Source organism: Xenopus tropicalis, chromosome 6 (assembly GCF_000004195.4).
Source record: "Xenopus tropicalis strain Nigerian chromosome 6, UCB_Xtro_10.0, whole genome shotgun sequence".
Taxonomy (NCBI): Eukaryota; Metazoa; Chordata; class Amphibia; order Anura; family Pipidae; genus Xenopus; species Xenopus tropicalis.
Genome location: NC_030682.2, coordinates 102,240,184 through 102,384,362, shown reverse-complemented (window position 1 = coordinate 102,384,362; position 144,179 = coordinate 102,240,184). Strand labels below are relative to the sequence as shown.

General features: G+C 36.5%; 1 protein-coding gene across 1 annotated transcript; it reads left to right on the top strand.

Moving 5' to 3' along the window:
* Window positions 1-36,253: 36,253 nt before the first annotated feature.
* cdh7 (cadherin 7) lies at window positions 36,254-140,886 on the top strand. The gene is made up of 12 exons (XM_018095030.2): window positions 36,254-36,899; window positions 55,274-55,624; window positions 91,646-91,940; window positions 101,748-101,867; window positions 103,880-104,047; window positions 106,822-107,009; window positions 113,621-113,874; window positions 123,042-123,178; window positions 124,373-124,494; window positions 125,018-125,132; window positions 129,708-129,959; window positions 138,556-140,886. Exons 2-12 carry the CDS (start codon window positions 55,415-55,417, stop codon window positions 139,044-139,046), a joined length of 2,352 nt encoding a protein of 783 aa, XP_017950519.2. The 5' UTR covers window positions 36,254-36,899; window positions 55,274-55,414; the 3' UTR covers window positions 139,047-140,886.
* Window positions 140,887-144,179: the final 3,293 nt, after the last annotated feature.

The window sequence follows — 144,179 nt, the reverse complement described above, 5'->3', positions numbered from 1 at the left end:
GGACATGTTAACCAGAACACTCAGGACCTGGGGTTTTAATTTGGATCTCCATTATTGATGGGTGAAATAATTTAGCAGTCATGGTTTCGCTGCGAATTTTGCCTTCCACCATTGGCAGATTTTTTTTTGCGAAATGGGCAAAATAAATTGCTGCAGGAAAATTTGACTGGCGGTAAATGATTGTCACGTGACATTTACATAGTTTCACAAATTTTTTGCCGTTTCTAGAATCTTTTAAAAGATTCGCCCATCACTAATCTCCATACCTTAAGTGTACTTAAAAATCATTTAAATATAAATTAAACTTGATACACTAATATAGATGAATTATATCTTAGCTGGGATCAAGTAGAAGTTACTGTTACTACAGAGAAGAAACATATCGTTTTTATAAATTGTAATTATTTAATTAAAATGGAGTCTATGAAATATGGCCCTGCAGGTATCTGGAACTTTCTGGATAACAGGTTTCCAGATAACAGATCCTTTACCCAAAATGACACTTAGATAAGTCCATGAACTGACCAATGATGGGTTTTTATTAACCCAAATTGTTTAAACATTTAAACTGCATTACTGTTTTTTCATTGGGTAGGACTAGCAGTGCCCCCAGGGAGTAACTGGCTACCCCAACAGATAAATGGATTAAGATCAAACATAGATTAACATGAATATTTACCGACACATCCTTAAATGCTCTGATAGATTATACTATTCTGGCAAGCAAAATGCTTAAAAATATATTCACAGATTTGCAATACATGCAAAATGAAATAAGTGTAACAGCTGTTGTCAACCACATTTCACAAAATGGCCTTGGTCTACTCTGCATGAACAGTAATTATAAATCTGTGCATCCAAGAGAGTGTGATAAGAACTGTGCATTGTTAAGAGAATCAAGATGGAGCTTTACTTTTTTCCCTCTAGGGATTCATGAAAAATTAACTCTCGGCCATTTCCTACCAATTCTTTTGACTGATGTAGATGGGTTACCTCTATAAAGCTCTAACTTTTGCGGGATGTTTTTTTTTCCTTTTACATATTACTTTATCCAAAGGGCTTTGTAACATTTCTTTCTGAATATTCCTGTTTTTGGCCTAAAGTGGGTTGTTTAATATTTTACTCCCCATCTTACCCTGGTTGCAACCTCTTCTGTATTTTTGTCTCAGAACTGATACAACACCAAAGGCTAACCAGAAGTATTTCTGTGGAATCAAGATTAAATGTTGGTTAAATGGAAACTGCCTTGTCCCTGTAATGGTATGTAGCAAACAGTCCTTGTTTTAGGTGACAAATAACTCTGTGCATTATTTGTACTTGCTTAATGCAAACCCATTTGATATGTTCCTCCTTTTTGTGCAAGGTGGGTATTTAGAGCAAAGGATTTAGGGCCATGACACACGGGGAGATTAGTCGTGCCACAACAAATCTCCGTTGTCGCGGGTGACTTATCTCCCCGCAATGCCATCCCACCGGCGACTTCGGCAAAACGCAACGCCGCTTATGCCATCCCACCGGTGATTTATGTTCTAGCCGGTGGGATGGCACTGTGGAGAGATTAGTTGCCCGCGACAACAGAGATTTGTGAGTCACGGCCCTTAAGCACCCTGTTCTACTACATTGTTACAATTAGCATTTTAGCACTAATACGCCAGAGCTTTAAGTGAAGAGCTAGCAGTTATAGTAATCAATATAAAGTAGCATTTTTGTCAAATAAACACACCTTATGTTCAAAAAAATTAACTGAACTATTGTGAGTTCCTACTCTTGCACTAATTTTAAAATTTAATTTAAAAAAAGACGTTTTTACATGATTGGGAGCTCCCATATTTCTGTTTGTTCCAGCTTGTGAACAACTGGAAGAACCTATAACTGTTCCAAGGCAAGAGAGGAATACTATATGCTGTGAATGGGTTTCTGAGTACCCAGGCTGTTCTCTTCTTATTGAATACACTACCTACTTATCCCTAATCTTTGACTATTTGGATTAATATATAGTATCATAGTATAATTTTCACTTTATTTACACAGTTATTAATAAGTCCTATGGGGGTGGCCTATTTGGTTCTTTTACTGACTATGATTTCAGTAGGAGTTGAGCGTCCACAAAAAATGCATTGTGCAAAACATTGGTTCAGCCACTTGAATACTTACTGGCTGTACAGAGAGCATAAAAAAGTGGATCTATTTGCCTTTATGTAAAACCAGAAATAGAGCTTTGTATTAAAGAAATAATCACGGCTAACCCTAAAAACCCAAGCTGCCAAAAAACAAATTAAATAAATAACAGCTGCAGCAGAGGACCACACTAAAGAGGGCAATGCAGAAAAGTATTGTTGGGGGATGCAGAAAAGTATTGCTCCCCCCCTTATTACTTAATATTACATTGTTACAAACCCTTGAAGAATAAATAGCTATGGAGGACTGGAAACATGGACCCCCAATGGCTGTAAGAGATATACATTTTCCTTTTCCAATGGCTGTAAGAAATATACATTTTCCTTTTCCAGTATGGTCTGTTTTGAAGAATTGTAACTTTACTCAAATTGACTGCTACGGTAACAGTAAGTTTTTCATGGCAATATGGCAATGCCACCAGACCAAGTAGCAGAGAAAACTAGTTTACCTAAAAGAAAAGCCCCGAAAATTAAAAATGAAAAACAGGAATGGAATAAAGCAAGCTCATAGCTGTTACTGCACACAAACTGCTGTAATTTTAATTCATTTTAGAGCAAAGTAACAACACTGGTCTCCAAAGGGAGCTTTGTGTCATAAATGTCCATCCCTTGAAAATGTTTTTAATGGTGAACTTTATAGTTACATCAGTCTAATTAAGGAGTCAGAAGAGACAAGACAGAGCTGACAGGTTTATGTTAACTGTTGGACTTTTGAAGTTTCCTAAGCATGTCCAGGCAAATAAAATGCAAAATGAACCCTACTGGTGTGTGTGATATTTAATCATCGCCTGTGAGTCCTACCCGAAGGCATGGGCTCATGTGTCCAAGGCATCCACCAATGAATAGCCTGGGTGGGTAGGTCCACCTTCGCTGAAGCTAGGGAGAGCCCCACCAGGTCGCTGGACTCCCCTTCGCCTTGCAGCTAGGGGGAGTCCGTGTAAGTCTTGGCCTGGGGTCAAGCCCAAAGGACTAGTTTCAAGTTTTATTGTCATATACAAATAACAATGAAGCATCATTACCGTAATGAAATTGTTTTGGCCCGTGTTCCCCCCAACTTTACATATAAAAAAAAAAAATACAAATATTAAATATAATAAAAGTGTGCAATAAAGGTACAAGTATTTACAATAAAAAAATGCAATGAAGTATTTGAGATTGTGCAGTGAGGATTTAAAAAATTTAAAGTGGCATTGCTTAAAGTGAAATTATGAAGAGTCCAATAGTTATGGGTAGTGTGTGTTGGTGTGTGCAGAATGTCAGCAGTTCAGAAGCCTGATGGCTTGTGGGTAGAAACTGTCTCTGTATCTGCTGGTGCGGGACTGGATGCTCCTGTACCGCCTGCCTGATGGTAGGAGCATGAAAAGTCTGTGGCTGGGGTGGCTGGGGTCAGAGAGGATCTGCTGCATCTTCCTCCTGCAGCGCTGTCTGTACAGGTCCTGCATGGCTGGCAGTTCAGTCCTGGTGATGCGCTGTGCTGATCTCACCACCCTCTGCAGAGCTTTGCGGTCCAAAGCATTACAGCTGCCATACCAGGTATTGATACAGCCGGACAGAATACTCTCAATGATGCATCGATAGAAGTTTGTGAGTATTCTGGAGTCCATGCCGAACCCCCTCAGGCACCGCAGAAAGAAGAGCCGCTGTCTTGCAGCTTTTGTGATCAAACCAACTTGGTGAGACCAACTTAGATCCTCACTGATATTGATGCCCAGGAATCTAAAGCAGCTGACTCTCTCCACCTCTGCTCCCTCAATGTGAATGGGGCCTCCCTGCAGTCTCCTGTAATCCACAATGAGCTCCTTAGTTTTGCTGACGTTGAGTAGCAGGTTGTTGTCACGGCACCATGATGTCAGGGCTCTCACCGCTGCCCTGTATGCCGACTCATCTCCATTAGAAATGCAGCCGATGATGGTGGTGTCGTCTGCAAATTTGATGATAGTATTGGAGCTGTGTGTTGCTGTACAGTCGTGGGTGAACAGGGTGTACAGACTATGACCATCCAGGGTGCACAAATCAAACACAAAAAAGGTGCTGAAGTGTGCGGGTGCAATGCCATGACAGAGTAATGGGGTAATCAAATCAGAAAACACACATAAATTTGTGAATATGCTAAATGAAGAACCAGCTTGAAAAGATGCTCTTTTGGATTATATTTCCAATAAATGCTCATTTTATCTCCATTACAACATGGTACCCTTTAGAGATTCCATTGCAGAAATAACAATATAAAGAACAAGAAGAGTCTGAATTTGATAAAACCATACACAGACTAAGGGCATCTCTGCAGCATTTTGACTGGGTTAATGCAGAAGTTAAACTGAACCTTTAAAGTGTTTCTAAACACATGAACATCTCTGTACTGCTTAGAAACCACAGAAAAACTAAAATTAACTGAAAGTTAAAATATGGTATTTAAGAAAAATAGGGCATCAAAAATGCTAATCAAACTTTTGGAACCCTTGGTATTAGGTCTGGTTAACTGGTAGATAGAAGCATGAAAAAGGCTAAAGGTTTTTGACCTCTTTTTTTCTTCTGTTTACACTTATGATTTATATATACAGGTCCTTTTCAAAAAATTAGCATATTGTGATAAAGTTCATTATTTTCTGTAATGTACTGATAAACATTAGACTTTCATATATTTTAGATTCATTACACACAACTGAAGTAGTTCAAGCCTTTTCTTGTTTTAATATTGATGATTGTGGCATACAGCTCATGAAAACCCAAAATTCCTATCTCAAAAAATTAGCATATTTCATCCGCCCAATAAAAAAAAAGTGTTTTTAATACAAAAAAAGTCAACCTTCAAATAATTATGTTCAGTTATGCACTCAATACTTGGTCGGGAATCCTTTTGCAGAAATGACTGCTTCAATGTGGCGTGGCATGGAGGCAATCAGCCTGTGGCACTGCTCAGGTGTTATGGAGGCCCAGGATGCTTCAATAGCGGCCTTAAGCTCATCCAGAGTGTTGGGTCTTGTGTCTCTCAACTTTCTCTTCACAATATCCCACAGATTCTCTATGGGGTTCAGGTCAGGAGAGTTGGCAGGCCAATTGAGCACAGTAATACCATGGTCAGTAAACCATTTACCAGTGGTTTTGGCACTGTGAGCAGGTGCCAGGTCGTGCTGAAAAATGAAATCTTCATCTCCATAAAGCTTTTTGCAGCAGATGGAAGCATGAAGTGCTCCAAAATCTCCTGATAGCTAGCTGCATTGACCCTGCCCTTGATAAAACACAGTGGACCAACACCAGCAGCTGACATGGCACCCCAGACCATCACTGACTGTGGGTACTTGACACTGGACTTCAGGCATTTTGGCATTTCCCTCTCCCCAGTCTTCCTCCAGACTCTGGCACCTTGATTTCCGAATGACATACTTTGGACCACTGAGCAACAGTCCAGTGCTGCTTCTCTGTAGCCCAGGTCAGGCGCTTCTGCCGCTGTTTCTGGTTCAAAAGTGGCTTGACCTGGGGAATGCAACACCTGTAGCCCATTTCCTGCACACGCCTGTACACGGTGGCTCTGGATGTTTCTACTGCAGACTCAGTCCACTGCTTCCACAGGTCCCCCAAGGTCAGGAATCGGTCCTTCTCCACAATCTTCCTCAGGGCCCAGTCACCTCTTCTCGTTGTACAGCATTTTCTGCCACACTTTTTCCTTCCCACAGACTTCCCACTGAGGTGCCTTGATACAGCACTCTGGGAACAGCCTATTTGTTCAGAAATTTCTTTCTGTGTCTTACCCTCTTGCTTGAGGGTGTCAATGATGGCCTTCTGGACAGCAGTCAGGTCGGCAGTCTTACCCATGATTGCGGTTTTGAGTAATGAACCAGGCTGGGAGTTTTTAAAAGCCTCAGGAATCTTTTGCAGGTTTTTAGAGTTAATTTGTTGATTCAGATGATTAGGTTAATAGCTCATTTAGAGAACCTTTTCATGATATGCTAATTTTTTGAGATAGGAATTTTGGGTTTTCATGAGCTGTATGCCACAATCATCAATATTAAAACAAGAAAAGGCTTGAACTACTTCAGTTGTGTGTAATGAATCTAAAATATATGAAAGTCTAATGTTTATCAGTACATTACAGAAAATAATGAACTTTATCACAATATGCTAATTTTTTGAAAAGGACCTGTATATATATATGTAACACTTGTTTGGCTTAGAAGGAGTTAATCCAGACTAGACTATGGTAGAGCATGTGTAACATGCAACCCCCTTTCCTAGGAGTGGGCCTTCGCTAAGTGGAAGGGTGCCTGCACGATGTAGTTGTACTACAACTCCCACTGGTACTGTGTAGTGTGTTAAGTAATAGGACGCCAGGAGCTCTTGCAGATGAACTAGTTAACTCTTTATTGTCCAAGACAGATGTTGTTAATACAGGGATCAGTAAATACTCAGTTGAGGTAGATTGGTACAGTTGGTAATTAGCAGTTGTGACCTTTAGAGACAGCATTACCCACAATGGAGATATGCAGAGATATTAGCTGAGAGCCCAAGATGGATGCCCTTTACTGGAACGGATCCCTCCAGCCAGCCAGGGGTAAGTACTAGCCTGAATCCTTTGTCTTAACTGTGGTCCCTACAGCAAGGCATACAGAGCCTGAGGTAGGCTAAACCCTTAGGGGCTGATTTACTAACCCACGAATCCGACCCGAATTGGAAAAGTTCCGACTTGAAAACGAACATTTTGCGACTTTTTCGTATGTTTTGCGATTTTTTCGGATTCTGTACGAATTTTTCGTATCCAATACGATTTTTGCGTAAAAACGCGAGTTTTTCGTATCCATTACGAAAGTTGCGTAAAAAGTTGCGCATTTTGCGTAGCGTTAAAACTTACGCGAAAAATGCGCAACTTTTCGCGTAAGTTTTAACGCTACGCAAAATGCGCAACTTTTTACGCAACTTTCGTAATGGATAGGAAAACTCGCGTTTTTACGCAAAAATCGTATTGGATCCGAAAAATTCGTAAAGAATCCGAAAAAATCGCAAAACATACGAAAAAATCGCAAAGTACCGATCATTACGAAAAAAACGCAATCGGACTCCATTCGACCCGTTCGTGGGTAAGTAAATCAGCCCCTTAGTGTCTCCTTTGGTGGGGCGAATGGCTGCCCTTTCTAGATAAAGCTGACTATGCTCACCTCTCCTAGAGAGTGCTATAAAATGTTCTGATGTGCTGGCTTGTTCTCATTCACGGGGCCCTGTCCCTGACTTTAGTTGTTCCAGTAGTGTTACTGGGGCCTTGCTGCACCCAGGCTCAGATGGAGCTCTGCTTGGGACACAGCATGCAGCCAAAAGAGGAAGCCACTCCCTCCTGCCAGACACTATATCAGCCTGCAGGGGGCGTGTACAACCTGACTAAACCTATAGGGAATAGTGTTTCAACTGTAACCTGAGTACAGAGGGCTCTGCCCAATAACAGTAAAGATGTGAAGAGGTAGGGGATAAAGCCATAGGGAGCTTAACCCTATGGGTCCCTATATATATGTATGTAATGGAGTTACATGCATAAATGTTTTTTTTTATGCATTCAACTTTTTAAAATTGTTTACTGTTCTTTTTTACCTTTATCCCAATGTCTTTAAACAATAATTAGTATAGATCGAAAAAGCTAGAATTAAATATTCTCACTTTTCCTAAAAACAGGAAGATAAAAGCATATTACTACTATTTGTCTTCTGCAACACAAGGATGTGATTCCACCCCATGGCTGAGCACGAGCTAACAAACTATGCAACAAGGTATCTAATAAAAACCACTACACTACATTTTATTTAAGGACATTTCACAAACTTAAGAATTAAATGGTTTTAGCTTATTTTGCTACTACTTATTACAGTAGTAGTAGTAGTAGTAATAGCTTACCTCCCAACGTTTGAAAAATGCAAGGAGGGACAAAAAGAAATGCTGCACATATTGCAGTGAAATTTTTTTTAACACACCCCCTATATAGCACTGCCATTTGATAACCTTTGGTATGTTATTTAAAGTTTGAACACATTCTGGAGGTTTTGGGGTCTTGTTTTATGTGTTATTATAGTTTTTTTAATGAAGGTGAAATTGCCCTTTAAGCTGCAAGTCTCAGTTCCCCCAAGGAGATGATGGGAAATGAGGGGCTTTTCAATAAGAATCCAGGGCTGTGGGCTGAGCTGTTAAAGAAGAAGGAAAGGCAAATATCGAGTTAATCTTCAGTTCTTTCAATAGTGCCCTTAAGTCTCCCCATATTTCTCATGTTCAGATGATCAGAAGCCTCATAGGAAAAAAAACACTGAGCTGTGTAAATAAATTTCCCATAATGCCTCGCTCCTGCACCGAGACCAAGACCTGTGTACATGCTCAGTTTGTAAGACTATGAGGAAACTTCCTGCTGATTGGCTCAGATCCACATTCCTAAGGGGGGGGAGGGAGTTCTTAGCATTCTTGAGGGAGGTGGGAGCAGAAGAGGGGAGAGAGGAGAGAGCTGCGTGTCTCTGGCACAGAATAACAGAGACAACAAATCTTTTGACAGAGGGCTCTGTGAGTGCTTATGGCTGCATTTACATAGACCTTTCTGATAAAGCTTATTTAGTTTTTACCTTTCCTTCTGCCCCGTGAAAATTGGGACAGTTGGGAGGTATGTAGTAGTACAGGTATCGGATACCTTATCCGGAAACCTATTATCCAGAAAGTTCCGAATTACAGAATGGCCATCTCCCATAGACTCCATTTTAATCAAATAATTCACACTTTTAAAAATGATTCCCTTTTCTCTGCAATAATAAAACAGTACCTTGTACTTGATCCCAACTAAGATATAATTAATCCTTATTGGAGGCAAAACAATCAGACTTAACGTAGAAGATCCAAATTACTGAAAGTCCCCTTATCCAGAAAACCCCAGGTCCCTAGCATTCTGGATAAAGGGTCTCATACCTGTATTACAGTACAGTACCTTGCTGATCTAAGATGGCGGAAAACATGCCTATGCTCCCTATGTTTGCCACTGAAGATGCAAATAGAACCTCTTTTCTAAAGCATCAATATCATGCTTTACTCAATCATCAAAAACATAGAAAATGTTTTTTTTTATTAACAAATATGTCACATATTTAGAATTAGTTCAGACAGGTATTTTTGTAGATTTTGAATCACACAACAAATTCTTGTATTGTGCACTTTATCCACTTTATTCAAGAGGAAAGTACCGAAAGAAAAGTGCTCCCTGTGGGACCCTCCCAAAATAGCACATTCTCAGAGCATCAAACTACTGCCTTGTAAATAAGATCAAAAGAGTAAAGCATCCCGATTACAACTAAAGAAGATAAAAACAGAATTGTCAAGTAAATGTTACAAATGTTCCTCATTAAGATGTCATAAACATACTGTAAATAAATTGTGGGAATATGAGCTATATTTTTTGTGTGTGCCACTCTGTTTATACTTTACACCTCTCTATTTGCACATAATATCAAACAATGATTCATAATCTTTTCAGGTTTATGGTTTTCAGCATATACAGTATAACAGTATATCAACAGTTACAGTGAATAATTTCAGGGTTGACTGTAACATGTAACATCTGGCTGGGCATCATGGAATAATGTACCTATGAACATTAGGGTGGTTTATCCTGGAATCACTTAAAAAATGTTTTCATACGTTTAGATTTTAGAGCCTATTGCCCCTTTAAACCTTGTTTAGGGATGTGTTCCAAATGGAAAAATACATCTTCATTACACAGGGTTCTGGAACAGTTATTAGCTATCAAAGTGAGTCTTGACTGCTACTCATGATAGCATTGTGAAATTGAAGCTCCATTGAAAAATATTAATCTCTGATCACTAGACTAGGAAATATTGTACATCTGTATAGTTATGCAAGATCACACACCAACTCTTTGAGGTGTCACACGTTTAATGTGATTTGAGGCAATTTGACCTACACTTAAACCTCTCTAACAACACCTTAAAGGGGTGGGTCACCTTCACATAAATTAAAGGAGAAAGAAAGGTAAAAACTAAGTAAGCTTTATCAGAATGGTCTATGTCAGTGCTGTCCAACTTCTGTGGTACCGAGGGCCGGAATTTTTCCGACCTACGTGGTGGAGGGCCGATAATGGAAGCCGGTTTCGACCACTCCCCTTTTTGAAACTGCACCCACTTGAAACCACACCCGTGTTATCACTTGACCATACCCATATTAATGGTTGTAGTACAGCAAAAACCTGCCATACTCTGCCTTCCCTACCCTGCCAGTGTGTGCCATACTCTGCTTTCACTACCCTGCCTGTGTGTGTCATACTCTGCTGCCTTCCCTACCCTCCCTGCGTGTGCCATACTTTGACTGTGTGTGCCATTCTTGGCTGGTTTGTGCCATACTTGGCCTGTGTGTGCCATACTCTGCCTGCCCTACCCTGCCTGTGGGTTCCATGCTCTGCCTGCCCTACCCTGCCTGTGGGTTCCATGCTCTGCCTGCCCTATGCTGCCTGTGTGTGCCATACTCTGCCTGCCCTACCCTGCCTGTGGGTTCCATACTCTGCCTGCCCTACCCTGCCTGTGTGTGCCATATGTGTGCCATAAGGCACACACAGGCAGCATACAGTGACACAATGCGGGCACTGCTCCTACAGTCTGCACAATAACTATATATTAAAAAACTTTTTAATTGCAGTACCACCTCAGTATATGTTCTTTTTGTAGTGTGCAGGGATTATTTGTGGGTTTCTACTGCTCCTATAGTCTGTCTGTCTGAGGTGTGAACAGGTGAACAATGTGGGTGATTACAGTCTGAGCCTGAGGTGTGAACACTGCAGGGGGTGAACAATGCAGAGATTAAAAGGTGTGAACAACAAAGGGTATTACATTTTTAAACAGTACAGAGGGATTACATCCTGAATCTGAGGTGATAACCATGCAGGGGGGGCAGTTAATCACAGTACTGATACCATTTAAAGCTTCCACAAGAGTAAGCCATCAAAGCAGCCAGACAGGTGGGGGGCCACAGAGAGGGGGGTCGCGGGCCGCCAGTTGGACAGCACTGGTCTATGTAAATACAGCCATAAGCACTCAAAGAAACGCTGCACTGACTTCTCTGAAAAAAGATTAGTTGTGTCTGTAATTCCTGTACCACTGATACACAGCTTTCTGTTCTCTGCTCTTTCCTGCTCCCCCCTCCCTCAAGAATGCTAAGAACTCACCCCCCCTTAGGAATGTGGATCTGAGCCAATCAGCAGGAAGCTGACTCATAGGGGCCGATTCATTAAAACACGAGTTCGAATCCCGAATGGGAAAAATTTGGATTGGATACAATAATTTCTAAAGAAAGCAAATATCACAAAAATGCTTACAAAAAAATTGTATTAGTCACGATAATATCGTATTGGCGATCCAAAAGTCACAAAATTTTCGTACCGAACGATTGTAAACAGCGGCAGAACCTTCCTGAATTTTTTGCGCAAGTGTACGAAAAAGTCGCGCAAGTGCATGAAAAACTTGCGCGGGCGTACGAAAAAAGTCACTCAAGCGTGAAAAAGTCGGCAAAAATATGCTCGAAGCATTCGAATGTCTTAACCCTTATAGTGCCACAGGACGTAGAATCTACATCCTGTGTATCAAAGTACCTAAGTGCCACAGAACGTAGATTCTATGTCCTGCTGCACTTCCGGTTTTGGGAGCGGAGGAACGGCTTTTCAAGACGTTCCTTCGCTCCCCACTCGTTCCCCAGCCTCTAGACAACAGTCAGAGGGGGGGAACGAGTGGCCCCTGGGTCGCGATCGCCCAGGGGCCCCATGGGACATACCTGCCATCCACGTGGCTTTCTGTGCAGCTCCTCTCCCTTCTGCAGCTTCCCCCTCTGGCCCCCCTGCTTCCTGACCCACCCCCTCACATGAGCTGATGCTGCTGGTGTGCATGATCGTTTTTCTCCTCCAGATCCTCACCTAGACCTCAAGTAAGTGGCAAATACACACACAAACACACAATCACACACTTATTACACTAATACACACTTATACTCACACTTACACACACAAATACGCATTTTTGGGAGGTTTTCACACTTTCATCACTTACAGCACTTAGAGAAAACTCACACTTGCTTGCACACTCACACACATGGACACAAAACACATTTTACCTAATGTACACACACACTTACACACTTATGTAATTTTGTAATTTTTTTTTTTTCTAATCGCATCGTTTTTATTCTTGCCTGAAAAAAATGTTTTATTGCCATTGCGGATAGTGTATTCGCTAACTGCACTGCGCAATACCTTTTGTGTATTATTTTGGTGTTTCTACTACATTTTCTGTGATTTTGGTTCATTTTTGGGTATTTTACTGCATGTTTAGCCATTTTATAGCATTTTCAGTTATGCATAGTTGTTGTTCGCTTGACTTTGTCTGTAAAACTTATTTGCCCAAGCCAAAATACTCAAACTGTTATTCTGACCACAGATATTATTAGGCAAAAAAAAAAATGATTTTAGTGATTTTTTTTTATTTTTATCAATTTTTTGCTTTTTACATTGTTCTTTGTTACTTGTCTTTGCACATGGACATTTTGTCTGCTGTATTTAAATTTGGCATCCTCTGTACCCCACATAGTTTGGTAAATCTATTCATATTGGGCATCAAACTATTCAGTAGACTAGTGGCATTCATAGTTAGAATGTTTTATGTTGGTACGTTACTAAATGTGGGGTACATAATGGGGCAACATGCAAGCTTTGTGACGATTTTCAGAAATGTCACAAAAACCGTTCTGTTTAGTATAGCTTTGTAATTTGGTAGTTTGCAGTAGAAAGTTTTATTTACCCATTTTTGTTTTGTCAGAATGTGTACTTTCGGAAAATATATGGTTTTCTAGGGTCTCTTTACTGTTAGGGGCTCGTATGGCACATAATACACATACCGGGAGCAAAAACTGCATGAGCCGAAGCATCTTATGTGAAAATTCATATGCACTATTTTTACTTGGGTGCCCCTGTACCCCACATAGTTTGGTAAATCTATGCATATAGGGCATCAAACTGTTCAGTAGACCCCTGGCGTTCATATTTAGAATGTTTTATGTTGATACGGTACAAAATGTGGGGGTACATAATGGGGTAAAATGCAAGCTTTGTGACAATTTTCAGAAATGTCATAAAAACCGTTCTGTTTAGCATAGCTTTGTAGTTTGGTAGTTTGCAGTAGAAAGATGTATTTACCCATTTTTGTTTTGTCAGAATGTGTACTTTCGGAAAATATATGGTTTTCTAGGGTCTCCTTACTGTTAGGGGGTCGTATGGCACATAATACACATACCGGGTGCAAAAACTGCATGAGCCGAAGCATCCTATGTGAAAATTCATATGCACTATTTTTACTTGGGTGCCCCTGTACCCCACATAGTTTGGTAAATCTATGCATATAGGGTATCAAACTGTTCAGTAGACCCCTGGCGTCCATATTTAGAATGTTTTATGTTGATACGGTACAAAATGTGGGGGTACATAATGGGGTAAAATGCAAGCTTTGTGACAATTTTCAGAAATGTCAAAAAAAACGTTCTGTTAAGCATAGCTTTGTAGTTTGGTAGTTTGCAGTAGAAAGATGTATTTACCCATTTTTGTTTTGTCAGATAGTGTACTTTTGGAAAATGTATAGTTTTCTAGGGTCTCCTTACTGTTAGGGGGTCTTATGCCGCATAATGCACATGCCGGTAGCTTATATTGCAGTGTATACACTTTGTATGCACTAACTTCCTTTTGGGGTCTCTAAATGCCAGATACACAATGGGCATCAAACTGTTCAGCGGACCCATGGCTTTCATATTTAGGGTGTGTTTCTTGGTACCTAATGTTATGTGGGAGATATGGTGCTTGAAAGAGGAAGATTTGATGTGATTTTCAGGAATTTCACCAAAACTAGCAATTTTGGGAAAGCACTGCGACTCTGTAGTTTGGAGTAGAAAGACATGGGTACCAATTTTGAATTCGCCCGAATGTGTCCTTTCCAAAAATATATGGTTTTGGGGGGTCAATGTATTTTTTTTTGGTTTTACCCCACAGAAAATGCAGTAAATGTGTTGAATTATCAGTAGCTAAACAGACCTCTGGGGCAATCACTATGCACTAACGTCCTTATGGGGTCTCTAAATGCCAGATACAGTGCTGATCCTATGCACAATGGGCATCAAACTGTTCACCGGACCCTTGGCTTTCATATTTAGGGTGTGTTTTCTTGGTACCTAATGTTATGTGGGAGATAAGGTGCTTGAAAGTGGAAGATTTGATGTGATTTTCAGGTATTTCACCAAAACTAGCAATTTTGGGAAAGCACTGTGACTCTGTAGTTTGGAGTAGAAAGACATGGGTACCAATTTTGAATTCGCCCGAATGTGTACTTTCCAAAAATATATGGTTTTGGGGGGGTCAATATTTTTTTTGTGTTTTTACCCCACAGAAAATGCAGTAAACGTGTTGAATTTTCAGTAGCTAATATAGATCTCCGGGGCAATTTGTATATACTTACTTCCTTTGGGGGTTTCTAAATTCCAGATACATCAGTGATCCTAAGCACAATGGGCATCAAACTGTTCAGTGGGGTTTCCTGGGGTAAACTTAATGTTTCAGGATTTTTGGCTTTGGAATGTAAAGTATGCCGTATTGTAATGCTTTGAAAATTTAGTAATTTACTGCTGGGAGTTTTTGATCTATAGAAGTCAGAAATCTCAATAAAACTATACATATCAGGTATTGGCACGTTCGGGAGACATGAGGCTTTCCAAGTCAGTTGAATTTTTGTCCATAAAATAAAATATGTTTCTGGTATAAATCCCCATATCATGAAAAATAGCATTTTTTCTTTTTTTTTTTTGTATTTCAAGCTCTAAATCTTGTTCCAGAAGTGGAAATACACAAAAACTCAGGCATATTTGGAAAGTTCAGGTTCTCCTGAAAAAAACAATATATAGTTTCTGCACAAGCCTGTGTCAGCGTGTTGGAGCTCTGTGTAACGCTGAGTACTGGCAGTAGGAGCTTCCAAAGCTACTGTGCATGTCTACTTCCTGTCTCTTTCTTCCTGCCTCTCCTCTGATTGGCTGCTAAAGTTACAGGCAGGTAACATGATGCTATGAATGTTCATGGAGGGAGGGGGAGCAGGGGGGGGGGGAAGCTCCCATGTGACTCACACTGCAGAGAAGAAATGCTCCTTCTCCCTGAAAAGTTTCTGGATGCCTTTGTGTGAACTGCAGCTATTACAGTAAGATTTAAACAACTTATTCAGACACATAGATACACAGTCTTTGCATGACACATATTATCATACTCAGGGGTACACAATCTATCATTTTTTGGGTAGCAGTGAGAAAAGGTGGACAGCGCCTTTAATTGCTGCTTTCTGTGGGGGCTGGTCAGTGGTAATCAGTACAGGTATGGGACCTATTATCCAGAATGCTCGGGACCTGGGGTTTTCCAGATAAGGGATCTTTCTGTAATTTGGATCTCCATAACTTAAATCTGCTAAAAATCATTTAAATATTGAATAAACCCAATAGGATAGTTTTGCTCCGATAAGGATTAATTATATCTTAGTTGGGATCAAGTACAAGGTACTGTTTTATTATTACAGGGAAAAGGGAAATCATTTTTAAAAATTAGAATTATTTGATTATAATGGAGTCTATGGGAGATGGCCTTTCCGTAATTCGAAACTTTCTGGATAATGGGTCCCATACCTGTAGTAGCTTTTCACTGTTTTGCACTCTTTATGCAAATGGATGCAGAACGATAAATGTAAACCATGGACAGAACCTATTAATGAAATTGTCACATGTAGTCACTTTGGTCACTTCTATTGCTGCTATGCTGAAACTCAAGAAACTTTACAAACTGGGTGAAAACATACATGTGTTTAACAAACACCTTGAAATTGTATTGTCACATTTCCAGCAGAAATACGCATCTTGATTGTAAGAAAATACTGGCATTTACATTGGCCTGAATGCTAAAGAATTGTGAAATTATTTTTTACTACATTTCAAATGATATTCATTATTTATTTTGTATGCTTTCTGAATTATTAGTGCCCTCATTTTATTGAATTTCTGTCTGCAAATGAAAAAGCTATGTGGTTGTACAGGTCACTGATGTCACCAAAAGATGCATGGACTGGGAGGTTAAATGTTATTGTTATTCGTTTTTATTGCTTATCATTCTTTTCCAGTCCTCTCCTTTTCATCTTCCATTCTGACTTCCAAAACATTGCCTGGTTGCTAGTATTATAATCAACCAGAAAGTCGTTACATTGTCTATACTTGTCTACACCACATTTATTAGAAAACAAACTAGAAATCTATATGAAGACATAATTACAATAGACTAATTATTACTATAGACTAATTAGAAAACAAGCTAGAATTCTATATGAAGACATAGGGGTATAATACAAACCAGATCTACACATCCTCTCATGCAGTTAGCATTCAACTTATACCAAAATATTTCCAGCCACAAAAGGTGAGATCTGCAGCTTGTTAGGGAACTGACGATCCCTGTGCTCCTCTCATAACCATTTTTAGAGATTGTTGCCATTTAATAAAGTCAAAGAGCAAAATCAAGTGGTGAGGTTTATACAAGAAGAGTCTCTGCAGGCTGTACACTATCCCCATATGTAATAAAAGGCACAAAGTTTGTCCAGTAGCAGTAATACCCTTAACAATTAATGAGATGTTTGCTTTTAAACAGGTGACCAGTAAATGCTACCTGCTGATTGGTTGCTATGGGTTACTGCTCGTGGGCAAACTTGGTGCCTTTCATGCATAAACCTATATGTATCATAAACCTGAATAGACAATGACACATGTTTAGATCACTGCATCAATTTATAGCTCACACAATACCAAAGGTATATCTAGTATAAATAAATTTGAAGCAACTGGACTTGTTTAGTAATCATTGAAGACGTTTCACTACTCATCCGAGCAGCTTCTTCAGTTCAACTGACTGGTATGGGAAGTCCTCAGCATATATACTCTTCCACTAATCCAATCACAATGGCACTATGTAACTCTTCAGAAAGGTGACATCTGAAACTCACAGAGGTGTGAATGCTGTGGAGTTACTTTGAAAGGATTACCAAAGTAGACACAATACCAAAGGATTTGTCAATAAATGCAGTTATACAAAATAAAAATAAACAACATAAGCATAAACATTTCTTTTGACAATCATTTTATTCTTTGAACGCCTTTGTTGCACAGACATTATAGCAGCTACTGTAGTTACTTTAGCCCTTGTTTACCTTTTTTATACCTTTTTTAAACCACAACAGCCCTAGAGAAAAGAGCAGCTGATATTTGTTAGTCAAGTACTTAACCCTTTTACTGCCAGCCATTTTGGTCAAAGCGGAACTTGTATTGCCAGACAGTTTTTGAACATTTTGCACTGTTTCACTTTAGGGGCCTTTCCTCGGGGGGACTTTTAGTTTACCAAGGAAAACAATATATCGTTTTTTTCAGAACAACCTAAGCTTTCAAAATATGGTAGAATTTTTGTGTAATTCCAATTCTGTAACAAGATATAGGCTTCTAAATGTCTAAAAATGCAAAAAAAAATCAAATTTTCCATAATATAATCACACATACTAGAAACAAAAATTATTTTATGCACGAATATACAACTGATTTGGAAAGTCCCATGTCTCCTGAACGTGCCAATACCAAATATATATAGTTTTATGGAGATTTCTCACTTGTATAGGTCAAAAACTCCCAGCAGTACACTACCAAATTCCCAAAGCACTGCTCCAAAAAAACTGCATACTTTGGATTTCAAGGCCAAAATTCCACTAACAGAAGGTTTATCCCAGAAAATTGTACATTTTTGGAAAGAACAGATACTGGGGAATACAGAATAGGCACAACTGTCTGTCTACTCCAAACTATCAAGTCGCAATGCTTTCCTAAAGTTATTGGTTTTTATCAAAATTTGTGATTTTTTTTAAAAATCGCTTCAAAGCTTCCAGTCTATAGTATCTTATCTCCTACAGGTCATAAAGTAACCAAATAAAACACCCTAAATATGAATGCCTGGGGTCCACTGAACAGTTTGATGCCCAATATGTATAGGTTTACCTAAGTATGTGGCATGTAGGGGCCCCAATGTGAACATACCCCATATGAACTGTCATTTCTGTCATTTCAGCTTCTGCAAAATCAACACATTTACATCATTATATGTGGGATAAAGCTAGTAAAAAGTATGCTCACCCCAGAAAGTCATATATTTTTGGAAAGTACACATTCCCCCGAATCTAAAATGGGTACCCATGTCTTTCTACTCCAAAGTACCAAGCCGCACAGCTTTTCTAAAGTTAGCAATTTTGATGACATTTCCAAAAATCCCCTCAAAGCTTCCACTTTGAAGCATCTTATCTCCCACATAGCATTAGGTACCAAGATAAAACACCCTGAATTTGAACGCCAGGGGTCCACTGAACAGTTTGATGCCCAATATGTATAGGTTTACCTAAGTATGTGGCATGTAGGGGCCCCAATGTGAACATACCCCATATGAACTGTCATTTCTGTCATTTCAGCTTCTGCAAAATCAACACATTTACATCATTATATGTGGGATGAAGCTAGTAAAAAGTACGCTCACCCCAGAAAGTCATATATTTTTGGAAAGTACACATTCCCCCGAATCTAAAATGGGTACCCATGTCTTTCTACTCCAAAGTACCAAGCCGCACAGCTTTTCTAAAGTTAGCAATTTTGATGACATTTCCAAAAATCCCCTCAAAGCTTCCACTTTGAAGCATCTTATCTCCCACATAGCATTAGGTACCAAGATAAAACACCCTGAATTTGAACGCCAGGGGTCCACTGAACAGTTTGATGCCCAATATGTATAGGTTTACCTAAGTATGTGGCATGTAGGGGCCCCAATGTGAACATACCCCATATGAACTGTCATTTCTGTCATTTCAGCTTCTGCAAAATCAACACATTTACATCATTATATGTGGGATAAAGCTAGTAAAAAGTATGCTCACCCCAGAAAGTCATATATTTTTGGAAAGTACACATTCCCCCGAATCTAAAATGGGTACCCATGTCTTTCTACTCCAAAGTACCAAGCCGCACAGCTTTTCTAAAGTTAGCAATTTTGATGACATTTCCAAAAATCCCCTCAAAGCTTCCACTTTGCAGCATCTTATCTCCCACATAGTGTTAGGTACCAAGATAAAACACCCTAAATTTGAACGCCAGGGGTCCACTGAACAGTTTGATGCCCAATATGTATAGGTTTACCTAAGTATGTGGCATGTAGGGGCCCCAATGGGAACATACCCCCATATGATCTATCATTTCAGCTCCTGCAAAATCAACACATTTACATCCTTTATGTGGGATAATGCTACAAAAAAAGTACATTCACCCCAGAAAGCCATATATTTTTGGAAAATACACATCCCCCCGAATCTATAATGGGTAAATATTTCTTATTGCTACAAAGTACCAAGCTGTAAAGCTTTCCTAAGTTTGCAGATTTATATGACATTTCGAAAATCGCATAAAAATGTTGCAATTTGCCGCATTTATCTCTCACAATTTCTTGATAAAGATCAGATAAAGACAAATCACCCCAAAAAGGAACACCAGAGGTCTACTGAACAGTTTGATGCCCAATATGCATAGATATACCAAAGTCTGCGGTATGTACTGAACCCAAAATGAAAATAGCGCATAAGGATTTCTCGCCTGCCAGCTCAGCTTTTGCACACAGAGCCCCCTGTCAGTGTATTATGTGCCAAAACTTCCCCTAACCATACAGTGACCCCCACAAAACCATATATTTTTGGAAAGTACACATTCTGACAAATCCAACAAGGGTAAAGAGTCCTTTCTACACCAAAGTACCAATCTGCAGAGCTTTCCTAAAGTTATTGGTTTTTATGACATTTCAGAAAATCGCCTAAAAATGTTGCAATTTGTCGCATTTATCTCACACAATTTCTTGCGTACAAAGGCAAGTCACCCCAAATAGGAACACCAGAGGCCTACTGAACAGTTTGATGCCCAATATGCATAGATATACCAAAGTCTGCGGTATGTACTGAACCCTAAATGAAAATAGCGCATAAGGATTTCTCGCCTGCCAGCTCAGCTTTTGCACACAGAGCCCCCTGTCAGTGTATTATGTGCCAAAACTTCCCCTAACTATACAGATCCCCCACAAAACCATATATTTTTGGAAAGTACACATTCTGACAAATCCAACAAGGGTAAAGAGTCCTTTCTACACCAAAGTACCAATCTGCAGAGCTTTCCTAAAGTTATCGGTTTTTTATGACATTTCAGAAAATCGCCTAAAAATGTTGCAATTTGTCGCATTTATCTCACACAATTTCTTGCGTACAAAGGCAAGTCACCCCAAATAGGAACACCAGAGGCCTACTGAACAGTTTGATGCCCAATATGCATAGATATACCAAAGTCTGCAGTATGTACTGAACCCTAAATGAAAATAGCGCATAAGGATTTCTCGCCTGCCAGCTCAGCTTTTGCACACAGAGCCCCCTGTCAGTGTATTATGTGCCAAAACTTCCCCTAACTATACAGAGACCACCACAAAACCATATATTTTTGGAAAGTACACATTCTGACAAATCCAACAAGGGTAAAGAGTCCTTTCTACACCAAAGTACCAAGCCGCAAAGCTTTCCTAAAGTTATCAGTTTTTATGACATTTCAGAAAATCGCCTAAAAATGTTGCAATTTGCCGCATTTATCTCACACAATTTCTTGCATACAAAGGCAAGTCACCCCAAATAGGAACACCAGAGGCCTACTGAACAGTTTGATGCCCAATATGCATAGATATACCAAAGTCTGCGGTATGTACTGAACCCTAAATGAAAATAGCGCATAAGGATTTCTCGCCTGCCAGCTCAGCTTTTGCACACAGAGCCCCCTGTCAGTGTATTATGTGCCAAAACTTCCCCTAACTATACAGAGACCCCCACAAAACCATATATTTTTGGAAAGTACACATTCTGACAAATCCAACAAGGGTAAAGAGTCCTTTCTACACCAAAGTACCAAGCCGCAAAGCTTTCCTAAAGTTATCGGTTTTTATGACATTTCAGAAAATCGCCTAAAAATGTTGCAATTTGCCGCATTTATCTCACACAATTTCTTGCGTACAAAGGCAAGTCACCCCAAATAGGAACACCAGAGGCCTACTGAACAGTTTGATGCCCAATATGCATAGATATACCAAAGTCTGCGGTATGTACTGAACCCTAAATGAAAATAGCGCATAAGGATTTCTCGCCTGCCAACTCAGCTTTTGCACACAGAGCCCCCTGTCAGTGTATTATGTGCAGTAACCCCCCCTAACTATACAGTGACCCCCAGAAAACCATATATTTTTGGAAAGTACACATTCTGATGAATTCAAAATAGGTAAAGTTATTTTTGTACACCAAAGTTACACCTGGCAAAGCTACGCTAAAAACAGATCAGGAACACTTATATAGGGATAAAATGTGATAAAACCACAAAAATTGTGCAAATCAGTGAAACAACAAAATAAGTCACATGACAGTGTAATTAGTGGCCAGAATATCTGATCCAATAGTTACGCTGTCAAAATAAACAGTTTTTAGGTAAAAGAAAATAAAAACAAAGTGGTAAAATGAAAAAAAAAAAAAAAAAAAGCAAAAAAAAAAAAACCAAAGTGTTTGTGTATACATGTGTGTACATGTGTAAAAGTTGTGTGATAGTGTGTAAGTGTGTATATGAGTGTAAATAAGTGTATAAAAGTGTGAAAAATGAAAAAAAAAAATGCTAAAATGTGTGCTGTAAGTGTGTGTAAATGTATGTAAGTGTGTATAAATGTATGTAAATGTGTGTATAAGTGTGTAAAAGTGTGTAAATGCAATAAAAAAAAAACTCCTTACCTGTTCCTGAAGACCGATCGCCTCCTTCCTCATTTGGGCCGGCGCTGGGGGAGAGGGAGGAAGCAGGAAGCAGCAGACGCGATGCGATCGCGTCTGCTGCTTCCTGGAGGGTCCTGCGAGCGATCGGCTCGCAGGACCCTGATGACAGCCCCCCTGGCACATTGCCCAGGGGGGCTGTCATTGTTAGAAGCCCTCTGCAGCGGCGGCACATGCCGCCGCTGCAGAGGGCAGCGCTTAAACGCCAACGACGTATGAGACACGTCGTTGGCGTTTAAGCCCTTTTACTGCCAGCACGTATGCCATACGTGCTTGGCAGTAAAAGAGTTAATGGGGAAGTATCAGAAATAGCAATTAAACTGCAGTACTTGAAATCTAATTGCAGAACTTAAAATTTAAACTTGCTTCAGCTCTGAACAGGGAAGAGTATTATGTTCGCTCAACCCCAAACCTTTTCCGTCAGTATTGCAACTTAAAGTTACACCAAGCTAAGCGCAAAGCTGGCAACAGTGTTATAAACAATAAAGAGAGAAAAATTGCATTGACTTTAATGCATTTTGTGTGAAAAAAGTCTATTGTAGCTCAAAAATGCCCATTCACTTCAGTGCATTTTGCATGAAAAAAAACACTGTGAAAAAAGCAAATTGACAATGCGTTTTGCCATCAGATTCACTCATGACTAGTTATAAACATTGTAAAATGTTATAACAATACCAAAAAATTGAACACACCAAATTCACTGTTACATTCAATAAGTTAATTTTTTAAGTCCTTGAATTATTCATGGTATTACATTACAACTTATGTTATTTCCAAAACATAAATAGAGCTGCAGGTCCTTCAACCCTTTTAGTACCTGTTTCCACCTCTTTCATCTATGCCCCTTACGACCATGTAACAAAAGAGGAGGAAAAGAACCTTCAAAAAAGTTGCTTTGAAGGGCTGCTGCTATATGTGATGAGTGCTGCTAGATGCGAATCCTCTCCTTGACTGAACTACAGTAAAAGTTTTGGAAAAAGAGCCTCCAGGCTGAAATAAAACTCTTGCAATATTCCCTTTCATGAAGAACTTGGGTGCCAGTGGTTATTAACCAGGGACAATAAATTTACTGAAGAACTAACATAAAAGTTACATCCTTGGTACACAAAATATTAATTGCACAATATCACATCATACAAGGGGTTCACAGTCTATATTACACACGTGTCTGGCTCCAATATACACAGATTTTCACAGTGTGCTCCAAGGTTTTTCACATTCTATCCCTACAAGCTATTCACTTGAGTCCCTAAAGTCTTGCAGTTCCTCTGGGGAACTACCTGGCACTCGTCTCCTCAGTGGAGCACAAAGCTGTTACAACTACACTATCTATCTCACAACTCATATAGTCCAAAGGGTCCCTGATTCCTGACCTCACTAAGGTTTGAATAATCTTAGGGAACTTAATTTAGGTCTTCTGCCTCCCCAGTACATCCACCTTTGGCACCAGGTGGAGTCCAAAGAGGCCAAAAGATGTGCTCCCTACCCTTATATAGACTAGGAGATAGGAACTATACTTACCCATGGGCAAATGGCAACACAGTAACAATTATCAACTCCTTCTACCAATATGTATTACCTTTCTTTTAAAACATAACAGCAAGTTTTCTCGGCAGACAGTGTGCGGAGCTCTACAAAAGGCTACAGAAAGGTTACAAAAGGTGAAGAATGTGAGTATAAACTTCATTTATACAGTATAAAAAGACATATATGTCACTGAACAAAAAAAAATTGATCAGTCATTTATTCAACAAAAAAACAATAGATGTGCCATTCTTTTATGTAGATACAGTAAGTTCACCTTTGGCCTTAATACCTGGTATTGTCCCCTTTGGCATCCCTTAAAGCATATGTTACATGAGCCACTATATCCATAGATAACTAAATTCTCACTCTACATTATACTGATAGGAAGAGCTTCCATTTTCAGGTATCCCTTATACATGTTTCATAATAACTCCCCAGGGATAATTATATTATCCAACAGGGTTGTACAGGGTTTCTACTATAACTTCAACCAAGGCCTAAGGAAACCAAAAATTGCTTCTCCAGTTAATATGCTGAGAGATTATTATATTGTAGGTAATCATAATGTTAAGTCTTTAGTTCTACTGTCTGAACATTATGTAGTAGGGCTTTTGCCGCCTAGTTTGATTGCCCAGTTTCTTTGATTTGAGCCCTTTTCTCCTCTCTTTAGTCCATGTCTTTATGATGATCACACAGGAAACACTCAGCAGAGCAACTTGTAAGAAGATTTAACTGGTGAGTAACTTAAGGATACTACACTACAGCATTCTCACAGTGTGGATATCGAGAACAATTTGTTGGAAGATAAAGGAAAGAGAAAAACAACAAAGTGCAGTGAAACAACAGCAGATTGTTGGTTGGCTACATGGCAGAGATTCTGTCGTTCTATGACATACTACTTCCTGCATAAAGCTTTTACCCCTATGTTATAGTGCATTCATTCCAATAAAAGTAAGGGCTTAACTAGGGTGTGATGTCATGTTTTTATTCTTAAAGTTCCCATACTCATAACTTGGGCCAAATGCAGAGCCAGTAGGGTCAAAGTACATCTGGAAAGGAAAGGTTTCAGAGAGGCACTTCAGGTGAATAACTATGCCTGATTAGTGAATGGTTAGCAAGAATACAGGTATAGGACCCGTTATCCAGAATGCTAGGGACCAAGGGTATTCTGGATATGGGGTCTTTAAGTAATTTGGATCTCCATACCTTAAGTCTACTAAAGAATCAATACAACATTAATTAAACCCTATGGGATTGTTTTGCATCCAATAAGAATTAATTATATCTTAGTTGGGATCAAGTACAAGGTACTGTTTTATTATTACAGAGAAAAAGGAAATCAGTTTTAAAATTCTGAATTATTTGATTAAAATGGAGTCTATGGGAGACGGCCATTCCGTAATTCGGAGCTTTCTGGATAACGGGTTTCCAGATAAGGGATCCCATACCTGTAATAAAACAAAATGTGATTTTGCCCCTGCTTTAAAATTATGCCTGAATCATGATGTAACAATGTGTTAAATGTTATTAGCAAGCAGTCTAAACCAAAATGTTTAATATATATGAAAATTCACTGAAACTTTTTGTTTATTTTAGAATTTATATGTGTAAAAAACAGTTCTTGTTTTTGTGCTTCTTCAATTAAAGTACAGGTAAAACATTTTTTCCTGCAATTCCTTTAAGGTAAAAGATGTAAAAGGGTAATATTTACTGATATATATATATATATATTTATTTATTTCAGGTAGGTAAAATTGTTTAATAGGCCCCTTAATGGAATATAAACAATCTGCTGGTTAAAGGGGATATATAGCATAAATTTTTACAATGCACTAAACCATGTAAAAAACTGTAAAATAAGTGCTTTTATTTTAATACCTTTGGGTTCAAATATGTCCATAACAGCTTGAAAACTGTGCTCTACCCAGACCTTATGCAAGCTTCCGGTTTAGACTCTTCAGTATACTTCTCAGAGCTGCCGGCCCAGATAGACTTCAATGCCACCACCTCACCTACTTAAAGTGAAGTGAATATTCATAGAGTGGGCAGGGCTTAGCGAGCTCACAGACAGTCTGTTCCTGATCTACTCGCTCCTCTCCCCCTCCCCTCCCCTCCCCTGGCAGCAGCACAAGCAGAGAGACACAGAAGGAGGGAGGGGTTTTCCCTGCAGCTGCTGAGTAAAGCCTGTCAGTCAGTGCTGTGACCAGTTCCTGTGGGAGACTGAAGGACTCTCCCATGTCTCATTTTGCTCTGGCTTCAGACTTGAGTGGTTGTCTCTGCAGCTCTCATATAATGACAGTTTTAGGAGGTAAAATGCTTTCTTTCTGCATCATTTCACATTTTGAGGGAGGATGAATATTATAACTGAATATGAACTTTATATAAAATGTCTCCTTTAAGTATTTATTCTGGGGGTATAGTTTTCCTTTAAGTCCCATACTAAAACTATGTACCTACAGTATAGGTAGGTAACTAAGCTGTTGCATTGCACCAGAAGTACAAGGCCACACCATTTTATGTTTCTGAGGACATCCAGTCCCTGCTTCCTTTGCTACACACACATTATCTGTGGTTATGGCCTCACAATGAGTTACATTGCTTTCAGTTACAGCCACAGCTTATGGCCAGCAATGGAACTTATTACAAGACAGGGCAGGAATGAAAGCAGGCATTTGCCATTTATGTACTGTAAATTGTCCCACAGTTTATTGTGTCTTTTCATAGTTTCCATTTGATTAGCTATACATTGGTGTAGTAGATAGTTGCTCAAAATACGTCCTCATTAAACTAATGTCTTGCACTTTAAAGGAACAGTAACACCAAAAAATGAAAGTGTTTTAAAGTAATTAAAATATAATGTACAGTTGCCCTGCGCTGGTAAAACTGGGGTGTTTGCAACAGAAACACTACTATAGTTTATATAAATGAGCTGCTATGTCAACACAGGGGCAGCCATTGAAGCTGGGAAAAAGGAGAAAAGGCACAGGCACATAGCAGATAACAGATAAGCTTTGTAGAATATAATGGGGTTTTATCTGTTATCTGCTAAGTAACCTGTGCCTTTTCTCCTGTAAATGGCTGCCCCCGTGGGTACACAGAAGCTTTATTATATAAACTATAGTAGTCTTTCTAAGTAAAACACACCAGTTGTACCAGTGCAGGGCAGCATTACATTATATAGTAATTACTTTTATACACTTTCATTTTTTGGTGTTACTGTCCCTTTAACTTTTACAATGGAAGGAATGTTTGTAGTGCATGAAATTCCTTGAATAACAAAGACAGATAATGGAACCCTTTTTTAACAACAGACGGTATTTTTCAGTTTTTAAAGTATTTGGGTTCATTCACAGGAAAATGATCTAAGTCTGCAGACAAATGAAACAATGGAAAGATTTATGCACAAGAACTGTAAAATAAAATAAAGAGCCTTTGTTGAGCAAATTCCTTTTTAAAAAATCCCTGTGCCAATTCCAAGTCAACTTATAATGAATTATTCTTTATCCAGCAACAACTGCAAGCTGATCCTGCTTAGCTCATACTCATATACCCAGTCTATACTGGCATTCCGAATGTACCTGCACAACTAACCCAGGAGGATCTAATCATACCTCCCAACATTTTGAAAATGAAAAGAGGGACAAAAATAAATGCAGCACAGAGCGCAGCGAAATTTTATTTGACCATGCCCATTTTTGCAGCCACGCCTCCTAAATACCACTCCCATTTGACTAAATTTGGCTATTTAAAGTTTGAACACATTTCTGGGGGTTTTGGGATCTTGTTTTATGTGTTATTACGGTTTTGTTAAAAAAGCTGAAATTGCCCTTTAAGCTGAAAGTCTCAGTTCCCCCAAGAGACCTGTTTAGGTTATTAGTTACAATTGTATCTCAGTGCAGGTGGGTCTTTTTAACTTTCTGGGCTCTCTGCCAAAAGCCCACTATTTTAATTAAATGTGAGAAACAATGTATCTAAGTGCAGGTATAGCTTGTTAAGATTTCTGGGCTCTCTGCCAAAAGCTACTTTTTAATTAAATTTGTATCTTTTTTAGCATTCAGTGCAGGAGATCAAAGGGAAATGAGGGCTTTTCAGTAAGAATCCAGGACTGCGGGTTGAGCTGTCAAAAGGGGGACTGTCCTGCGAAAATCAGGACAGTTGTAAGCTATGTCTAATTGTTAGGACTAAAAGAAAACATAATATGCCTAAAAACATTAGCTCATTGATTCCATACAGCATCCAGATCTGTGTTGTGGCATAGTTGCATAAACCTGTTTTTTAAACTCAAACACTGAATTTATGCCTCTGTTAATAATATGCTTATCATATAGTAAAATAAAGAAATGCATATTCAACTCCCAAAAAACACATTTAATTGCATCTAAAAAATACACAAAAATGCAATATATGTGGTTTTCATATTTTCCATATGCAATTTAATAGACCCCTATACGCCGGTGTAAATGAGTCCTAAGATACTGTTTGCACAAAGATAGATAGAATAGTAGTGCTGGTATTTTTATTGTATTGATTACGTTATTATTATAGAACAGAATTAGAACTAGAAATGGGAAATGATGACAGCTGATCATATAAACACTCCTAGTGCTCCATTGTATGTAGTGGATCCAGTAAATGAGGAATGGTGATTTTATGATTTTATGTAAGGCCTATTCATCCCTATGCCAAGGTCCAACTTCTACCTCTAATTGGTACAGAGATGGTTGTTGATGACACAGGACATTAGTTCTCTTTTGTTTTAACTATGCACAATCACACATGAAAAGAATTCTTTAAAATAAAAACCCTTATCATAGAATATGCAGGCAAAAAAAGTATGTTAATGAATTTATGATCGAATCAATCCTCTGCTTAATAATTTCAGCCCTTGTTTCTGGATTGTGTCTCTGATTTCAAATATAATCAGGTAACCTTATTAAAGGGTTTATTTAATTATTGCAAAGTGGCTTTTCTCATGGAAAAATCTACTTTCTTTTGGATCTGACCTTATTCAGTTTGGTCAAAGGAGGCAGTATTCCCATGAGAAAAGTCACTGCATCAGATCTTTCATGACTGAGTTCCTGTCTACTGACACTAAAAAAAGATTGCATTTGAATATCTATTTAATTTCTTTTCAAGTGACATTTTAAATATCCTCTGTTTTATACCACATCTACCAAATCATGGAAGCCCTATTTACAATACTCCTTGCAAAACAGGTTTAAAAAAATACAAATAGAATCAAACAGTGAGGAGAATACTAAGAAGTGTATAGGGTGACCAGCTTCTCATTTTTATTTTCTCAGTGGCATCAGGTTAAATGGTTTTTACAATTTTGGGGGAAACGTGTCCTTGTCCATCCACACCACTGTCTATTAGTGGTACATTTATCATGCTGTGTAAAATGTGGAGTGAAGCATTACCCAGGGCATTGCCCAGGGCAACCAATCAGCAATTAGATTTCAACAGTTAGAAAATCAAAGAAAAGCATCTGATTGGCTGCTATGAGCAACATCACCGGTAATGTTTCACTCCACTACAGCATGAGAAATATACCGCAATTCCTGCAAGCCCTTACATGGGATAGTGTCCCATTTTGCTTCACCATAAAATTCACGAAACTACGGAAAACCTTACAAAATGCGGCTACTGCACAATCTTTTTGACGTGCACAACCTTTTTATGCAACTTTTATTTATGTGACTGCAGCTTTTTTTTTTCACTCTCCAAATTGTGCCAGTTTTGCAAAAAAAATTGCCAGTGGTGAAATGCAGACAATTACAGCAAATCTATACCTGCCGAAAAAATGAGCTCATACTATACAGGGATAATAATACAACTGGCTGGCACAGAGGGCTTACAATTCATAATAGACACGGGCGACAAAAAATAGATGCGGGCAACAAAAAAAATGCGCATAACAAGAAAAAAACTGTGCAACAAATGCTTTTTGCGAATTTTTGGCCGATTCGCAAATTTTATGGCAAAGCAAAATGCTCATCACTGTTCCTGCCACTCTGGCACAGCATGCTGCTGGTAACGCAACAGTTTATGCTAAATAACTATGGCAAATTATGTAATATCTCAGAGGTTTATCATTGTAGCAGAACTTACAGGGTATTACAACCCTGGCTTCTCCACGGTGACACATAAAAAAAGCTAACAATATAACTGTTGGCAGGTCATACTGTGATTAACTGTGAAAAAGCATTACAATTAATTGGAATTAAAGGAACAGTATACTGCCACATCTGTTATATTCTAACTAAGAGAAGGCTTGCATGTAAGGGGGCTACCCATGACTAATAGACCTGCCATTACAGGAAAGGGTCTTGGATAGGCCATTGCTGTAAGAATTAATCATGGCACACATCACTGCAATAAACAGCTTCTCACAGATGCAGCAATAACAAACTGGAACACTGGTTGCTGATCTAGGGGCTGATTCATCAAAGTACGAGTTTGAATCCCGAAATGGGTAAAATTCGGATTGGATACAATAATTTCTGATGATTGGAAATCTCACAAAAATGCTTCCTAAAAAATCGTATTGGTGATCCAAAAGTCATGAAATTTTCGTATCCGAATGATTGGAAACAGTGGGAAAACCTTTCTGATTTTGATCCTTCTGTGCATGTTTTTAAAATAATGCCTTCCCCCTATATCTCTGCAGTATCCAGCATACAGTGCATGGGCTTCTCTTCAAGCTGTTTCACTGCAGCTTCACCAGGTTCCCACTAACCTGATCATGGAAGCTCTTGTTCCCTAACTGGCACACAATTGCCTGTGGGTCTCTCCCCAAATAGTCTCTCCTCATTTGGACAACAGACTGTCCTTGCTAGCTACCCTGACTATCTCTTACTTGTAGATTGAGTCAACATTTAACTCACTTCCTAGCCCTGGCAGGGTACAGTCTCCTACCTGGTCTGGTTCTGTGGGCATCTGTTTGCTTTATATTCTTAGGACAAAGAGAAAGTGCCTAGCTCTTGCACTTATATGAGTTCTGAAGAGGAATCTCCCAACAGGCCAACCTTAAGAGTTGGTGCCACCTATTGGACAAATTAATTATAACCTAACTAGCTAATTATTTCCACTTTAAAAAAAAAAACATATTTCACCTTCTTACATGTACACGGCATCCCCACATCCCCAGATTGTCTTCTTAAAATAAAGTCTAGGTGTCTGCATTCAAAAAGTAAATTAAAATAAATAATAATGTGTTTTCTATGGAGATTCACATTTATTCTTACTACAGTTTTACACAAACACATTTGGCAAGGAAGATAGAGAAGACCAAAGCACCTGTAGCTATGCTGCAAAAGCTTACAGCACATACATACACACCCACAGGTGAAATTATCTGTATGTTTCTGCAGTATATGTTTTGGATCAGTCTTTGGACTCAGGTCTGGTACCATTGGTACCATTAGGCCGAGATCAAAGATCTCAACCAAGAACCAGGAATTAGGCAAGAGGCAATTCTGTCAAGCAAGGATTTTCTTTCAGATATTCTATTACCCATTGCTAATGCAGAAGATGCTTCAGAGAGAATACTACCTACAAGCACTACATCGGTCATCATGCTGTTAGCTAATATGAGGAGATTTGTTTGCACTGCTGCCTTGTCATCAACATCATTATTTATTTTTATAGTTCCAGAAAGTTATGCAGCAGTATTCAAACATCGAGGGCAGCCATACTGCAGTTTAGATACAGAAGCATGATTGTATGAACAAAGCACAGAGAGCCAGGTATTCATAGAGCAGGCTAAATTCTCATTAGACTACCCTCTCGAGGCAGCTCGTCCGCTGGCCAAGGAGAGTTTTGTAAAAGTTTTATAGTGTACTTTATGATCACAGCCCTAATGTTATGGAGTACAACTCCCATCATGCTTTAACCATAGTTTATATTGACTCATGCTGGGATTTGAAGTACAGCAATGTTATTCAGAAGATGTTATTTATACATTACTGAAAAGAATATTTTTATGCTGTTATGGTGCATATAAAGAGGGTAACATCAGAACCATCTTCAATGCCAAATTTCTGATTAGAAATTAAGAGGATAAACCTTATATTCAAAGTATTGTACATAATATTTAGTCAAATATTGTGTTTGATTTTATTTCATTTTATTATCCGTATAAGTAAACCCATGTGGCTTAAAAAAACCTTCCATGTTAAATAACCTACAAAAGATGCCTATAAAAGGCATACAGACTAGGCCATTATATCTCTTTAAAATATTAATGGAAGCCACTTTCAAGTCATAAATAACATTTTAAACACATATTTTCAAGTATAACAAAAGCAAACTTCTAGAATAGTGCTACAAATAGTATAATAATTTGGATATTTCAGCTTCTATCACTTCCCAGCATCCTTTCTTAGAACAAACACCTGATATTCAAAAACCCAACAGCTTCATCCACTGCTAAAGTCCATCAACTCTTAAATGGTGCCCCAATAATATCCTCAAGAAAACTAGGTATATCAGGCTTCAACTGTTGGACATGCATTCATTGTATGAGAGGTGTCCAAATGCATGATGGATGTCAGCTGGTAAGCATCTTGCTGATTTTGCTAGAAGGGGAGCCTTTGAGCGAATTAGACTAGCAAATAGCAGTAAGATCTTGCAGACATAAGGCAAACTAAAGGGACACTTTTAAAAGTTGCAGGACATCAAAACAAATTATTTTAGTATGGCATCAATAATATCTAGAGATACAGACATTAGTGAAGAATCTGCTACTTGATTTAATATGACACAAAGAAATACCATTCACCCGTGATTCAGAATAAAGGTATAGATACTGTGAATTGTTCATCTTGCACATATAGCAATGCCCTGTTGCATATTTTAAACAATGGTGCGCCAGATGCATCACAATGCACAAATAATATAGTCTGCATTTTTCTTCTGAGTCCTTCACTGAAGGCAGCTTTAAAGTTGGTTGTTTTATTATGAAGCATGTACTGTACTATACATGGTCTTACTCATATCCCCCCACATGTATCAAACATGTGTGAATGATAATGATAAAGAATGTGTCTAATACAATGGTTAAATGACTGTGAAAGAGTATTGATTAAATGATATGCCACTAATTACTGGTCAAGTAGTTCCTTTAGAAAAAGATGGAGAACAGACTTGCCTCTGTTAGGGTCCTTTTGTTCTGCACTGGTAGTTCCCAGATGAATAGGTCTCATCTAAACTTTGTTTGTTCATTGGATTGTTGCAATACACGTAGCACAAATCCTCTGACAGAGGTGCAAATGTTATATGACCATACATATATAAAATATGGATAATTTGCATCCTCATTTTCTTTACTACATGCTGAACAAGCTATAACATTTGCATATTAAGGTGCCTGACTGTACCCAAAAACATACTGTATACAGGTATGTGATTCCTTATCCAGAAACCCATTATCCAGAAAGCTCAAAATTACTGAATGGCCAACTCCCACAGATTAGTTTTTAATCAAATGCTTTAAGATTTTAAAAATGATTTCCTTTTTTCCCTGTAATAATACAACAGTACACTGTATTTAATCCCAATTAACATATAATTAATGAGGTTGTTGACCTTTAAATTAACCTTTTGTATGACATGGGCATTGGTATTCTAAAACAATTTGCAACTGACTTTCATTTTTTATTTTTTTTTGCATTTTCAGTTATTTAGCTTTTGTTCAGCAGCGTTTTAGTTTGGAATTTAAGCAGCTATCTGGTTGCTAGGCCCTTGTTTACCGTAGCAACCAGGCAATGGTTTGAATTAGAGACTGGAATATGAATAGGGCGAAGAACTAAATAGAAAGATACCTTAGAAGGCTGCTGCTAGTGATAGTTTTACATTATAATTAGCAGTAGTTTATGTAATGCCTTTTAGATTGTAAGCTCTTTTGGGCAGGGCCCTCATCACCTCTTGTATCGGTTACTGATTGCTTTATATGTTGCTCTGTATGTCCAATGTATGAAACCCACTTATTGTACAGCGCTGCTGAATATGTTGGCGCTTTATAAAGAAATGTTAATAATAATATTAATAAATGCACTTATTTCTGCATGCCGATAAAATGCAGTGATTTGTATGAAGTGCTAACACACAGTATTTTTAATATAGTAGAACCCCAATTTTATGCACTCAGATTTTACATTTTCCCAGAAACTGTACCCAAAAACCTGACTAAATACTAATTATTCCTGGGCCGGCGCACGTATGCAATGTTAGTTTCTTCCTGCATTTTACGTTTTTTTTCTGAAATTAAGGTTGATATTTTAGCGGTTTTCAAAAAAACTTAAAAGTGGGGTTCTAATGTATAATGTTTATTATTTGGTTTGGCTACACTGGTGTATCGCTTCTTGTCCAGTTGCACTATATTTTTGGAATCTGATAGGTGCTCCTTTCAGTTCTGACCCATCTTAATCAGGCAACATCCTTTCAAAGGCAATGTCAGGATCCTGGCACAGCTTACTTGCACCATCTCCACCAAGTCAAACATATGCAAGCTGTGTCCTATCACCTTGGGCCACCTACAGTATTTGTAGCTGTCCAGTTAAAATAATTAGAAAAAAAAACACACATACACAGACCCTGGCGCAGCCATGTAAGGGAGCAGAAAAATATGTAATTCTGGAATGCCATACTTATAGCCTTCCTGCTATTATTTAACTATGATGCTCAGCATTCCCTGATAACCAAAGTTTAGTAGGCCACAGGTTTGACATTCTTGATAAATATACTAAAAGACTTCAATAATTGCTATGAAATGGTTTATGTCCAATGTCTTTTATATTTTTATTTACATTTTCTCTTCCAAGTGTCCCTGTGATGATGGGATGTTAGGTACAGATACTTCTCAGATCTGCGCCTTCTGCAATTTTCGGGGGGTTCACACAAAACACCCATTTTGCCAATCCTTTAGAGCAGTGCTGTCCAACTTCTGAGGTACCGAGGGCCGGAATTTTTCCAGCCTACATGGTGGAGGGCTGATAATGAAAGCCAGTTTTGATCACTCCCCCTTTTTGAACCACACCCATGTTATCTCATGGCCATAGTCATATTAATGGTATTGCAGCAAAAACCTGCCATTCTCTGCCTTCCCTAGCCTGCCTATGTGTGCTATACTCTGCCTGCCCTATGCTGCCTTTGTGTGTCATACTCTGCCTGTCCTATGCTGCCTGTGTATGCCATACTCTGCCTGTCCTATGCTGCCTGTGTGTGGCATACTCTGCCTGCCCACACACCGGCACACACAGGAAGCATAGGGCAGGCAGAATATGGCACACACAGGCAGCATACAGTGACACAATGCTGGCACTGCTCCTACAGTTTGCACAATAACTAAATATTAAAAAAAACTTTTTAATTGCAGTACCACCTCAGTATATTTTCTTTAGTGTGCAGGGTTTATTTGTGGGTTTCTACTGCTGTCTGAGGTTTGAACAAGTGAACAATGTGGGTGATTATAGTCTGAGCCTGAGGTGTGAACAATGCAGAGGGTGAACAATTTAGGGATTAAAAGGTGTGAACAACACAGGAGATTACATTTTTAAACAATACAGGGGGTTTACAGCCTGAATCTGAGGTGTTAACCATGCAGGGGGCCAGGATTGATATCATTTAAAGCTTACACAAAGGAAAGCTACCAAAGTAGCCAGACAGGTGGGGGGCCACAAAGAGGGGGGCCGCCAGTTGGACAGCACTGCTTTAGAGTTTAATCTTGAAGGGGAGGGGGGTAATCCAGTTAAAATGTGTCTCAACCCTTTCTCCTTGTAGATTGTAAGCTCTTTTGTGCAGGGCCCTCTTCACCTCTTGTATCGGTTATTGATTGCTTTATATGTTACTCTGTATGTCCAATGTATGAAACCCACTTATTGTACAGCGCTGCGGAATATGTTGGCGCTTTATAAATAAATGTTAATAATAATAATAACTTGTCCTACAGACCTGACAGTCTACAATTTAGTTGCAATGTTCTTATTGCAAAAAATGGGGACAGGCTATTGGCATAAGTACAGTATTTAAAAAAAATACACAGTACAGGTATGGGACCTGTTATCCAGAATGCTCGGGACCTGGGGTTTTCCGGATAAGGGTTTTTTCTGTAATTTGGATTTCCATAACTTAAGTCTGCTAAAAATAATTTAAATATTAAATAAACCCAATAGGCTTGTTTTTCCTCCAATAAGGATTAATTATATCTCAGTTAAGTACAAGGTACTGTTGTATTATTACAGAGAAAAAGGAAATCATTTTTAAAAATGAGAATTATTTGCTTATAATGGAAATATGGGAAATAGCCTTTCTGTAATTTGGAACTTTCTGTATAATGGGTTTCCGGATAAGGGATCCCATACCTGTATTATCATTTTCATTTAATTTACTAAGTATCACATTTACAATGTATTTTTTATGAGCTACAAACTTTAAAGTGCTTAAAGTTCCCTGGCCAACTCCTGGCTCTGTACCACACACTGAGACTAAATACAAGCCTAGCATTTTACACCTGAACACACCGCAGGGAGGAGGATATACAGAAGCCGTGAGAGAGGAGATAGGACACGCTGCAAAGACTGGAAAAGGCAAAACTAGAAAGGCAAGAAAACTCCAGGTTAAGATTTCTTCTATGGTTCTGCCTTCATCCTTCCAGAGCGCCACTGATCATGCTCCCTAATGAAAGGCAGAAAGGAAAAATATCTTAAACTCTCTCTCCTGAAGCTCTGAGCTTTCAAATGCAAATACCTTCTCGAAATGAGATAGACTGGATTCAGCCCCCACCTCCCCCCACCCCCCATTATAACCCAACTGTAATTCTTATACTCCGGGCTCCAGCTGTACCTCCTTGTCAAGAAAGATGGTTTCGGGTTGGACGCAGTTGTAGCAGTCGCGGTTTCCAGGAGGAAGAGAGAGTCGATGTGCAGCAGTAGCAGCCGCAGCTAGTCGCTCCTGTCAGCTGAAGTGGCGCTAGGCAAGGGGCACGGAGCATGATCTCACACAAGCACTTTAGTACTCAGGAGACCCCCACATCAGAAAGCTGCTGCTGCTGCTGGCTGAGCGCACAGGCTGCCTACACCAGACCTCCTAGAACTTCTCAGCTGAGCCAGCGGCTGCGCAACGCACATGTCTGAAGGAGTAGGTAGAAGCAGAGCGGCGCAACGCACAGGGGATTTACAAAAATCCTTTTTCTGGCCGAACAAGGACAGACATTAAGGTAACATTTGCTTTTTTTGGGGGGGGGGGGTACATTTTTTATAGGTATAATCGTTTCATTTTAGGGAATTGTGTCCTAGTTTCTTTGCAGTATTATAGAAAGATGCGACCATTCCCACGCACCAGCAATGACATTTAGAAGTTACTTCTATTATAATCGGAGGCAGCTTTGACAAGAGATTAGAAAGACCTGCTGCCTGTGAGACTATATAAAAGGCAAGTCTGCAGAAAGCGGCTGGGAAGGAGATGGGACCAGAACGCAGCAGAATGCCTTTTAGGCTAAGAAGCCAGTAATAGTCTTCCAGGCATCCGAAATCCTCATGAAGGTAATTATAGACCACACGGTGCTACTGACGCTGCAGAGATAGATCAGTAAGGGTTTTTTTTTCTGTTTAGCGCATGTTCAGCCTAAAGTAAGAAAGACCTTGGAATTAGCGCAGCGCCATGCCTGCATTGATTGTGCCGGTGTAGTACATTCTACTTCTGTCATCGTATCTGTCATGTCACTCAATGGAAACGTGTTGAAGCGTCTGCCTTCCATGAAACACATTGTTCCTAATGTTTCAGGAGTTATTGCTCGGATTCCGAACTACTGAGACTTTACATTGCTTCTCTGGTATGGTGCTTTATCACTGTGTTCCTGGCAATTGGAGCTAAAGATAAGGTCAGAGAGGGTGATGTTCAGCATGACTTCACATGCAAGTGTCAGGATACAGGCTAGGCACCCTAATGTGAAATTATTATCTCAGCATTTGCCTTTACAGTTCACTGAGGTTCATATTGCCACTCCACTGATGCCAGGCAAGAACACAGAATCCAATAATTATTCCCTAGATTAAGTAGAGCTGTTCATTTCCAATTCCAGCCAGGTACCTGCTTCCCAGCCTAGAAGAATATAAATGCTTGGCTAGCACATATGCTAAGAATAAAACTGCTTACTTCTTACTGTGCTCTAACACAAATTATGAAGGTCAGTACATTCAAGCGTGCGTGTTTAAAGGCAACACAAACTTTTTAAAACTGTACTGAAATATCACTAATGAGATGTTCAATTAGATTGATTAAGTAGCACCAATAATAACTCTGCACATGTATTGAAATGTTATTGTTGCAATTTTATTTAAATAATGCGCAAGACTACCTTATAAAAAGGCAATTTATGGGGAAAATATTATTATGTACTGTTTAGTGATACACTACTCAGAGGTCATATTAGAAGGCTGCTGAAAGGATTTTGTTGTAAAACTGGACTTAATAATGTGCCGGTATTTTTAAAGACTATTTAGTGTTGGATAATGTTGCATTTAGTGGATTAGTAAAATCCATTATTTGTATACTACTGACATTGTAGGGACTCAGATCTTCCCTTCCTTACTGTACCCCCCTGATGTGTAACAGTTCAGCAGAACTGATGTGATAATTGATAGGGATTACACTGCTGCCCAGTTATCTCATTTGCTGCTGCAGCCACACAGACAGGGATGTTACATTATTGGAAGGTACCTCTCTATATTCATTTGCAGTGTGGTGAATTAGCACCCTGACAACAGACTCTTAATCAGAATGTTGTGCTTACTATCCATGTACAGTGCTCATTAGTGTTTCAATGAATCCTAGTGTTCCAGAGTGGGAAGGGGAAGATTTCACCTACCAGTCTGAAGTTATAATCCCTACTGGTGAAAGGAGCGTACCATGCCTTGCTCACCTGCATTTATTATACTTTAGGTTGCTGGGTCTAATCAATATTCTCTATTAGCTTTAAAAGTGCAATAACTGTGTTCTAAATTTCATGAATGCAAAAATAGTCAGCCAGGCTTTCATTAATTTCTCTAGATGTGAATTTTAAATTGCAGCAAATTACTTGACACTGACCAAGCTGCTGAATGTCAAAACCCATTAATCGTCGGTTATTAAATGGCAGTGTTACCCTGATTACAAGAGCGTTCTTGCAGTGTTTTCATGTGCTTGCGGATTGCTGTTCCAACCACCTCTTGGGTTAGCAGTACCCTTTGTGAACACTAAGTGTGATTTGGATTAGCTTGTCACTTGTCATCTGTTTCGCTGTTAACATTTTGTGCCTCCTGTTGCAGCGAGTCTTCCAGTTTGCAGCCATACAGTTATACATATCTTTTAAACATCTTGCAGCACCATTACCTTTTACACTAGAAGCAATAGGGTGCTGCTAGCCAGCTGGCACATTATACATCATGCACATCCCCCTGCTTTAGCACTGCACTACATCCCAAGAGCGCTACACATGACAGCATTGCATAATTTGCCTTAGCTGCTGACAAATTCTTTTTTTTTTCCATCAAGAGACTTGCTGTTTATGCCAGGTCTCTGCCCCATTTGCCTATATAATGCACCCTGAAATACAGACTTTACAACAGGTTAAAATGTATTGCCCTTTGAGGGGTATGTTTATTGTTTTTGTAATTATTTGATTATTAAAACTTTTGTCTGCACAAAGCAACTTGTTTTCTATTTAAACTATCTGTACCAGTTAACGAACTCTTTCTTTTTTTAAGATCCCAATAAAACACAAGTTGACCAATTCCTATTTAGCAGTGCCTATTTGAGATTTATAACTCAGATTTAATTCTTGTCCTGATTGACTAAGTACATATGTACCTGTTATCGATCCCATTTTATAGAGAATGAGGGGATTCACAAAACTTGTAGCTCTGGTGAATCTGATCAGAAATAAACACGACTGGTTTAATACTGCATGGAGTTAATAATTCAGAAATGTCTCAGGGACAGATTCTAGAAATTCTTGCATTGCATTGCTTCTTTTGATACTTACATTCCTGATGTATATTCCAGGGCATATTTGTTGGGGGTATATTGTGGCGTTCTTTATGCATTAATTTGCCCAGTGCATTTCATACATCCAATAAAAAGCAAATGTTGCGTTCATGTGAAAAAAAGTAGTGACATTTCAATTAAAAGTCTGTTTAATATTAGCGTAAATCTGGTTAGCACAAGTGTATAAAGCTGTGTGTGAAAGCCACTTACTTAGGTCCAGTTTTTAGGTTGTTTGGCAGTTCTTTTGGGAACTGAAGATTCAATCTAATGACTATAAAGCTAAAAATAGCTGTGCAGATAATCTCTTTATCTGAGGGAGAGACTGGTATAGCTGTGACTTCCAGAGGCACACCCAATACAACTAAGGAATAAAATATAACCATTATAGGACTGGCCCTCCTAGGACCCAGCAAGGAAACTGTTTTTCAGTGCTTACTTTTATAACAGTTAACTATAGATGATACTGACTGTTACAGGTGTTATATCAGCCTGTGTAAACCTAAATAAGTTGTGGCTGATCTGTTCTTAACTGGGGTTCCCAGGGGCCTAAGCCCAGCAGGAGATACCCTGGTATTCTGGCATGTCAGTTTGACCCTAAATATACAGACACACAAACATATAGATATATGTACTATAGGGGTAATTTATAAATGCATCCATAATTGCAGATGCCCTTCCAAAGTAGAGAGCAGATTGACACAATTCATTATTGAATTCATCCTGTTTCTTGTTGAAGGGTCACTTAGTCACACTGGCTCCCTGGAGCTACTTGCAACCCTGGATCTGGTGGTAACTCCAGATTTTTCACAGTGGGTTGTGTTGGGCATACCCGACTTGTTAACAGGAATCAGATACAAATGCTGTTTTAAATGAGTGACCCAGAAGTGACACAGCTTGCACCCGATTTGTGTAAAAATGCAAATGCAAAATATTTTGTGCAATTATGGTGGGGTGTGACTTGGAGCCTGGCTGCAGTTATACTGGAATTATGGAACATACTCTGCAAAATAGGTAAAAATCATTGCAATTTACATCCAATATTGCAATGACCCGTGAAGTTTCTTTGTCTCAAACAAAATGTTGTTAGTAGCTTTATATTTCTAAGTACCATTCTCCTTTTTTTGAAAGTTAAGCATCTTGGGATTTATGGTTAAGAAAAACGTTAGCTTGTTTTACAGAAGTGTTAGAACTTTAAGACCATCATGGTGCTACTTATTTACATACATTATCCCCAAGGATTCTGGGTGCTGTAGTTAAACATCAGTTCTGTAGTCTCTTGACCTCCAAAAAAGCTCAAACTGGCTAACACCAAAATTTTAGATGCTACTTATTGTATGTTAATTTCAAATGCCACAGAGGTACAGTACTATTTATCCACCACAGAGGTACAGTACTATTTATCCACCACAGAGGTACAGTACTATTTATCCACCACAGAGGTACAGTACTATTTATCCAGCTATGTCCAGGTTAAATACGTTTAATTTTTCTTAACTGATGTAGTTAAACATCAGTTCTGTAGTCTCTTGACCTCCAAAAAAGCTCCAACTGGCTTACACCAAAACTTTAGATGCCACTTATTGTATGTTAATTTCAAATGCCACAGAGGTACAGTACTATTTATCCAGCTATGTCCAGGTTAAATAAGTTTAGAACTTTTCTTAGGAAACACACAAACAGCATTAGGATTTTTTTTAAAAAAGTATAAATGTTATTTTGTTATCCATCAAAAGATTTGAGCTGTTGTGACTAGAGACTAGGCAAATGTCACTGTCAGTATTAACCAGTGGGTGTCACTGTGGTACAGTACAAAGAGATATACTAACTGTGGAGTGATGGGGGTTGGGGGGGAGAAATAATACAAAATTTTACCTTGTTTGCATCTATCACAATTTTATATTTCAGAAAACTTGTTGATAAGCTTAACTCTGCTTTTGTGAAGAGCACACAGTAGCTCAAGGGTAGGAAAGCGGCTGCATGCAGGGTTTTGCTGAATATTGTCAGCTGTAACCAGTGCTCTTTTAAAAATGACAAAAATGGCATATACGAGTAAAAGCTTCTCTCATGTCTCCTTTGGTTTTGGATTTCACTTTCAGGTGTACTCAACACCCTCTTGAATGGGCCTTAGTACTATGCTTTTAGCAGCTAGCAAGCTTTGAACTTTTGCTATCACATAAAATATCTAAAAACATTGTATCATATATAGCCTCTGTTGTACTAGAAAGGACCCTTTATTGCAATCCTGTTGCTGAGTTTCAGCACCATCTTCACCTTTAGGATTAAAGTTCAGTAGACTTGATTACTGGCATGGCCGGCACAAACCTGAGCTTTTCCACAGTGGCAGTGCTCTACTATACTTTGGTACTGTGATTTCCCATAGTAATATCTAAGAATATTGCTTCATGTGACCCCACTAGGAAATAACCTGTACACTGTGGATAAACTATATATATATTATATATATAATATATAATCTCTTTATCTACACATTAAAGTGCAATTAAACATATGAGGCCCAACAAGGTAGCTACACAGTAATTAGATTGAAATGGCACAGTTCAGCTAACCAAAATAACTAATATATATATTTATGTATATGTAATAATAATAATAATAATATATATTATTGTATTATGTATTACATATACATAAATCATGTATACAAGTAGAGCTTCTATTACATTTACCTTCCTTATTCAATTATGTCACTGTCACATACAAGACCATAATAACTTACTCCTTAGGTGAGTTTTATGGGCACTTCCCTAATACACTACCTGGCACCTGGGAGCCAAATGTACTATCCCTTCTGCTCCAAGAGAAGAACAGCATTACTGATAACAAGTCACTTAGTTCTCTCTGGTGCATCTCAAGCAACTCAATACTTTGTTGTTCTTTTCTAGAGCAATAATTGCTGATATCAACCAGTTGTTTAATTTTTTGGCTTACTTTTTCATTGTCTTTCATTTGACTCATATATTTAGAACCAGCTTCTTTTCACAAGTGGGACTTTTAGGGTAAGAACCCATGGAGCAGTTGAGTCGTGCAACTTTGTGCAACATCGGATTACTGAAGTGATGCAAAGGTCTATTGTGGGTGACTAAACCGCTCCGTGGGTTCTTACCCTCAGGGTGAAGACACGGAGCTACTAGTAGCAGCTTCTTGTCATGGCTACAAAAATAGACAATGCTGATAATTTACTGATTATTTTCTCTGTGTGTGTTTTAGCAGAGGCAATTCTCAGTATTGTCTATGGCAGGGTATTCACCCTTAGTGCTTCTTATTGGACTATCATTCAATTATTTGTGCAGAGTCCAGAATTTATTTTAAAAGTTTTCACTAGTCTTGTCTTTTCCCTGCAGTCTCTTCTTCCTTATCTCTTCTTCTAGCTTTCTTCTGTGTATCCCTTGGGCCTGTATCATGTATTAGGGTTTAATCTACCAACATGAAGTGTAAAGGTTATAACATGTGAATCCCTGTGTTCATGCCCCAGACGTGCAGCTCAAGGAAGTAATCCATGCTCCAAATCATATATGTCAAACACAAGGCCTGGGGGCCAAATCCGGCCCACCTGGCTGTTTTATGAGGCCCTTGGTGAGTGTTTCTGACCATCCAGCCTGATCAATTTCCATTTTCCTCACATAGTAACTAAGACTAAGGGGTATATTTATCATGCTGTGTAAAAAGTGGAGTGAAGCATTACCAGTAATGTTGCCCAAGGCATCCAATCAGTAATCAGATTTCAACAGTAGCAAAGTATCTATTGGCTGCTGTGAGCAACATCACCGGTAATGTCTTACTCCACTTTTTACACATTGTGATAAATATACCCCTTAGTATCTTACTAAGTATATTAATAAAACATTTGGGCCATGTTTTTAGCCTGTGTTTTAGATTTCAGCCCCCTTATGTGATTGAGTTTGACACCCTTGCTCCAAATGATATATGGCAGACATTCACAGATCCTATGAACAGATTTGCCTATGAATGTACGCTAAAGGACAAAATGCGTAAGGCTAAGTTTGTTATGTTTTTGCAGCACAGGTATAGGACCCGTTATCCAGAATGCTCGGGACCAAGGGTATTCCGGATAAGGGATCTTTTTTGGATCTCCATACCTTTAGTCTGCTAAAAAATCAATAAAACATTAATTAACCCCAATAGGATTGTTTTGCATCCAATAAGGATTATTTATATCTTAGTTGGGATCAATTACAATGTACTGTTTTATTATTACAGAGAAAAAGGAAATCAATTTTAAAATTCTGAATTATTTGCTTATAATGGAGTCTATGGGAGATGGGCTTTCCGAATTCGGAGCTTTCTGGATAACGGGTTTCTGGATAAGGGGCCTGATACCTGTAATAGATTCTTTAACAAACACCTGTTTGCAGGATCTGAACTTGCCAACCATATATAATTTCAAGTAATCTACCAGCATGCCTCTTGCTGCTGTTTGCTGTTGAAGCCACACTCTGAGTTTGCTGCTTCTTTTCCCCATCCATCCAGTCACTTGAAATCGAACACAGATGTTGGTGGCATATGCAGGTGGAATAAACAGGAAAATCTCTGGTGGGCAGGCATACTTGATGTACTAATGAGACATTCATGGTTTCAAAAATGGCAGAGTGTGCCCACAGCATACTTTAAAAATCCCAAGCCAAACAGTTTAAAGGCAACTCAAAATATAATTTTTTGCCCAATAAAAGCAGCTTTGCAATATACATTTATTACAAATTTGTAATGGTTTTCAAGTTATTTGTATTTATAATTGCTATTAGAAGCAGTGCTTGCCTGTCTTTTTCTATTCTCTGCCCTGGTGGCTCAGACTGTTGAAACAATGTAACACAAGGCAGCAGCCTGAAAGACCTGTATTGCTGGAGAAGCAAGACCTTTGCAACATTGTTTAAAATGTAACAACCAGGAGTTCAACAAATGCTGCTTTCGATAGCAATTACATTTACAAATAATGTTCAAAGCGCTACAAATTTTTAATTATTTCATATTGGAAAGTTAAATTGTTTATTTTGAATACAAAAAAAATTACATTTGATGTATATCAGAGTAAACATGGCTTAGAAACATGTTATAGAGAATATGAAACACGCTGGAATTTAAACTTTTGTTATGCCTCCAAGCCATGATGATTTTTACTTGCAAGCCTGGCATTAAGCAGTAATGTAGTTTGCAGTAATTCGATTGGTAACTTTCTGAGATACTTTTCTTTTACAATGCTGCCCATACTTTTGCACAGAATAATGCCTGTAAGGGATCAATAATCAGAACACCCCAGTGACAATTGCCCTTGGTTCCTACTATATATACTTTATACTTCTGGCCTTAAAGTACCCAGTGGGACAACAAAATTACAGAGCTTTTTTTATTTTTTCCCCATGTCTTTTTGTTTCACATTTGCAGCAAGAAAGCTTTATGTGTTCCTTTATTCTGTAATTTCTTTATGCTGCCTTTCCATGACCAGATCGGCTATTATACATCCGCAGGCACAATTCTGTAAGTCTTTGGCGCTGATCAGCACATTAACTAGTCTGTCTCATGGGAAATTCAGCGATGTGTCTACCATAATTTGTTTACTTCGCTTTCTTATTCCACATTTACGTGCTTCCTTCAGTAGCATTCCCTGTTCATTTACGGTGCCAGTGGACTCATTTGTTGGTATTTTTTGACCCTACATCGCTTTTTTATTTGCTGATATTTAATTTTAATGCTTTGGACTTTTGAATAAATACTTTATTCATTATTATTTTAAGATATTTTGCATTCCTTTAGTCTTAAGACTATATCAAAAGTTGAATTACTACTAATTGGATATATGTTTTTATCCCCTCTCTATTTAATATGATATTTTAAAGCAACATCTTTTTCATTTCCTACAAAATGTACCCTTTAGTAGCCCCAAAATGGCAGCACCTTTATATTTTACTGTAGCTAAAATCAGCATATTAAATGTATACATAACAAATGAACACACTTTCTTGAGGGTAGGAAATACATTTTAAAAGGATCATTTAGGATTGTTGGTGCAGCACAAGGTACTAAAATTGGCAGATAATTGCTCATATTAAAATATAAATACTTTGCATTAGTAGCTCTTTGCACTAATTTACTGGTCTCCTTCAGTGTATAAGGTGCAAGGCCCAAGTCTAATATTATGGACTTCCGCAATGTCACTGCTCAGATAAGTAGCTGGACCTGCAACCAGAATTGATCACGGAGCCATCAGTTTTGCAGATCACAGGCACTATGCTGCCTGAATATTAGCCATCCACTTACTGATGTACTTGGGTAGAGGCTGTAATTCTAAACATTTATCATTATTAGGCCAATCATTGAGATCAAAATATTTTTAGCTGAGTTTGAGGTGACTTATGACATTCAAATCAATATTAATTTGTTTAGATGATTTGCACTTTGATATAGATCAAACTGGCCAAAATATTAACATTCAAATTGATACAAAGCTATTCATGAAGAAGTTGGTTTGAAAACTATTGACTTAAAAGTCAACTTTATTTTAAGTTTATTATAGGATTGATACACTGGGATGTAGTGAAATGTCATATTTTCTATCCAGCCAAGTTAGTTTGTTCTGTCCTACTTTATAGGATCAAATTCTTGCCATATTTTTGTGATCTAACATTTGGTGAGCACACACTTTGGTAATTGACAATGTTACAAAAATCCTTAAATTGCTGTTTGCTATAGTTCTAAGCTATATTCACTCTAATTATACTCTAATTGACTTTAAAGTCAGTCAGTTAGTATAACAAAATCCCACCATGACATCTAAAGTAGCCCTTTCTCTTCTGAAGGAGGTGCAGTATAAATCACTGCAGATCCTACAATTAATAGATTTTATGAATAATAAAGCTGTTGATACAAATGCATACTATATTAACTTGGATTTGTGTGTGTGTATGTAAGAGAGAGAGAGTGAGCACATTATTATCCAAATATATCAGTTGATTCCTAGTATTTGATTGACATTCAGTGTCTAAGAGAACAGATTAACATGGTAAATATCACATTTATCCCTCTGTTCTTTACAAGGGGAATAATACTAACATGAACAAATGTTTAAAAAGTATGCACCTTTAACACACACACACACACACACACACACATATATATACACTCCATTCCTGATATACTTTTTGTACATGCTGTTTTAGTAGGCTGGGGGAAGTAATTTTCCTTTGCAATCCTCACTTTCTTGTTACGAGTATGTAATCATCTCTAGCAAGAAACAGTAGGAAGAAATAAATGTGAACTTAATAAGTCTCTACCATTTAGCTATAAAAAAACATAAAGTTCTTAGTTTAAAGGTCCAGTAAATCCTACATCTAAAAAGGCGTTGTATAGTATTCAGTATTCTTAACTCCTGTTCACCAGTTGTATCATGCTAGTATAATTTTGTGGGTGTGAAGACAGCCATGAATTGCATTTGGAACCACAATCCCTTTTTCCCCCATATTGTAATTAAATATTGATATTAAGATTGTGTTATACTATCTCCCTGAGCACAAAGCCTGAAGACTCAGTAGGACTGGTTGCTATAAGTAGACCTGTGCAGCTCATGTAGTGTACAACATGGAAACTGCTGCACCGAATGCCCAAAAGTGCAGTTGAACTAGTTTGCTGGGTTGCCAGTTAATTTTTTGATTGGCCAGGTACAAAACCCATCAAGCCACTGTCAGCTTATATACTCTACTTGTATAACTAGAGGGATGTTTAAATAAAGTGTTTATGTAATAAAAATGTGTTGCATGATGAATAATTATGCACACGGTAGAACTTGCCATTCTTATTTTTAAGGGTAGAGGATTTAAATCTTTTTTGGTGCAATAAGAAATTGGCATAAAGACACATTTGCAAAGCATCTCCCTTCTGTTTTTGAACAGAATGTCCAATCAGCGGAAGTGATATACAAACAACAAAACTTACCAAATCCTAACAGAATCACTATAAAAAAGCTTGAACTGGGATTTGTTGGTTCTCTTGGTGCTGCTACCACAAGTTACAATAATTTACTGCACAATAAGTCACACTAATACAGCCAAAGGGCTTGACTATATTACTAATGGTTGGTATTAGGTGCTGATACATGGGTGGGCAGGGTTGATGTTTAAGTTCTTTCTCACCATATAATCACACTGATACTGTTGCTTTATAAAGTGGGAATGAAAACCTGCTACAAATGTAACGAGAAATTCTTATATTTGGAATTAAGCAACAGTTGCAAGTGAACTAAATGCCTTTGTATATATAGTTTAACCCACTGCAAGGAAAGCACCAACTATTTACTTATGGCCAGGGTTTGGAAATATGTGTTTATTAATGGCCGCTAACTAATTACTAGCCCTAATTAGAAAGTAACAGGTACAAGATTTGTGATTTTAAATTTCCTACTGTCTCTTTTCTTATTTAGTAATCTCACTAATATGATTTTAAAGTAACGGTAATAAAGGTGTTTTTAAAGTAGGTGTGCCACCTACAGTAAGGGGCTGATTTACTAAGACACGAATTCGAATCCGAATTGGAAAAATTCCGATTGGAAAACAAACATTTTGCGACTTTTTCGGCGCCTTTACGACTTTTCGGAAATTGTCGCGACTTTTTCGTTACCAATACGATTTTCGCGAAAAAACGCGAGTTTTTTGTAGCCATTATGATTTGCTCGTATCTTGTCGCGACTTTTTCGTATTGAGCACTCGTAAGTGGCGGGCGAAACTTTCAGACTTAGCATGATTTTGGAAGCCTCCCATAGGACTCAATGGCACTCTGCAGCTCCAACCCGGCCCAAGGAAAGTCTCCCATAGGGCTCAATGGCACTCTGCAGCTCCAACCTGGCCCAAGGAAAGTCTCCCATAGGGCTCAATGGCACTCTGCAGCTCCAACCTGGCCCAAGAAAAGTCACCATACTGAAGCTTGAATGAATCCGAATGCTACGAAAAAATCGCAACATTTTGCGCAACTTTCGGAATGGCTACAAAAAAGGCGCGACTTTTCGCACAAGTTTTAACACTACGAAAAAATCGCCAGATTTTGCGCAACATTCGGAATGGCAACGAAAAAGTCGCAATAATTTTCTGAAAAAATCGCCAAATACCGATCATTACGGAAAAAACGCAATCGGACGCATTCGGCTGGTTCGTGAGTAAGTAAATGGGCCCCTAAGTGTGTTGTCTTTACTAATCTAATTTCAACTTAATTACTACACAGTGAGCACCCGAAATTTACTATAGTGCAGGGTTTTTCCTTAATTATAACTAATTCAGCCAATACACGTAATCACCCATACACAGAAACAATAATATAATTTCTTCATCACACTGAGGCAGAGCCATTTTCTGGCACACAAAGCATCATGTGACCAGGCTGTGGCTCAGGAGTCTGTGGATGAAGCTGGGTCTCATGCACAGTCTGGCTGCCAGCAGGAAGTTGAATCTCTAGGTGATTAAAGACAGATTATTTCTGTTTTTGAATTGCATAATTCAACAGTTAATACTTTTTTGACAGTATCTGTCTCAGTATCTGACAGTATCTGAAGAAAGATAGGGTATACAATTATACTGTATTCACAGACCCACAGCACACACAGACATATTTAATGCAGCGTCCAGCAAATATGTTTTGTGTAGATTACCAAAAATATAATTATCTGTATAATTATGCACATGTCTGTACTTTTTGCTATAAATATGTGAGTAAAATGCAAATTGTAACATTCATACTTCTACTTTTCCTAATGCCTAAGCTTTCTAGAAAATCTGCTATAATTAGAGCATGCTATGCCATTTAGAATGAAAAGGACCTTTACCATGGATACCTGCCTTTTAATAAAAGCAGTAGTAGTAGTGCTAGTTAGACTTGAAATATGTTTCCATTGATAGCCCTGCTGTTAGAGGATCAGAAGTGATCATTCCCATATACTCCATGTTTTATTTTAATATATATATATATATTTTTTCTCAGCCTAAAAACGCCGCACAAGCCACACAGCCTCTGACTATGGTGTTTTTCAGCCTAGTACTGGTAACGTAGCAAATCCCGTTTCCATGGTGCTAATAGTGCGAAATAGTAAAAAACGCTGCGTATTTCCGCTATGTCTGGCAGCTGCCTTTGTGTATACATAGGAATAGCTTGATGTGCAAATACTGGTATTTCGGCAAACGCTTGAAAAATCCGTGCTAAGGCGTTTTCTAGCGTATTTACACTTTGTGTGGTTTGCTTCGAGTCTTTTCAAGTTATTTCTGTGGGTGATGATATTGTGCGTTTTTCAGCCGCTGAGAGAATTAGAAATTACGCAGCGTAAAAACGCCACGTGTGGCATCAGCCTAATATACATTTTTCCTGACTAATTAATTGATTGATTAACTGTTACTCATACTACCAGTCACTTTTTGTCATAATTATGTATAAACCTTTGTATTCATGCTTTATTAAGATCTCCCAATTCTCATTATTGTTATTATGTTTGTTGCATATGCTTTAAATACCACTGTGTATAATCATGTATGTCTGTGTGGAGGTAGGGCCATATTTAACTCAGCACATTAAAATCTAGATTGGGGGATACGTGTATTACAAATGTACATTTTCTAATAACTGCTGCAGGTTTTGTTTTGCAAACAAGAACAGTTGTTATTTTTTTTATTCCATACCATCACTTCAAAGGAAAAACTGAGAAAGAAAGGTTAAAACTAAGTAAACTTTATCAGAAAGGTCTTTGTAAATACAGCCATAAGCACTCACAGAAAAGCTGCACTAAGTTCTCTGTCAAAAGAAACAGGATTTGTTGTCTCTTTGTTTTCCTGTGCCAGAGACATGCAGCTCTCTCCCCTCTCCTGCCCCCCCTCCCTCAAGAATTCTAAGAACTCCCTCCCCCCCCTTAGGAATGTGTGATCTGAGCCAATCAGCAGTAAGTTTCCTCATAGTCTTACAAACTAGGTATGTACACCGCTCTTGGTCTTTGTGCAGGAGCGAGGCATTATGGGAACTTTCTTTATAGAGCTCAGTGTTTTTTTTCCTATGAGGCTTCTGATCATCTGAGCGGGAGAAATATGGGGAGACTTAAGGGCACTATTAAGAGAACTGAAGGTATATCTGCACCTTCTCCTTTAAGAAATTGGAGACATTAAAACATTTTTTGTTTTTTGATAAGTTTTATCATTTTTATCATAAATTCTTTATCTTGGGTAATTAGGGTCTCTTATTTCCCACTCATGTAATTCTGAAAAAAAAGAATAATCCATATAAAGACACCGGTAATAAAGAGGTGAACCTTTACCTGTGAAAAATATGGCAGATCAGTTATAAAAGCTTCTGATGTAGTGCTAGTGAGCAACAGCTTACACGCTCACACAGATTTATTTGGTCCATATTATGGCATTTATAATTCAGCACACTGATGGAACCTCTGATGGAAACTTTGGTGTGACTCTAAGGTTCTCAAAAAAGCAATGCCAAATTCCTGGCAATCATTCAAGAGTCAAAAGTGAATCCAGGAGAAAGCTATCCTTGCAACACATATTTTGTTAGTTAGCAATTCATATGACATCATCATCAATCATCAGCAAGTTACGCATCACTTAACATGAACTGATAAATGATTATTTAAAGAACAAGGTTACAGTGTAAAAAATAGATTTAGAGGGCCCTACTCACAAAAGTTTAGCAATTCTAACACATCAGCATGGTAGTGATGTGTGGGTCGGACCGACACTCACGGCGGGTTTACCCCCCCCGACCCACAGGTTCAGGCTGAAACACACATAAGTTCCTCGGGGCCTAACTGCACATCAAACGCACCTGCTTTGCACCACCCCCTCCTTTACGTCAGAGATGGGTGGGTCGGGCACGCAGAAATAAATAGCCACAAAGCAGTGGCCTGGGTCGGCGCGGGTTGGGAGAGGGCGGTTTAGGGTCGGGTGTGGGTCACATTTTTGTTGACCCACACATCACTACAGCATGAGCTTTGTACCTATTCAACCGGGTTTAATTTGTGACACATATATTGTAACACTTATGTCCACTTAAGTCCAGCTTTGTGAGTGTTCTGTCTGTTTGCTAAAACCTGGTTATTTTTAAGAATGTTTGCTGACTCACCACATCTATGCTTACTATAGAATGTTATATACTGTATGTAGATCAGGTACATTGGACTCCAATAACTGACAAAATGGACTGATCATACTTTACTAAAATCTAAGCAACTTTGCGTTATATATCAATTAAAAATATGCAGCCTTTTTCAAGATTTTTAATGTAATAATATGGTTTGGACCTAAGCCTGGCCCTGCATTATCCTGCTGATCTGACTGACTATTTTGAGACTCAAAAAAATTACAAAAGTAGTCAACTGTCATCAGCATGCATCCTCCAAATCCCCCAATTGCCTGCATACGTGATGTCAATAAGGAAAGGAACATTACAGTGCAGTGCATTGTGGGTTATGTAGTTCCTGCATGCTGCATGTGGAGAAGTTGTTACACTTTGTAACATCAATGTTTTAGTCCCTCCTCCCCACCAGGATTTTTAATGATGCCGAAAGAGAAGAAGTATTGTGCAGCTGGATTTCAGCATATAAAAATGGTATTTATTTATACTTTTTGAAGAAACAGATTACAGTGATTGTATCTTGGGGGCTTCTGTATTGTGTGTGGTCTCTTTAACAATTTTCTGTTTGGAAGCCAGAGTTCCCCTCTTTAATTATTTTATTACTAATTGTGTACCTGAAAAAGGGAGTTGTTCTCCTGAGATGTTGTACAGAAGCCTGCCAATACATGGTGTTGTTTTGATAAACTTCATATCAAGTAAAAGGGGACTAAAGGGACTCCCAGTACCACAATATTGAATAAAGTAGGTGCTGACAACCACCCTTTTAAACATTTATGATATGAGTAATAGAAATACAATTATTAGGTTTTAAAGCATAAGTTGCTTTTTTTAATTATTGAAACTAAAGTTAATTATGATTTTAGAGTAAAGCTTCTTATTATATAACACTTTATTTTAAGGTTGGATTAAATAACAGAATGTCTTTGTGTTTAAAATGAGCTTGTTGTGACAAAATGTTTCAATTTGTGATGGCAGGGATGTCACTTTGAAGGATTGAATTTGCATAGGCTTTATAACCATAGAGTGCTTGCAATAAAAAGCTGAGATAGATTGAAAATGCAGATTATATACAATACAGGTGTGTTTACAGGATTCTGAGGTTTTTATAGAGCAACAAAAAAACATCTTTATGCTAGTGGCCTTGTAATATGGTATTCAATTTGCTATTAAGATGATATAGTTAGAAACTACTACTTTTTATGTTTTATGTTATCTCCCAGCTTCATCTGGTGTGATATATTTTTAATGACAGAGGGAGAAATAATATTGGTGTGAGATAGCGTTATGATTAATAAATAAAGGTGGCTTTATTATGGGATAGATCTGTCATGTGTGCACCTACCTACAGTATCTGCAGAACAATCCAGTGCATGACAATTTTGATTTGTAGGTTTTATCCACTATACAGTAAACAGATAAATGCAGATCCCATACATCAGGGGTCCCCAACCACCGTCCGGGGACCGGTGCCGGGCCGTGGGCTGTGCTGAACCGGCCACCTCTGGTCCCAGTTACTTGTGATCCCAACTCCCCGATGTGTTACACAGCGATGACAACAGCTATGCGAAGCCAAGGAAGCTTTCTACTGATCAGGACAAGGAACAAAGTACTTTATTAAGCTGTATGCAATAATTATAATAATAAAGTGCATAATATAACATTTAATAATGACATTTACATTATATATGTAATAATTAAATTACAGTATACTGTATACTATGCACTAGTTGGGCCCCCCCCATGCCTTGGAAAAATTGTCTTGCTTGAAACCAGTCCGTGGTATAAAAAAGGTTGGGGCCCACTGCCATACATAGTGAAAATGTTGCAGCAATCTCAAGTGATGTGAAAATATTACTTTTGTTTCCAGTATTGCATCTGCTTACTTCTGAAACTTTCCCCTGCCTGATCCTTGATACACGCCTTTTTTTGGAAATTCCAAGCTTGCCTTTCTTTTACGTGTCTAGACTACTGAGTGGCCTCTATGTGTTTTTTAGGTTTCTCATATAGGCCTGCCTTGTATGTAAAGTATTTGTGCACTGGTCTGTTAAAAGTTCTCTCTAATCCTTACTTATTTCATTGTAAAGCTGGCATTTTGCTACCCTTTGAGATTATTTTAGAACAAACTGTTTTATAGGACAAAGAAATGTAAAAACTAAGTAAGCTTTATCAGAAAGGTAAATACAGTCATAAGCACTCACAGAAACACTGCACTATCAAATGAAACACAGGATTTCTTGTCTCCTTTTTTGTAAAAATGTTCTTGGTATCTGACTTGGTATCTGAGAAAAATCCTTCATTCATGGGGCCAGAGTCTGTGCAGCTCTCTCCTCTCTCCTGCTCCCCCCTTCAATAAGAATTCATAAAACTCACTCCCCCCACCCTTAGGAGTGTGTATTCTGAGCTACAGGGCAAAAGCTGCCAGCAGGAAGCTACTTAAAATGGCAGCTGCAATCTTAAACAAATAGAGAAAGCTTCTAGGGCTCTTTACTCAGGTAAGATAAAGCTTTCTGCAGAATAAATATAGTGTTCTAGGTGGCACTAATGTGGCAAATCTATTGGCAGTAAAATGCCAAAATTACTTTCTTTCTTTTTTAAGCATTCATGGATGAATGAATGCTCCAAATTATTTGTAATAAAATATTTTCAAAATAAACATTCTTCATTATAAAATTATTATAAATATTCATTATTAAAGAATCAAATGTTATTCCTCTTCAATTATTTATTGTTGTATTCAATTACAGGTATAGGACCCCTTATCCAGAATGCTCAGGGCCAAGGGTATTCCGGATAAGGGGTCTTTCTGTAATTTGGATCTCCATACCTTAAGTCTACTAAAAAAATCAATAAAACATTAATTAAACCCAAAAGAATTGTTTTGCATCCAATAATGATTACTTATATCATTTTAAGATTTAAAATTCTAAATTATAAAGCTGTTGGTTTATATTTTCTTAAGAAAGCATAACTTTGTATTTTGTAAAACATTTATCTGTATGCTTCCTTTTTCTGAAGACAATGCATCTATGTTTTGAATGTGAAAATAAATAAAAACACAGTTGAAAAAAAAATAATTCTGAATTATTTGATTAAAATGGAGTCTATGGGAGATGGACTTTCCGTAATTCAGAGCTTTCTTGATAACGGGATGTGGGATCCCATACGTGTATTTGATTGTTTAGGCAGCACTCTGAACACTATAGATGCTTTTATTAGATCTGTCAGTAAGTAACTGCTGCATGCATGTGGCAATATTGGAAAAACTGTTCTACCATATATTAAAATTCATTATATCATTAACAAGCACAATATTATCTGTCTTTTGTTGCATTTAAAACATTTATTTCACTTCCATCAATATATTACAATATTCATGTTATAACACAGTGGCAAAGTCTGTAACTTATTTCTGGTATCTTGCTTTTATAGGCATCTATTAGTGATTCGAAGGATATACACCAAGAGTAAACCTTTCGCTTCAAGAGTCTACAAATTATTTGGCTCCCTATTGAAAGTTCCAAGCTGAAACTTTTGGGATTGTCACTCATATATTTTTTAAAGAAAAGAAAAATGAAGATGGGAAAACATGAGTTGTGTCATTATCTTCAGATTATAGCTATTTTCTTTTGTCTTTCTGGAATAAGCCAAGCTGAGCTTTCAATGTCTACATCCAAGCCTTACATTCAACCAGGGAGGTCAAGAACAAAGCGCAGCTGGGTGTGGAATCAGTTCTTTGTATTGGAGGAATATACAGGTACAGATCCTCTCTATGTGGGCAAGGTAAGATCTTTGTCAATATAAACTTATATAAAATTAAAATGTCTAGTCTGCCTTAAAGAGAGCCAGAGAAATATTAGTCCAAGAGAACTGTAGGTATGTAACAGCCTGTAATTTTTTTGAATTCTTCATTAAATAATATATTATTAAGAACTGAAAGAACATTTAACTAGGAATGTATCAATTTTGCTCAGAAATTGACAAGTTCATGAATTAGCATAAAATTTATTTTTATTAATTATTGTTATATATCCAGCTGTCTGTTCATGAATTAGCAAATCATTTATTGTTTTAGTTATTGTTATTCAGCTGTCTTTGTATCTGTCTGCCTGTCTATCTGTCTTTCTACTGGAACTTGCCAACCCCACTCTGTTAAAACAATGATCCAGGAGAGACTACTGCAGCACATTAGCTGGTCTCTCAGAATCTCATTTCTATCCTCTGCAGTCTGTTCTTACTGTTGCTATCTTTCACCGATATGCCCACTTTGAGGTGGGTTTTATCAGATTGAGGCCATAAGGACAAGGACCCTATCAAGGTACTGATGTGTTCCTCATCCCGTTGGGATTTTTACACCTTCCCAATAGATAACTGCCAGATTATTGGACAGATATTGCTCGGGTAGGCTCGTCTGAGGGCCCCATACATGGGCTGATAAACTGCCGACTGCCAGTGGCTTTTATCTCTATGTAAGGCCACATTAAATCCTTCTCAGCAGCTACTAAAATGTTTCAACTGGATTACGGTCAAGTGGTGCATTAAGTATAAAATTCTCATCTTGTCCTTTAGAGCCCTGCATTCTACTTCTTTTCTCTATGTATTGTCTCTCATCTGCCCATACACTTACTCCTGGGCCCAGCACTCAACTCGGGACAATCCCGAGTTGAGTCCCGTATACAACCTTTTGTCACTGATTGCACCACATCTCTGTAATTCTCTGCCACCTAGTATCAAGAAAGCCCCAAACTGTGTTCTCAAAGTTCCATAAAAATCACTTTTTAAAGAAAACCCTTCACTTGTCACCTCCTCTGCAACACACCCTTGACCTATGTATTTGTTCCCCTCCTGATTTTGTTCATGTCTGTCCCCTCTCATTCAGCTGTCTAATTTCTAACATATAAATATCTGTCTGACTTTTAACATATAAATTGATTTGTGTTTATGCCTTTAAAAGCACTGAGTGCATTTAAAGTTCTCTAAAAATATTATACAATACAGTAAAATACAAATCCTGTCCCAGAGGGATCATAGTACAGAAATCATACTGCAAAGGAGCACATACATAGGACTAGTTCACACATAATAAGCATCTTTGGTCTTACCTTTTACATTTATTACATTGTATTTTGTTTACCAGAAAAGATGTTAAACATGTACATATACATATATATGTGTGCAGGAGGGTTAGTGGGGTGCGGCGGGAGGCCCCTGTGGGGGGGTGTGGGGCCCCTGGGTCGGTAGCCCCAGTGGGTCCCTGCACCCCCCAGTCCGACCCTATATGTGTGTATTCAAAATACTGGGGACATTGGAAACTGAAGCAATGACCTTGTAAGCCTTTTCAGACTGAAAGCAAAATATTTGCTTTTCTGCATAAAATTATTTCAAATCAAGGCAGTTTAAGGTGTGGAAAAAACTGTAAATATTGATAATCAGATTTTTCTGATTTACAGTAATCTCTTAAAGGGCCAGTACATCCTTAAAACATTTTAATATGTAAATCATGTTTTTTCAACACTTGAAATGAGTGGCAAATAATATTAATGTAAAATAAATCCTTTCCAAACTCCAAACCTCAGCACACCTTCACTGGCCTTCTCTGACCTCCTCCAAGCTCTCTCCTAGCATTGTCTGTTATGCTGAAAACTTTCCTCTGTGTCAACGTGCCATAAATAGTTTTGCATGGGCACTATTTTATTTTGTTATGGATCATCTTCTGTGATTTTGGAGACACTAACACAGCAGGAGCATGCGTAGTAGCAAAAAATGGCACCTGTAAACTCTGCTATGCAACTATGCATGTTTATGGCAGGTTCACACATAGGTAAAGTTTTTAGCATAAAAAGGAAGTGAGAGTGGAGGGCGGCAATGGAGGCCAGAGAAAGGGAGCTAAGGATGGAGGGAGGACTTAGTTTCTTTAGTACTAAAAATAATAAGTATTATTACAATCAATCTAAACCAAATACAAACCCAACAGCAAAATGTTAAGTATACTGACTCATTCCAGCCAAGTTTATAAATGTAAAGTACATTTCCAAATATCTTTTTTCGGAAGATCTCTCATCTTTCTTTTACAGCAGCATAAGCCAATTATTATTTGGTCTGATAGTTTTATTATAGCAATAGTGTTCTTGTAAATGGGCTCATTACATTCCTAATTAAACAAAGTGAACACGTCTAAGAATACTTTCTATAATCTGAAATCTTTAGATATAAATATGAAATACAAAACAACAAACATTGTATATATTTTTTTATGCTTACATTTTTAAAATTGTCATCATTTACCAGTTGCAGTTAAACAGAAATGTACGAATCATTATAGGCATTATTTCAAATAAATGAATATTTTTATTTTGTGCATATTTTTGTGCAAAAGTGATATTCTGAGATACTGAGGCAGAAATAAAACATGTTTATAATAATAATATTGATAATGATAATGATAATTATAAAAGTTGTGGTAGTTTGAAAATTATATGGTAGATTCCAGTCATAAAGAGAATGTGGATGGCCTTGAAAACTTAGTTCCAATCTAGAAATTACATAGAGAATAGGGAGCATTCACTAAAACCCACTGACCTAAATAAGTCACCAGTGATGAGCGGAATTCTGCATTTCGCTATTGGCAAATTGTTTAGTGAAACTTCCACAAAACTTTGGCGTGAAAAAAGTTGCGCGGGAACCGCATTTCAAGAGTTGTTCTGCAGGTTTGCAAATTTTTCAGCAAAACGGGACAGATTAGCTCATCACTACAGGAAAAATAGTAGCAGCATTTCTTTAAAGCTGCGTATACAGCTTAAGTACAATTACAACCTTTGCTTTATACAGGTTCAATCAATACCGTGTGATCCCTTTTCTGATACTGTAGGGTTCTCTGTTCTTAGATTTTCTTTCTAATCTATGCATGGCATGGGTGCTAGGTACCATACTGCTTCTGCTACTACGGTAGCCCCTTTTCTGGTACTGAGAGAATAAGTTGGAAGTGAGAAATGAGAGGAGAAATGTGACCAGTCAGCCTAAAACAACAACAGGTCCAAGAAAGTGAGATAAGTAAATAGTTTTACATTCACCACTTACTATTTCAATTGGACATATTCAAAAGGAAAGCTAAAAAAATACAACACCTGTAACGGGCCAGACTTTGGTCCAGCTTAAAGCAAGGGAAGTGTCTAAACTCTAATGTAGTTCAGGGGTGTTGTTCACATGGATAACTGCTCATCTTTAAATGTCTTTTAAATAATCTTTTAATATCACATGAAGCAACAATGAAGTTCTTTGAAGTTCTATTTTTCAGTGTTCCAGTATTGAGGATTGTGCTCTACATTACATTGGTTTTTTTGTGATCCTCTGGTCATGTAAGCTTGTTATTGTTTTCAACCATATTTTATTAGAAGTCAAGAATAGTGATGGGCGAAATGTTTCGCCAGGCATGGATTCGCGGCGAATTTACGCGTTTCGCCATTGGCGGATTGTTTCGCGAAACGGATGAAAAAATTCACCGTGGAAAAATTCGCCGCACGTCCAAAAATTGTCGCCGGCGTCAAAAAAGAATTGTCGCGGGCGTCAAAATAATAGCCGCGGGCGTCAAAATAATAGCCGCGGGCGTCAAAATAATAGCCGCGCGACAAAATAATAGCCGCGCGACGAAATAATAGCCGCGTGCGACGAAACAATAGCCGCGGGCGACGAAACAATAGCCGCGGGCGACGAAACAATAGCCGCGCGACGAAATAATAGCCGCGGGCGACGAAACAATAGCCGTGCGACAAAATAATAGCCGCGGGCGACGAAAGAATAGCCGCACAACAAAATAATAGCCGCGGGCGACGAAACAATAGCCGCGTGACAAAATAATAGCTGCAGGCGACGAAACAATAGCCGTGTGACAAAATAATAGCCGCGGGCGACAAATTTTTTTTGTCGCACGACATTTTCGCCGTTTCGCTAATTTTTTGCCGTTTCGCGGATCTTTTTAAAGATTCGCGAATTTTTCGGCGAAGCAAAACGGAACAGATTCGCTCATCACTAGTCAAGAAGAAAAAAGTGACAGTTGAAAAATGGTATGGAAGTTGTCATTTATGATAACTTGGCTTGGCAAGTTGGGGTTGTTTACATTAGAGAAAAGCCACTTAATACAATCACTTTGTATAAGGGCCGTATGATTTATTTACCAGTAGATCTTTCCAGATTTCACAAGGACATACTTTGTGGTTATAAAAAAAAAGAAAACATTCTTAAATGGAGCTGAGAAGTTGTTTTATTATCTTTCTGTAACATTTGTATTGGAAGATATATTAAATACAAGAAAGGACATTGCATCTTAAGGTGCAAAAAACAATGTTTCTTTTTAAGCGCTGTAAAGTTGAATTCTCCTCCTGCAGCAGTTGTATTGGCATATGCATTAATTTCAACAAAGGTTTAAATGTCTCTTTAGCAAGGCTATTGATATTAATACTCTTGGTACTGTGTTAATCCAGAGAGAGGTCCAGTTGCCATTTTAGAGTTAGGAAAGGCTTTTTTTGCATCTTTGTCTGGATCATTTAGAAGTTATGTAGGATTTACTAAACTTATTGATTGAACTTAATGAATATTACTTAATAAACAACTATGTAGCTATTATTATTAGTGTTTTGTTTAACATGAACATGACACTATTTTTCAACTCTAGTGCATGGTGTTTCTATTATATATATACATATAGTACACCAATAAAGTATGCTTTATCTGTAGAATGGCAGGGCATAGTATGATTACCAGTCAGAAAATAATTCCCCCCACCCTCCCCAGGGCTAATGAGAGACAACTTGAGGTTTTTTTTGTGTTCTTTGAATTAAATGGAAATCATTTGGGATTCAGATTTGATGGCTGCATTAATCTAAACTACAGTTTCACTATGGTTTTACTTGTAACTGTAACACCACTGGTAAATATAATCAAGATCTAAAGATAAACTTGACTTCTTGGGCTGCTTAACCTTTAACCTGAAGATTTGGAACAGTTGATAGTCTTGCAAGTATATTATAATAAATAATCTCCCTGTGCAGCCTATCTGCATATCTGGATCTGCATCATTTGTCCCTTCTCCCAGGTCCATTCATAGATGAGAGAAGTCTGGAGTCCCTAAACAGCCAAACATAAGTAAAAAAAATAATACAAACAGGCATATAAGCTTTTAAATCAAATTAAGTACATTTTTCACTTCAGTAAAAGTCGTTCTTTTGAAATTTCTACAGCTTTCAGAGAAAATAACCAGAGATATCAGATGTTAAGCAAAAAGCATTAATATTTTCTTTTCTAAATAAAACCAAGTAGGTGAATAAAGTGTTACCTTAATAAAAGGAATACATTATTTTACAACACCTAAATGTTTACAAATATGTTCACTTCCGATATTAGACAATGGGTTAAATATAGAATATTCTCATCTGGCAGCATACTGTACATTTTTCAACACTGCATGAACAATCAATACTGTATTTGTCAAATAAATTAAAACTTCTTATTTTCCTTAAAGGTTTTATTGGTTTTATTGATATAACGTAGAAAGATATGCTCTCATATTAAATGGCCAGTTTGCTTGATAAATTGAAATGCCTGTCATGGTAGATTTTATACAAATTACAGTATAGGTTAATTTGCTACAGAAACAAATGTATATATTTTCAATGTCCAAGTTGTCATTGGCCATAAACTCTCTAGATCAAGACGGAATGATTACTCTTTCCCCACTATATATTTTTTTTTTATCTTCCAGCTGACCAAATGGCTCTCTAATTGCTGAAGGGGCATATGTGTGTAGCACTATTATGACAGTATAAGGCCACACCAGGGGCTTTCACTCAGGGCTGGGCCCTCTCTTGGTAGTGAGAGGATTATCAGAAAGGTTGTAGTGTGACTTAAGATGAAAAGTAATGGAGCCAGGAATTATTTAGAAGGTATATTTATTTATGCAGCAACTGAAGAATAACATCTCATTACACTGTTTGGGTATTGCAGTGGTGACAGTGAATATAATAACATAAGCAATCAGGCAAAATTATATAATAGCAGGAAACAACACAAAATAACTTTAACAAAGAATATGAGCAATTGTCTATGGTCTCACCTAGCCAGATCTACTGACAGACACTGCCTGTAGAATGGGAATCCTCTCTATAAGAAACACCCTCCTTATCACTAAGGCCCCTATTCTGGGTTGCCAGGCATCTACCTGTGTACAACCAGGATACTAACCCACTGACCTCCTGTTGGAGCTTTGGGCTGCTCAGCTACCCTGACTGGCACTAAGTGGGTGCTGACCCACTCCTATAACACAAGCTTGCTAATTCTTACTAAGAACTAAGAGAGGATTCCTTTGGGGTCTTACCCTCTATGCAGGTAAACAATTGGCTCTTTCCCAATGGCTGTCTGTAGCAGTCCCTGTAGCTACCAAGACACACAGGAAGTAAAAATCCTCTTCTCTAAAAAATCTGGAAGAACCATTCTTTCCCCAGAGACAGGGGATGTTGGTCTCTCAAACTATTTACAGATAGGATGAACTAAAGATACAGTAACACCTACTGGTAAGGTGTCGAATAGCTTACCAATTTAATTAGGTCAGCAGAACATTTAATTTCAGTATTTGGTAAGCGCAACCCTAAGGGGCTGATTTACTTACCCACGAACGGGTCGAATGGAGTCCGATTGCGTTTTTTTCGTAATGATCGGTACTTTGCGATTTTTTCGTATGTTTTGCGATTTTTTCGGATTCTTTACGAATTTTTCGGATCCAATACGATTTTTGCGTAAAAACGCGAGTTTTCCTATCCATTACGAAAAATGCGCAACTTTTCGCGTAAGTTTTAACGCTACGCAAAATGCGCAACTTTTTACGCAACTTTCGTAATGGATACGAAAAACTCGCGTTTTTACGCAAAAATCGTATTGGTAACGAAAAATTCGTAAAGAAGCCGAAAAAATCGCAAAATACCGATCATTACGAAAAAAACGCAATCGGACTCATTTCGACCCGTTCGTGGGTAAGTAAATCAGCCCCTAAGGGTTACAAGTGTATTACAAATTTCAGTGTAAAGATAAAACTGGGTAAATAGATAGGCCATGCAAAAAAAGAATGTTACAGTTAGTCAGCAACTTTATGGGGGGCCATGTGGGACATAACTATTCAGTTAGTTTGCTTTTGATCCTGAGCACACAGGTAAGATTCAAAAGCAAACAACTATGTCCCGTATGCCCCCCCCCCCCTTTAGTCACTGATTGGTTGCTGACTGGTAACAGGTTAGAGAGCTGAAAAGGAGCAAGTAGTGTTCTGGTTATTCTGTTTACATTTTTGCCTAACTTTATTGAAATCATTTTATATTTTGCACAGCCTATCTATTTACAGAGTTTTACTTTTACACTGGACTGTTCATTTAAAACAATCTTACAAGGCTAGTTATCAAATTCATGTTTAAAAGATGAGAAAGATTGCCAGCGCTCAGTTTGGCCAAAATATGTAAGCTCAGGTGCCACTCCACTGCCCATTCTAAGTCTGTGGTGCAAGTGTAGTTAAAATCCCCCAGCAAACAGTGACTAGTGAGTAGTAAGATCATATTACACTTACCCATAACTCAGAAGCTCTAGTGATCAAGCAGGGAGCTTTAAAGCACCTGCTAATTATCCTGTATATTTGTTGTTTATTCTAGTTTTTCCTATAAGATCAGCTCTAGCACAGATGTGGTCTTGTATCTTCAGATAAGTTTTGATTAAGGAGGAAGTTGGCAGTCCACGAAGAACTTCCACGAAGAACTTTTAAGAGCGGTTCTGCAGATGAAAACCAACAGATAACTAGAAGAGTCTATAATTTAGTACACACTGAGAAAAAAGTACAATTAAATGAATAATAAATTATACAAGAAATGTCACCTTACACTATACTCCCATACCTCCCAAATGTCTCAATTTTCAGATGACAGTCACAATTTTAACAGGTCAATCCACAGTCCCGGATTCTAAATACAAGGTGCCTCATTTTCCTTTGATCTCCTATACTGAATGCCAAAAAAAGATACAGTTTTGTAGGATAAGTAGACTTTTGGTAGAAAGCCCAGAATACTCAACACCTGCACTTAGATACAATTACTAATACCAAATAAGATAAACATGTCTCTTGGGGGAACTGATACTTGCATCTTAAAGGAGAAGTAAAGTAATTTTGACATTTTACTGCCAATAGATTAGCCACATTAGTGCCACCTAGAACGCTAAATTTATTTAGCAGAAAGCTTTACTATACCTGAGTAAAGAGCCCTAGAAGCTCCCTCTGATAGCATCTGCCATTTTAGCTTGGTCTTGGTAGCTTCCTGCTGCAGTTATAGCCGTTGGAAGCCCAGATCACACATTCCTAAAGGCGAGGGAAGTGAGTTCTTATGCATTCTTATGGGAGGGGGGTGCAGGAGAAGGAGAGAGGAGAGAACTGAGCAGACTCAAGCCCCAAACCTGAAGGAGCCCTTAAAGAGAGGAAGTCTGATACCAAAGAACATGTTCCCGAAAAAGGAGACAAGAAATCCCGTGTTTCTTTTGATAGAGGACTCGTTTCTGTGAATGCTTTATGGCTATATTTACATAGACCTTTCTGATAAAGCTTACTTAATTTTACCTTTCCTTCTCCTTTAAAGGGCAATGCAACCTTCATTAGCAAAACTGTAATAACACATAACGCAGGACCCTAAAACCCCAGAAATGTATTCAAACTTTACATAACCTGCCAAATTTTGTAAAATGGAAGTGGTATTTAGGGGATGAAGTCAGCATTTCTTTTTGTGTCTCTTTGTATTTTTTAAATGTTAAGAGGTATATACTCCTCAAATATATTTGAAGTCCTGAATAAAACTCCTAGCAAACATTAGGTTCTGAATTTATTAACAATATAACTGTAATGTAGTTAGAAGCTAAAGCAATGCAATTTTGGATAGTATTCTATTTTGGATAGATTCACTGATTCATTAATACACTTTCATGTTCTGTGTTAAAACTGTTATTTTGTTAATACAAACTGAAATTGTAAACAGGATCATGTTACTGCAAAAAAATTCAATGTTTAATCACCACATTGTGATTTTCTTGCAGCGATTCCAATGTGAGCAAAGCGCAAGGCATTTTTGGGAACATTTGTAGCCCATGGTAGACATTTTTTTTAACCCAGGTGACAAATCTCCTAATGCTTCATTGCCCTTAAGGTTAGATTATGATTTAAAGGAGTTTCATAGGAGGGTTGATGTGATTGCTAACAGCAAGGTTGGTTATGTAAAACTAAAAACAATGTGTAACTGGAATAAATTGACCTAGCGCCTAATTGTGGCTCTTCAACGAAGGCTGATGCCAGACGTGGCATAGGGCTGATATTTTCGGCAAGCGGAAAAACGCTTGCCGAAAATACAGCCCTACGCCTGCTACTTGTGCCTGCACCCGAATGAATGAGAAACGCTCGGGTGCAGGCACATGTAGCCGATATACTCATGAAAACGCAAGACTTTGCATTCTCACGCGTTTTCATGCATATATCGGCTACATGTGCCTGCACCCAAGCGTATTCCATTCATTCGGGTGCAGGCACAAGTAGCAGGCGTAGGGCTGAATTTTCACCAAGCGTTTTTCCGCTTGCCGAAAATATCAGCCCTACGCCTCGTGTGGCATCAGCCTAAGAACTGAAATACTTCAACTGAGTGAAAGCATTCCCACCAGCTTTCTATATTTGCAAAACATGTAAATGGGCAGAAGCATTCTGAAAACTGCAATTTTTCATGTATTGTTCAGTTGAAAAATCCATAATTTGAAGGAACATTATTGTGTTATATTTTCAAATATCCGAATGGTGGGTGCAACATGAATTGGATTGCTTCTTTATTTCTTCTTTATTTCATCAATTTAACAGATTGCATGAAAAGTTATTAGACTTCTATTCCATTTAAACATCCACAACTGTCTTTTTTATTGCAAATTGCAGAAAAACATGTTGTAAAGCACTGCACAGATTTATTTGGCATAAATAAATATATAAATAAAATGTGATGGTTCAGTTCTTCAGTTTGTGAAAAAATCTTGCTAAACTGGCGAAGTATCTAAGCATCGACAGATGCAAACAAGTGATTACATTGCTAAGCAATATAATTAACTTCTTGGATTATTTTTTCTTTAGCTGTTAACAAAGCAATCTGTTGGAATGGGTAATAGAGTTCACTTGGTTTCTCGTGAATTTTTCCTTGCATGCAAATGTTATGCAAGTAGTTTTTTAAGCTGGCAGACTTTCAAAAAAAAGGCAAACGTGACCTTACACAGGCAGAAAGACTAACACATTTAAAGAAGTTCATGTTCAATTGATAATAATATGCACTTGCATAAAATATACAGCTTTTAAAATAACAATGGACATCTCTAGGCACAAATATTGGTCCAGTGTTGCCATTCAGTAAAGTACTTGTGCCTACTTGAGCTCTTCTCTACATGTATCATGTGCCAGTATGCTGGCTGCGTGGTTTTCTACAGAGCAGGGTACATGGTAAAACGCACTTAATAGCTACAGCTGGTACATCCAATGTTCAGTTTTCATGTTTAATGTTTAGCCAATTGGTGCTCCTAATAAATCAAAGGCAAAATCCATTGTGGATGTTGTACCCTCACTCAGGCATACCCATATCAATACCAACGTAACTAGCAGCAGATTTAAAAATTGGCTTCAAAACTTGTACCCATATTAACTAATCCAGTGCAAATTGCATTCTATGAAATATTGTGCAATTAGGCTAGAATACTGAATTGTGGAGAAAAATGTAAATTGTGTCACATTTTTGCAATTTTGCATTTGTAAATGAGCCCTTGTGTAGCGCTGTAGGGATATATGCATCTAAGATAAGCTGTTTAGAATACAGTTTTTAATATTTAAGTTTAAAGGGGACATATGGTGGGGAATTCACCAAAAGTGGTAATATAATATATAATATATATAGGAAAAGGAAAGGAAAAGTACTGTCTTGCAGAAGGCAGAGGGGTGTGTGTAGTACACTGGACTGCCGGTAGACAGGTGAGGAATATGGTTCCCATTGGGTGGCATGCTTCAGAAGAAGACTAACATAAGAAAGAGACTGTGACAGCTACACTTAAAGGTGTAAAGAAATCCTGGGTGTCTGTATGCATGAACAACTATGATATCTGCCTGAATGTACTCAGGCCCGGATTTGTGGAAAGGCCACAAAGGCCCGGGCCTAGGGCGGCACAAATTGGGGGGCGGCATGCCGCCCCGCCGCACCAAAATATTAAAGTTTTTTGCCGTATACGGAGCAATGGGGACCTCTCCCCCACAGCTCCGTATGCGACAGAAAAGACTGCGCATGCGTGATTGCGACTGTGCGCATGCGCGGGAGGGGTGGTGTGTGCGCCGGTTGCGCATGCGCACGTGCAGGGGGGCGGGGACGCCGACGGACAGGGGGCGGCCTCGGGGCGCCTGATTTATAAATCCGGCCCTGAATGTACTGGAGAACGTTAATAAACCACTTGTTGAGTACAAGTTTCCGTGTGAATGTTGGTGTTGCCTGTTGAGACTTGCTACAAATTAACTGAAATTTCAGTTGATAAAACATGTGTCCTCCCATATCAGCCTTTAAAAGAGGCAGGGAATCTCTTCTCTGGAACACCTAATCATCATAACAAGGCACAGGTACAGCTGAGAGTCTCCTAATGTTTATAATGTCTTGCAAAAGACAAAATCTGGAACCTGTTTAAAGGACAGTGACAGAAGTGCAGACAGAGGTTTGTGGATATGGTGGGAAATATGACATATCCATCTTTACCTTTACTTTGTCTCAATATCACTATTTTTATGAGTCACAGTATTTATGTGGGGGTGTGGGTAAAATTCAAAATAGAACTGACAAGTTGTAATGTGTGTAACTTTGTGTGCACTTAACTGTGTTAATGTATAGAGTTAAAAGAGACAGTGACAAGACCATTTTCGTTTTTATTATTGTGTACCTTGGTGAAAAATCCATAAGATCTGCATTGATCAACTAACTTGACAATCAGCTTGACAAACTCTGTGCTTTAGGGCTTTGGGATGAACTGTAGCTCAGAAATGACTTTCCAAATCTATGTAATTTATTAAATTATGCATTATATACATTGACCCAGATGACTTCAATAGATTTAGCAAAGGAGGTTTTATATTACATTAATGGTTTTACAGCTCCTTGATCCCATTGCCTTTCTCATTCCTCCTGCCAGATTTTCACAATAAATTTTTATATGTCATCAATTTTAGTTAATGCTATCCGTATGTATTTTTATTAATTTTCTTGGGGTATTTGGTCTTTGACTAGGAGATCCCAATAGGATTTAACTAATAAGAGTAAGCCACAGAGTACAGCACCTAGAGGGCAGAATGATGATTTGGTGGCTGTCGATGTTTACAACTCTTTTACCTAATATAAACTGTCCTACTACAGGCATAGCACTCAGTCTTGATGCAGGTTAGAAAGAGAAGTGAGATGTTTATATATGGTTGTATGGCTGTCTTAGGATACATTCCAAGCTTCAAGAACCAGACATACAATAACTAGTGATGAGCAAATTTTTGTTGCCAGAATGCTAATAGCATAACCTTAGTCAGCTGATATTCTAATGTGTTACTTTTAGACAACTTTTTGACATCATAAAACAAAGTATGTCGTCAGAGAGAGATTGTTGTAATTGCTATTACTTTCAGTAAATACAAGGAGTATAAAGACATGAAATTAGTACTAAAAATACAAAGGTTACTAATACATAAAGAAACATTACATTATTATAATATATTACAATAAACATCACCATCGCTGACAATGACACAGTTTTTATGTTAACAAATGATCATTTAAAGAGACAGATGGTATACATGTTAATAACCCAACTAGCACAAGCCCTTAGGCTTCATAGCATCTGTTTCTTCATTTTTGAATTTGTCTTGGAGTTATCTGGATGGTTACACATCAGCAGCATATACAGGTCAAACTCAAACTATCTATAACTAGCTGTGACAAAGACTATAAGACATAATGGAAGTACTGTACCAACAAAAGAACTAAAACAAAGAAACAACAAATCACTGGTGGTGCAATTTGCTGTCACCACTAGTAAGCAATATTGTGTACCTTCTGAGGCCCCCAGCAAAATACATCCCTGGCTGTTTTAATTTTTTTACATAAGAGGCACACCAGCCCAGAGTAGTTGGCTGGAGAGTTTGTCTCTGCTTCCTTAGCTCAAATCTGTTTCTTGTATGGGCTTGGGCAAGGCATCTACACAGTATAGCAATTTAAGTAAGTCCTGTTCTACTGGACATATTCCCTCTCCAAGGCTGTGCAACAAATACAGGGAAACTGTAATGGTGTGCTTAATAGGAAGGCAGGGTTGCCTTTTCACATTAACATTACAACTTCTAAAAAAAAATTGTTCTAGGTTTAAGCTGATTCTTGTAAAACCTTACAAAATGAAGCATGTCCATGCATAATTATAAATGAAAGGTAAATCAAATCTGTTAAATAATTTCTTAGCAAATATCCATCAAATATAGATCTTCACTCACATCACTTGTACGGGCAAACAACATGATCACTTGTATAAGACTCTGGAAAAGCTAGTTTCTCATAGGAACTCCTGGTGTTCATTGTGGTTGTACTGCATTCCAAAAGATTCTGCTCCTCCTGCATGGGGTACTTACAGGGCCCTACATCAAATACTGAATGGGTGTGCTAAAATCAGTTGCTCCTATTTAAACAGATTTGAAGCCAAGCATTGGTAGAGCAATGAAAATGTCCAGGAAAAATTGAAACTGGAAATCTATGCCATCATGGAAACTGTTACCATTGCTTACTGGCCAGAGAAAGAGAGACTCCAAAATGGAGTTATTAACTATTACTTTATAGTTAATAATGGCAGTACACCACAGATCAAATACAAAAAGCATTATATCTTATACAGTTTCAGAATTACACAGCACACTGATCTGGGAAATAGCACTTATAATGTAGTGTCACCCACTGTGACCTACAGCACTTATATTTGCCTATTTGTATCTGTAAGTTACCCTCCCATATAGATTGTAAGCTCTACGGGGCAGGGACCTCCATCCTCTTGTGTCTTTGACTCTTAACTTATTGCAACTGTATCTTGTATTTATTTGTATTTATTGTTATACTTTGTATTTATCTATTACCTTATTAACCCCCTATATGTATTAATGTATTCTACTGTACAGCGCTGCGTACATAAGTAGCGCTTTATAAATAAAAATATACATACATACTTACACTATTTTCAACCACAATTTAAACTTTTATTTTAATTGCAATTTCCCTTAAATCGCCTTTAAATAGTGGCAAACTGTTCAGCTAAGTCAAACTAGTGTATACCAGTTTGTGAGAGATGCTTAGTTCAAATGAAATATTCAGTAAAGTTACATTTGGGCATTTAGCAGTAATAAATTAGTCACTTGATGGTGCTGTTTAGGGCTGCACCAACTTTCTATGTAGCAAACTATGCTACCATAAGCATACTAATACTATACCATGCTACTATCTTTCTGAACATGTTAAGGCTAGTTGTAATGGAATGTGTAAATATTTATCAATTATAGAACCTTTTATTTTATAAAAATCTCAAACTTACGATGTAATATAAAAAAAGACAATTGTTTTTTTCTGAGCAAGCCACTTGGCTTTTTTTGAACAGTGATTTGTATATTTTTCCTTATCATGTTCTGCCATGTTGCGTCAGTAAATTATGGACCAATTAAAACAACAAACTAAAGCTAAACTTATTCTGTACCTGTTCTTGTATACAGCCATGATTGTAGCTGACATGCCCACAGTTTACCTACTATCCATTTATTTATGCATACCTGTGACAGGCATCAGATGATGTTCTGTGATCTACTGCAGATCATTGGTGACTGACTGTCAACTCCTATTAATATGGGTAACATCTCTAGTCTGCCTAACTGCAAATATTCCTGAATGCATTAAAATTAGTATTGCCGCATTGAAGGCATATTTCATGAAACAGAATAACTGTAAGAGCAGACTCAAATGATATCAATAACTGCAAAACCTTAATGATGTTCTATTCAAAATTGAAATGTTAAATATTAGGAAGCACAATTGCATATGTACATACCCCCCAATGGTACCTTTTTCTGTGGGATAGTCCTGATTTGTGGACTGTAAAAGGGGAAGAAGTATAACTGGGCATTGTTGTAACTGCCACTTTCAGAGGGGTGCCTCTGCAAGATAAATATCACAACAAATGACAAACTATACCACTGTAAAAAAAAAAAAAAATAATTGTACAGTACTTAAGAATATGTTGGAGGCAAAGCAATCCTATTGGGTTTATTTTATGTTATTCATTTTTAGTAGGCTTAGGGGCACATTCATCAAAGTACAAGTTCGAATCCCAAAATGGGAAAAATTTGAATTAGATACAATAATTTCTGATGATCGCAGATATCACGGAAATATTTACGAAAAAATCGGAATAGTCACGATAATATCGTATTGGCGATCCGAAAGTCACGGAATTTTCGAATGATCGGAAATGGCGGGAACACCTTTCCGCCTTTGATCCTTCTGTGCATGATTTCGGAAGCCTTCCATAGGACTCAATGGCACTCTGCAGCTCCAATCTGGCCCAAGGAAAGTCACGATACCGAAGCTTGAATGAATCCGAAACTTTCGTACTCGGTGCGACAATACGATTTTGTTGCACAAATTTTGTCACAAAGTACAAAAAAGTTGCACAAATGTCGTACAAAGTATGTAAAAGTCGCCGAAAATACGCACAGTACGACCAAATACGAATATTTTGTATTTCTTACCCCAAGTCTCAGGCTTTCTGGATAACAGGTGCCATACCTGTAATAATAAAAACAAAATTCTTTATTCCGAGCATTATGAAGCAGTAGGAGATATTACCCTCTTGTGCAAGGTGTCCCCAGATTGGATTTTGCCCCTGGGGCTACTGGGTTAGCTGAATTTTTTTTTCAAGTCTCACCTTGTCCACTTTTGTACAGAGTCCCTTCACCTGTAAGTTTAGACCAGCTGTTTATAGAGCCATTTCAATAAATCACATCCCCCCCAACAAACACAAAAATTACTAGGATTGAGAACCAGAGAAACATAAAGAATTGGGTCTGAAAACTGTATTGGTAATTATTAATAATTTCTATTGCTATTTTTTGCACACTGGGGGCATATTTGTTTTTAATATTTATTTTAATTAATTCAAAATTCAGTTAGACATATGTAAATGGAGAAAAAAAGCAGAGGATAGCAATAAATAAACATGATGTGAGCAGAAATAAAGATAAGCTTGCTATTTGTATATAAGGAGTATTTTCTCTTTTTCAGTTGCTCATTTGCAAATTTGGTCAATAAACCCAAATTATGATTTGATCAATTGCAGTGTATAGTCATAGGAATATGCTTCAGCATCTCTCTGGGGCTCATTTATAAACTGGCAACAAAGGTCATTTGCCATTCGACATCAGAAATATGCTCTTAATAAATGAGTCTCTAGGCTCTGGCAAACAGCTTGTCAGCATGCAGTAAGGTAGATCGGTGCAGCACAGGGAGTACAGGTTCTTCACTGAATATATCATACCCTGCAGATATTTGGAGAGAGTGTCCTGAGGATTCCTAAAAACTTGTCTTTTAGACATGTAGATGTCAAAATGTATGCATAATGTTATGAAAAGTAGTATAGGTATGGGATCCGTTATCTGGAAACCTGTTATCCAGAAACTTCCGAATTACCCGAAGGCCATCTCCCATAGACCCCATTTTAATGAAATATTTCAAATATATCAAATAATTAAACATTTTAAAAATTATTTCCTTTTCTTCTGTAATAATAAAACAGCACCCTGTACTTGATTCTAAGATATAATTTACCCTTATTGGAGGCAAAACAGTCCTATTGGGTTTATTTAATATTTAAACAATTTAATAATTAATTTAATCGTTTTTTATTTTATTATGTAACCCTTGTTTGGTAAGGTAAATCTTGATTATTATATTATTTCAGAGTTATGTGTGACCTATGGAACTAGACCCCAAAATAGGCCCCACCCTACCTAAACTAGAAAATAACTGTAGTAATTATAAGAGTCTGATTGTTATAAGCCAATTATTCAGTTTAAAAGTGGAGTTGATTATTTAAACAGGCTAAGAAACACTGGACTATATAAATGAAAACTAATTTACAAACAGTTCCTGGTTGATGAGTATGTGTCTGTGTGTGGTGGCAAGTATGGGAACATGTATTACTTATGATATTATCTCTTTTCATTCCATGAAAAATGCAGTTGCCTCTTGCTTTATGATTAGTGATAGCTATAGAGAAAGTGTTAAAATGATGATTTGTAAGGCTGATGCCACACATAGCTTATGGCGTATATATTTTCGGAAAACAGAAAAACGCTTGCCAAAAATATTGCCATACGCCCCTACCTGTGCCTGCACCCTAATGAATGAAATATGCTCGGGCACATGTAGCCGATATCCAGACTCACATTTTTTGGCAGATATTGTCTACATGTGCCTGCACCCGAGCGTTCATTCATTCGGGTGCAGGCACAGGTAGGAGCGTATGGCGATATTTTCGGCAATCGTTTTTCCGCTTGCCGAAAATATACGCCATACACTATGGGGCACATTTACTAATCCACAAATCCGAATCCCGAATGGGAAAAAATCGGATTGGAAACGAAAATTTTGCGACTTTTTTGTCACCGTCGCATTTTTTTCGTATTTTGCGAAATTGTTTCATCGCCGTCACGACTTTATCGTAAATGGCAGAAAAACCAAGTGTAAAGGCAGAAAACCCAATCCGATTTTTTCGCGACGGCGATGAAAAAGTCGCGAAAATATACGATAAAATCATAACGGCAACGAAAAAGTCATAAAAATACCGATCATTATGAAAAAACGTGTTCGGACGCTTTCGGTCCGTTCGTGGATTAGTAAATCTGCCCCTATGTGTGGCATCAGCCTAAGACTTAGGAATTTTCTCTTTTTTTTAACCACCCATTTTTCTTTCACCACACTGCTGGCTGGAGAGGCACATTGCAGATTTTGGCTGGAGTTATTGTAGCAACTACCTATCATTACTGTAGAAATTGTGCAGCATGCTGAGTTTCTAATGAATTGATGCTAAAACTTGGATTTCCACAATTACACTCACTTTTTAGTTGGAAATTGTTAAACTGTGTGTCTACATTGCTGGACATTGGTTCACTGAGCAGTATGCAGCTTATTGCAGTAAATTGGGCTACTGATATCTTGAAAGACTTGCTTGCCATCAACTTCCAGGGCTGCCAACTGGTTTTATTAAACCATGTTAGCCAGTAAAATTATACTTGATGTTGATGTTATTAAAAGGGAACACAACTTACAGTTATAGGAATGATGGTATTTTTTCCATAAAAGGTGATAACCTTTTCCTACCTGCTAACCCTTCAGTTGTCTGCTTACTGAGAAGTGAGGATCTACATGTAAAACAGGATTTATTGTCTTTGTTCTAACTTATTTCTGCACCGTGCTGAGAGACACCATCTCATATTATACTACAATTATATTCTCCATTCTTGCAGCATGCGAGTAGGTGCTGTCATAGGGAATACTCAGCTTACTGTTCAGCAGTTGGTTGTGCTTGCTGCCTGAGTATCAAGTAGTCACCCATACTTAGGAACATACTGAGCAGTAAAAAGAGAGGAAATATCACAAAGGGGAGACAAATATATCAATGGAGCAGACATTTACAGCTGTAGAGTGGGTACTAAAATATTACATGTCATTTTCTTCTATTTCAAGTGATGCTCAAAGTGATGATAACAATTTTTGAAATACTGTATCTCCCATTTAATGGATATATGAACAGATACCATAGAAATAGTATGCAGGAAAATGTCAGGGTCAGTTCAGATCTTTTTGTGGCACTCCTTTGATGATTTCCAGCTGTCTATGTAAGAACATCTTTAGTGATACGTTGTTTGCCTTTTTGACTATTTACTTGAGTTGTAATATTGCTAATATTTAAATCAAAGGTTTTTTAAATTTCCTTATGTACCATAAATATAGTTTATATCCTAGACATTAACTAAAATATATTCCCACTGAAAAGAATATCTGGGTTACATAAATTTCAAATGCTGGATAAATCTTGATTTTACACTTCAGGGAACAGATGTCAGAACATTTATTTAATTGGTCCCATAGTGTTGCTGTATAACCTGTACAGCTGATGGCTATCACCCATTAAATGCCACATGAATGAGCCTGAGAAGTCTAAATTCAGAAATTTGGCACTTTTTTTTAACTTTTTTTAAATATTGCACGAAATTACTGGGCATTGGTAGTAAATATGGATTTAAATTCCAGAATTGAGAAAAAACACATCACTATTTAAAGTGTTAGTGTATTTTTATCCAGAGATCTGTTAAATATATATTACTTTTCTTAGAGAGCCATTAAAATTATTTTAATGATGTTCCACTGAAAGCTAGCATGCATGCCCAAGATATCCACAGACCTCTTTAGGGGGAATGTAATCAAATGGGTAACAGGGAAAATATTTTCACTTATGTGAACTGTTTTCATTGTGCAAATTTAATATAGTTTTTGCGAACACAGAAACTGTTTAGCGTTCACTTTTTACAATGGAAGAAATATTGTGAATTTTATAGTTTGCGTCAGTGTGCAGTGTACGCAATCAAACGTCTTACTGAGAAAGTTATGTTTGCTTCAAAAGATTACACCACCTTCAAGCATGCCCTTAAAGTGCGAATGCACAACTAAATGAATCTAACACTGTGAAATTTAAACTTTTATTCTTAGTTGTGCAAATTGTATTTCACTTTGTGACTTTTCTTATATATACCCCCTAGTGTGACATCATTGTTTTATCATAATCTGACCCCCAAACATTAGAATATGGAGCATATCAACTTGAGGTTACTAAAGACAAGTGCAAATTATTAGGGCTCATTTATGACTGCTGGGGCACAAAATGCATGCAGCATTTCACAAATTAAATGGCCATACACAAAATACTTATGATCATCAATTCTAGCTCTGGAATAATGACATAAACACAAAATATAACATCTTAACACCTGTTGTTTACAGCATATAAACATTTGTCAGCAGATATATTTGCACATCATCTAGAGTTAGTCGGAGAGAAATAAGTTGTGTAGAGCAATAAGGATGAACTAACTGATTATGATGAATAAAGTAGTGGATAAATTAAGTTAAATGAAAATGAAAAGTCAGTTGAGGTGATCCAGTTTACACCACTCCAATATAAGTAAAAAAAAGGCCACACAAAAACTGGAGCTGTGCCAGTATACAGAACAGCCCATTCTTTGTACACTAAGAGCTAATGGGTGTCCTCCCACAGTGAAGATCTTTTAATTAATTCCATTTTTAAAACCTTTTAAAACCTCTTAATACCAATAAGTGCTTGCAAACTTTGTGTTTTTCATTTACAAAGGCAAGAGTAATTGCAAAGTACTTAAAAAGAATGCAAGATTGTGCACATTTGGACAGTATTCATAAAGGTACTTCCTTCTGTGCGCACTACTTACAACTTGCATGTAGCACCAATCCATCAATTTAGTCTGCTCTAATGAACTGCATTCAAAGATACCCATGTGAAAAGTACAGGGCACACAGAGCCCTAGAAATAACATCTACCTAACAATTGACTAGTGAAACATATGCAAACACCTTTATTGCCCCATTAGTGGAAAAAGACCAGAGTCCATCAAGTTCAACCCTTCACATACATAAACTATATATATTAACATCAATACTAACTGTAGATTTTAGTATCACAATATCCTTGGATACCATGCTTGTTCAAGTCCCTCTTAAAGGCATTAACAGAATCTTCCATCACAACATCACTAGGAAGGGCATCCAACAACCTCACTGCCTTCACCGTGAAAAACCACTTACACTGCTTCAAATGGAAGCTCTGTTCCTCAAATCTAAAGGGGTGGCCTCTGGTGCGTTGATCGTTTTTATAGGAAAAAAGAGCATCCCCCAACTGCCTATAATCCCCTCTAATGTATTTGTACAGAGTAATCATGTCCCCTCGCAAGAGGCCTTTTTTTTCCAGAGAAAACAACCTAAACCTCGACAGTCTAACTTTATAGTTTAAATCTTCCATTCCCTTAACCAGTTTAGTTGCACATCTCTGCACTCTCTCCAGCTCCTGGAGCGGAGTTTTAGTGTTTAAAGGGACAGTAACACCAAAAAATGAAAGCGTATAAAAGTAATTACTATATAATGTAATGCTGCCCTGTACTGGTACAACTGGTGTGTTTTCCTTAGAAAGACTACTATAGTTTATATAATAAAGCTTCTGTGTAGCCACGGGGGCAGCCATTTACAGGAGAAATGGCACAGGTTACTTAGCAGATAACAGATAAAACCCCATTATATTCTACAAAGCTTATCTGTTATCTTCTATGTGCCTGTGCCTTTTCTCCTTTTTCCCAGCTTCAATGGCTGCCCCCGTGTTGACATAGCAGCTCATTTATATAAACTATAGTAGCGTTTCTGTTGCAAACTTACCAGTTTTACCAGCGCAGGGCAACTGTACATTATATTTTAATTACTTTAAAACACTTTCCTTTTTTGGTGTTACTGTTCCTTTAATGAGAAGACACCTTATCTAGAAACCCCAGGTCCCAAGAATTCCAGATAACAGGTCCCATACCTGTATGAACTTTTGCTCACTGTTTTGTTATAGAGCTAGTACTCTATAACCTTGTATGTGTATTTTGATTCATATAGTGTTACTTGTAATCCTAGTATTCAAATCTTGCTTACAGCCATTGCCAAAGCATGCACTGCATTGTCTATTCTCAGACTGAAAAAAAATAAGAGACATCAATTCTATGCAGGGCCGGATTTAACTTGGCGGCGCCCCGAGGCCGCCCCCGCCCCCGCGAGTGCGCATGCGAAATCGCGCGGCGCCCTCTCCCCCTGAGTGCGCATGCGCGATCGATGCGCATGCGCATTCGCGCATTTAAACTCCCATACGGAGCAGTGGGGAGAGGTCCCGACTGCTCCGTATGGGAGACAAATTTAAAAATTCTGTTGCGGCGGGGCGGCATGCCGCCCCTAAACTTGTGCCACCCTAGGCCCGGGCCTTTGTGGCCTTTCCACAAATCTGGGCCTGATTCTATGCACAGACATGCAGACCATATCAGAGGTATAAAAGGCAGTTACCACCACTGAGGACATCCATGCCCCACAAAACAAAGTTGGCACCAGGCAGACCTACTTGAAGGCTATGAAAATAGGCAAAGATACAACAACATATGTTTAATCTAGAACTTGACTGCCAGCCTGTAGGGTTGATTTACTAAAGTGCAAATAAATTGCCGCAAAAAAAAACACGCGATTCACTAGAGTATTATCGCATGCGTTAAGTCGCATATTGTGTGCATTAAATAGCGCACAACTGAATGCATTCATTTTACCGCATTGTGTTAATTCTTGCGCAGAAATAATACTACTGCATGATTCACAAACGCTTAGACGCACTAAATATCTCATTAGTCTATGCGAAAATTAACACCTACTTGGGGCAGGCGGTAATATAGAAAAGTACAGTTAATGAGCTTTTGGCAACACAATATGGACTTTTCAGTGTGATTTATTCAAGTCTGTGTTGGCCCTAGAGTGATGCATCTTCCAGTTTGCAGGGAAATGGTCATTATAAAAAAAAAAGTAGTTTTACGAAAGTAATGGTGTGTATGGCTATTCCTTTTATCTGCTTCCTTTCTACTGCCCACCTCATTAGCTTCATGTGCCATAATTTGCTCAGTGCCTGGTCATTAAGCTTACTAGCTGAGATCTTGCTGTTCTGATTCCTGGGTTCTTGTTCCGGAGACCCTCATCTGGTTCCTAGTTCATGAGTCCTTGTCTGGTTCTTGTTTCCTGCTTGGTTCATGCACTTCTGTGCCCCTCCTTGACCTGTTCTTGTGGATTTCCTGGTTTTGAGCTTGGCCTGATCTTCCTCTTCACTTGCCAGCTGCTTGTCCCAACTACCAGCCTGATTACTGGACTCTGTTTCTGCCTGCCAATTGCTTCTTTTACTGGCCTTTACTGTATATTTGTTTATATTTTTACCTTGCATCAGTTGGTTTTCTGTTATTTAGTCTCTATTAAAAACCTTGCATTCATATAATCGTGGCTTCATGGATCTGTTCTGTCATTAACGGATACACCCGATGTTACCCAGTATATAGACTGGCTCATTTACAGTATAGTGAATATAACCCTATATAGGAAAAAAAAATAATGCCCTCTGGGGCCTGGAGAAAGATAGAGGAATCCATGCGTTACAACCAGGCCCTGGATGGCCATAGTCCCAGTCCTAGCATGTTTGCAGTTGCATGTATTTCATCAGAAAAGGCTAAAGCAGTGTATTGGCAAATGCCAGAATTTGCTAGGAACATATTTTGTACAGCACAAGTACCTGTATATGGTACAGGTACTGTTATAGATTCTGGCATTTCACACTTGCATTGATACATGAACCCTAATTTTCAGATAAAAAGAAAATTTGAAAAACATTTCTACTGCATAGAAAAGTGTTGGTTTAATTGGATAATTTCAAATGATATTTCAGCCCTGTTACAGTACTGCAGAAAATGTTAAAAAAAATTACAAAGGTGTTTGATTAGGATTTTAGGTTAGCATAGTAGATGTCTAGAAAGTTCATCTTTTGATCGAATCAGCATGACATAATTACATCAGAGTGAAATAAGAAAGAAATCTAATGCCCATTTTCCAAGAAACATTGTAAGGCACATGAGAAACTCTTTTTAAAGGTCATGCAGTATGCTGATAATGCTCTTAAGGAGGTTGAATCATTTTTCTAATTATATTCTTAGTTAAGCACATTATATGCTCCTATTTTGCAAAGAGATATAAAACAGGCAGATATATCTTCTTTGCACATTACTAACCTTTCATTTATATCTTCGATTACATCTGTCAGTGTATTAGCATGGCGTGTGTCTGCTTTCCATGTTGAGGTTCTAATCTAGAAATTATATACCTTTGAAGATACCATGATTAGTCCTGTTGTGAATAGAATGAAAATAATTACTTTTTCTGCAGTGTGTAATTTGTCAGTGGTATTATCTGAAACAATAACTACATTTCTTTATATGTTCTTACTTGCTGAACTTTAGGAATTCACTTTGACAGATTAAAGGACAAATAAAGCATAGGATAAAGAAATGTATTTTTATGGCATGCTGAAAGTTTCCCACAAACAAATAGCTACTACTAGAAAGAATCAATGGAATGATTTCAGTGTACTGTTAGTGTTATACAGTGTTAGTTTGATGCATACGTAAAAGGACAAGGAATAAAGCCAGGCATATTTGCAAGGACCTTAGTTGCTTACTACTTTACTCTTCTGAAAATAAAATCTCCTTGCCTTGTAGGATTCTTGTACCTGAGCAGGGATTGTCCGGGGTGACTAATCTGTAGACCACCTCTCTGTTGAGTTTAAGGGACATGTGTACTCTTCCCAATCATCTAAGACCCATGTACTGGTAGTCAGCTTTATGTTACTGACAGATATTCTAACCCTATCAGTGGCTAGTGGCTGAAACTGTTTAAAGCTTTGTGCCTAAATCATTTTGTTCAAAGTGAGATGGTTGGGTTCAGGCAAATGATGAATTCTGTGTAAACAACCTTTTCAGTAAACAAATGTTTGATAGTGTCATAACCACAATGTGTTGTGTACATGCACATTAGAATACAGCTTTGAAAAAATATTGTCTAAACCTACATATTTTTAATTTTCAAGTATCAGATAGACACTGTAGTTTTTATAGATTTAGAAGACTTCCATATATTTGCTGGTTCTATAGCTTCATCCTGAGCACTGCTTTATAGGATCAATATCAGAAGTTGTGCTTCCATAATCTCTAATCTCTATCTCACCAACACAGGTTAATGCTATTTTATTACATACTCGCCCTTTTAAAGAAGTAATGGAAAATTTTCTTTAAAATTTTTACAAAACCCTTGTTAGTAGTATACTTAGTTATCTGTCATATGCGTATCAAAGCAGAGTTATCCATCCTAAATATCACATACAAAGGTTATAGTGTAGAGTGTTCCCAATACTGATCCCCAAACTACTATGGGTGTCCCATTACCTGTCATAAATAGTATAAAGGTTAGGGACTCAAGATCTGTCTCAAGGGTTAAGATGCAGAAACTTCTGTTCAGGTCACTCCAGAGATGTTAGGTATTTTATTTTTATATGTTTTATTTGAGCAAAAAGTTACATTTGATTGACAATTATCTTTTTCAAGCTTAAAGGAACAGTAACACCAAAACATTATAGTTTATATTAAAAAAAACTGTGTAGCCATGGTAACTATTCAAACTGAAAAAGGGCTAAATGGGACAGGTTAGCAGATTGGTGATCCATAAGACACCGTTGTATTCTACAGAACTTAACTGTTATCTGCTATGTAACCTTGCATGGCTGCCCCCATGGCAACACAGCAGCTTTGTTTATATAAACCAAAACCATAATAGTCTTTCTGAAGCAAATACACATTTTTACCAGTGCAGGGCAATAGTACATTATATTTTTATTACTTTAAAACATTTACAGTTTTTGGTGTTAATGTTCCTTTAATTAGTATGTAACCATCCACCCTAAAAATTGGGGTGGGAAATTTATAAGGATTTAATGGTTGTGGAGTTTTTAGGAAGCTCTCACATGCTTGTTTTTTTGTTTTTTTTTTTAAACCAGGTTAAAATTAATTAAAATTAATAATGTAATAATAAAACAGTACCCTCTACTTGATCTTAACTAAGATATAATGAATTCTTATTGGAAGCAAAATAATCCCATTGAGTTTTCTAACGTTTAAATGACTTTTTAGCCGGCTTCCAAACCAAATTTTTTAAAGAGCCCCACACATAGAGCCCTATATATATATATATATATATATACAGTAGAGATGTGAAATATATATATATATATATACATTTTATGCCATCTGTGCTTTTAATGATTAATAAATGAAACACTAAAATTACTACAGCATATTTTCATCATCAGTTTATTTCTTTTAGCGAGAGCATGACTAATTTCCTTAACTCTGAGTTGAAAGCATACTTCACATGTAATATATCTTCCATCATTTAAACGATCATACCTTGCAGAGCTTGTCGAATAGTAACAGTCCAGCAGTTCACAATTTTTATGGTGACAATTAGTCACAGTTATTAGTTTAGCTGGTTTACATCTTCACCTTTTACAGTTCTCTACTATTTTATAGTGGTAATTATTCTTTCTTGTGGCCAGAGATGGATAATGGAAAAGAGAGAAATGCATTATCATTAGAACTTGCATCCGCAACTTAGATGATTGGAGTATGAAAGCAATAACCTTCAAAATCCAATTCTAAATATTAATATCAGCTCTATAAAAATATTTTAGCAATGGGCTTGAAGCAAGTTCATACATCAGAGTACTAAAAATAGCATTGCAACCATATTGCAATGAGCAGTGAGCCTAAAGGCCCTTGTTTGAAAAAAAAAAACTAAACTGTAATTATTAAATTGCTCATCTCTTAATTTCCCATTATTTATAGAAAGGAAAAAAGAAAATAACAGAACATTTCCAACTTGTGTATCATTTTGACCTTATTATCCACTGCTATTTATAATGCTTCCCAGTGCTTTTAAATTCAGAATACCATAAAGTATCCTTAGCCAGATGTTTATATATTGAATAAATTACCCCTATTGTAAAATATATGGATATTATAAGTCACTAAGGAGTTCCATGACCATATAAAAGCACAAGGCCGAAGGTCATGAAACTCCAAGGTGACTTCTAATCTTTCACAACAGGGTACTTAATTCATTATAATATACAAGTTTTAGTGAGTCATCACTAAAGCTCCGATGAGAACTGATGACATCACTAAGCACCATTTATAAGGATATAATTTACAGTTTGGTCCCATAGGGAAATTACCAAACTGTATATTATGTTTATTAGTGATGTTTATAAGTGATGTTCACTGATATGTGAACTTGTAGGTATGTATATCTTTATTCATATATTGCCTAAATCACACAAAGAATGTTGCAATGGTGTTAGAGTACTGAGCAGAAAGAAACACAGTACTTAACATGGTCAGTGGCAGATGAAGAGGACTGGGATATTTTCAGGGTAATGTTGTAAAAAGTCTTACATATGCCCCAGTCTAGTTACCCATAGCAACCAATCAGATGTTGGTTTCAAACAGCTGACCAGTAAATGCCATCTGCTTATTGGTTGCTAGACAAGTAGCAAACAAAACACCATTTATTAAATATTTGTACACCATTCTTCATTTGCAAGTAAAATGCCCTACACAAATACTGATGCTAGGCACAGGAGTTTTAGTATGGCATTGAACATACTGCTGACAACCTTTTCTGGAAAAAAAATATTGCATTTTGGTAAAAAAAAAAACATATTGTATCTTTTTGCACTGTTTTTGTACATGAATAGCCATTCATCCTGTGTACCTGTTTGTTTGTTTTTTTAAATTGAAATATATTTGTATGTGTGTGTATATATATATATATACAGTATCACTCCTTGTAGTGTCTGCACTCCAAAGCTTGTAACTTTGCGGGGTGCACAGCCAAATTTTAAGTATTCAGAAATAAATATTCCGTGGCCGGCACACCCTTAAGATTTATCAAACGTTTATTAAAAACATAATGTGATATTTAGCACATCTAAGGGAGAGATTTACTAATCCACGAACGGTCCGAAGGCGTCTGAATGCGTTTTTTCGTAATGATCAGTATTTTTGCGACTTTTGCGTCGCTGTTACGACTTTTTCATATGTTCCGCGACTTTTACGTCGCCGTTGCGACTTTTTTTGGATATTTTCCGCAACTTTTTTGTCGCCGTCGCGAAAAAAATCGGATTGGTTTTTCCGCCGTTTACAATCACGCAATACGGAAAAATCGCGGCAGCGACGAAATAGTCATGCAAAATACGATAAAGTCGCGAGAAATACGAAAAATCGCGACAGCGACGAAAAAGTCGCAAAATTTCCGTTTCCAATGCAATTTTTTTTCCCATTCGGGATTCGGATTCGTGGATTAGTAAATTTGCCCCTAAGGGGCTGATTTACTAAGACACGAATTCCGACCGAATTGGAAGAATTCCGATTGGAAAACGAACATTTTGCGACTTTTTCGTATTTTTTGCGATTTTTTTCGGCGCCTTTACGACTTTTCGGAAATTATCGCGACTTTTTCGTTATCAATACGATTTGCGCGAAAAAATGCGAGTTTTTCGTAGCCATTCCGAAAGTTGCGATTTTTTCGTAGCGTTAAAACTTGCGTGAAAAGTTGCGTTTTTTTCGTAGCGTTAAAACTTAAAAGGCGCGACGTTTCGCGCAAGTTTTAACACTACGAAAAAATCGCAACTTTTTGCGCAAGTTTTAACGCTACGAAAAAATTGCATCTTTCGGAATGGCTACGAAAAACTCGCGTTTTTTCACAAAAATCGTATTGGTAACGAAAAAGTCGCGATAATTTTCCGAAAAAATCGCAAAATACCGATCATTACGAAAAAAACGCAATCGGAGGCATTCGGCCCGTTCGTGGGTTAGTAAATGTGCCCCTAAGTGTTTGTGAATCATGCGTGTTATTTTGACACGCAAATTAACGCATGCATTAAAATTAACGCATACCTTTGCGCGCAAATTAACGCATGCGATGTGCGACTTAACACGCGGCAATACTGTAGTGAATTGCGCGTTAATTTTCATGTCTATTTTAACGCAAAAAAAGCGCGCGATAAAAATTGACGCACTTTAGTGAATCAGCCCTATATTGTTTTAAAAGAATCCGACGTTTCGGTCCTCAATAGGACCTTTCTCAAGGAAAAAACATTAGTGTTCACACCAACAATTAGCCAATACTCTTGTGTATGTGCAAAGTCACACACACAAAAATTAACACAGGACCAAAAGAAAAAAAACAAGTACTGCTGAAAAATAAGTGATGTATGAAAGAAGGTAAAAAAATAGATGGGTAAATTATGTAAAGGGGAAACATAAAACCTTTAAATCTTGCGTAGGAAAAAGGAGCATAATTGCTTATACAATATGTGAAAGTAGAGATAGGACAGAAAGGAACGTCATTGCAAGATGAATTAACCAAAGCATTAAAAAGAACCTACTGGAGAAAATCCAGTGTCAGTAGCAAAGAATGTAAAACTGGGGCTGCATCTCCACCATACATCAGGCTGATTTGCACCATATGAACAAGCAGACCCCTCCACCCACTCAAAAGAGTTATTGTATGTAAGGTGGGGACTACAAATCCCAGCAGCCTCAGCAGTGCAAGGTATTCAATGAACATAGGGTGCAGATGTCATGTTATAGTGCCATTGCAATAAGCATCTTGTGACTTGCAACTTAATTTATGAATGTACATCAGCCCAGAATTAGAGGAGAGGGCTGGGTCCTCCACAAAATACTGTATTTTACTTAGTACAGTTCCAATTTCATAGGAGAGTAATGGATACTATGTGAAGTCAATCACTTGAACAATATAGTGTCAGAGATGTACAAGGGTGTTTCTGGCCTGAGGCGACTCCTCCGATGCCCCCCCTCAGCCCCCCTGTGCCTACCTTTACAACGTCAGAGGGGGTCCGGGTGGATCGCTAGTATAGAGAGCGCAATTGTGCTCTCTGCACCAGCAGAGCTGAATTTCCATTTTAAAAAATGGAAATTTGGGTCTTAAAGATACCATGAGCATCTTTTTGCCGCCCCTGGTAACTTCCGGGGCACTGCGGGAGGCGAGTTTCTCAACTCAGTGTTTGGCAGGAATACAAATGAGTGACATAAAAGACTGCATGATGTAATAAACAGGTTGTGTTGCTTTTGAATAGATATTCTCCTTGAGTGTGATAAATTTTACAATTTGTATTGAAGTTCTAAAACAATTTTTTCTTTATATTTTTGTGCATTATAATTGATTTAGACTATGCTTATTAAGGTTATGCTTCCTATTTGCCTCTTGGATTATTTTTGTATAGATATGTTAGCCTTGTTATATTTCTGGGTTTTACTCTGGATCTATACTAACTTTTTATTTATTTTGTTTATTATGTATTTTTAATTTTTTCTTTTCATTCTTTGTTTTCCCCTTTCCCCTGCTGGGGGTATGGCCCTTCTTCCTGGGTTTTGAATAGCTAAAAGTACAAGTACTATACAAAAATTGTTTTCTCCTGAACTTTTGTGGAACATTTGGATATATGTGAAATGCTGTGTTGGAAGATGTCCACTATCGTTGGACAACACGTTGGTTGTAGCTATAACCAGCGAAAACTCTGGAGTTTTCCACTCTGGGTTCATTTTGGACCTTTTGGTTTGATGGCTCTGGTTGCTCTGCACTGCGACCTTCTATACTTTACACAACTACTGCCTGCACTTATAGCTTGATATCTCAGTCTTGCTTATACTGTTTACTGTATGTTGGGGGGGATGTGTTCATTGTGAGAAAGTTTGGTGTCCCAGTAAAAATGTCAGTTTTTGTCTACAATAAATATTGCTTTGCTTTGTACATTGGTCCTGTAAGTGCAGTGCCTTCCTTACTGTAGCATTTTGTAAAAGAACTGAAGCAGTTTATATATTCATTGTCAAAAAGGTTATATGGGTTGTCGTCATAGTAACATAGCAATGTAAATTATTCCTTACAAAATCAGAGAGCATACATTGGACCCACCATCCTTTTGACACCCTTTAAGTTGAGAGCAATTTTTAAGCTGGTTTAAAGCACTGTAAAGGCACTTGAGTTCTTTGTTATTGCAGGATATTAAAATGACTCATCCATAATGCCCCCAAGCAGCGGGTTCCCTTCACTAATACAACACTAACTGTATCTGGCACTTGTCACTGAACATCGGATTATTGAGAACTTCTAGAATAAGCATTAGTGGGATCACTCTTGTGCCCCTTTGTGCTTTTGTATGTGCACCCCTGAGACTAAGAATGACCCGAATATCTCTACTGACAATAAGACTAATGTATGACTAATGTAAAGACATCATTTTGACATTAAGCACAGCCAGAAGTGACACAATTGTCTACATTTTGATGCAGCTGGTGCAGTTATGCCCGTAATTATGCTTTGATGCTTAGTTGCATTCTGAGTAAAAACCAAATTAAATTTGCATCTGAAATTGAACTTTACATGCTGCACTTATTTGGGGTCATTTAGTGAGTCTGTGTATCTCTTTTTTTCCCTGGCAGAAGTGCTGTGTGAATAAGCATGAAGGGGCACACTCTTGCACACCTTAGTACTCTTGCACTACTTCTTATTGTGTTCTGATATTAGATTCTAACTGAAATATTAAAAAAAGCATACCAGAATCTTTTTTGGTTGAAAGCGTTTGTCAGAATCACCCAAACGTTAAGCAAGTTCAGTGGTCTAATGTACTGACCCCAAGCTCTGTGATGCTTATTTATGAAAGAGATGTGCACCAGAGACCCAGCAATATTAAATGTATTATGTACTCTGAGCAAAATAGACTAGTGATGAGCAAATCTGTCCCATTTCACCATAAAATTTGTGAAATGTCAAAAAAATTTGCGAAACGGCGAAAAATGTGCGAAATGCATTTGTCGCATGATTTTTTTTTGTCGCCCACGTCTTTTTTGACGCCTGCACTTTTTTTGACGTGACCGCACCCAATTTGACGCAACCATGGCCTTTTTTGATGCAACCACACCCAATTCGATTATATATATATATCGAACTCAGGGTGGCACTCTTCAGCTTTTACCTGGGGTGCAAGGTAAATGATTTAAATATCCAAAAAATACCAGCAACACCTAGTTTTATTTCAAAAAAGATCAATCGTGTATTAAAAATGCATGAACATATATATATATATAAAAGAAAAAAGCCAACGCACTCACATGACAAAATTGTAGCCTAATTAAAGTATAAATATTTTGGTCTCACAAAGGTCACAAAGAAGATCAAAATGTTGGTACAGGTATGGGTAACCCTTATTCAGAAACCCGTTATCCAGAAGGCTCTGAATTAGGGAAAGCCCTTCTCCCATAGACTCCATTTTAATCAAATAATTCAGAAATTTAAAGGAACGGTAATGCCAAAATATGAAAGTGTTTCAAAGTAATTGAAATGTAATGTACTGTTGCCCTGCACTGGTAAAACCAGTGTATTTGCTACAGAATGCTCCTATAGTTTATATAAATAAGCTGCTGTGTAGCCATGGGGGCAGCCATTCAAGCTTAAAAAAGAAGAAAAGGCACAGGTTACACAGCAGTAACCTGTGTCTTTTCTCGTTCAAATGGCTGCCCCCATGGCTACACAGCAGCGTTGTTTATATAAACTATAATAGTCTTTCTGAGGCAAACCCACCAGTTATACCAGTGCAGGGTAACAGTACATTATATTCTTATTGCTTTTATATGCTTTCATATTTTGATGTTACTGTTCCTTTAAAACTGATTTCCTTTTTCTCTGTAGTAATAAAACAGTACAATGTAACTGATCCCAACTAAGATATAAATAATCCTTATTGGATGCAAAACAAGCCTATTAGATTTAATTAATGTTTTATTGATTTTTAGTAGACTTTTGGTATGGAGATCCAAATTACGGAAAGACCCCTTATCCGGAATACCCTTGGTAAAAAATCTGTTTGTTTTCACTTTTAAAGTTCTGTAAGTGCAGTGCCTTTTTTCTTCTATTACATGTTGTTGTTGCACCCTGGTATTTTGCACTATAATGAGAGTGCAACTATATATTTTTTTTAAATATATTAGAACATTTGTGCATACCAGGAGATTAAAACTGCTGTTTGTTTTTGTTTTAAAGTTTAAACTCTCCCCTTACTTTAGTCCATACCTACTTATTGTGCCAGGATAAAGGAGTCAGGGAAGCTGAACAGTGATGTATTAGTGTATAAATATACACCGCTATATCACAGCAGCACATGTAACCTTGCGGTACAGCACAAATATCAGTCATAATGTTATCTTCAGCCTTAGCTGAAATCTTTGTATAATATGATAATATCTCTTTTTACCACTGAACTTTGCAAAAACAACAACTATATAAGAGCTTCAGTATGTCACTTTATACCCCAACTGCACAGTAAATAAATACTGTGACTCGCTTGTTTCTCTATATCAGGTTACTGGGTCTGATCTTTCTTTCCCAGTCACATATAATTAAGTGTCCCTTTAAGAAAATATAGTTATATAATCTAAACAGATGCAGTTTTCATGCTTAACTACCTATTTGATGATAAGATCATTAATTTTTTTAACATCAGTGACGTTCACTGTGGTTGCAAAATATGTTTCACTTCAATTAAAAGTGTGTCTTTAATAATTAAAAAGATGTTCATCCATACTGTACATCACATGTCCGATTAATTCTGAGTGTGAATTGAATTAATAATTCCTGGAAATGTGCATGTCGAACTCCTTTTAAACCATGCTTATTTAACCTTTTCAAGGATGTTCACCTTCATTACAATTGTTAATCATAAACAGAGTTGGCCGTTTTAACAATATTTACCATTTGGTATAATTTTCAAAAGTACTGTGATCATTTTCAAAGTATTGTATCTACCTGCAAAGGTAGCACCAATATGGATTAATTATATCAAGTAGGAGTTGGGATCAAGTACAAGGCAATGTATTATTTTTACAGGAAAAAAGAGAAATACTTTTTAAAATTATTTGATTAAAATGGACTCTATGGGAGATGGCCTTCCCATAATTCAGTGCTTTCTGGATAACTGTTTTTTGGATCACAGATCCTATGCCAGTATATTGTACCCACATACACCTGACTGAGCCAATATTATCTTTCATTGTGGGAGAGACCACAGAACTTACATTGTAATAACATTCAAATGACAAATTATGTTAAAAATGTTAAAATTAACCACCAGTGAACTGCTTAGGTAACTGTCAATCTCTCAGACATATATACAGATCCATTTAGGGAATGATTCTTAAAAGAAGTCAGAATCCCATTTGCAGCATTTCAAGGGCACACTAGGAGCTATCCTAGGTAAAATGTAACAATCTTTTTTTTTATTTTGTGGTTTAGGGGTTTCTGTGATTTTTATTTGTTTATAAGAGCATGAAAATTATTAAAAAAAACAAGGAATTTGAGGTTTTCATGTTCGTATATGGATTTTTTTTCACGGTTATTTTGTTTGTACTTTATGCTGTTAATAAATTCGTTTTTTCATGGTTTCAAAAACCACTAAAACCACAAAAACCAAAATGTGGATAAATGGACTTCTTCAGGCTCGAGCATTCATATCCCAAAACCACACAAGAGTTCCCAAACTTGCATGGTTTCTTCATCTGAATATCCAGATTTGTGGCAATCAGGTTTTTTTTTCCCTAACCAAAAAGTAAAAAGCTTGTGACCTCACATTTTATTCGATTTCAACGTGCAAAAGGCAAGCCAGAAAAAAAGATAATTTAACATTAAGGGGCTGATTTATCGACATTCAGATTTTTGTGGTTTTAAAAGTAATTTATTATAATTGTCTAGTTATTTATTATTTAATGAAAAAAAGGTACAGAAAAACATGAAAACCACATCTTTTCATATTGTCACACAAATGAGTAAAAAAAAAAAAAACAAGAAAACCTCTAAAACCACAAAGCAAAGAAACATCTTCCAGTTTTAAAAAGGACACTGCCATTGACTTCTACATGATCTCGACAGCTAATGTAGTTAATGTAAATGTATTAAAATTTGAAAAGAATCCAGACCTGAAAAATATAACTACAAGACTCTTGTAGTTCTCATACACTAGCTTATTAAAGACAAAAAACATGACAATATTAGCGCATGCATTTTGTCTAAGAAAAAAAATTACATTGTTCCATACATTTTTAATAACGATAAAAAATTTGAATGTTTAAATAAACTGAGAATATAAACAAAGTTGTTAGAGAATCATGAAAAAAAACAAACTTGAATTTCAGTATATCGACCCCTTCTGATTTCAGGAATAAAGTGGATGCAAGATTTAAGTCCCTGTGGAATCCTGTAGTCAAGAAAGAACTGATTATATTTGTAGATTAAACAGTGATTTTGTGCTGTGCACTGGTAATTGCAGGGTAAAAATTATATTTAATATGTTATTATGTCTATTTGCAGAAAAGCAATGTTTAGTCAACCCTGTTGGGTTAACAGAAGAACACAAACATAAATATCTAAACAGAAATTTATGAAGGGCAAAACAAAAATGATACTACAGTGTCCTTGTCATGAGAGTACTGATTTTATGCACAATTTAACCAAATATATTATTAGCGTTGCTTAATCCTGACGCGCTACTAATTCTATAATTCCATTCTATTATTCAGAAATGTGATTGTGTTTATAAAATATGTTTTCTCAACAGTCAAATGCATGGCAGTGTTTATAGAGCTCAATATTTTACACAGCATGAGGTGACTGGAAACGGAATTGCTTCTTAAAGCAGCTGACAAATGTTATCATATTTTGAAGCTGTGAACAAGAAACTTTCTTCAGATAATTTTAAGAACAATGACAATGCATGTTTCCTCTTTGACACAATGATTGCTTGCTGCACATCTCTGTACCACTGACTCTTTTAAGTTAATATTCGCTCTTGTCAATTTTTCAACAGCTTCACTCTGATGCGGATAGAGGAGATAATGCCATCAAATATGTCTTGACAGGGGAAGGGGCAAGTTCCATTTTCAGTATTGATGAGAATACTGGAGATATTCATGCTTCAAAGAGGTTGGATCGGGAGGAACAAGCCTACTACACACTGCGGGCCCAGGCTCTTGACAGGTTAACAAGCAAGCCAATGGAACCCGAGTCTGAGTTTGTCATTAAAGTACAAGATATAAATGACAATGAGCCTAAATTTCTGGATGGCCCTTACACAGCTGGAATTCCCGAAATGTCTCCTGTTGGTAAGAATCTTATTTATTCAATCTATTTGGAACACAACACTACAGAAATAAAAATGCTTGTTTATTTGAAACATGGTTTCTCTAGTAGTGCTTTACTAAAACAAATCATGGTTTTACATGACGAAAAGTACTGTAGAATTGTAACATTTGGGGGTGGTTTTAATCAACTTTCGAATTCAATTTTTTTTCCACAATTCAAATTGTTTGCAATACAACTGCTAATATTCAAATTATAGTTCAAAAACTCAAATGTTTATTAAGTGCAAAAAATCTGAAATGTAAAATATCTTTATAAACTCTCAAGATTTTATATGCCAAAATCAATGGGAGCTATCCTAGGCAAAATCAAGCCATATTTTAAATTCAAGATTTTTGAGTTTTTTATGGGTTTTTTTTGAGCTTGTAAACTTACATATTCAAGGTGAGTTTTTTTATTCAAACAAGTTTTTCATATTCAGATTTTTTTAATAAATAAACATAAGCAAGCTTTTTTTAAATGTGAGTTTATTTGAAGCAGAAAAAAAACCTCTCCAATTCACAAATTCAAAAATCAATAAATAAGCTCATAGGAGTATTAATTGTTTTTGATTATCATTAACGAGACCCTGATGTTTGTGGACATTTAGCATGTATAAGGCACCAAGAAATTTACAAAATAGGGTCTATAGTACTGCCTGCATTTGGCTGCATATAGAGAGACATGCAAGCTAGATACATTTGAATGGGAATTGGCATTGCCAGTTGAGCTCCATTAAATTGTCATAATGTAGAGATTTTTTACTAGTCCTTTGTGCGGCTTTTTGAGCCTTTATGTAATTGGATTGAGGGTCAGATTTGAAAAAAAAGTGCATGGTGCAGCTACAGTAAATATTGCAGAGCCTGTCTTCAGGCAGCTGCAAAGTTCATAGACCCTAAGGGGGCATCTACTAAAGATTGTATTTTTTTCACAATATGTACTTTTTGAGCAAAAAATACGATTTTTTTGCTGCAAAAAACACATGATTTTTATGCAACAAAACTGTGACAAGTCTGAAAGAAAAAAATATGCCATCTAAAAGCTGTCAAGGTCATGTAGAAGTCAATGGCAGGTGTCCTTTTTACAAATGGAAGATCTTTCTTCGCTCGGTGGTGTTAGAGGTTTTTGTGGATTTTTGACACTTTTACTTGTGGAACAATAGGAAAAATTCATATTTTCTTGGCATCCGTAATTTTAGAGAAAATGAATTTGTTTGTGATTTCCAAAATCTCTAAAACCACGAAACTGATAAATTGGCCTCCCCAAAATATGATTTTTCACCTGGGCTTGTGCAAGTGTTTGACATTTTTTTCTTGGCTTCTAAAAAGCAACTGACCATAAACTTTCAACTAAATGGATCTTTTTTTTTCATCTGTCACTCTACTATAAATTGATAGAAATTTTTTTAAACATTTTAAGGAAAAATGTAATCTAATGAAAGGTACAAAGTTTCCCATAAACCATAGCAGCTAATCAGTAGGTAGCATGTATTAGTCAGCTGTTTGAAAGCAAACACGTCTTAGAGATTAAAGTGATAGGTGTGCAAAATACTGCATTGTATGTATTTAATACATGGGATACTTTTTATTCTTTTGAAGGCAACTGTTGTGTTAGTAAATAGCTCTGTAAAGGTTGTTGTTATCTTATTGCTTTACTAATAGTCAGTTATGAAGTTCATGTTATATGAATGATTAAATCAGTTCCACTGCATGCTAGTGTGGCCTGCAGCATTAATCATTTCTGCTCATTGCTAATTGGCTTTTCATTTTATTTCAGTGTATATCTTTCTGATCTGGAAATTACTTAATGGATAAGATAGCAACCATATTATGGTTCTGTTTCACAGTCCTCCTCCCACTATAATTCCTTTTAAATACACTTATAAAAAATTATAACTTGTTGAGCTGTGTAGAAATCTGATGGTTACTAACTGATTCTTTCATTTCTACCAAACACAAAAAGAGCTTCCCATGTGATTGGGGATTGTATGATTTACATAAACAGGGAGATCTTGTAACCCTACAGTATGCATATATCCTCACATTTACCCTATAGGTTTATGCCAAAATATTTTCAGCCCTACATTAGGCTAATTTCATGATTAAGTACATTTTCTAATTCAATTTGTTTTGAGTGGGTGGGAAAGGGGCTGCAGTTCTAAAAAGCTTAATTTAATATCAATTTTAAAAAGGTGTCAACAATAAAAATGAATTATTTCCAATATTGCATATTTCTTCTGTAGGCAATTAGATACCATTTCTTATAATCCAAAAAAAGAGCAACATATAATGAACTTTTGAAAGAGCTTTAGTGTAAATTTTCACATTGTGGCAGTGGGAAATACAATGTTTAAGTATACAGAAATGTTGATCAAAAATATCCACTTCAGTAATCTGAAATGAATTGTCTACCCAATTATTTATAAACTCTGGCCTGATGCCTGATTTTGGGTCTATAGTTTGTATTCAGTGGCTTTTTTTTCTCAAAGTAGGGTATGGAATGTCAAAAAGGGGATTGATTACACTCTGACTATTTTCCAAACTCAGAATGAGAGCACAATGCTAGTTTATCAGAATAATTGTTGAAATTTTGAAAATTGCTGCTATATTCTTGCACAAGCAACACGCACAATGCCTATGCTCATGCAAACCTCAATCATATTTGCAAATCTTTATGCACAATGCGCATTTCACAGAAATTCACACAGCAGTGCAAAATGCAACTGTTTAGGGGAACACATACACTGCACAAACTTTATACAGTATATGACCCCCACTGATTTATTACTCTAGTGCAAATTTGCACCAAGGATTAGAGGCATTGGCCTTGTAAGTAAATTAATCAAAACATGTTTTTTGTCCAGTAGATATTGGTATGTGTATTCTTTTTAGAGAATTTTGTAGACAGTAAATTTGCAAATGGTCTACATTTTATGTTTTTAAATATTTTTGTTTTTATTTATCAGGTCTCCAGTATGGAATTCCAACAGCTATCTGATTTATAGAGTTCAGTTACTCTAGTAACCAGGCAGTGGTTTGAATTACAGACTGAAAGATGAATAGGAGAGGAAAAAATAAATACTATAAAGTAAGAATAAAACTGTTGCCTCACAAAACAAAATATTGTTTGGCTCCTGCAGTAAGTAAACCCCCAACAACCAAATAGCATTAAAAAAGGGAAGAATATGAAGGCAAATAATTCAAAAAATATAAAAAAATTAAGACCACTTGAAAAGTTACTAAAAATAAGTCAATGTATACCATGATAAATGTTAGGTTATAATTGGACTACCCCTTTAAACATTAAGCGAAACAAATTGTAAATGAAATAATATTGGGGTGGTTTCCCTTCAGGTTAACTTTTAGTATGTTATAATATGGCCTATTCTCAGCAACATTTCAACTGGTCTTTATTATTTATTTATACATTTTTGACTCTTTACAGCTTTTAAATGGGGGTCTCTGACCCCAGCAGCCAAAAATGTTATTGTTATTGTTACTTTGTATTACTTATCTTTCTACTTAGTCTCTCCTCTATTCATGTCTCTCTTTTAAACCACTTCCTGGTTGATAGGTTAAATTGGCCATAGCAACCAAATAGCCCTTGAAATTCCAAACTGGAGACCTGCTGCACAAAAAGCATTATAATTCAAAAACCACAAATATTAAAACATGAAGAGCACTTGCAAATAGTCTCAGAATAGCATGCTCTGCATAGAAGTAAATCTAAAGGCGAACAACCCCTTTAATGGATAGTTCTTTGACAATGCCCAAACAACCATCTGTTATTGTAAAATATTAAAAAATACTTGACTTAAAGCAAGCCCTGTGTTTAAGATGTGCTGGCTGGAATGAGCCTGTGAAACTAACATGCCTCTAGATGATTTGAATGTGTGTCATTTCTAGAGATTGTTTTTTAAGAAGTGTCTTATTACATGTATTTTGTAACATTACATAAAAAACATGTGTGGTTGAAAAAACAGTACTTCAATTATAATTTATAGCACACGCTATCAAACTTTAACAAGTAATATAATATTGGAGAAAGAATCAGTATAACTGATAGAATCTCATCATAGGGGGATATTACCCAGTGAGTTAACAAGGCAAATGCTTCATACTGAGACAAAATAAGAACAATGGAAATATAAATCATATTTACAGATATAAACCAATAGAATATGTTTATAGTTGCAAAATAAATGTGCCATTGTCTTTTGTGTAGCAAAACTCATTTTATACTGTGTAGAAACTTTTATTTACTTTTATTTTTAGGTGTACTGAGTCAGTCTGCATCTTTCCTTTACAAATGCTTTATAGTCTGTAGTTATTTACCCTTGGGTATATATATATTTACTGACCAGCTGCTTGACATTCTGCACCATCAAAGTTTTAGTTGTATTTCTGTTTCAGTCTATTTGTCTTTTCTTGGGCCTGGATAATAGGAGTAGGGGAGGTTCCAAATTCACCATGCAGTATTCTACATAGTTGATTGACCCATTTGTGGGTTTAGTCACATAGTAATATTACATATAGCTACTAAAAAAGTCTAACTGAATGCAGGATGTTGTAATTTAATTATTCACTCCCAGAACTAGTTCTAAAGCAAACAATATCAATAAATTAGTAGTCAACTGAAAAATATATTCTTGAAACAAAAAAGAATCAGTTTATAACATTACAAGTTAACCTACCTGGTTTTTGGTAATTTTTGGACGGATTTACCACTGTGCAACAGTAATGGGTCATGCACATGGATGTTATCTTAATTCATGAGTTTTTTATTTTTTGGTACAAAGAAGTAGCAAACTAATGTATTGTTTGTATAATTGTTTACACAGAAATTGTGACTGCATCTAATAAGTAGAATATACTATATTTTATATAATGCTAAATAATAAAATCAACAATACACCCATAATTACAATAAATGAAAAACATTTGCAAGCAAATTAATTTCATTAAAGAAATAATACAAATGCACTTTCAAGAGCAACCAGTACATACCCTGTAGATTTTTAAATCATAAAACAAATTCTGAAAATCCTAAACCCCGATAAAAGAAAGATTGTTATTTGACATGTCCTAAAGTCATTGAACATTACATATGTAGATCTCCTGCTTTCATTATAAGCTAAAATTCAACAAACATAATTAACTTGCAGTCTGTTAAATAGCTAGCAAAACCTGAACTTTTGTGATTGGAAAAAGTCACTTCTACAGGTTTACATGGTTGGTGACTATAACACAACAGCTTTTAATAATTTTGTTTTAAAAACACATTTTCTGTAGTTATAATGAAAGTTCTAAAATCTCACAGGTACAGGCATAGGAGTTATTATTTAGAATTCTTAGGACCTGGCGTTTTTGGCTATAAAAATGTAAATTTGAAATAAACCCAATAAAATTGTGTTACCTCCAATGTGGATTCATGCAGCTTAGTTACCATCAAGTACAATTTTTGAATTAGAGTTGTTTGTTTAGAGTGGACTCTATGGCCTTCCCGTAATTCAGAGCTTTCTGAATAATGGATTTCAAGATAACGCATCCCATTTCTATACTGTGATTGTAACATATACAGAACTCACTAATCTTAAATGGATTACTATAACAGAAATAGAGTTATAGATGCTCCCATTGGGCCCATGTTATCTTATATTTCTTTCTTTTTTCATAACTAAAATTGTACTTTTCTAAAATGTATTTCTTTTAATATTAGTCTAATTGAGTAAATATAGGGTACCCATTTACATACCATTGCAGTATTGTGTTAAAACACTTTAGATAATGGCACTTCTATTTTTAAACACATTCTGTTGAAATTGGTTATAGTATCCTAAATATAGAATAATATTCCCCTGAATCTGTTATGCAACAGATTAATCTTTGGGGTTACAGTTTCCTCTTAATCTGTTATGCAACAGATAAACCTTTGGGGCAACAGTACTTTTGCTTGCCTTGTGTTTTTTTTTTTTTGTCTTGCTATATTTGTAAATATAGCCTTCTCTTCATTTCCCTATACTTTTAGCAAATAATACATATTTTCCTATGAGACATATGAGACAAATTTTTACCACATCTTCGGTGGCAAAGATTTCTCCACAGAATTGCAGAGGGAGCAGTGCTATGCTGTGAATCCACCAGAAGACATCACTCCTATTGCCCAATCGGTTTAGTACATCAGCAATGAAGCAGATGTACTCATTGAAGGGTGGTTGAGTTGGATCTAGGCATAATTATACATAAGCCACAGTACCCCAGAAGATGCAGAAAGGGTCTGCTTATAATTATTTAGCCCCTTTCTTTTTTATTTTTATGACATAATACTAGTATAATAATGTTTCAATTTCTACTTGTTAAAGTTTGATATTTAAAATGGTTAAAGACTTTTGGAGAACTGTTTTTATTTTGGTGATGTTCCTTTACCACACCTGTTTTTGTATGTATTGTTACAGGATGCATTTATCATGCTGGATGCAAATATGTTGGCTAATTGTTCTGGATCAAGTTGCTGGTAGGTACAGAGCATTTAATATGACATGATATGCTTTCTGCACTACAGAGTCTTAATTGGACTGTGCTCCCACGTTAGCTATTAACTGTTTTTTCATGTCCCTTTGCCAGGTGACTTTCCTCTGTGTTTCCCTCTGTCCTTCTCCCCCATCCCCATCTTGGTATATGCCTGTTTTTTTTTTGTTTTTATTATCTATTATATTTATAGTTAGGTTATTTTGAACATTTTTATCCAAGGCTGACAAAGGTAAACATTATTGATGAGTGAATCTGTCCCATTTCACTTCGGTGTAAAATTTGCGAAACAACAGCAAAATTTGCTAAATGGTGAAAAATCCACAAAACGTGTTTGTCGCACAATTTTTTTGTCGCCCACGTCTTTTTTTGGTGTCCGGGGCCATTATAACATGACTGTGCCTGTTTTTGACACGACCCCTCCCATTTAGACATGACTGCGCCTATTTTCACGCAACCGTGACATTTTTTTGACGCGCAACAAATTTTCGGCAGTGAATTTTCTGACGTTTCGTGAAACAATTCACCAATGGCAAAATGTGGAAATTTACTGTGCATCTATGCCTGGCAAAAAAAAATCACTCAACACTAGTAAGCAGTCACAAGTAAATATAAGTGAATTGATTGTGGCATAAATTGGTCAATACATTTTTGTTAAAATTGTTTTCTCATGCTTTTAAACATTTGATAAACATACAGAAGCTGATTTATTTATTTTATTTATTTATCACTGTTATATTTTTTATGGACTGTACTGATGCATATTGTTTGCACATAGAGTTGTATTTACAATTATAGCCAAATGTAGTGACCAGATGCTTGGCCATTTGAATGAGATATACAGTGCCATATCTGTATTTTCAGACTATCTAGTTTTTATTTATATTCTTCATGATATGTCATTAATGTTATTTTTTGTTTAAATTAAAAAAAAATGTGCATGTACATTATCATCAACTCAGACAGTCTACATTGTCCCTGTCTTTTACTATTCACTATATCATTACTTTGCTTGTACCTGTAGTTTATTTATTTTTTGTAAAGAGGAGGCCCATTTATTAACATTCTGACTTTCATGGTTTTAGAGGTTTTTGAAACCACAAATAAACCTATTTCCACAAAAACCATTCATGTCTAGTCATTTACTGAAGAAGCATAAATAAATTAAAATGTGGAATATAAATGAAAGGAACACAATGACGACAAATGTTTCATGTTTTTACATTTTCCTATGAATTTTTTTGGTTTTACAAACCACGAATTAAATAGATATTGTTACATTTTGCCTAGGACAACTCCTATTGATTTCTACATGACATTGTCTGCTCTTAGAGGGCAAAGCTTTGTAATTATTAATCAATACAACATTAATTAATTTGCATAAAAAGTGAGTTTTAATTAAAAAAATGAATAGTGAAAAAAGTGTTAGTAAATGGGACCCATGGTGCATCTCTGTGTTTTAAATTTTACACTTACAAACTGAGTTCTAAAACCCAGTCTTTAACTTTTAATTTTAATTTTTAATTTTAGTTTCCTACCAATTTGCATGGTATACAGAATGTATATAGGCTAAATGGTAAAATAGCATGTTAGCTTGCAGAGTTTTGTAGGTGGCAAGTTTACATAACAAGTAATACAGAAGGACTACCTATAAACTCTTGTCTATTTTTTTAAAGTATTAAATTTGCAAAATGGAAAAAACTTGCAAAATGCACTGAAGTCAAAAGATATTTTTTGTGACTACCATGCAACTTTTTTTTAGAGTGTATGGGCTTTATTCGTGGCAAAACCTGGTGAAAAATTTTGCTCTTCTAAACTACTGTTTAGTAAAGCTCAGAGAGCATGCACAGTGGGGGCTTAAGCTTCTGTAGCTGAGTAAGGTATCAAGTAATTTATAAAATTGTTAAAGTCAGAAGCCCAAGGTTTTTTCAGCACAGATTTTATCATAATAACGCATAAGAACAAAAACCACAGTATTGGTCTGGATGGATGAGCTTTGTCTCTGCCAACAGTATGTACTGTATCAGAAGTAGATTTTTATAGTACTTTTTTAAAGTACTACTTATGCTGTGGGACTCAAGTATACAAGCTCTGTGTTTCAGTGCTAGCTAGAACAACATTTTCCTTTAGATTTAGTTATGTCTCTAATCTACTTTGAAGGTCATAAGTATCTTTTAGACTCATCTGAATATATTGTAGGAATACTTACACAAACTTTGCCAAGGGTCCTGGAATAAACCCAGTCCCCAACACTATTGGCCAATCTAGTGCAATCTAGTTAAGGACTTTTTTTGCAATTACAATACTGGCATGTATAGTACAAAAGGGAATAAAAAAAATCTTAAACTTATTAAATCTCTTCATTCAAGAATCTACCATTAACCATACTCTTATGGTAATGACCTGCAAATTAGGCCTTTCCCATAATTATTTATTTATTTTTATTTATTTTTTTAAATATACTTTTCAAAAAGGTTTAACTAAACAAGACTAATTTCAAGGAATTTTATACTATATATCACACTTATTTGTGGAAATGTTGAATAGAGTAGAGGAAAGAAGAGAAAACGTTGTAGTTTATCTTCTCAGGATAAGGAGTAGGCTTAAGAGGGGCAGAACATATTCTAATTAAGGTGAAAATGCATAGATAGGAGGAAAAGATATACACTTAAAAGGTAAAAGAAAGAACAGAAGTAGCTACTTCAGATCAACACAGACATTAGTTGAAAACCTTACATATGCATCTGATATTTCAGTTATTTGGTACTCTGATCAGTTTTTTTTTAAGTTTCATGGATGTCTTCATTATGTTTGGAGTTTGGGCACAGAAACTCTATTATCAGTAACTATCTCTTGGTAAACTTTGTATTTCATGGACCAATTCCTAAATAAGGAGTCCTCTCCCTTACAAAATTGGTAGACTAAAGATAGATCAACAGTTGGACCAGTATAAAAAGTTAAAGCTTCCTTGATGTAGCTGAGCTTACCACATGATGAAAAGGATAACTTTGAAAAACTTTATTTTTTTTTTACTTTATTTTTGCTAATGGATGGTGATAGAGATGTAAAGATACAATGGAGTATGTACTTTTTCACTTCACATTAAAGAAAGATGAAAGGGTAAGATTATAATTTAGGGATAGATTTCTGCTATATGCTGAGAAATCATTTTAAAAAACCTTGCCTTCCATCTATAGGTACAAATTGATTTTAATGACTTGCTGATTGTTTATTAACATTTTATTATTTTAACATATTTGTAAGGAACGTCAGTGCTACAAGTTACAGCAACAGATGCAGATGATCCAACATATGGAAATAGCGCCAGAGTTTCCTACAGCATTCTTCAAGGTCAACCCTATTTTTCAGTGGAGCCAAAGACAGGTAAGTTGAAACAAAAATTCAGGTACATACACACAGATGCTATATTGATTTTATTTAAAATATTTATATACTGCTACGACATAAATAGGGTTGTTCAGTTTGTATACATTTTGTAAAAGCTTGTTCAGTTGGTATACATTTTCATATTCATCACATGCAACTGGATAAATTACTTTATTTTTCCCTTATTTGATGTAATGATGAACATTATATGGCAAAAAAAATCCAGATGTTATGCAAGATTAGATTAGATTAGTTGAGATTCCGATTAGTTGAATTTAGTTGAATTTATTTGCTAAATGTCAGAACAGTTAATTTATTTCTGTTTGTTCATATTTAAATATTAGACAAAGCACTCAGTTCAAATGATTTAATAATAAATCCTTCGAGATCTGGACCAAAGCAAGGATTACTAAATGGTTTTTAAAACTTAAGAACATTGAGATCCATGCTTTAAAAGGAATACCAACTACAAGCCTGTTGACTTTGCTTACATAACTGTGCATCAGGTTTATACATCATCGGCATGCATTGTTATTCTTTTTGAGTTCCCTAGACTATCATCTAAAGAAAGAAACTTGTTTTACACGTGTACAAAAGAAAAAAATTATAACATGCAAGATCAAATTCACTATATTAAATCAATAATAATAATGTTCAGCTTGGTGTTACTGGTCCTTAAAAATATATAATCTTATCAAAGATGTATTGTTATTTGAGTAAGAAATGACACACAGTAAGAATTTACATCTGAGCATGCTAAATGTATTAAATGTAAAGTTATTCAACATTTGTAATAAGAAAGTAGAATATATTTTTATGTTGAAAGTCACATTGAATATAATAAATTGCTGGCAAAGGAATTTGCCTCGTTACATTCAGCTTTTCAAATACCAAAGCAGAGCTGTCATTTCTATAAAATCATTTAAAGTATGAGTCATATTTCTCTGGATTATGCTACTTTTCCTGTGGTATCTTAAGCAAACAATTAAAAACTCAAATTAGTTCAGGCAAGGACCTGTTACTGTGATAACATAGTGTTATCCAATTAGTTGCTACATCTTTCCAGTTTATAAAAAGTTAATAGCACTGCGCTTTTGTGGTTGTTATGTCACTTAAAATGTGTAGGGTGGTTCTGTTGTATGAATTAGAGTTAGTCTATGTGTACAGTTTGGTACAGTTTGTTAGAGAAGAAAAATGTGTCCAGCAGTCTTTTAATTGGCTTTTACAGTTTTTATTTGAACGAGTGGGGTCAAGAAATAGTGCCTGTTTTCTGAACAATGCAAAATCAGTTACATTAGATGTGAAAATACAAAAGGTTTGTGGGAACACTCCAGTTATACTCTAAATATAATAAAAGTAAAGTATGATGGAAGTGCAACTGACCTTGCCAAATTTACTTCAGTCATACAAAAAATTGAGGATCGATCAATGGACAATTTATGAAGTCTTAATTAAATTTATTCCTTGCAAGTGCATAGATTTTGAAAAGTAGTTAGGTTTGTGATCATGAAATTGCCTAGCCACCATATCACGTCAAGGTAAACCATGGTGTTCCTAACTATTTACCTCTTGTCGTATTTTGAATTGGGAGGAATTATTTTCTCATCAAATTTAATCTTGGTTAAAAACCTTAAAAAACTTTTTCTCATTCATTTGAGTCTGGCCCTATATCTGCTATATTTTAACATTCAAGGGTAAGCAGGACTTTGAGATGGATTTGAGCATGTAAGTGTTTTTCCATAGGTTTAGCTTTTAGCATGAGGACAATCTACAATTTATCAGCCTTAAATAATATCCACACAGATATACAAACCTAAGCTCAAAGGAGTTCACCTATAAACAGTTTTCATTAGTTTCCATTAACAAAAATTCCATAAAGTTTTTTCTGTGCAAATGCAAGGATATCTACATATTTCTTATTACTCTTGAAAATACAACTTTTCTTTGCACAATAATTTCCTTGATAGTAAGGAATAATGAATAAAGAAACGTATTCTGTTTTTCGGTAGGAATTATTCGAACAGCCTTACCTCATATGGACAGAGAAGCCAAAGATCAGTATCTTCTTGTAATACAAGCAAAGGACATGGTGGGACAAATGGGAGGATTAACAGGAACAACTTCTGTAACAGTCACACTTACAGATGTCAATGACAACCCGCCAAGATTTCCTCGCAGTAAGACCACTTCTTTGACATACTGATATTTCTATAGTACAACATATAAATTGGAGGTTTTACTTCAAATGTACTTTTAGATGACTGGTCTTCATTTTCATTTTTTTACATACGATTATAACATTTGTGTTCTGAAGAGGGTATTTATATCCTGGTAACCAACTACAGATTACAGTATCATAAGGAGGCAGCACAATGTGTATGATAAATAATAATTTAAGTGAATAAAAAGAACAAACAAATATAATAATGCAAAAATGATCCTCGCAGTGAATCATATCTATTTGTATCACCACTTTTTGACAATAAAAATCTAATATTTATGTTGGTAGAGTAAATAATCAAATAAGAATGACTCCCCATGTTCATGTTTCCTTTTGTCAACATTATAGAGGTGCAAGAAGCAAAGGTCAAGAAAACAGAACAAATTTCCTTCTGTGAAACATTATGAAGGTTATCTGGGTTGCTAGATATGTTTTTATTACATTAACTGTAAAATGTTTTAAGCCAAAGACTGTTTGAAAAGTGTAAATCAAACACCATGACACACTCATTTAAAGGTACATATAAGAATTTAATTATTTTAGCTCATACCTACCCAGTATTACAATCTGTACCTTGCTTGGATGCACTGAATCCAGGGTTCAGTTCAGGATTTGGTCAAGATTCGCCTTTTTCAGCAGGAATTGCAAATACAAATTAGGATTCAGATTTGGTTTGGTATTGGACCAAGTCTTTCACAAAGCCTTCGAGGTTCACCTGGATCCTGAAATAGTGGATTTGGTGCATCCCTAATTACAATAGGCTTAAAGAGTTGGCAATTATATTCATAATAATGTCTAATTTACCCCATACATTGTCTATTAAGGTACTGCCTATTAGAGGCCTACCTGAAAGTCATAAAACTATACAGACAATTAACAAATACTATAGCACTTAAAGAATATTTGCCTAAATTTGCCATTAAACTGTTCTTCCTTTTTGGTATATGGATTTGTCACTTAACCCAACCTAAAGAAATTGATGTTTTTACTCTTTTTTTTTCCTATTTATTCATAAAAATGGGTTCAACACTTAATTCTAAAAAGAAATCCTATTACACATACATTTTTTTAATGTCCTTGGTGTAGTTCTTTAAGGTTTCTGGGAGGAAACAATTATAGCCTAAAGATCACTATGAATGAATCAGTTAGCTTACTAATATCATTAAATGTGACTTTGTCCTTGGTGCTAGTAATTAGCTGTTTTTTGTGGCCTTTGTGGCAGTATAAACCGCAGAGGTACAGAGTGCAGTGCCTGGGTGCTTCTAATGAAGTGGTTGATTTAACTATGAAGCGGTTCAATCTACATCTCCCGTTCCTGTAACTGACCCAAAACTTGCTGTTTTGTTATTCTTTTAAAGGGATACTGTCATGATTTTTATGGTGTACTTTTGATTTCTAAATCACACTGTTTACATAGCAAATAATTCACTCTACCATTTAGAATTTTATTCTTGAACCTACAAATGTATTTTTTTAGATGTAATATTGGTGTGTAGGTAGCCATCTTAGTCTGAGCTTTCAGAAGGAGCCAGCACTATTTCAGATTATTTTCAGATAACTTACTCACATGTAACTGGAGTCCCAAGCTGGACCTGAATCTCTTACTATTGAGTGATATTCTGATATTTATTTGGAGCTGCTATCTTGCTACCTTCGCATTTTTCTGCTGATCAGCTGCTGGGAGGGGTCAAAGCATTGGTCACATGGTTGTGGCACCCTGGGAAATGAAGAATATGTCCAGCCCCATGTGAAATTTCAAAATGAAATATAAAAAAATCTATTTGTGTTTTTGAAAAATGGATTTAAATGCAGGAGTCTGCAAAAGAAGCTCTATTATCTGATGCATTTTGAAAAGAACATGTTTTCCCATGACAGCTTTAAGTTGAGATTTATCAGCCACTTCTCTGATATTACCTGTTGACTGCACCTGTGAGCTTTACCCTGTGCCTTTATGTGGCATGTAATGTATACACACAGTCAGTTCAGTCTGACAAATAGTAATAAAGGAACTAAACAGGCAATAAAGGACTTAAGCAGCTGGATGAACTCCCTGATTATCTATCTTGATAATGCTGCTCAGATAATGCTGCACATTAATCTTTTACCATATAACAATACAGTTTCCAAACACTTTAAACTGCAAAATATTGGTAAAAGGTATGATAGGTGCTTGGAAATAGGAACACATTTTATTAAAGAACAAGCATGGCAGAGGCACGGTTAACAGGTTACACAAGGCAAGGAGCAAGTTTCTGATGTAGGCAGTTTAACTCGGGCTCACATAAATAAAAGTCAAACAAAGCTCAGAACCAGATTCAGGCAATGGGTCATGAACAGTAGCCATTTAACTTTAAATTTAGAAACTGCTTGGGAAGGCTATCACAAGCTGGAATACATAATGTATAGTGGGCCTGTGCTATTGCTGATGTCGCCCAGCCACACTGGTTGACATTTATCAACCTGTGCTTAACGTCCATATAAAGTTTGCCTTATTCTTAAATGACTGTGTTTTGCTATGTTCATGTTTGATTTGTCAAAACTTCTGCACAAAAATACTCTGCAGGCTCAGCTTTACAAGCACTTTAAAGCATAGGTTCAGTGACTGCTGAGTTAAATTTATCACATCCTCTTTCTTTCTTGATGTCATTACTTTATTCTTATGGAATTCAATGTATTGTAAACTATCCTGTGTTCTCTGGAAAATAACCATTTCCTTCTCTTTTTATTCAGGATCTGATCAATATTATGTTCCAGAATCTTTACCTATTGGTTCGACAGTGGCTAAAATAAAAGCAGATGATGCTGATATTGGGGTCAATGCAGAAATGGAATATAAGATATTAGATGGTGATGTGGACGGCATGTTCAAAATTACAGTTGATAAAGACACCCAAGAAGGAATTATTACAACAAAACAAGTATGTGCTAGCGTAAATTACAATATATATTATGATCTATTATATGAAAGAAGCTATACAGTATGTTTTTGTCATTTAAACTTAAAATTCAGTAAGTTTAGTGGAAAGCACTTTAAATAACATCTATGTTTCTAGTTGATGTCTACATATGGCTTTAGCAGCATATCTTCAACTGGCATTCTGCTATATATATATAAAATCAATATAATCCCTAAATAGCTACAATAACTATTCCGAGGAAAGTAATTTATTTTAACAGAAAAAAATCAACTATATAAGTCATCCTAAAATAAAAATTTCCATAAAAATACTATTGAATATAACCACGAAAAGGTTAAAAATGTAATTTTAAATCATTTTTATACTACGTGTCTACATAAGCATGACTCACTAAAGTAGTAGGCATCATACATTGATTTTTGCATAATAGCCACAAAAATGTTGATTTCGTTTTTCTATTCATATTTACCAAAAGGTTAAAAATATAATTTAACTTAGCAGATGTTTGCTATGTCAAAGAAAGATTTGATTACATACATATTAATGTATATTGTCATGCCTTAGTAGTTTTCTCTGATATTTGTTGTATTTTTGTCAATGTTATAAAATATGCAGTGAAAACAGTTGTAGTGAACCCTTCATGGAGGAAAAGGCAATATATAATACTCTGTATTAAAAGAAATATCACGAAAGGACAGGATCATTTTTCCCTTTTACAAAGCACTGCTAAGACTCCAAATAAAATATACTGGCCAAGTTTTTTGCCATGGATGAAAGACACTTTAGAGGGGAAATTTTTATTTTGCTTTTGCCTTTCTCAAAATCAGCTGGAAGACAGACAACTTGGACAAAAAGCTGAACTTCATGGTGGATGCGTGTCTTATTTCAATCTCTATATATTACTATGTAACTATGTTTAACCATATATGTGCCAGGGCCTATAGACACATAGCAACAAGTCAGATGTGTGCTTTCAAACAGATGTCTAGTTCTTCCTGCTAAATGGCCACTATGATTTATTAAGGCCTGGTATAAACTTTCCAGGTTTTATTGCTTATACAATGGGCAGTGGCAGCTTTCAGAATAGCAAACTGAAAATACAGGTATAGGATCCATTATCCGGAAACCCATTATCCAGAAAGTTCTGAATTATGGAAAGACCATCTCCTATAGACTCCATTTAAAACAAATTATTCTAATTTTTAGAAATTATTTCCTTTTTCTATATAATAATAAAACAGTACCTTGTACTTGATCCCAATCCTTATTGGAGGCAAAACAATCCTATTGGGTTTATTTAATTTTTAAATGATTTTTTAGTAAACTGTAAGCATGGAGATCCAAACTACAGAAAGATCCCTTATTCAGAAGACCCCATGTCCCAAGAATTCTGGATAACAGATCCCACACCTGTATAATAAAATGTTGCTCAAAAAAATAAAAAACATAGTATTTTCACAAAAAAAATGGTAATATAAGATAATATAAGATGGTAATTTTAGCAATTGTATTTAAACTTTTACTTATATATTTGTGGGCTTTACAAAATATTAGCAGCCACCTTTAAATGATATAAATATAGAAATCTAAGAAATCAATCATTACTGGTAGTTAGGAGTTTTGTAAAACCATTTGTAATATAGGATGTATTATTATGCCCTAGACAGATATAAAAAATTTGGAATTATTAAAATTTTAGTAACCACACAGTATAGGTCACAAACATAAAAATGCATATTTATTGGCCTTTTTTAATTATATATTTTACAAGTCAGTATTATAGATTTTGTAAGTCAGTATTATATTAGACTCAAGGCATTCATATGAAATTATTTAATATTTTTATTTAAAATGTGATGTCCACCTGTATGTGTCATATATAATATAGTGCTCAGATGCTATGTTGCTTAGCGCAGTATAAAACAACCTGCAATCCACAGCCATAGGATCTAAATTAATTTTATGTAGCCACCCAACAATATGATGATAATAATAAATGTCCCTCTAAAATGTAGTAAGTTTACCTCTCCCAAACAGTGGCATCATAGGATCCACCAGACTATTGTAGGAGTTCTAGGAAACCACATTCTGTTAACCCATATGTCAATATAAACTGTCAAAGTGTCCTACTTATATGCTGGTTGATGGGAAGTAGAAACTGTAGCTATAACCAATGTGGGTCCAAAAACTTAAAGGGGTACTGTCTATTTTTTTATGGTGTACTTTTTATTTCTAAATGACACTGTTTACATAGTGAATAATTCACTCTACCATTTCAGATTTTATTCTTGAACCAACAAATGTATAGTGCCTGAGCCTGAGCTTCAGAAGGAGCCAGTGCTAAACATTAGAACTGCTTTCAGATAGCCTATTATTTCTCCTACTCCCATGTAACTAGAGGAGTCCTAAGCCGGACTTGTATTTCTTACTATTGAGTGCTATTCTGATATCTACTGGGAGCTGCTATTTTGCTACCTTCCCATTGTTCTACTTATTGGCTGCTTGGAGGGGGGGGGGTGATATCACTCCAAATTGCAGCTCAGCAGTAAAGCGTGACTGAAGTTTATCAGAGCACAGGTCACGTCTCTGGCACCCTGGCAAATAAAGAATATTGCTAGCCCCATGTGAAATTTAAAAATATAAAAAAATCTGTTTGATTCAATGCAGGATTCTGCTGGAGAAGTTAACTGATGCATGTTGAAAAGAACAAGTTTTCCCATGATGGTATTCCTTTAAATATGCTGTAGAACATCTATGTGAATATAGTGACCCTTGAAAGCCATTAGTTAAAAACAAATATAAAAAGCATCTAAAAATATGCCTCTGTGCTGTAGTGTATTAAGTGCATTAGTGCTATTCATACAGTTCCAGGCCTTAAAATGCCATAAAGAGCCAACAACTCACATTAGGTCTCAAAAAAATTGGTTTATATCTTGGTCCTTTTATAGAACTCAAGCTTTAGTGTTAGAAAACACAGTTAACAAGTACTTTTCTTTAAATCATACGTACATAAATGTCCAAAGATTTCCTTCTTTGGGAATTTTACATGATATAGTTTATATACAGATATAATGGAATACATGGAATTTTTTTTCAAACATGTATGTTTTTACACATAAAACATTGTGTACAAAAGTTTCCTTTTGTGAGTGTGTTAATAATTATGAATACATACATTACAGGGAGATAAGATAATTGTAACTGTCTTCACCATAATTGTCATAATTTATTTACAATTTGACTAATTTGCATCTTATTTTAGATCTTAGCATCCAGTCAGTAGCTTTTATTGGTCTACTACAGTTATGCATGTAAATGTGTCTTGTATGGTCGGGCTATTTGACATCCATCTTCCTTGTAGATTGGGCAGGGCTCTCTTCACCTCTTGTATCGGTTATTGATTGCTTTATATGTTACTCTGTATGTCCAATGTATGACACCCACTTATTGGAAAGCACTGTGGAATATGTTGGAACTTTATAAATAAATGTTAATAACAATTGTAATAATCCATAGCTTTTGCTTCTTTAGTCATGGTTGTAGATACTGCACTTTTTTCTGTTTTTTTCTATTTTTGTTAAACAGATATGGGACCTGTTATCTAGAATATTCAGGGGCTGGGACTTTCTGGATAAGGAATATTTCCATAATTTGGATCTCCATACCTTACGGAGGTTGTCCACCTTTTCTCACTGCTACCCAAAAAATGATAGATTGTGTTCCCCTGAGTATAATATGTGTCATGCAAAGACTGTGTAGCTATGTGTCTGAATAAGCTGTTTAAAACTTACTGTAATAGCTGCATTTCACACAGAGGCATGGAAAAACTTTTCAGGGAGGAGGAGCATTTCTTCTCTGCAGTGTGAGTCACATGGGAGCTCCCCCCCCCCTGCTCCCCCCTCCCTCCCTGAACATTCATAGCAGGAGACAGCAGCACCGGATCATGTTAGCCGCCTGTAACTTTAGCAGCCAATCAGAGGAGAGACAGGAAGAAAGAGACAGGAAGTAGACATGCACAGTAGCTTTAGAAGCTCCTTCTGCCAGTACTCAGTGTTACACAGAGCTGAAACAAGCAGACACAGGCTTGTGCAAAAAGGGGTCAGCGACCCCCTCCCCTGGTGCCACTGACTCCTGCTCTATACCAAAATGCTATCTTCAGATGTAATTTTCAGTAGACAAACAGTAGACATTTTCATAATGAGATCCATTACATATTTTACTAAAATGACCTAATCTGCTAAAATAGCTTCATTTATGTGAAGGTAAACCACCCCTTTAATAAAAAAAATAATTAAAAAAATATTTAAACCCAATAGAATTGTTCTGTCTTCAACAAAGATTAATGATATCATAGGGTCAGATACAAAATAGTGTCTTATTATTACAAAGAAAAAAGAAATAATTGAAAAAAAAAAATAATTGATTAAAATGGAGTCTGTGGCCTTCCATAATTCAGAGCTCTCTCAGTTTCCAGATAACATATCTCATACCTGTTTAATATTGTTTATAGTATTAATTATGTCTTACCCCATGTTCTGACAAATATGTTTTTAATCAAGTCACGAGTAAAAAAAGAATAACCCAAGAAGTTGAAAGAGCATTATTTAAATCTTATTCTTTATTTGCTCTGAAGCCATGTATAAATATGCAATGTTCTGTTTCTATTAAAACCACACAGAACGTGCTCTTGTTTCCATCTTCAGGTAGAAAAAAAATCTACTATGAAACAAGAGAAGCAGCAGGAAAAAAGATTTATATCAGCAAGAACCTTGTTCTTTAGAAGGAGCCCAAATTTAGCACTAGATAATGTTTCCTTGTTAAAAATTGAGCTTGACATCAGATAAAATTTATGTGACCTATATAATGTGCACAGTTTAAGTTCTACTAAAAAAGATATATATTTTTTAGGATTTTTTACTTATTAACGTAGGACTCCATATTTAGCACTCTTCCTTTTAATCGCACTATGGATCCTTTTCCAACTCAACGTGCTCACTAAACTAAAGTCACTACTGTACATATTAAATAAAAGTAGTCCCAATACAGAACCCTGCAGGACCCCACTGACAATACTCCAAGTAAAGAATGTACTATTAACAACCACCATCTGTACACAATGCTTTAGCCAGTTTACTATCAATATACAAACAACATCACTAAGACCAACAGACCCATAGAAAGAGGTCATTATGGGGGGGCACTGTATTTGGCAAAATCAAAATAAATCTCAACTATTGCAACCCCACTTTCTTACTAACCTCATCGTAAAAAATAATAATTATTTTTATGGACCTATTATTGCAAGGCTAAGATCATAATTCCTTTTTAAATATTTTTTTTAAATATACCTTGTAGTTGGTCCTAACTGAGCTGCATAAATCCATATTGGTGGTAAAACAATACTTTTGGGTTTTATTTAATGCTTAAATGTTTTTACTAGATGTAAAGGACATATTGCAACTTTGCAATATACATTCTTTACATATTTGTAATGGCTTTTGAGTTATTTGTATATTTGCCTGTCCTATTTATTCTCTGCCCTGGTGGCTCTGGCGTTTGAAACAATGTAACACAAGGCAACAGCCTAACAGACCTGACTTGCTGCAGGAGACTGGCATTTTGAAAGCACTAGTAATTCTTAATAAATTGATATTGGAAAGTTGCTTAGAATTATGTTTTCTTTAATTTAGGCAAACAATTATTTTTGGGGTTGACATGTCCTTTAAGGTATAGGGGTCCCAATTACAGAAAGATCCCCAGGTCCAAAGCATAGACAGATCCTATAACTTTATTGCATTCCAACCAACAAAAGAAGATGAAATATTAAGACAAAGGTAAATTTTATGAAAAAAATGGTGGTTATGAACTAGGTGGTAATTGATATTGTGCCCTGTAGGTCCATTGCCTTTTTTGTATTTTATCAAATAGAAAACTCTAAACTTGGGCAAATAGTGTAGGCACTGGAAATCCTCACTGGTCACTAAGTCAGTAAACATTTGTGCTTCACAGCACAAGGAGTCTGCTGGAGACTTTGCTGCTTAAATTAGAACAAAGAAAGGAGTCATTAGAGATGTATAGAAAGCGGAGAAATATGACACATTAAAAGGAAGAAAAATGACAGAATTATAAAGAAAGATAATTAGGGAATGGGGCAGTAGGAGCAGGTATGGGTTAGCAGGTTTGTTCTTTTATATTTTAAGGTTACATTGGTTTTATTTTCCAGCCTCTTTAATTAATTAACTGTTTGTTAAAAACTGTGCTAAACATCATTACATGAATCTTTAGAATACAGCCAACAAGGTGAAGCCATTCTGTTTCTTCATGTTATTCACCAGTTGCTTTTGTAACATAATTCCAACAAACATGGTCTGTTTATGATAAAAAAAAAATTTGAACTGTATAGCCTTGAAATAACTGTATAATCCAAAATGTACAATGCAGTTCTTAGTGAAATAAGACGATGTATTAGTTGTTTATCTAGCTTTTCGTACGTGTACTCTGTAATTCAATGTCCTTAATAAAAACAGATTCTGCATGCTCTGAAATGGAAATTACTTCTGTAGATATTATTTAAATATCATGAAATTCATACAGAACTTGCTTTCTTACAGGAGCTGGATTATGAATCAAAGACAAGTTATACCCTAAGGATAGAGGCATCAAACAAACATGTAGATACTCGTTTTCTCAGTGTAGGCCCCTTTATGGATACAACAACTGTGAAGCTTGTTGTAGAAGATGTGGATGAGCCACCTGTGTTTTCGTCAAGATTTTATTCAATGGTGGAGTCAGAAGCAGCAAAAGTAGGAACTAGTATTGGAACAGTAACAGCACATGACCCGGATGCAACCAATAGCCCAGTGAGGTAATTAAATATGTTATGCTTATTTTTCTGACATATATTGTATTATGGTTTGTCATTATATTGTGTAACCATTTCCTCTGTCACCTCTGTCTTCCAAGGTGGGATTACATTCATGGGCCAAGCAGTGCAGCGAGCTTGGCAAAGGAAAATATCCTAGCTTTAGGTGCTGTCAGCAAGGGGCCCGGTTAATAAAAGTAAGTGCAGGACAGCCGGGCCCCTACTCACTGGGCCCTGGATGATTGTCCCCCCTGTACCCCCCTGATGGCAGCCCTGCTTCCATCCTCCTTACAAGTTTAGTTTCACGTCTCTGCACTCTCTCCAGCTCATTAATATCCTTCTAAAGGACTGTACTATGCCTACCTCCGGGTCATTAATAAACAAGTTAAAAAGTGAAGGACCAAGGACAACACTGGCCCAATTGTAAAATATTCCATTTACCACCACTCTTTACACTCTTTACAGTTTTCTGTCCAATAACAAATATTATGTTCTAGGCCAATGCTGACATCCACTGTCATTCCAGCATCAGGGTTAATGCTCACCTCCTCCTAAAAGGCAACTAAATTAGTCTGGCAAGATCTGTTATGCATAAAACCATGCTGGCACCAACTTATAATATTGTGACATGCTAGCTGCTTATCCACTATTAAGACATGTTATGTAATGATGTCACTTCTGGCTAGGGCTCAAAAAATCACTGGAATGCTGGAGGGATCAGTGCATGTTTGGGTACATAGGCACTACTCCACATATGGATCTTTACTTCTTAAGCATTTCAAGCTGAGTTAAAAGATGTGAATTGACCTGCACTTTTTTATTACTGGTAGTGAGAATCTTTAGAGATTGGCCTGCAGATGTGGGTACCTCCTTAGTTTGGAGTCCCAGGTATGCTTTAAACTGTAGAAGAGATGAGATGCTGGAATGTGGTTCTTAAGTACAGTGCCTTCACTCTATGCAACTGATGACTTGACAAAATTATAGTAATGGCTGTATTTTATGTAAATTCAGCAAGCACACCTACACAATTTAAAATGTCTAGAGAAATACAGAAATGTTACATTATGCTGTAAAACATGGTTTAAGGTTCTGCCATCTTTCTAAAAGAATATTAGACATGCTTTTCTGAACTTGTGCATTTGGTTTGATGACAAAGTTCAATGGAGCTTAGAAAAACACATTGCCAAAATTGATATACTGCAGTATAGAATGTTTTGGATATAAAAAAGGCATTCTGATGTTTAAAAATAATTGACTGCTTAAAACAAAAATGAAAAAAGCCCTTTACATCCTTTGTAATGTCAGACTGCAAACTATAAAAGGCAACTTGAGAAAATATGTTATTTGCATTCATAATTTTCTTTTATTGAAGAAGTGTTCTTTCTAACTTCAAGCATAGTAAAGTTATAAGATTGCTGAAAGATGTGGTTTCCTTATTTTGTGTTAACATAATGATTGTTTTATAAAACCTCCTAGGATAATACACAGCAAAATCTTCTCATTTATATTTATATATAAATAATTGTAGGGTCATTTATCTACAAAAAATATATCCAATATATTTCATTTCATTTCAGCCATTCTGTGCACCAAGCTAACCACACATGTGGTAAAAAAAAATGTAATTTATAGCCAAGTTGTTTCATATAACAAATAGAAAGCACATCTGACATACAATTGCTAAATACCTACAGAAGGATGTTAGAGACAAGATAAGATAATTAAACTATCATAATAAAATAAGCACTTGAGTAAATAAGGGATTACAGTGATCAGGGATTAGATAAACCAGCAGCCCAGAAGGTACATGAAGTGATTCTGATGGGGGTCGTAAAATAGTGTTGGCAAGGCTGTTATACCTAGACATTGGTACATCAACTCCTTGCATTGACATTGACAATACATGGCAATATTTTCCTGGGGATTTTTGTGCCTATACCATACCTCCCAATTGTCCCGATTTTCGCAAGACAGTCCCACTTTTGACAGCTCAGCCCCCAGTCCCGGACTCTTACCAAAAAGTCCCTCATTTCCCATTGATCTCTTGCCTGAACGCTAAAAAAGATACAAATTTAATTAAAAGTAGCTTTTGGCAGAGCCCAGAAATCTTAAAAGCGTCACTTGCACTTAGAAACATTGTTTCTCGCTTTAAATTTAAGGAGAAGGAAAGGCTAGTAAAGAGTTAATCTCAAGCTGCAGGCATACCTTCAGTTGTCTTAATAGTGCCCTTAAGTCTCCCCATATTTCACCTGTTCAGAAAATCAGAAGCCAAACAGGAAGAAAAAACGCTGAGCTGTGTAAAGAAAGTTCCCATAATGCCTCACTCCTGCACAGACATGCAGACTAAGGGGCAGATTTATCAAAATACGAGTTTGAATCCCAAATGGATGAAATTCAGATTGGAAACTTCTGAAGATTGCAAATATCACGAAAATGCTTTCGAAAAAATCGTATTAGTCACGATAATATCGTATTGGCAATCCGAAAGTCACGATACAATTGTAACTAATAAGCTAAACAGGTCTCTTAGGGGAACTGAGACTTTCAGCTTAAAGGGCAACTTCACCTTTTTCAGTAAAACTGTAATAACACATAAAACAGGACCCCAAAACCCCCAGAGATGTGTTCAAACTTTAATTAACTTGCAGCAATGTGCGCGCCATTTATTTTTGTCCCTCTTTCCATTTTCAAAATGTTGGGAGGTATGGCCTATAGTAGCATATAGTAGCTTTAGGTGCTCATTAATAAAGTGCTCATTTATTCAATATTGTTATGCCTGTGGTGGCTGAAAATATATGGAAATATGTTTCCTGCTTCACTGCTTTATATAAAATTATTGATTCGAAAGGTTGCCTTTTTTTCTTATGACTGTATTTTGCAAAAATCTGACTTGAAACAACATATATTTTAATTTGCTTTGGTTTTGAAACAGAATGTCAGTTTACCTATAGATTACCTTATTTTATTAACTATAGTTTATTATAGAATCTACATAATTTTACTAAGGAGAAACAATGACAAATAAATGGATGTCTCTGGGTAATTTGTCTGGATATCAATACTAACAATAGCACCATGGCCCTTTGTGGATATTGGATTGTGTATAGTTGATGCAAACATGACACTTTATGTTACAATCACATTTCTAGATTCCAGCAGTTTTCAGGTAGTAGAAAGCAAGGAAAACATTCAGTTTTTCAATCTGTAGACAGAAAAAGAGACTGCCCACATAGCTTTAGCTAAATTGCCATATTATGCTTGGGTCATACACCCTGTTATTATTGTCCCAGAGTGAATATACCATTCACTTGGTTATAAAAGTGAGAAACTGATCAATGTGTCTACTGTTGTGGTCTGTGATGCCCTGGGTTGTTGGCCTTACTGTGCTGACTTATAAGCTATAGGAATCTAAGCAGGTGTCAAGGCTAATACTTGCGTGCCTTATTCTAAATGAGATAATTCATCACACTTTAGGTAACTTCCCTTGCAATAAGTGCTGGGAACTGAAGCAGCAAAGCTACATAAGTTAAAAGTATCTTTATCCTATCAGAGATTCTCACAGCCCCTTAACCCAAATCAAAGGCTGAGTGTCCAGTGCAGCTTTGGAGCTGTGAAAAGCACTGAAGCAAAAAATTAGGAGATAGGGAGAATGCAGCTTTTCGAAAATATACTTGTGTCTGCTACATTATACACAAAACCCCAGGATCATATGCAAAATCTGTATAACCTTTGCATAACCTGTATATCCTTATGCACTTTATTATTTACCATAATATCCTGGCATTGTTAATCTGGGAACTGAAGTGCAGTTTACTTATGTTGTGGCAAGAATTATATTGTATAATGTATATTACTCATATTGCAGTATTAAAGAAGTCTAAAAACAGAGCAGATGTGTACTCCTCTGTGACATCTCATACACTAATAATGGGTTTGACATTTGAGGTAAGCTGTAATCTTTGGTCCCTCGATAAACCCTCTATTTCTTGACAAGGATACAGAACCCCTCAGGTTCACTGACCACTGTAATATATAGGAAGTATTACTCCTGCAGCCTGTAGCTTTGTCCAAACAGCATAAAATGGAAGCGCATAAAAAGTAAAAAGAAAAGAAAGTGAAAATATATAGTGTAGTATTTCCTTATACACAATTCACACCTTCAAGTGCCATAATAAATAAAAATATTGTGACTGGAACTTGTTTAAATAATAAGTTTTCTCCACCGATGATGGTGAGTTAATGCACTCACGAGAATACAATTGTACAGCACACCAAAGCAAATTAGCAGAGTGTTGATAGTAGTGTTAATGATGGTACAGGAGTCCTCCAATCACATTAGAATGAGAAAGAACAAAATATAGTTTAATACTGTTTATTATAATAAAAACCTGCACAAAACAGACTATGTGGTGAAAGATAGGAGTAACAAGCAAACTCTACGCGTTTCGCGTGTATCGTCACGATTCCTCAGGAGCAGAATGAACATCACTAACAATGACAAACTTTTATACATACACACTTAATGTAAACTCGCTCTTCACTTTCGTATCTGAAGGCGAAAGTGACGTCAGCAACTTATGACAGGAACTTATGCGTGTAGTGCGATGGAAGCTGAATAAGAATGACGTATTGTTTGTGGCTTGGTATGATCACAAATCCCTCAAGGACATAAGCGGTCAATAACTCTGGGGGCACAAGTGCAAGGGCACTAAGGGCCACAAGAGCATACCCCTTAGTGCCCACAGACTAACACAGCCAGTGCTGTAATAGTTCAGGGATCTGCAGGTCTCTGTACTCAGAAACAGAGCACAGAGGCACAATGCACCATGCAATGTGTAATGTGATTGAGGACTTTTTATTGTACTTTGCACACTGTGCGGTTCATTGTAAATGAACCCTATGGACTTTATAATACAACAGTGCTTCTGTATTCAGTAGCACAGGAGCACAGCTATATTCTTTATAAATTATTAGTAGACATTTAGACACAATGGCATATTTTTGGACATCTGCTTGAAATTTACCAACCGTTTTCAAAAACTAAAAGGATTAACTTCTCTGGTGTTATTTTCTAAAATATTCCATTATGTATAAATGCAAGAATAATTGCATAGTTTAGTTATTTTGAGATCATGTTAGCTTGAGAGTTAACTGTGAAAAATAGTCAAACATTCCAGCTTCAGCTATTCATTACCACCCCTTCTAACTTCATTGTTATCATAATATCACATTTGCCTCACTAATTCCAATCTTATTCAGAATATGTACATTTTCTTAAGTGGTTAACAAAGTACTTCTCTATCTACTATTTATGTTGGGTTGTCAAGGATATCCACTACACAATATTGTGTCTACGTGCCACGTATATTAGTTCCCCATAGGATGGAAGTAGAAATGAATAATGAAATTATTAAAAGTAATGTTGCACTTACAAAAGAATAAGCTGTTGGATTTATCTTTGTCCTTCTAATTCCCTGTTTCTCAACATATTTTGCAATGTCTAGTCCTTCTTAACAGAATGGAAGTCACTGCAAGCTAAAACATTATGTACTGTATGTATGTTTATTGCCAATTGGATAATTATATTTGTACATTTAGGTCTGTACAATAAAAACATTTAACTCATCGCTTCTTCTTATTAAACAAACATTCACAGTGTCATTATAAACTTCAACCTATTGTTTAAAAAAAGAGCAGAATTCTATATTCTTGATAAACCTTTTGTAAATTTTGTTTGAAATGAATTCATCCAAAATGGCTTCCTTGGCACCTTCATCATCTCTTTTTATTAGAGTATTACCAACACCTCTATACCCACAAGTAAAGTTAGAAGGGGAATTTCCAAAGAATAATTCTACCTGTTATTACCTAATTTTTTTCAAACAGACTGTATTTGCTGTTAAAAAAAATATTAGACCTAGCCGAAGAATTGCAGTACTTGGGTTTTATAAGCAGGCCTCCTGGTTTGGAATATTTAATTGTCAGGCTGAGACACAAGATTCAGCTTCATTTTCAGAAGAATGGCTGACTTGATTGAATGTTTATATTCTGCTAATAGTGGCTATCCCAGGTCCCCTGACTCTAAACTTTCTTTGACCAGACACTGAAAGACCCCCACACTGTTTTGATGTGGGATCGACTGGGCAGGTTTTGATTTAATGCCATGATTTTCACAAGCATAGTCATTCTGAAACCCCTTTTATAAGCAATTGTGCCCATAGCAAATATCAGCCTTGTACAATCATCTCAATACTTACTGCATGATATTATAAGTAAACTGTACTGGTTACACAGCCAAGCTTACATCATGCATATTCCTTTACTATATGTAGTTAACTATATACTCATTTTTTCTCCAAAACTGCCTGGTCTATATGTTTCCCTCTTAGCTAGATCCACTCTTGGCCTTGCTTTAGGTGATTTTGGTATCTATTCCTCATTCATTAGAACAAATAGCTTCAGGCCTTTAATAGTTGTTGTTGTTATAAGGAAGAGAAAAAACAGCGTGGCACTGACTGTTGGCTTATTTTAGCACAACTGCTTCTCAAAGTTATACATATTTATCAAGGCAAAACTAGTCAATATGATCATGATTAAACAATGATTTCCAATTACATATTCAGAATCTTTAAAAAATTCTTCCCTTCATTCATAGCACATTCATTTTACAAATGTATCTTTTAATTACCTAGCACATAACTGACAAGTAAGAGCGGGAGGTTTTAGCTTAGGGCTGCTCAGAGGTGCCTCTCTAATAAGGTCAGTAGCAAAAACACACCATTTCTTTAGCACAGGATTGGGCAACTACTGTCATACAGTGTAACAATCAATAGTGCAGTACTGTTTGTATTTAAAACATAATAATGGCTGTGCAAGTGTGCATCAGATTCTCTTTTGGAATCAGTATAAAGCTGCAATAGCATCTGTTAACCAAAAGTAATCTTTTAGATGGGGATTGACTTTTAAATCTGGATTGCCACATACTTTCCTTATGCATGGGTGGGGGTGGAAAGCAGGTGTAGAAATAACAAAATCTTCCAGATGAAATGTGTTTTATAGTAGCAGTAAAGTACACAATATTCCTGGGCTTTGTGCCAGTAAAGAGAAATCATTTAAATGAAATGAGTGTAACAGATATGTCTCCTTGTAAGGGTCAGAAGCCTCTAAAACATTGCACTCATGGTAGTAATTATGTGATTAAATATTTTCATTAAACAGAATTTCTGGTGTATTGACCTCCATATTTCTATTTTCACTTGCAAACAACTCAACTGTGTTTCCCAATTGCACATAAATTTAGAAATGAATTATTTGTATGGCGATACTAATAATTTCATCATTATTTGAACAAAATCTATGCCAATTTACAAGGCTGCTATCTTACTATCCTGTACATTATAATGTACCTTTCTGATAACAATAATAACAAAACATTTATTTTATGTTATATTATGTTGTAGTACTTTAACCTTTCCATCACATTGCTTAAATATCATTAGTTCACTGACAATAAAGTTTGCCCTTTAGGGCATTTATCAATATTCAGATTTTTGTAGTTTTAGAGTTTTTTGAAACTCATTTCTAGAAAAAACATGAAAATCTAGTCATTTATTAAAAGATCCAAATTAAAAAAAAAACATACACAGAAAAAGATGTGGGGAAAAGAGTAAAAAGTGCAACCTTTTCATATTGTTGCACAAATGCAAGCATCAAAAAAACCTGAAATATGAATCATAAAAAAAATCGAACATTAGTAAATGCCTCCCTATGTATTGACAACTAGATTTGGAACCCTCAGTTTAACAAATGAAACAATAGTGGTGTATACATGGCTATGTACCAAATAATTTGCCAAAGGAGAGAGCTAAAAATGAAATTCTACAAGAAATTCATCACTGTTACCCTAATAGATAGGAAGCCCTGAAGCTATAAACGCAGGGGCTGCACGACAAGGGATCCGAATGACCAGCAGCCAGATTACACTGGTTTATGTTTAAAGATTGGAAAAATCAGATGCAGCTGTGATTGGGTGAGAAGCAGTAAGTTAAGGAGGGGGAAAGCTGGGCTGGGGGGTTGAGAAAGATAGGGATGTGATGTCACAAAAGAAGGAGTTCACTTCCTATCTTCTGAACAGGTAGAAACATCCCACCCACCCTCCCCTCTTTTTTGCATATTTTGTAAAATGCCAGGATATTTTCTTCTTTATGCTCCCATATTATCTATTAATAACAGAATGTGAATGTTTTCCTATATGCACTGTTATTGTGGTTTCGGTAACACCATACAGTATGAATGTGAGAGTCTGCATGGTATTAATTTTGTTAAATAAAAGTCAAATCCTTGATCCAGGGAATTTTCCAATCGCCAGGTGGGGTCAGGAAGGAATTTTTTCCCTCTTGAGGCATAATTGGCACAGGCTTCAAGCTGGGTTTTTTGCCTTCCTCTGGATCAAAACAGTGGATATATGTTAATGTATTTTAAGTTGTTTCTGTCACAGCAGCGGTAGGACCTTGCCAGAGTACTGCACAGGAAATTTTAGAAGAGGGAGAAAGGAGCTTCGACTGCACGGTGGGTTGATTGATACAGATGATACTACTGCTTGTGCTAGGTGACAGCCTGCTTGGATTTCCTATCATCGAGGCACTGCAGATTCAGGACCGGCAGCAGGGCTGCTGAACTTCTCTCATGGTGGGAGATGCAGCTCCTGCTGGTAGCAGAGTTTGGGGCCATCCTCTCTGTAGGCAGAGGCAGCCTAATACTCAGTGGTGGATATAATGACATAGTGCTGATCTCAAGTCTTCAGTAAGGAACAGCAGAGCATAGTAGCGATCTCTTATGGAATTCTGGCTTTGAATATTGCTTTGGGGTGAGGCTGGCAAGGTCCTATTTATTTGATAAAATGTAAATAAATGCTGTGGCCTCTTTTTACCCATTTCCGGCTCCTAGTGTTTTATTAATGTATGTAACAATGGGGTTCAGAGGGATGGCTGAAGGCGAAGGGAAATTGAGGAGTCCCCTTGTCATCTTACTGAGGCTTATTATTCGGCCAGAGAAAAAATAACATCATAATTCATTATGATTTTTTATGGTTAAGAAATTATGACTGTGTATGTAGATGCTAAAATATTCTCCATGTCTAAAAACTGCACACTTTTTATGTGTTATTGCAGATATTCAATTGATCGTAATACGGACCTGGAGAGAGTTTTCAACATTGATGCTAACAGTGGGCTTATTACCATAGCAAAGCCTTTGGACAGAGAGACTAATGCTGTCCATAATATCACAGTATTAGCAATTGAGAGTCGTAAGTTTCATGTTTAATGCAGCTTCTGGATTATATTCACATGCTGTTTTTGACATTTTTCTAGTTATAGCAATAAGAGGATTTATTTGTTTGTAGTATAGTCACATGCAGATAATCCCATGATAACATTATCTGACTGGCTTTATAGACTCAATTCCCGCAGTCCTCAGAGGTCCAGAACTTTAACATTTTCCAGTACACAGGGACCCACTACATTTACCTGACTAACTGACCCCCACACAATATATACCGGTATAGGACCCGTTATCCAGAATGCCCGGGACCAAGGGTATTCCGGATAAGATGTCTTTAAATAATTTGGATCTTCATACCTTAAGTCTATTAAAAAATCAATTAAACATTAATTGAACTCAATAGGATTATTTTGCATCCAGATTAATTATAATTCAGTTAGAATCAAATACAAAGCACTGTTTTATGTTTACAGAGAAAAAGGAAATCGATTTTAAAAATTTGAATTATTTGATTAAAATGGAGTCTATGGGAGACAGGCTTTCTGTAATTCAGAGCTTTCTGGATATTGGGTTTCCGGATAACGGATCCCATACCTGTACTTGGGGTTCCCTTATAACCTAATCCCTTTGCATACCATAAATGTAGTTATCCACTTATTGACTCAGGGACGCATACAGTATACTACCTTTGACAAGCTGATTATCTGATGTGTCCAATAGCTGGTTGATTAAGAGCAGAAATCATAGTCATCTATTTAACATATTATCTAAACTTTCAAGGGTATCAAGCAACAGCGATAGTTTGGCAAAAAAGAAAGTGTAAGTACAAACATATTGTGCTGACAATTTTGTTAAGATATGGATCATTAAGATATAGCCAAATCACACTGTACTCAGATAAAGGTCTTAATATTCTAAAAAAAGATAGAAGCAATAACCTTTTATCTTGGGTCATGCTTGGAAACTTTTTGATGATTATAGGAACTGAATAGGGACATCTGAACTTGCATTGCTTCCTTGGAAGTCAGTCTTCAGCTAAATGCCAGGGAAGAAAAGCAATGACCTGCTCAGTAGACACCGAGACAAAGTCATACAATAGAAACAATGTCTGTGCACATTAAATAGAAGCCTTAAAAAATTAGAAATAGCAAAAGTATGCCCAAGGGAAAATGACACTTCTTTATATTTTGAACAACCTTATTCTGTTTAATTCTTCCAGAAAATCCTGCACAGATTGGTAAAGGATTTGTTGCAATAAGCATACTGGATATTAATGATAATGCACCTGAATTTGCAAATGAATATGAGACTACAGTTTGTGAGAATGCTTCCCCTGGAAAAGTAAGTTTCTTCCTTTGGTTTATACAGTATATACATTTTTTTAAACCTGTTCAGAATCAACATACATAAATAGTTACATATATAAATCTGGCCATTCACAGACCAATAGCTATGAGATCATAAGTGGTTTAACCAGAGAGTATAAAATAAGGGGTTTCAAGGCAAATGCAGATATGAATGCAGATGTGGATCCTTAGCAAGGGGCTAAACAATAAGGAATGCTGAAGGATGCCAGTATACAGTATCTGATGCTTTTGAGCAAAGCTAGGATGCGCCAAGACATGACTTGTGGTTGGTCCAGAAAAAAAAAAAGAGTAGAAACAATATTTAAATAAAAATGAAAAATGAAAACAACAATTGCAGCCATAATAACTACAATGCACCCAATATACACTTTTGATGGATGCTCATAACATTTTTCTGTCATTGTAAAATGATGTAAATTGCAGTGATACTACAGAGCTTGCATTGCACATTTCATTTATTAAATTTATTAAATTAATGATGTCTTTACTTTCCAAAGGTTATTCAGGAAATACGAGCAGTTGATAAAGATGATCCATCAAGTGGCCATTGGTTTTATTTCACTTTGCCAGCAGATGCCAGCAATGCCAATTTTACTTTGCAAGACAACAAGGGTAAGGAATCTTTAAATGACTATACTAGTATCGAAGTGGAAAACTTCTGTGGAATTAACTGTTCTTAAAAGCTAGCTTTAATGTAAAGTATACAGTAAAACATGGTTATGTATATATAATTATGTATGTAGTTTCATATATATAGCAGAGCTAGGCCAACAATTGGAAGTCAAGAACATTTTAAGGCTAATGGCACAGAGGAATGGGGCTCAGCTTTTATCTTCTGTGTCTGTCAGTGCAGATACTGGATAGAGCAGATGGGAGTGCATTGGGTTTTTCTTCGCCTGGATAGAAAGTGGACTGTGCCTGAAGCAGGCACAGTCCATACCACTTTAAAAAATGCCAAAGTATTACCTTTGCAGATTGTAATGCATTGGCTTTCACTCCTGAAAGGAAATGGTTACCAGATTCTATTGCCTAGATGCCAGCTTGTGTTTATCTTACACAATACGCTTCAATAGCTTTAAACACAATGCTGGGGCCCAAAATAAAAAAAACATATGTGTAGAAGGCACATTAACAAAACAGTTTTTTTAACAGCAACCGCGACTTCTTTGTTAAATTGCAAAAGGGTAAGTTTATTTTACTTCTATAGCTTTTAGGGATGTAGTAAATTGGCACTTTAGATGAACTTGTCTCATATTATCAAATGCCTTATGATCCATCATCTTATCGTGGAGCCCCACTAACTACACGTTGGCATGAGGGCATAAGTTTAAGTCAAGCCACAGAGACAAAAGTCGCTAGTTTATTGTAATGTTGTGCATAAGCAGTGAACCATGTTATTATCTCTAGAATCTTAAGCATTGCGTTTAGGAGGAAGAATGTCATTTGTTCGGTGTCGTGACACTACTTGCACGCCAATTTTTGTGTAAGAAGGCTTTTCAGCATTTTTTTACATCAAAGAAGAGTGTCAAAGCAAATTCTGAATCTTTGGATTTGTAATTTCATTTAACTTTTTAAACAGAAATACATTTGGCAGTATGCAATTATTTAATCAAAACGACAATAGCCTTTTTTTTATTGTGTTATTCATGCTGCTTAGATAACCTCTACAGCGTGCTTTCTTTTTTCAGACAACTGTCTGCTCAGCCATATCATACAGCAATGTCATGGTAACTGTTTTCAATGGTATCACAGATCAAAGACAGTATATTACATCTTCAAGGACATCATTTGAAAAAAAGAAAAAGCTTCTTGCCTGCACATTTTGTTTTGTGAGCGTCTGTCACACCCATGTGATATTTTGTAAATGTGATTCTCTCTTTCTGGATATATATATATATATATATATATTGTTTTCAGTACAAAGTTATTCAAGACACTATAACAGGAACCACACCAAAATGCTGAGTTCTTTAAAAAGGCATGCTTTATTAAACATCAGATAGCCTTAAACATACTTTTAAAAGCATTTAAAAAATGTATTCAGGTAAATACATCCAACACATAGTATATCGAGGATGTAAAACATTCATTCAGATCTGCCTCAGTAAAGTCATATTATATAAAAAGCATCATTGTTGCAGTAACCTGTGCCCATTAAAAACAACACACATTTTCCTTATTGTAAAGACAGCCCTTATTGATATTCCAGTAGGTTAGTGTAGGAGGGTGGTGTTGGAGATCTCCTCCTGTGTCTACCCTGGTATCCAAACACTCTAGTTATAATAATGCTACGCATCCCATGCCAAATTGAATATTAGCTTAAAGGGGAACTCCACTTAAACACAATTTAAGCTTTTTAAAAGTAAATATGATTTCAAGGAACTTTACACTATACATCAGTTAAAAAACATGCAGCCGTCATGATTTTTTCAGTTCCCTAAGCCTGGCCCCCTGTTCTCCTGCTGATCTGGCTGACTACTTTGAGACTCAAAAAAGAAAAGTGTAACAATAGTTGATTGTCATCAGCCTGTCTTCAGCCTGTCTTCAGCCTGCATCCTCCAAATCCCACAATTCCCTGCACACATGATGTCAATAAGAAAAGGAACATCATAGTCCAATGCATTATGGGTTATGTAGGTCCTGCATGCTGTTTGTGGAGAAGTTGCTACAATGTGTAACATCAATGTTTAAGTCCCTCCTCCCCTGCCAGGATTTCAAATGAAGCGGAATAAGAAGAACTGTTTTGCAGCTGGATTTCAGCATATAAAAATGGAATTTATTCACACTTTTTGAAGGAACAGATTTCAGTGATAGGCATATATGGTTTCTGTGTTGTGTGGGGCTCTTTAGCAAATGTTGGTTTAATGCTCAGTTGCAGTTGACCACTTTAAGAAGAAGATATTAACAGACCTAAAAGTCAATCATGGAAGACAAACCTAACCCCAACTCAGCATCCTAAAGAGTGATTCCTGTTATAGGGAGTTAGAAGGTTGTAGACATTTATAGGAATTTATAGGAATTGGCTTCCTGGAACCCCTCCCCCCCCAACCAATTATATACTGTTATATAAATTATGCTTTTGGGAAGAGTGAGCATGATATACAGGTGATTGCTCTTGAGTGTTAAACCAAGAATCTGTGCATATGCATGTGTGTGTACTGTATATATACTACTCTGTACCTACTAGCCAGAATGCTAGGGACCTGAGGCTTTGAGGATCTTTTCCATAATATGGAGCACAATGCTCAAGACTAGTAAAAGTATTTAAACAACTAGAAAAACAAGCCAATAAAATTGTTATCCCATCAACATAAAATGATGCTCTCTTGATTATCACCAAGTGAAAGATACTTTTACAGAGGAAAAAAATAAGTCTTACAAGAACTATTTATATAAATAGATGAAATTGCATTGCTGCTTTTGGAGCTGTACCCACTAGTGTTACATATAAAGGCTTCCAGGAGCAGGTTGAGTGAAGCAGCAAGACAAATAGGGGTACATGTGTTTCTTCTAATACTAAACTTGCAGTGAGTCATGTGATACCCTTATCTTTAAAACCACAGCCCACAGATTTAAATAGAATAATGAGCAGAGTAGCCCAGGTATACTCACCCCAACGAGGAACAAAAACTTTTTTCCACTTTTAGTAAATATGCCCCTTCATTATAATTAACAACTCACTAGGGATGAATGAATCTGTCCCGTTTTGATTCGCCATAAAATTTGTGCAATGGCAAGAAAATTTGTGAAACGGTGAAAAGTTAGCGAAAGGCATTTGTCAGTTTGCCTATATGGAAATGCGGAAATTCGATGCAAATCCATGCCTACCAAAAAAATTCGCTCATCACTACAACTCACCTTCTTTATTTCATACCACTACAGTACCTGATCTTCTCTTCTCCATATATATAATAAATATATTGTTGAGGGGAATCATCCTTTAGGTAGTAGTGGCTGCTCCTTCTCTTTTTACATGGATTACAGACAGATACAAAGTGTTTCAAACATTGCTTGTGTATTTATTTCACACAGACATTTAGACAGAAGAAATTATGTAAAGCAAAAAATTGGCAGTTTTGCTGACAAAGAATCTGTCATTTTTTAAAGGACCCACAGTCAGACTTGGGCAAATTAATCTAATACAAGCAAATGAAAAATACACTCACAGTGCTTTGGAGATTCCCTGTGCTCTCTTAGCAGCAGCTTGCTGCTCACTTCTCAGTCTTTAGGGCAGCAGATAGTTGCCAGTCCTTTGCTACCAGGGAATCCTGCTTCTTCATGGAATTCCCCATTAACTAAGAGACAATTGTCCAGGAAAACAGAAATGTTTTGTTTTTTTCAACTCACTGCTTTCTGCAGTGATTCCCAATTCCACAATATACTGTAGCTCCTGTTGCTTACCTTGCTCTCAGAACAGAGCATATTTATATAAAGATCAGGGCACTATCAATTAAAAATAATTTTATTTATTTTCAATCACTGTAGATTACAAGCAATTAAAAATAAATAAGACTATATTTGGACCTTTATCAAGGGTATTTCACAGGAATATATACTGTAAGTGTGTATAAATACACACACACCTACTTGCTTTCTTGTTTTTTTGCACTGTAGATGGTCTTAATTGATTTTGGCCAAGTGATATACGTCTCTGACAAACAAGTGAAAAAATGAAGAGCTGTGAGAAATTACCTGTCTCTCAATTCTTCTTTGATTGAACAGCTGCAATATGACATTTTCTTGACATTGCTGTACATCTAGCTGACAGATATTTTAATACAGCAAAATTAAATTTGTATTATGGTTATAAACAACATTTTGATGCTAATGTTCTGCTAAACCTTTTGTTTGAGTGACTATAAGATCTACTGCATCTACTTTCTAACACTAGACTGAATTAGATGTGACTAATATACAGCAGTATCTACTTATTTGATCAACTACTTTCATGTGCAGATATTGATTTAATGGTTTGCAGCTGCCTTTGGGACAAAGTGAAAATGAGGGTGCCTCGTCCTCACTAGAATACAAATAAAACATTTAAAAAAAAAAAAAGATTCATATTGTGCTATTCATGTTTATCTGTTGACCTGCTAAGGTCAATTCTGTTTTGGATTTATACAATGAAAAGTTCCCTATCTCTAATAACTAGACTGATAATATTATATATTCATTTCTTAATTGCAGATAATTCAGCATCAGTCGTAACAAGAAGAGGTGGATTTCGGAGGCAGGAACAGTCTGTGTTTTATTTGCCCATTGTGATTGTTGATAGTGGATCTCCATCCCTCAGCAGTACAAATACCCTGACTATTAGAGTCTGTGATTGTGATGCAGATGGTTTGGCCCAGTCTTGCAGTGCTGAAGCATACACGTTACCAGCTGGTTTAAGCACTGGGGCGCTGATAGCAATTTTAGCTTGTGTCTTGACTTTACTTGGTAAGTATCTTAACTTGTTTCAGAAACATATTATACAGCGAGACAATCACAAAGGATTTTAAATCCACTGGCATGTAACGAAAGGAATGTAGAAAAAGCCAAATTACATTACTGCATCTTTCCTATTTCAATGCTAACTACTCAATAGCAAAAGGCAGTGCACATTGTTAAGTTTGACCTCCTAAATGGAACTAACATTTAACCACAGCAAGTAAATAATGCTGTGTATCATATAAAGTAAATATAGGTGTTCTTCATTAGCTAAGCTAAGGGGCTGATTTACTAACCCACGAATCCGACCCGAATTGGAAAAGTTCCGACTTGAAAACGAACATTTTGCGACTTTTTCGTATGTTTTGCGATTTTTTCGGATTCTGTACGAATTTTTCGTTACCAATACGATTTTTGCGTAAAAACGCGAGTTTTCGTATCCATTACGAAAGTTGCGTAAAAAGTTGCGCATTTTTCGTAGCGTTAAAACTTACGCGAAAAGTTGCGCATTTTTCGTAGCGTTAAAACTTAACGCTACTAAAAATGCGCAACTTTTCGCGTAAGTTTTAACGCTACGAAAAATGCGCAACTTTTTACGCAACTTTCGTAATGGATAGGAAAACTCGCGTTTTTACGCAAAAATCGTATTGGTAACGAAAAATTCGTAAAGAATCCGAAAAAATCGCAAAACATACGAAAAAAATCGCAAAATACCGATCATTACGAAAAAAACGCAATCGGACTCCATTCGACCCGTTCGTGGGTAAGTAAATCAGCCCCTAAGTCTGTCTTCTGTTTTTACTATATAGTTTGTAGGGATCTCTAAAATTGGGCCCCTAGGATGGGTTCTCCTTTGACAGGCACTAGAGGGTGGCCTTAGGGAATTGGACACCTAAAGGTGGTCCTAGTTGTTTTTGTGTTAAGAAAGGGAGTATCCCTGCAGTTCAGGGTTATGGCCACAGGGTGGTGCACACAGTATATAAGGCTGTGCAGCCATGTGCAGCCAGGTCTTCCTGCCTGGGACCCCTCTGGCTAGAGTATAGTAACAGGCTGGGTTGAGAGAGGAAGATATGTCATAGGCCGCTCTAGGAGTGGCAGACAGGGTATTTAGCTGGGCAGCTTGGCCCCACCAGGAGACATATTGAGATTAAGATCTCCCAGCACTAATAGCTGGAGTCAGGGACTAAAGAGATAGGAATAGGAGTTTGCCTAATCCGGGGGGGGGGATAGCCGGGTGACATTTCCGGAGTGAGGTCTCCAGGGGGTGTCTGCTCGTCGGGAGTACCGGGGATAGCCCTAGAGAGGGTATTCCGGCGTGAGTACCGGAGGGAACTCCAAAGGGAGGGTCATTTGGCTGGAGTGTGGCCGGTATCCCAGGAGAGAGGGACTCCTAGGGGAATTGAAGGTATCCTGACATATCCTGTATGCAAAAGCTGTCTGCCACTCCTCAAATAAACACAACACTTGGTTCAGCATACTTCAGAGTGTGTGTGTATTACTCCTGGAGGATCTACACTACCTGGTAAGGATATACCCCAGTGAGGGGGCAAGGTGCCAGGAGTGCTGGGAGTCCCCAAGAAGGAGTACTATATTAAGATCTCAGGAGGGGAGTTATAGTTCATTCTATCCCTATCCTGGGTGGAGGCACGCCAAGGTATAAAGAAATAGCTGTTCCCCAAAGTAAGCGGGGCTCAGGACTCCTGGAAGCGCCAACCAGTGACATATCAGCAGGTAGTGCCACAACTGATTATAAAGTGGGCTACAAGTTTATGAAAAAAAATTTAAATTAGATTTATTTTGGTGACCTTTGCCAAATAAAGTGATTTAATTTTTCACTTTGCTATATTTCTCTAAGTTGCTTTAAACTTAGTTTAATGTAAGACTACAAGTAACAATAAATCTTTAAAAAAGAATAAGCAAAGGACGTTTACTTGAACTGCTCACTGCCGCGTCTAGAACAACTACCGGCATGGTATCCATTTATTTCTTGGTGGCAAAGGCTCACATTTTCATCTATAAAAGTCTACCTCCTAGCTTCAGTATTCAGAGTGAAAGATGAAACTGTTGTTGCCTTCAGTACAAACTATATCAAAATCCAAGTAATGCTTTGAGGTTTCAGGATTAAAGGGATCTCTTGACACTTCCTTAGGACCTAAGGTCAGAAAAAACTCAGAAGAAAAAAAGATAGGAGAATCCAAGCTGTTTGGTGATTATTATCACAGGGCACTTTATTAAAAGGACACAACTTTTCCTAAATATTAATACACAAGTGTGAATATTCACCTTACTGTGCTTAATGCTGTATACAAGACCCTTGTCACCATCTGTTGGTCCAATAAAATGTATCATACTACTGTCACCATCTGCTCTTATTTATTCATATGGGAATCTTGTTATTCATTTACATTAAAAGAATATATATATAATAGTTACCTTGTTTTCTAACATGGCTCAGAAGACAGAAGATTTTTTTCTATATTTTGTGCAACTATGAATTGTAATAACATTTACTCACACACTGAACACATGACTAGCAATTAAGAGTGTAACTAGTGTTTTAATTCAGAAACTTGATTTCTTTAATCAGAACACATGAATAATGAATTCACTATACTTACCCACAGCATCTATACCGAGTATATGAAATTGTTTGTGTATAAATTGATAGGACAATTCTTATTTGCTGCCTAATAAAAATACCAATACACTTAGGGGCACATTTACTAATCCACGAATCCGAATCACGAATGGGAAAAAATCGTATTGGAAACGAAAATTTCGGAAGATCGCATATATCACGAAAATGCTTACGAAAAAATCGTATTAGTCACGATAATATCGTATTGGCGATCCGAAAGTCCCGAAATTTTCGTACCGAACAATTGTAAACAGCGGTAAAACCTTTCCGATTTTTTCGTGCAAACGTCCGAAAAAGTCGTGCGTTGTACGAAAAAGTCGTATGCCGTACGAAAAAGTCGTGCGGACGCCCGAAAAAATCGGCGAAAATACACTCGGAGCGTTCGCATCAACGCTCGAGCGTTCGTGCTTTTGTAAATGTGCCCCTTAATTTAAATTAGAAGTACTATTCCTTTTTTTACTTATGTTAAATATTTGTGAATATTTCTCCTTTGAAGAAGAACCAAATTGATTTTTAAACCATAAGGCCCCTGCACACCCTTTACAACCCCACACCCCCAAAGACAACCCCACATCAACACTTCTTTGAGTCTTTCATATCTAACATTTATCATACCAGTAAAATTATGTTTGTGGATATAAAATGAATTCTTGTTACCAACCCTCCCTTATAACTGTACTGTGTTCATATATAAAATATGTAAAACCACTGGAATATTGCGGAGGCTGACTTCTTTCACTGTCTGATATTCTTTATAACACAGAATATTCACAATGTGCCATACACACTTGCTTTTCTTTTTCTGTTCACTTTTAAGAATCTTCTTTAAATCTCATAACTCTCTTGAAACTAACTTTACATACAAATTTTAATGTGTATGGCAACAGCTATAAGAAAATAATTGCCTATTCCTTCATGGGAAATTGCCCCTTATCACTTGTAATTGATATTGCTTTTACTTGTTTAGACAATAACAACATTTAAAAGTCATTTTAAAGGTCACATTTATTTCATCCTTAAAGCTTTTCTGAAAACTTTTATTAATATGCCTGAAACCATTGTCTCCTTTGTTTAATTTAAAAGTATACCACTGTGTACATTATATATCAAGCAAGCAGTAGGGCTTATCTAGCAATATTTTACATTTTCAAGACATCTACTAATAGATGGATCATTAGAGGAAGCCTAGTAGCTACTACATGACAAGCAATTTATTGCTTGTTATATGTGTCAAGGGAGGCTTCAGGAAAAAATGTGTTTCACCCTATTATTGAAGAAAAGTCAGACTTTTAAAGGTTTTCCCTATAGGCTTAAATACAGAAGAAAATATTTCAAATAGGAAGCAAAATAAAAGTAAACTAAATTAAATTCATTTATCTTGCAGTGGGCAAAATGAATGTATGTTTTAGAGAGTGCTTTGGTTTTGGGTTATCCGCATGCAAATGCAAGCAACAAACAATAATATACTTATTCATGTTGCATGACTGAAGCAGTCTTACTTTTGTTTTACATTTTATTATGGCGGTTAATATGTACATTAGAAATTCATCATATATGTAATGATAACATTTATTGCTTTTAGGAAAAAAAAAACTGCAGTGATAAAAACAACCTTTACTTTTGGCAGCCACATTCTGTTTGTTTAGATGGGAATGTGCAGACACTTGATGCTAGGGGTATTGCTAGAGTGCAAGAGAAGGTCACATTGATCACTTAGATGGAATAAATAGCCTGTTTTTAAAAATTTCTATATTAGGTTCTAAACATCAAAACAAACAGATTTTTAATGTAAATTTATAATTATTAATTTTGCAGTTTTTTAAGAAAAAAACAACAATTCTCTGACATACATGAATTTCATGCTGCGCTTCACGTTTTAGACAGCTCCTGTGAGGCTCCAAGCCACAGGCGCTCCTCTGCTCTCCTGCTCTCTTGCTCAGGCAATAAAATAAGAACGACACATCACAATCATGTTTTTACTGACATCTGAGGGAAAGCACAATGTCTGACACATAGACATGGAGGCTACTGTTTTATTGCCTGAGCAGGAGCGCAGAGGAGTGCTGGCAGCTTGGACCTTCACAGGAGCTGCTAGAATATGTATGCAGCACAGGCTAAAGTTCATTTTGTTAAAAATGGAACAAAATTGGCAGTTTTATAGGAAAGTTTTACTTTTTGAAGTTTAGGAGCTAATATAGAATTTTCAAAACTAGGCTATAAGTACTCTTAAAATATCACTTATTAGGGCAGACACCCTATTAAATGGTTTATATATATATATATATATATATATAATGATGCAGGAAGGAACCGCTCTCACAGGTCTTAGTCATCCATAAAGAACTTTATTTAGAAAGGCACGACAACTGACGTTTCGGCTGAACCACCAGCCTTTGTCAAAGGCTGGTGGTTCAGCCGAAACATCAGTTGTCGTGCCTTTCTAAATAAAGTTCTTTATGGATGACTAAGACCTGTGAGAGCGGTTCCTTCCTGCATCATTTTGTATATTCCATACTTCGGAACTGCACCCAGGCATGATGTTTTGGATTTAAACGTGAGTGCCAGCCTCCTTGATGTATTGTATATATATATATATATATATGATGGGGGATATTTAAATTCTAATACAAAGCAATAGTCCTCTTTCTCAATCGACAACTGAACCTTCATCTTATATCCCCAAAACTCTTATGACTTAATCAGTCCTAAAACTCTGTGTAATAACAATATAGGATGTATTTTTTTTTTAAAAAAATCCATTGTGTGGCAAATGGTCCATATGCTGTTTGTTGTGGCTCCCTTTGCTCCTTTCTGATGATCTTTCAAAAAAAAGAAAAAAATAGAACTACAGTGCCATTAATAATGTAATGTCTAAATAAAGCAAATTGTTACATCATTTATGTATAATTCACTCTGTGGTGTTAATCTAAAGTATCAACTATTTAGAGAATGGGAATAGCCAGTTACCTTCCAGTTACCTACATTTATGGGCTTATTTATCAATTTTTGAGTTTGTTTTTCCTAATCAAATAAACTTGCATATTGAATACTCGCATATTTATTAATAAGGAAAAATCTTTGGAATAAAAAACTAGAAAATCTTGAATTTTTCAAGTTTAAGAGCTCTGAAAACTTGCAACAATCAAGTTTGAGAATATGGCTTGAATTTTATAGAAACTCACAAGCTTTTCGATGGCAAATTTTTACATTCAAGTGTTCCAGTTTTTTGCAATTAATAAATATCAGACATTTGAGTTTTCGAACCATAACTTGAAATCGAGTTTTTCAATTGCAAAAAAACTGGAAACGAGAAAAAAATCTAACTCAGCAGTTGATAAATTACCCCCTGAACATACATAAAGTAAATTAATATGTGGACCAACTGTTAAGTTAGGTTAACATCCATCAAGTTCGACCCCTCCAAAAAAATCCCAGTGCACAGTATATGCACATACTTTTACAGAGCTATATATATATATACATACATACCAATATCTAACTAGCTGTAGATCAAAATAACCTTGGATATTATGTTAGTTCAAGAAATCATCCAAGCCCCTCTTAAAGACATTAACAGATCATGACATCACTCAGAAAGGCATTCCCCACCTCACTGCCCTCACCATGAAGAACCCCTATGCTCCTTTAGTTCCCCAAGTTTAAAGAAGTGGCCTCTGGTGCATGGATCCCCTGCTACCTGTCTATAATGTCCTCTAATGTACTTGTAAAGGGTAATCTAGTCTTGACAATATAACCTCATAGTTTAAATCATTCTTCCCCTTTATCAATTTAGTTCCATGCCTCTGCACTCTATACAGCTCATTAATATCCGTCTTAAGTACTGGAGCCCAAAACTGCACTGCATACTCAATGTGAGGCCTTACCAGGGACCTATAAAGGGGCAAAATTAAATTTTCATCCCTTGAGTCAATGCATTTTTATGCAAGAAGGTACTTTCTTTGCTTTAGTAGCACTACTGAAAGTTACACAACTTGCTATCCACAAATCTCCCCAAATCTTTCTAAATTAAGGAAAACTATTACACTACTATTTAGTGGCTGATTTATTAATGATCCTCCCAGCTTGAGCAATTTTTTACACGTGAGTTCCCGACCAAACTCACGCATAACCGATTTCTCAAGCTGATTTCGCCATCCAGTTACCTGCTGATCTTTTTATGTTTTCCCAAACTAGTTTTAAAAAACTAAAGGTTTTTTTTATTTGTTTATTTTTTTTTATTAAAACCCGCTCGGCGAAAAGAGAAAATTGTCACAGCAAGCCAAGGTGATCGCATACAGAACTCACGCATAGTTTCAGTAACTGATTGCTTGAGCCAGGAGACTTGAGCATTAATAAATCAGCCCCTTAGGGGCACATTCATCAAAGTACAAGTTCGAATCCCGAAATGGGAAAAATTTGGATTGGATACGATAATTTCTGATGATCGCAAATATCACGAAAATACGAAAAAATCATAATAGTCATGATAATATCGTATTGGCGATCCGAAGTCACAAAATTTTCATATCCGAACGATCGTAAATGGCGGGAAAACCTTTCTAACTTTGATCCTTCTGTACATGATTTTGGAAGCCTTCCATAGGACTCAATGGCACTCTGCAGCTCCAACCTGGCTCAAGGAAAGTTCACAATACTGAAGCTTGAATGAATCCAAAACTTTCGTACTCGGCGCGACAATACGATTTTGTCGCACACATTTTGTTGCAAAGTACGAAAAAGTTGTGCAAATGTACGAAAAAGGCATGCAAACTACGAAAAAGGCACAGAAAATACGCACAGTACAACCAAATACAAATTTTTTGTATTTCGTACCTGTTGTAAATGTGCCCCAAGGTGTATAACATTTCTACCACTTATTTCTTCCAAAGTACATAACCTTGCATCTATCTAATGATGGCCAGTTTTACTCAGTAATCAAATCACTGGCAAACTTCTTAAAATCCTATAAGAGGAAATTGACCATGAAGTATGTCCAGTATGAAAAACTATGAATTTTTTTATGCCTAAAGGATCCAACACTTGCCTTTTCAGTCACATAAGTGAATTACAATAGGGGTAATTTGTAGTATTTTTGTTTTACCTACAGCACCTCCTTCATGTTAGCATAACCAGCAAGATATACTACATTTTTAGCAACTTTTCAACAGTTCTTCATTTTTAAAACCTTCTGAATTATTTGCCTTGCTTTTCTACCTTAGATCTCTGTTCAGACCATCTCCTATTCATACTCCAGTTTCCAATTTCAACCACTTCCTGGTTGCTAGGGTAAATCAAACCCTAAAAACCAAATAACTACAGAAATTCCAAACTGGAGAGCTGCTGAATAGTAAATACTGAATTTGTCGGCAGGTTTCTCAAAGAAAAAAAAAATCCAATTACTGGACAAAAAGTTGAGCAGTATAGAAAAAAAGTTGAGCGGTAGCCGCAAAAAATGCCCATCGCCTCCAATGCATTTCATTAATTTTTGCCATTTCGCAAATTCACTCATCACCCATTCACACAGATTCACTCATCACTCCTGAATAATCTAGTATCATCTTAAATTGAAACATAAATACAACCTGCAAATTGTCTCAGAATATTACTGTCTACATCATAAATTTAAGGTCAGCTACACCTTTTTTCCAATACAAATTTGGGATCATCCCACCCAGAGAAAGGCATTTAATATTGTTTAGCACTACTGTTTTAATTAAAACACTACTGTACAATCCCATAAGAAGTAATATATTGGAACTTTAGCAAACTGCAACAGGTTTATCTTAAATTATAACACAATTTGTGACATTGTGGCCCATACCTCTGATTGGCCTTGCTTTCAGAATTTCCTGCTACTGACACTATATACATTACATCTATTTATCTTTTTATGAAATTGGTAACTCAAAGTGAGTCATTAATAAATGATTGCTATTCTAATTCATATTGAATGATTTTATATTTCAGTGCTTGTCCTTCTAATTGTGACCATGAGGAGACGGAAAAAAGAACCATTAATATTTGATGAAGAAAGAGATGTCAGAGAGAATATTGTAAGATATGATGATGAGGGCGGTGGTGAAGAAGACACTGAAGCATTTGACATGGCTGCTTTAAGAAATCTCAATATTCGAGATAGCAAAACAAGGAGGGATGTGACTCCAGAAATCCAGTTCTTGAGCCGACCATCCATTAGAAGTGCACCAGACAATGTCATTTTCAGGGAATTTATCTGGGAAAGATTGAAGGAAGCTGATGTGGATCCATGTGCACCACCTTATGACTCCCTGCAAACATATGCATTTGAAGGAAATGGATCTGTAGCAGAATCTCTAAGTTCTCTAGAGTCAAACAGCTCAAACTCTGAACACAATTATGATTATCTGAGTGACTGGGGTCCTAGATTTAAAAGACTTGCAGATATGTATGGCAATGGGGAGGACATCTTGTATTCATAGCATTGGAACATCTTCTGTATATTATTGCACTGAAGATAAACTCAGTATTGACTAATACGTATATGTACATTTGTCTAACATTTTAGGATTATCATTTATGAAACCTTTCTTTATCACTAATGCCCTATGGACTCCACTGATCAGGCCTCCTTTTATAAACTCCAACCAAGTGTAAATATTACCAAAGTGTTTATTTTTGAATCTGTAGAAGCAGCTAATTCAGATTTTATTAGCAATCAGCAAATTTAGGGGCTGATTTTGGTAGCTGGGAATTAATGGTTTTTTTTGCACATTACATTAGAGCATTTGAAATACATAGTGTGCTTAAAGAATGTTATTACCGTATACTTTACTGGAAAATTACTTTCCAATATAACTCCTGGAACAAATAAATCCCCTGCAAGATAAATACGTTTCTTGCTGTTGGAGCGAAAGGACACATTCTTGTATGTTTAAACACCTGCTGCTCATAAACAAAATAGGGCCATGGTATGAAGGCAAATTGAGCTTTTAGAAACACAGTCTAGTAATTTTAAATAATTTATATTCAATTATGGTATATAAGCTTATACAGAAGCTTTGCAGAACACTGTAACATTTTGTTACATTTTTAAAGCAAGCTCTTGTTCCATTGACTATATTTAAGCCCTCAGTTTGTACTATTGATTATATTGGTTATAAGAAACTAGCAACGTTTTTGTTATCTGCATTACATAATATAACAGGCATCAATAACAATTTAAAGAATCAGTATACCTCCTTTTCAACATAAGTTTAATGAATAGGGAGAGCATGTGCCCAAAAAAGTTTTTTGCCTGGTTTTAATCATTTTTTAACAAAAGACTAAAGCTACACCATGTTTAGTTGTTTGAGGTAGATAATTAGATTATGAATATACAACTCCCTTCCTTCCCATATTGTGACTGTTTTGTTATATGGAGTCCAGTATGTAGGATTATCTATGTACTGGCAAACTATGTTCCTTGCAAGGACCAAACATGGAGTAGCTTTGATTTCCCCATTTACCCTCTTTAGTTCAAGAAATAACAAAAACCATATTGTTATACTCATATGTACTGTTCATGAGTAAAGCAATAAGCAAAAAGTATGTTCAGCAGAAATCCTACTTATTGAACTCATGTTGAATTGTGGGGGGGTGGGGGGAAGGGGGTAAACTTATGAGTACAACGGGTTTATAAGAGAGAAATTCGTTTAAACATAATGGTAAACCACCACTAACAGGCTTTGGTGCATATTTAAGAACATTGTGATGCAAACATTATTTTTATAAACATGTATATTTAAAGTGTCAATATATTCCACAGCACTGTACCATAAAAGATTGCGCTATCTATGTTTAGATGTATACAAAGACACTAACCAGTACAGGAGGTCAAGATAAGCTTACTTATTAAGGCTTATGTTATAAAAAGGAATAGGGATATAATACATGAATGGGGTAAATAAGTACTATGTTTGCTATAGGTCTGATCACCTATAGCAGCCAATAAGCAGGTAGCATTACCATGATAGAGGTAATTAGAATTTTGGAAACATCTTACGTGATTAATTGTTATATGTATTTTCCCTAGGCAAAAGGAATGTGCGTAAGTTATTGACTAATTATGAGGCGTAAAAGAGATTTGAGATAACCCAAAGGCATGAAGCTTGGGAGGAGCAAGTTATATTGGAGTTATTAACTGAAAAGAGATTTCAGGGATGTTATGGGATGCCACCTGACATTTTATTGGTATTAAGTGTTTCTGCTTCTGTAGATCAATCAACATCCTATGTTGCTTTCTGTCTTTTCCAGAATATTGTACTCAATTAGATTATGCCATTTTGTTCACCTTTCATTTTGTACTCCAGTTACAAAATTGCTCTGAATGGAACAGGTAAGACATAATCCAGCTAGTTAGAAAAACCTAATATTCTTCTCTTAAAATGTAAGAACATGTATAAAAAGATCATGTGAGTACATTTTTAAAAGATTTCTATCTAAAGATTGCCATCACAAAAAAAAAAATGAAGGCACACAGATTCCTCTTGGTCGGTTAGACAATTCAACACAATTACAACGCAATTTATGAGGTTAGTGGAAGATTGACTTTGGCATGGTGAACACCATTGTCTCATGGTATACGTTACAGTGTGCAGATGAAATTATAAATGAGTATTACACAAGCATACTACAGTAAATAGCAAAACAACATAAGCTTTGGGAAATGGATGTAGTGCTCCTTGTTGGGCAGCAAACAGGGAGAGATGCAAAGGATCCAAAAGATCCAAAGGATACCTTGGGAGAAAATGCCATATGTGAAAAAGTGGATAGATAGCAATAATTCTTATGTAAAGGGAACAAAATTCACCATTGTTTGAAATGTATACTTTCATGTATAAAGAAAAAAAGCCTGAAATTTTATAATGATATAATCATTTATAATGGTAATCCTTTGCCATTAATTTGTAGGAGAAAAAAATATTTGGCTTTTCTTGCAGTCATTTTAAAACATGCAACAAAATGCAAGCTCAATTTTTTCCAAAAACCATATCCAATCAGCTAGAAGATTCCCAGACGAAAAAGGAAAAGTTAGCCAAAGGGAACGCCAGTATCTTCGTTAAAGTAAGATGCATTACTTTTTTTTATAGTAATTGCTTTGGGCTGGGTCTGTATGTGGTCCCCTCCTACCCGTACAATATGCCTTTTGTGAGGTTATGGCACAACAAACCCTTTTGTCCAAATCAACTTGGTGTATGTTTGTGTTGCCATGCCAATGTTATCAATGTTATTGCTATTATAATATTCTTCTTGGGTTTTGGTTAGTCTAGCCTTGTGAACATTTTGTGTTTTTTTACTGTTTTTAAACTGTCCCTGTAAATGTTTGTGTTATTTATACCTAAGCACCCAAATAAAATAATGATTCCAGCAGTTTCTCACACTTGCAGTGAAACTAGACGGTTAGGGACAATTGCATTATTGGATGATGGACATAACCCTAAGCGTCTGTCAAAGTATTCCTCAATGACCTCACACTGAATATGTGATACATAAACCTTTTACCTGTAATTGTTTGCCAGCCAAACTGTAGAAATATGGGCCTTGCCTTAATTCAATAGTAAAGGTTCAAAGGATGTTTATTTTAACAAAAACCTTGTGGTAAAATGCCGTAGTTATAGGTTGAATAAACTGCAAAAAATGAGAAATGTTTGGAAATGTTATTTATTTGGAAAAAGTGCAAAGAATTTTGTATCATAACAGACAGCCTTCAGTCCATTACTACTGACCACATTATATCTGAACCAAATACTGGAGAACTAGGACAGGAAGTTCTTTCTTTGTCAATCATTTTAACAGGACCCTGACTGTGGGCCGGCATAAAAGTCTGGTCAGTTGTGGAGCATTAGGTATGGTTTGATTCTATATATGAAACCCTCTTAGAGATCTGAAACATGTTAGCAGATTATGAGGCTTAAAATAAGTCTATACATTTGCATTTAAAAGACTTTCCATTACATGATGATGCTGCTATTATCTTCCTAGTCTATAGGGCAACTTTAAAAGTGGAACTATGTAAAAAAAAAAAAAACAAGCGTCATTCGCTAACTGGAAAAAAAAACAAAAAATTAAGGCCTCCTATGATAGTGTGAAATACATTTTATCTTGTGGCTATCAAAATCAGTTGTAAATAAATACAATTTATATGATTTAGATCTCTACACTCAATGTGTAATATAAATATAGTCCTTTTCTTAGTCCTATTATTATTATGGAGCACAGACAAGGAAGCAAGGGGTGGGAGGAGCATTGTTTCTGTACATTGTCAAAATAGAAAAGACAACACAACAGCACACACACATGCACTCACACACACATATGTACATATTTATATTTTAATAGTAAGTATATCAGCTCAGTGTCTTCAGATTATGATGGAGCACATTAAAATTCATTTCATGTATGTGTTTGATTTTAATGATGAAAGAACTATTTTAATTGCCTACATTAGGCTTGTTAGGGAATCACTTTTTACAGTATAATTGCCACTTTTCTGATTGCCTTATTTACTCAGAGTATATAAAGAATACCCAAGGCATATCATAATGCTAAAATTAGAGTGATAGTGTTCATAGAGGTAACTAAAATTTGTGTATTTTGGTTTGTGCCTGTCGTTTGATTTTGGAGAAAAGTTTTTACATGGTGTGTAATGCTATATTTCTTTTGGAGTGATCCTCTTCTTTGAAAACTGTCCCATTTTGTGGACTGACTGTAAAAAAAATCACCGGAACATGCTTATTTTCCTGAAGACTTAACTTATGGATGTGATGAACCTTGGGATGTGTAAAGTGCTCTACAGCAACTGAATAGCACTGAGATGGAAAAACTCAACCGAGGACCATTGATTCCCAGCACATAAATATATATGAGCCATTTAAATGAAATAATTCTGAACACTTTTCTGAAGAAAAAATACTTTAAATTCAAATGTTTCCTAATTTACCCATTAAATATGTAACATAAACATGTCTTGCCACTAATAAAATGATTCTTTTTAAATAATTAAGATTGTATCTTGTTACTACTCTCACTATCAGCAAAATTCTTGAATTCATTACATTTGTTAGAAGATGTTATCCTGTTTCCCCACTACCAGCGCAAAACATTTTAAAGAAGAAGGAAAGGTTAAACGTAAGTAAGCTTTATCAGAAAGGTCTATGCAAATACAGAAATAAACACTTACAGTAATGCTGCTCTGAGTCCTCCATTAAAAGAAAAACTGTGTTCCTTTTTTTCTATTCTGTTCACATGAGCTTCTGTTTCAGACTTCCTTGACTCAGCAAAAACCTTCAGGACATGGGCATGTGCCTGGGCAGCTTGCATCTCTCTCCCCCCCTCCCTTCTCTTTCCTCCCTTCTTCCTCTTCCCCTCCCTTGTCCCGCCCCTTAGCAGCAAGAGCAAGTCATCAGGAGAAATGCAGGCAGGGAAGTGGCAGAGAGAGTTTCTAGAGGTGGTTATTCAGGTATGGTAAAGCATTTTGCAGAATTAATACAGTCTTCTAGCTTGCACTATTGCAGCTAATAAATTGTCAGTAAACTGCCTCAGTAGCTTTCCTTACCACCTACTATTTCTTCAAA

What these genes read in the sequence shown, in the direction of transcription:
- cdh7 (XM_018095030.2), top strand. Translation starts at nt 55,415, where the DNA reads ATGAAGATGGGAAAACATGAGTTGTGTCATTATCTTCAGATTATAGCT. An exon ending in CCCGCCAAGATTTCCTCGCA is followed by an intron (nt 104,048 to 106,821) that starts GTAAGACCACTT and finishes CTTTTTATTCAG; the next exon opens with GATCTGATCAATATTATGTT. An exon ending in TTGTGTCTTGACTTTACTTG is followed by an intron (nt 129,960 to 138,555) that starts GTAAGTATCTTA and finishes TTTATATTTCAG; the next exon opens with TGCTTGTCCTTCTAATTGTG.